Raw genomic sequence first — 144179 nt, forward strand, 5'->3', positions numbered from 1 at the left:
AGGCTGGTCACTGGGGCTTCACTGCTAAGAAGTTTTGATTTTACGCCTTCTTTGTTAATTTTTCAGCCATATGTAGACGACGCCAGCTTTATATGAAGTGCCACAAAGTTTGAGCCGTGCATGGTGGTTAGGGCGGTAGCAATTGTCAGTCATTATTGTGTGAATGCCTACAGTAACACGGAACACTAATGTCATATCTGAGAAACCTGTGGCCAGGGACTGACACTAATTTTAATACCAACCTGTCCCTTCGGACAAGTTAACATGAAATTTAGGTTGTCCGAATGGAAAATGTACTTGTCCGAAACTGACCAACAAAAAACTGTAATGTATATGCATTGCATTCTCATGAGTGTTTTTTTTATTAATAGTGTTACCCTGGTTTTCTTGTGATCTCCATGTGAAATCATTAATTAATAATAATGTATTGAATGGTTTCAAAACTCCTGTCACTCAGACAGCAATCTATGTATATACATTTTTACCTTAATGTTTGCAGGCAGAACACTTAGTTACAGACAGAAGTTGAGCCATATTTATGTACTTCCAGATCTGCAGCAAATTGCACAGTGAATTTTTCATTTTGGACATGTTTTTCGTAAAAATTATTCAATTTTAACTTCGGAAAAAGTGTTCTATATCTGTTTGTTCACTTCCAAGAATCACGCGACAATAGAGACATCTGATTGGCGTGATTAAAATACACCGTGAAGCTGATTGGTCGATATTAATGAACAATCTAAATTTAGATCAGGGAAAACCAGAAAAACGCCATATTGATTATCAGATTATTTCTATCGACGAGATGTACTTCAAAAACTTTAAGGACTCTTTTCACGTAGAATTTATTAAAATTTCACGGATACCCTTCATTTATTTTTGGTTGTCCCATCGGACAGGTAAACTACAGAACTTAGTTGTCCGACCACCGTTTTAAGTTGTCCCGGACAATCGGACAGCCGTTAGTGTCAGTCCCTGGTGGCTATCACTTCTAATACATCTTATAGATAAGATATAATATTACGAATTCGTACTTACAATTTACAACATAGAAGCCTGTCATTTTGTTCGTAAGCATCAACCAATCCATCAATCGTAAGTATGTTTCTTTATTATACAGATGATGAAATTGACCTCTTTAGCCGAATCTTACACCATGGTCAGTTATTGAATGAGTGAACAATTGAAATTCATAACGCCTTGATAACTATCATCCCTTTTCTTTTCAAATTAGGTATGAAACATCTTTGGGACAATGGGGGATAAATTGAAAATTTCAGGACTATTGCACACCTGGGGCCTTTGATGTGGGACAAAAGCTACCAAAATTGACCAATTTCCCAGGCTTCTTCTTTCCAACTGCACATGTGTAAAAAGAAAAACTTAATGGATAACGGTTTACAGTATAAAGACCTCTACAAAAAATGTAAATACATGATCCCAGGGTGGGGCCAAATTAGTATATAGTGTTTATGTGTAAAACACTTAAATGACACCTTCTACAGTGCTGTAGATTCTAAATTGAAACTGAATGAATATTTAGAAGGAACAGGTAGTCTTTTACCAAAATTGTAAATTTGATGATCCCAGGGGTACATGTTCTGGTATCAGGGTGGGACGAAAATGGTAAATTACATTGTATTAAATTTGTGAACTATAGAAATATTTAACTTCTTGATAACTGCTATCCAAATTCTTTTCAAATTTGGTATGAAGCATTTTTGGAATAAGGGGGACATCAATTGTAAATTTCAGGAATCCTGCACTCTCTTAGGCTTTAGATGTGGGCAACAATTGAACAATTTTTAAAAATCTTCTTTACACCTGCATATCGTTAAGAAAAAATGCTTAGTGATATAGAGACGGAAGACCCTTACCAAAATCGTAACTTCCAGGATCCACTGGGTAAAGGTTCTAACTCCATTGTGGGACCAAACATAGTATATAGTGTGTATGTGCAAAACATAAATGATATATTATCTGCTTTAATGCTATTGATTGCCTATTGTTTAACGTCCCTCTCAAGAATATTCACTCATATGGCGACATTACTGTTATTGATACTAAATTGAAACTAAAATTGATATTTAAAAGAAGTGGGTAGTCCTTTACCAAAATTGTAAAGTTACGATCCTAGTGGATAAATGGTTGGTTTCGCGGTGAAGCCAAAATTATTATAGTGATTATTGTCTTAATCATTTGAAGGACTTTTTAAAAGTTTACTGGTACAGTATCAAAATTAAATGTATGTTGAGGAAAAGCCGAAAAGAATGTACAGAATATGTACAATGCCAGAGTTTTGACTTTAAGATGGGTCCAAATTAATGATATTGTTTAATGTTAATATATCTATACAGCATATGCACTTTTGAGAGCATTGCCGTTTTAAGAACACATCTTGCTTTATAATGTAGCTGAATATCATAATTTAGCTGAGATATTTTCAGAACAGGAAATTGGGACTAGTGATACTTTTAACTAGTACTCAGGTGACCGATAAGTCCCGTAGGCCTATTGCATAGTTCATGATACATTGGAACTAGTTCAAATGTTGAATTTCATTAATTTTGTTAATCCAATCAGAACCCCGATTCTGATAAAAGTTTAAACTAATTTACTCGCAATTATTGTATGAAAATTTTATATTTTCGCCAATATTTAAAATTTTAATTTCCAACCCCCACTTATTTTAGATGCATTTTATAGTTTAAGACAATACCTTAAAAATTAAATGAAATTTTAGAAACTGACATCACTACTATTATATCCTTTTAAATTCTCAAGTTTGATATGAATTGTTGCGTATATAAAGTGCAAATAGACCATGCTTTACTTCCATTACTATATAATATCAAACTTTTTTATCTGTAGTGTTAGAAGGCATTATTATGTATTTATTTTATGTGTTGCTTATGTTGTGTGATCTGTGTTGCTTATGTTGTGTTTAATTGAATGAATCTTGAGACAGTTTTAAGTGTAGAAATGTGATGTTTAGCGCACTGTAGCTCAACAAGCAGCTTTTCTTTTTCATTTCCTAATACTCCTTCCCTGTAGAAATCAAACATACCCTTCCCCAAAAATTGACATTAATCCAAATATCAGGTGCTAACCTCTTTAAAAGACGCAATTGCCAAAGTCTTCATTTTAACTCTGGGAATTTTAGCAGACATTACGTTAGTGTGCATATCCTAGTGAGTGAGTCCTCCATTATATCTGTTTCTAGGGAAGGAGGCGTAGGCTCATACAGTGAACTTGTTCTTTTCCTGTTTAGAACATCGCACGACCAACTTGAATACATATCATTCGTTTGTACTGTAACAGGAAAGGAAAAAAATGCAGCGGACCAGACAAGGATTCGAACTCCTAACTGAGCTACCTGACCACTGGCGATCAAACCTGTTTGACCGCCATATACAGTGAAAGAAGGTTGCCTTTTTAATTTTCACAACATAACACAAAAGTCAACATTCACTAGGAATTTACAACAGCTATCAATTTAACACATCTCAGTTAATTCTTTATGTATTGACAAAGTTTACAAGTTTCACTGTAACAACTGATGTATCTCAATAGATATCACTGTAACAACTGATGTATCTCAATAGATATCACTGTAACAACTGATGTATCTCAATAGATATCCCTGTAACAACTGATGTATCTCAATGGATATCACTGTAACAACTGATGTATCTCAATAGATATCACTGTAACAACTGATGTATCTCAATAGATATCATTGTAACAACTGATGTATCTCAATAGATATCACTGTAACAACTGATGTATCTCAATAGATATCACTGTAACAACTGATGTATCTCAATATATATCACTGTAACAACTGATGTATCTCAATAGATATCACTGTAACAACTGATGTATCTCAATAGATATCACTGTAACAACTGATGTATCTCAATATATATCACTGTAACAACTGATGTATCTCAATAGATATCACTGTAACAACTGATGTATCTCAATAGATATCACTGTAACAACTGATGTATCTCAATAGATATCCGTATTTATCACTTACAGGATAACGGTGTAAATACAACCAATTCCAGTCACAGGTTATCATTTATCATATGTCCAATTTGTTCGGCATCGAGGAACACAAAACTCTGGGATTCCCGCCATATCCTGTACTCTTCGTAACAATATTTTAAGTCTTCACGATAAATACATATGTGTTTTGATTGAAGGAAACAGCCATTATGCTGGCTCAGGTAGTGTTTCATAAAAAATAAAACGACGATCAAAACCCACATATAAACTATAGAAGATTGTTTGCTCGAGACGTTCATATATTCATTTCGCACACAAACCGTCGCTGATTTGAACATTCAGTGGCATTCCAGTTGCCCTCCTTAGTAAATTCAACACATGTTTTCCCGGTATGGTTGTTATGTTGAATGCTGCGCCAAGGATAGTGGTTTAAAATGTTTCCGCTTTTGCTCCAGACAATTTTATTTTCCTCCATATCACGATGCACACCAATCCATAGCGCAGGACCCGAAAAACTACCTAGAATTATAACGCACCATGATAAACACCTATCCATATCAAACAACCCTACCCTTCCGTTTGATTACCTGCATAGGACCCTATTTCTCATGCAATATCATTTCAGATAATATTCTATTACATATAAAATTTAGAAATTCATTTAAAATTAAGGATTAATTAATGAACTCCCTCATGTATAGCTCTTATCCTAAGCAAATTTGACCCCACTTTTTGCGCTGTTATTCCCTAAAATATCTCTTACAAGTTTATTGTTATTTCAGATTTCGGTTGAACATCACTGAAGAGACATTATTTTTCGAACTGCACATCTGGTGCATCAAAATTGGTACCGTAAATAGCATTCGGCGATTAGCAGTGTTCGCATGAAACTATTACATGATTAAACTGTGAAGAAACGAAGGGACAAAAAACGCACATGAAACACTGTTTTGTAAATCTGCATACTTTAAGTACATGCATCTAAACCTGACATGTGACCCTTTTTAAAAAAATAATAATAACATCATTTGTTATCCTATCCTGCTCATAACCCCACTTCAAACACTGAATTACCATATTCAGCCTTGACACAAATATGCAATTTATGTTTGTATATCAAGATCAATCAAGATCAGTTTATTTCCCTACAAAATATTTTGCATGCAAATCATAACAATATTTCATGTGATTATCATGCTTGTTACAATATGTACTCTTCTTCTTCTCATGCGAAACATTCGCGCATGAGACTCATTTAGAATCATGTGAGGTACTTTTCCCTGTGTGCAATTATGAAATAACATAACTCTCACCAGCAACTTTCAAGTCGTCTAGAGACATCGGATAGAAGACCGTGGGACATTAGTTAGCAAGATTGGAAATATACAGCGTTCGTGACTATCATCTGTTACAGTCAAAACATTTGACGTCACAAATGAAAAGGGTAAGTACGATTTGAAGTAAATCGCGGACGATCGTGAAAACATATGATTGAAATGGTAGTTTTTGAAGTCAATTTCAATCCAATTTGCAATACGCGATTTCTGAGACATAAGCTTTTCTGTGATGGATATACATATAACATTCTGTTAAACGCTTTTGTGGGTACAGGGTGTATATACACATACAGGTACAAATAGACTAGTTGTGTAGGTGACAGTAAATGTTATGAAAGCGTGTATTTGGCTGAATTTAGCCGGTGATATATATTAAACTGACCATGAAAGGTGAATATAACGAACAGTGATCACTCTCATAACTCCTATAAGCAATACAAAATAAATAGTTGGGCAAGCACGGCCCCCTGGACACACCAGAAGTGGGGTCAGGTGCCTAGGAGGAGTAAACATCCCCTGTCAATCCGTCACACCAGCCATGAGCCCTTATCTTGATCAAGTAAACGGAGTTATCCGTAGTCGAAATCAGTGTGCCAAAAATAATGTCTGCCTTAGGCCAATGAATTAAATATGTATCTCGATCAAGTGAACGGAGTTATCTGTAGTCAAAATCAGTGTGCCAAGAATTAATGTTTACTTTAGGCCAATGAATTAAATATGTAATTACCATTCAACACGATTGATATTTTAAGAAAGATATTTAGAGTTTTCTTTGAGCTAGTTTATTCACAAATACTCAGAAACTTGCTAAATTTGAGTTTCTTTTCAGTTTGAGTGTATGCATATAATCATCCTTCTGGTGGGTGAGAAAGTTTCCCAGTTTACTTTCGGAAGGTCGGTGGTCTCTTCCCAGGTAAAATCAATCAATCTTTTTTTAAGCTTTAGGCCCAAAACAGAGTTAACCCGTGTGATTCGTGTATCATGCTTCAGGGTCTCCATGACGTCACAATAACTTAATCATAAGCATGTAATTAATTCTTAGTATTAATCTGTTAAAAAGGCCTTATGTTCGTTGAAGTTTGAGACATATGACATGGGAGTGGGGAGGGCTCAAGTGTACTCTATGAATACTGCAAGTAATAATAAGTAAGCGAAACAATCAAAATATATTGCTTGTTATCTAACACCGATATCAGTATTTGATAGTTTTAAAATATTGCGTACTTCATGGACAAAGGAATTTGCATGGTAATGTTGAATTCCACTGTGCAATTTGAATGTCGTCAGGAACCATGCCTCACTATGGGTGTGGAAGGGGACATTGCAATGTCATAACATGTACAAGTAAATGGATGCAAACTATCTTACTGAATGTTTCCTTGATCCAAGAGTTTTCTTCAGGAAAGTTAATTTCTAGCAAGTATGCACCATCCCCCTCACATTTCTTCTGAAACAGACAAATTACAAGATTAATATAAGTTGTTGTTGCATAGGTAATTATGAATATATTAAACGTAGTTGATTCTAGTTTCAATTTTGAAATGGGAAAAAATTCTGAGCATTCTAATTGGAATTATCTACCAAGGATTGAATGGATATTGTAAATATATTGAAAGGTAAAAATAAAGAACAGTGATCAATCTCATAAACAAAATAGAGAGTTGGGCAAACACGGACCACTGGACACAACAAATGTGGGATAAATCAAACATTCGAAACAAATCGATAAATAGGTTACAAATTTTGCATGTTTGTATTTGTTGTATTACCTGCTATTAATTCAAAGCATTGTTATACATTCTATGCCTTCAGAGATAATTATAGTGGATAAATTCCTCATAGGTTAAATTATAGTTTGTAATATTTATTTTGTTAAAATATTTACATCACTAGGACAAAGTATCAGAAATATCGTGTAAAGGTGAAGATAACGAACATTCGTCAAAGTCATAAATCTTATAAAGAATACAAAACTAAGAGAATTTCAAACATGGACCCCTCGATATACGAGAGGTGGGATCAGGTGCCTAAGAGGAATAAGCATTCCTTGTCGACCGGTTACACCCACCGTGAGCCCTACATCATACTGAATTTGATTACGGATTATTCCATTTACCTGATCAGGGTATAAGGCTCATGTGTAAAATACAAAATTGAGAGTAAGGTAAACAAAGATCTCCAACTTGAAGCCCTGACCAATATTCTTTCAGACCGTATCCATGTACTTTTATGAGTCGTATCCTTGTCAGGGAGTCATTATTCAATCATTTGAATCTGTTTGACACAGGGAAGAAAAGCGGATAATAGTATATGTACAGATGAGATAATACGCCCACATATTTTGACGAGTGTATGAAATATTTAGGGGACACAAGTTGTAAACGAGTGTACGCCATGATATACTAATATTACTTTAGCATCAGACCAAGTACATTCGTCTGTATGGAGCTTGATATGGAATCCCTCCACCCTTACATTCTGTAAATAAGAGCATAGTTATAGCATAATGAATTATGAAGAAAAAGTAGTAATTGGAGAATGACTAGTCACAGAAACCTGGTGGTTAATGACTGTGATTTGACTACTGAACACAATTGAACTTCGTATTTAGTGCTCGCGACTTTCATATGTTACGCAGAATAGCCATTATACCTAATTCAAAGCCTCATATCTGTCTCAACCAAGATTAAACAGGCAAATATATAGTGAAAGGTGAAGATAACGAATATAGATCAATCTCATGACTCCTAGAAGCAATACAAAATAGATAGTTGGGCAAACACTGACCCATGTATACATCAGAGGGGGGGGGGGGGTCAGGTGCCGGGGAAGCGTAAGCATTCCCTGTCACACCTGCCGTGAGCCCTATTACTTGATCAGCTAAACGGAGTTATCCGTAGTTAATATCAGTGTATCAAGAACGGCCTAACAATCGGTATGAAACACATCAGGCAACATTTGACCCAATGATAGGTTGTATTGGGGAGGTAAATGGTTATATCGGCCGAAATGCTGACTTTAAATGAGACTGTTGAACCTTCTGCACCTTCACAATGTTTTTCAGTAACCTGCCTCAATTTAAAAGCTGACCATTCGCAGGAAAGATCTTGCGTATCAAATCAGTTTAAAGAAATAAACACCATATGCAGGTGATAATGGAATATTGCTTATACATAAATATGGGAAGTCGATAATGGAGAAGCACAAACCTTCCCATTTGTCATAAAGTTGAGTGTCAGACTGAGATACCGTGGCAGGTAAAGTAAAATAATTAGCCATAAACTCTCATAAATTGTGCTTTCATACCCATTATATTCATTACATGTGTTCTCGTGATTTGTCTCTTGGCACACTGATTCACACTGCGAATTACTCTGTTTTCCTGATCAAGATATAGGGCTTACGGCGAGTGTGACCATTTAACAGGGGGTGTTTACTTCTCCTAGGCATCTGATCCCAACTCTCTATTTTGTATTCCTAATAGGAGTTATTAGTTTGATCGCTGTTTGTTATCTTCACCTTTATCTAAAAAACTCACTTAGAAGGTTTTTAATAAATTCTGCCTCGTAAGGGTACTATTTAATACTATTTGAATACTAAGTATTTAAACAGATAAGTAAAAAGGAGCACATTCCATGCCCATAGGGATTCTAGAATACTATTTGAAGACCTGATTACCAAGACGATGAGAAACTCCAGTATCTTTTCAATATCAGTTTCGCAGTACTTCTGTATAGAACCAGAGTGGTGTTCAACAAAGTAATATTTGAATTAATGATAACGAGAAAAGAACATTTCTTTCTTCCATTTTTGTTGAACAAGCAACTGTCTATGATGTTAAAAAGTCTAGTATTTAATTTATCGTGAATAATGGTGGGAAATGCAAAAAGTCATTCGGTTTGATCCTGTTGATTTGAAAAAAAAAAGTCGACTAAAAGTTTCATATTTGATTTACTTTGCATCTCGATTTCTATTTCACAGTACGTAATACAGTATAACGTTTTTTTCCCCGCAGGGTTAGATAGCTTTTCACCAAAATTGTACTCGCGAAATATGCACCAAATTGCGACTTTAGAGATAACTCGTCCCTGTGTGCCAAAATTTATTCCGCTAAAATTATTAGCATACCTTTGAGTCGGCAAATCGCCAAATTTTAGACCCATGGAAAAAACCGCTACACGGTAGTTTTGTGAATAACAAACGTAGGGGATTGGTATGACATTTGCTGAATCCAGTAAAGTACGAGGAGTTTAGAAATTAGGTACAGTTAGTTATATTAATTCATCCCAATAACTGGACTATCAAATGAGTGAAAGTGAAGCATGATTTCAAAGAATTTCATCTTTTGAAAGGGAAGTTGCAATATAAGTACCATTACGAAATGTGGAAAGTTCGTTTTATGAGTAATGAATCGCAGTGACTGTTTTAACAACGTTGATATGCTGTGAAGAAATAATAGTATGTCTCTGGAGATCGAGATAATACTGGTATACATAACTGAATCACATACCTTCACACGTGTTTCCTTTATAACCCTTTGCACACAGACATGATAACGTTGTTGAATTCAATGTACACTCTTTGCCATGATGACTGTGATAAGAGGAGTAGAGATCGGAAACTTCAAGAAAAGAAATAAATCACTATTTATCAATGAAATGATATACCTTGAGTAAAATGAGCTGTATTTGTGTGTCTTATTCCTTTATTTTCGATTCTTATGTTTTCATCGCATAATACTCCTTCTTTTGCAGGTTAAATCTGTCGTGTGTTCTATGTATTCATTGTATATGAATCGCTCTCCATTGAGAAATTTCTTCCATGTATATTTTTATTTGGGAAGTGTTCTATGAAGGGACATTTTACTTTGCACCAATTATGAGATTTTAAACTACATACATCAATGTTCAGAGTATTGTAGTTTCGAAAACGTGCCTGAGCATCGATTGAAACACCTCATATACTCTATTTTCCCATGAGGATCCGGCTTAGAATAGTACCCCTTGCTTGTCGTAAGAGGCAACTGGCGGTCCTTTGGATGATACCACAAAAACCGAGGTCACGTGTCACAGCAATTGGTACATTTGTACGATAAAGATCCCTCCCTGCTAAAAGGTCGTAAGCTTCGAGCATAGCTCTTGATTTTGCAGCCCTTCACCGGCAATGGTGACGTTTTCATACGAGTGATGAATTCACGAGAGGGATGTTAAGCAATATACAACAAATTAGCCATTGTATACACTATTTAGAGCAGCTTATAGTATGATAAGGATATGATAAGAAAACAATCGGTAATCAATTTCATAATTCCTATAACAAATACAAAATTAAAGGTTGGTAAACACGGACTCCTGGATATACCAGAGTTGCGATCATACACCTACGAGGAGTAAGCATCCCCTGTCGACCGGTTACTCCCAACGTGAACCTAATTCGTGTCAAACCTATTGACAGATAGTGTCTGGACAAATGAAAAGAGTCACCGGATAGCACACCGGTTTTCCATTGTTATCAAATCCTATTAAGCTATGTAATAAAGGTATTTATTTTTAAAAAAGATACCACATTTCATGTGATGCAATGAAGGCTCTTGTATAAAAAAGATACCACATTTCAAGTTCGTTTTCCACTGTCCGTTTGGTGCGCAAACAAACATCAGTGAACCAGACTGAGTACAATTTTGGTAACAGTCAAGTTTCATGAATCTGTGAATCCTAATTCCTTCCCATCTACCGACGCTGCTCAGATTCACTCCCCACTGGGATGGAATGCCGCAATCTGATGATAATGAAAATACGGTAACATTAGCGTGTTTTGAGTGGGTCTATTATTTGGTGGTTAACAATTGTATTTCGTTGTCTTTTAAACATATCACTCTAATTTGTTTGTTCTTGGATATTCAAGGGTTTAAATGCTCACGGTTAAAAAAAGCCATTTCTTATTAAAGCATGATGAAAGGAAAACATAATTCATTACCTGATAAAACACATTCAAAGTTGCCCATTGGTAAGGGTTTGCATTATTCATTGATGGAACAATTTGATACCAAACAAGAAGATACAATACCCTGTAATAGGAACGGAACAGATGTAAAAATTGAATAAACAACTTAACATGAAAATGTCGATTGAAGATGTTAAAAAATTAAGGTATATGTTAAAAAATTAAGGTATAGCTCTAGTAGGTTTCAAAGAGAATATTTTAAACAAATATCAATATTTGAAAATGATAAAACTTAATCCTCATACAACGCTAAAAAGTAGCGATCTATAACGCGCAGCTATGTTATGGGCTTCCAAAGTCAAATGCACAATAATCATGGGGTGAAAATGCACCTCAAATCCACATGTATAATTACACTTGTTACAGTTAAACACCGAAACGATACTACCCATGTGTTGAGTGTCACCGAGCTACCGTATATTCCCCTCATTGTAATTTCCCGTGGCGTCAGTTAAATATCACGTAACACTTTATTTTTGGAAAACAGCAAGACGCCCTACTTGTGAACAAAAGTTCAGGTTCATGCAGGTAACAAGCTGACTTTTTATTGATATACTCAGAAAAAATATCCTTAGCATGAAAAGTGTTTGGAGCAAATGCATACTCAAACTAGCCATGCTGTAATTTAACAACATACCAACACAGTCATCAGCGAATTACCGGGGTTGTCCACATTCTTATATATATATATATATATATATATATATATATATATATATATATATATATATATCATACCGTTAACATACAAGATAGAAATTGCTCCCCGCACTTTTCAAACGCATAAATATATCTAGATTATATAGTAGAAAATTTCATAATCTTTTTAATAGCAGATGTACGTGAACTTTGCCGCTGTTTCTGTAGTATGAGATTATTTATGTACACGAGGGAATTTTTAAACGCGTCAGTCATTCAGATTAAGGGCGATTTCAAGGTCACAATATAATATGGATATCTCCTTAGTGCATACTATATATTAAAAATGGAGTATGATTTGATATCATAATGGAATAATTTTTTTTAATTTTTTTTTTTTTTTACAGTTGACATTGATTTTATTAAGTAAGTACATGTACTAGTTTTGGGGTAAAATATCCGAAGATATCCCCTAAGTATTCCTCACCTAGGGTGCCAGGGGCCCCTTGGATTAGAAAGGCATTTAGTTCATATAATTCATATACATACAATTTCAGAAATAAAAAGATAATAATAATAAAATTGTACAATATTATATTATACATGTAGTCAGGGGTCACATAATTCAGAGTCCAAGTTTGTGCCTCGACCTGTTTATCTTGAAGGACTGTTCCCTTCAAGTATATCAACTTATTATAATGCATACAGGTAAAATATATATATATATATATACATTATATCTTTTCAGCAATAGTCTTTAGTATTTTATAAAAATAATTTGCTTTGATTTTTTCACATGCATAGAATTCATAAAATAACTGTTTCTTAATATACACCATGAGACCATGAACATTTTCTTCACAATTATCAAATCTACATTTCATTTTAAATTTATGTATTTTCATAGCAATAAAAGATATCACATTGTTGTAGCTGTTTGTTGTGTTGTTTTCTTGTAGATAAAAACCTAGAACAATTAATTTCCATGTAATCTTGAAATTGAAATATTTTCCAACAGTGTTCCAAATCAATTGTACATTTTTGCACTCAAAGAGTAAGTGCTTTGAATTTTCTATAACATTACATAATTGGCAAAAACTAGATTGTTCCTTCTGCCATTTGCTCAGTGAAAAATTACAGTGTGTCAAGTTATGTAATAATTTGTAATTGAATTCTGCTACTGATTTGTTTAAGATCTTTCTTACTCTAGATATATAAATTGAATTTCTAAATTCCTTAAAACTACAGTTTAATTATCTAGACCATTTGTTTTCATATATTGGCAAAACAAATTTCATGGATATAATTATATTATAAATTACTTGACTATTTAATTCCTTGATTAATACAGTTGTGTTATTTCTTAAATGTACTTTTACGACATCCTTGATGTTAATATATATGGATTTTTGGCAAGCAAATTGTGTTTCAATTTTTCTGAAAATTATTTTCAGAATTGTGTATTCACATAGCCAGTTGGCTTTCACTTTTAAGATATGACTGAAATGTTCTAGTTCTTTAAATTTTCCGTTTTCATCAAAAAGGTCCTTTACATGTAATATTTTACTTTGAATCCAATTTTTGAAACATAGTGTGTCATTTTTGTACGTAAAGAGTGTATTTAATTGGTTGAGACAAAATTTCATCGGTCGAAGTAAGTGTGATATTCTGTAAAGCTTTGCATTTATTAAAATAGCTGATCACTTCGCAATAAAATGTAGGAATATTTGTCAACAGTGTCTTAATTTCTTGTTTATTCTTTGTGCTTAGACTTAGGATATAACTTGGGTTAATGTTATATTTTCTTAGGAAAGAATAAAACAAGTCGTTTTGTGATGCATTTGAATTAAATAGACGTTTGATCCACATGACTTTTAAGGCTTGAAATTTGCTTTCGATATCTACTACTCCTATCCCCCCATCTTCTATTTGTCCAATAAGGGTTTTTCTTTTTATTCTTTCTCTTTTATTCCAAAAAAAATTGAAGATAGCTTTGTTAATTTGTTTTATAGTATTTTCATTTGGATCTTCAAGAATACTTGCACTGTATAATAGTTTAGACAGTGCTAATGTATTTATTACTGTGCATTTTCCAAAAAGAGTTAGTTTTCTAGATTTCCATGTATTTAGTGTCTTGGTGAGTTTTTCAATCTTTTCATCTCAGTTAAGTTTATAACATTTAGCAGGATCGTGTCCTAAATATATCCCTAAACACTTTACTTCTTTATTGGTCATTTCAATATTTTCTAAATATTGATATCGATGTTTTAATGGTCCAAGTAAAATTCCAATAGTTTTTTCAATATTTAGTTTCATACCAGACTTAGTGCAGAAAGCACTTATTAACTCTATACACTTTTTTAAAGACTCTGAACCAGCTACAGGTAACGTTGCGTCATCCGCGTGTTGCAAGATTTTTATTTCATTTTCCATGTGGTTTTTTTTAAATCCTTTTATATCATCACGAGATTTTATTTTTAAAGATAGAATTTCAACAACAAATAGGAATAGAAGAGCTGATATTGGACACCCCTGTCGAATTCCTCTTTGCATCTCACAGGATTCCGAAATCCAACCATTATTTTTTATTCGAAATAAAGGATTCTTATATAAAAGTTTTATCCATTTGATAAATTCATTTCCAAAGTTAAACTTTTTTAGTACGTCAAATATGAAATTCCATTCTACTGAATCGAAAGCTTTTTGAAAATCTAAGAATATCAGTATTCCTTCTTGATTATTGGCTTCACAATACTCAAAAATGTCTAAGATTGTTCTAGCGTTTGTTCCGATATATCTCCCCTTTATATAAGCGGTTTGATCGTGACTGATTAAGTTACTTAATAAGTTTTGTAATCTGTATTAGTCAAGCTAATTGGTCGGTAATTTTTTATATTTGACCTTTTTATGTATAAGCGATAGAATGGACATTCTTTGAGTAAAAGACATCATGCCCGTCTCATGGGCCATTTTTAATGCATTATAGAAATAAAAGCTTGATATCGTTCCAGAAAATCTTATAAAAATCCACGGGAATACCGTCGGATCCTGATGATTTATTGTTTTTCATTATTTTAACAGCTTCCGAGCATTCCTTTAAAGACGGGAATGAGTCGCACATTTTTTTCTCGTCTTCGCTTAAAAGCGGGGTCTTAATTTCGTTTAGAAATTGTTTGTTTTCATTGGATTCCGTGTTGTTACTTTCATATAGATTTTTGTAAAAGTGTGTAATGTTTTTCAATATATCGTCATTGTTTGTGTAAGTTTTATCATTTTGTTGTAGACAATTGATCGCGTTTGAAATTTGATGATTTTTTTCTAGTCTGAGAAAATATGCTGTATTTTTCCCCCCTGATTCTAACCATTTCGCTTTTGATCGAATGAATGCTCCTTTTGTTATTTCTTCATAATAATTTTCTATTTCAAAGTATAGTTTTCTTTTTCTGTTCATATCAATGAGACACGAGTCCATATTTTCTATTTCTTCTAGTTCCTGTTCTAGTTTGTGTATTTTATTACGTCGTGAATTGCTATTGTGCTTTGCGAAGGATATAGAATAATTTTTTATCAATATTTTAATTTTTTCCCATTTCATTTGATCATTACGAATAGCATTTAAATCATTTTGACTACTAGCGAGTAAATCTTTAAATCCTTTAATATAATCTGTGTTCAGTAACAGGGATGTGTTTAACTTCCAGTAACCTGGACCTCGAGAGTTAATATTCAGTGAGAAGTCAAAACGTATTGCTAAATGATCAGTTGACCTATTACCATTTGAATTCGGCACCTTTCTTAAGAAGATTTGTTGGGTTTCCAGATTAAAATTTTTTGAAATAAATATATAGTCTATCCTGCTTTTAGCATTACCATTCCCGTCGCACCACGTATATCCATTTTTTCCATTATTTTGTTCTTTCCATAGATCTTTAAGATCTATCTCTTTTAAAATATCAATTAAAAACTTTGAACTTTTATCTTTAAATTTTTTGCCTCTATTTTGTCTGTCGTCTGAAGAAAGACCACAGTTAAAATATCCCACTAAAATGATATTGTCCCTATCAAGAGTATTTTTGATAATCCAGGTTTTAAGTCTTTTATAGAAGTCTGTTCGAGCATTTTCATTGTTTGGGGCATATACATTTACCAGACAGTAAGTATTATCATTATGTTTTATGTTTGTAAGAATTTTTCTGCCGTCAATTGATCTATGTACATTAATGATTTTACAATCAAAGGTTTTCTTAATCAAAATTGACACGCCCCTACTATGAGCTGCATCTGAAAAACAATGCAAGGATTTGCCTTGCCATCTTGAATCAAATGTGAAGACATTTTGTTCACAATAATGGGTTTCTTGCAAGAAAACAATATCAATATTATTTTCTCTTACCCAGTTATAAATTTTGACCCTTTTATCATAATTATTAAGGCCCCTCACATTGAGGGATATACATTTTATAGAATCAACATTCATAGGAAGTGATGCTTATGAATATTAAGCGTTATTTTTGTAAATGAAAAGTCATATAGAAGGGTAATCAAAACTGCTGTTCTCATTTGGAGTTTGATTGAGTGCGCTTGTTCGAAGCCGCTTTGTTGGAGCCTGTTTTCCCAGTTTTCCGGTTTTTTTGGTGTGTGAAGCGATCCGTTGTAGGATTGATCCCATAATATTTTGTCCTGGCCACTCGCTTGGACTAGTATGTTCGGTTTGCACTTTGTCAAGCCCTGTGCCCCAAAAATTGTCATAAGTTGTTTCGGCAAAAATCGAGTTTTTTGGAGCGTTGTCAAGCGCCTTTCCAAAATGTTCAACTTGGGCAGCTTTTTTGTATAGGATTTCTTCCATGGCTTGTTCTCTGGTTTTTAACCAACTATCAGATGGTACTACTTTGTTACCAATGAATTTGGCATCTCGTGCGGTGGGCGCTTCCCTGATTTTTTCTGCGGCAACAATGTCACCCGAGCGTAGGGCTTTAACACACTGGAATGCGTGCTCGGATGATTTGAAATTTTCATTAAAGACATTTATTTCGCATGGATAGAATGGAATAATTGATGTATTATATATATATAGATATTCATTTGACAAGATACATTTTCACGTATACAGCTTATCATTTGATGACAGTAGTAAATAACTACAAAATATTATGACATTGTCCCCGCGATACAACATGTACGTTGTGACGCACTTTTTCATTGTGACGTCATCTGGTGCGAAGTGCACATACATTTATAAGAGCACAGTGATTGTTTTCGGATATCCTTAATTGACCTGCGCGGTACAGATTTCCATGAATTGGTCATTACCTGCTATTTACTATTTCAAAGCAGCACAGTGAATATCTAGTGGATTATTATGTGTCTGCGTTTTTTTTTTATCGACGATACATATGTAACTGTGAACATGTAATGAACACAATGTTGAGGAAAACGGGTCTTGATTACGCTATTTTTTTTTTATTTAATGGCTCATTAAATCACCTGTTACGAAGTATGATTTCAACATCGAAAACGTTATACAAGCTCTCATTTATTTTACATACATTTTTTGTGACCAATCCCGGAATGATAAAAAGGTACTATATTCTGTTTGCAAATAGGGTACTCTTGAGTCAAAATTTTATGTGATTGGGTGCATAATATGAATATCTTAGAAAAATACCTAAACGACTTAGATAAACATTCTAATTCTTTAAATAAAAAAAGGTATTTATGAAAATTGAAAACGTTATTTTCTAATATTTTTTTAATCTAATGATAAAACATGTCAGTTAGAGAAAATTAATATCAGAGAGGTATACCTTAAAACAAAATTGAAATAAAATGGTCAAGGTTAAGAAATATTACGATTTTTGAAGTTTACATCAAGCCCGATCGGAATTGTAAAAAAAAAGTAGTCATAGAAAACATTATAATTAGAAAACCACATTCCATTGATGTAAAATGGTTTGAAATTAAACATCTTTATAAAGGAAACTAATTTCCTGATATTTGACAGCGCAACGCGTGTTATTTCCCCATGTCGTCCTCAATTCATTGGGTTGTGATAAGGAATATTTCACGATTTATGATTGTAATTAAGTACCAGTTAAGAAATTGTTGCATCTACTGACAGATGAAATGATTGTGCAATGATTTTAGTCATTGCTCCTACTGTGTTTATATACTCTTTGTGTGAGTTTTCGCAGTCCTCGACATCTATAGAGCAATGTAAGATGTGGTTAGCTATTCCTATTATTTGTATCAATATTTACGACGAATGAAAACAATAAACATGCCCGAAATTACATGTGCAACCAAAGCATGTAATCATTAAAAATTTCATATTGCGGACAAAAATGTGCATATCATATGTCAATGAACGGAATATGTTAATCACATCAAATCCGTATTTTCAATGTAATCTTTCTGTTAAAATTTGTTCACTCGTGTGTGATACAATGTTTTGTAAATAAATTTTTGTACAAATAACTTCCTGAATGTAATGTACACAAAAATCGTTATGAAGTGCGCAGAGAGAGAGAGAGAGAGAGAGAGAGAGAGAGAGGATGTCCCCTTTTCCGACAACGTACTTTTTCTGTTATCATTACATTTCAAAGTTGGTTATTTTTACGAGCTTAGTTTGATATAGAGATTGATCATTTTCAAATAGTAGAATTGGATTATATTCAAAATGAAAAGTTTCAGGAACCGGGGGATCAACCTCTTGTCCCCATTCCCTCCACAATTTAGGATTAAGACCTTTGGGTTTTGTTAGATTTGATTGTCAAGAATTTCCAGAAAATTGTGGGGTCAACTTTTCCGGCTGCCCTATATTATCACATGCTTTCCCCATGCGTCTATTTCCAGACGTCTGTTAATTTGTTTTAGATATTACTCCTGGATTTTTGGTATTGATTGTATTGTATCTTGGACATAATTAAACATCAAATACGAATAACCTCCCTTTCCCTTCAATTTGAAGAAATATACATTCTAAAATGGTGTTCTTCATAAAAACAAAGAAACTAAACAATGGTATTATTTGAGATGTAAAACTTATGACCCCTGGGTCGAGGCCTCTGCTGGTGGACTATTAGTCCCCGAGGGTCTCTACAGCCCAGTAGCTAAGTACTTCGTTACTAGCTTGAAAATACGGATGTATATTTAATTGCTGTCATAAAATTTAGGAATTCATTTCAAAATTAAGGATTATCTCCCTCATGCATAGCTCTTATCCTTGGACGAATTTGGCTCCACTTGTTTGGCACGCTGTTTTTGGCTATATTTAGATATAAAACTTCATAGTTATTTCGGATTTCAAACATTTGGGTTGAGCATCACTGAAGAGACATTATTTGTCGAAATGCGCATCTGGTGCATCAAAATTGGTACCGTATAAGTTTTACTTTACGTCATTGAGATGACGGAACAATCAATGTACCTGGAATTCATTAATATATATAATTTCCTGGATAATTCTAACAGACACGTAAGTGTTGTCTATTACCCGTGTTTCTGATTGGTGGAAAAAAGACCAATGCTTATTTGGTGTAGTTTTATCATTTATTCATTATTAATGGAATCCCGACCAAAACAGGGGAGTTGCAACAGTGAATTTACCGACATGGGATAATATGAAGGTTATTCTATAGATACCTTTAACTTCACATTTTGTCATTTAGTCTCACACCATTGATTTTTAACAACGCTAGAGCCAATATTTTGTAAACATTTTGATCATCAACCTGCTTGCAACTTTTAATGTATTTCATAGAGTCCGAGTCCACACTTGCACCAGATTCCTCAGGGTCACGAATTTTACACTTTAGGTGGAAGGCTTCCTGATTGATATGTTGAAAGCAAGCGTGAACGCCTCGATGGGGTGAAGAAAATCACACATGCAATCTGAAGAGCAAATTAGGACAGTATCATATTGTGAAATCTAAAAAATTCTAAAGAACTTTTAGTAACCTTGAAATTGCAAAATTTTTATGACATTTTAACATCAAAACGTTAGTATTTTCAACACTTAACAAGACCATTCCTCATGATAAATTAGAAACTAGACTTTTTGACATTATAGATAGTTGCTTCTGTAGCAAAAATATAAATATTCATATCTAGTGATCAGTCATCCAAAAATCACTTTGTTAAACACCACTTTGATTCCATGCACAAGTACTTTGAAGTTGAAATAAAAATATGCTGGAGTTCCTCAATGGCAATATCTTTGTGATCTTTGATGATCAGGTTTTCCAAGAATCTGTTGAAATTCCCATGGGCACGAACTGTGCTCCTTTGTTAGCTGACTTGTTTTTGATTCATACAATGCAGGATTTATTAAAAATGTATACATGAGAAGAAAGAAATATAATACTGTGGCCTTCAAATCGACATTTAGATATATCGACGACGTTTTATCTATTAACAATAATAACTATCATTCATATGTCGATTCCATATCTTCTTGTGAACTCGAAATAAACGAAACCACAAAGTTGTCCACTTCTGCTTCACACTTAGATATCTTATTGAAAGTAACTATTACCGGCAATCTAACAACTCAACTTTATGACAAATGAGATGATTTCAGCTTCTCCATCGTCAACTTCCCATATATATGCAAGGTGAAGATAACGAACAGTGATCAATCTCATAACTCCTACAAGCAATACAAAATAGATATTTGGGCAAACACGGACCCCTGGACACACCAGAGGTGGGATCAGGTGCCTAGGAGGAGTAAGCATCCCCTGTTGACCGGTCACACCCGCCGTGAGCCCCATATCCTGATCAGGTAAACGGAGTTATCAGGTAAATTTATGCAGCAATATTCTATTATTACATACATATGATGTTTATATATCTCAACTGATTCGATACGCAAGAGCTTCTTCTGTGTATGGTTAATTTTTAAATCGAAGTAAGGTACTGAAAAAGTTGATGATGCAAGGGTTTCAATAGTGTAATCTAAAGTCAGCATTTCGCAAATTATGTGATTGTTATAATGATCTAGTTTGCCAATACAACCTATCATTGGATCAAATGCTGCCTGACGTGTTTCATACCGATTGTTAGACCTTTTCTTGGCACACTGATCTTGACTATGGATAACTCCGTTTACCTGATCAACACGGAGGGTGTGGCCTGTGGAGAGATGATGCTTACTCCTCCTAGGTATATAGCCACCTCTGGTATGTCCAGGGGTCCGTGTTTGCCCAACTCTCTATTGTGTATTGCTTATAGGAGTTATGAGATTGATCACTGTTTGTTATTATCACCTTTCATTGTACATAACCCCAACCTTGGACACAGTTATTAAATATAACATCTTCTAGATGTAAATATGTGTAAATGCACCTTGACTGCATTTTAAACACATCTTCCTTTTTATATTGATAACGATACGATACATTAATATCTGTTTAAAAATGTAGAAATGTTCCAGCTGATCAAGAAAGTTCAATGTCAAGTATAGAGGTATTTATTTTTATAGACATAAGTAAATGTTTTCTTTCACAATAAGTCAAGGGGCATGAATGGGTTCATTTTTGTGTGTGTGCTAGGCCTAATCTAAAACTATAGTAATGGGGCACCATATTGTGTTTGATTGCTAAACTAACACTATAGTAATGAACGCCATGTGGTGTGTGCTAAACTAACACCATAGCAATGGACGTCATGTTGTGTGTGTTAAACTAACACTATAGTAATGGACGTCATACTGTGTGTGTTAAACTAACACTATAGTAATGAACGTCATGTTGTGTGTGTGTGCTAAACTAACACTATAGCAATGAACGTCATGTTGTGTGTGTGTGCTAAACTAACACTATAGTAATGGACGTCATGTTGTGTGTGTGTGCTAAATTAACACTATAGTAATGGACGTTATGTTGTGTGTGCTAAACTAACACCATAGTAATGGACGCCATACTATGTGTGCTGAACTAACACTATAGTAATGGACGTTATGTTGTGTGTGCTAAACTAACACTATAGTAATGAACGTCATGTTGTGTGTGTGCTAAACTAACGATATAGTAATGAACGCCATGTTGTGTGTGATTGCTAAACTAACACCACAGTAATGGACGCCATGTTCTGTGTGTGCTAAACTAACACTATAGTAATGGACGTCATACTGTGTGTGCTAAACTAACACTATAGTAATGGACGTTATGTTGTGTGTGTTAAACTAACACTATAGTAATGAACGTCATGTTGTGTGTGTGCTAAACTAAATATAGTAATGGACGCCATGTTGTGTGTGATTGCTAAACTAACACCACAGTAATGGACGCCATGTTCTGTGTGTGCTAAACTAACGCTATAGTAATGGACGCCATTTTTTGCATCAGTGGATATACCAGAAAATTCAACTGGAAATTAGACGTAAGCGATTGTTATATCCAGATACTGAAAAGACAGGTTTTTATGTTCTGTTGCAAAATCTAATCTCCTCAATTAGATACATATACGCCACTTTATGATTTGTATCAATACATGACGTCAAAGTAAAAACCATACCGTTACGTCTGGCCTCGGCTATGATCGATAATAATCAACATGGAGCTGTGCTTTAGGTAGGGGTAATATAACGCGTAGTCTTATTCCGGTATTGTGTAGAGTACACGAGCAGTATAAACTCTTTATCCCCGTTAACGTAAAACCTTACAAGTGGTTAACGAGACTGCATACTTCACTCATTACCATGAATAGCTACACACGTGATTCATAAGTAACTTAAATACATCGAATTCCAAGTGTCACTTAGATCAATGATTAGCAACACAAGTGATTCATAAGTAACTTAGAACAATGAATAGCTACTACATTTTGACAACCACACTCTTCAACCAAGATCAATGTTCAACAATGCCGGACCACACGACACTGCCATCGCCTGCTAAATGTCCAGATTTGAACCATATTGACCACAATGTGAGACATCACTGGCTGCAGAGGTCGTCAAAGTAAAATGTTATTTCAAACATTAGATGAATTGACACAGGTACTGTACCACGAGTGACAAACTTTACCACAACACCAAATTCAACCTCATGCAATTCAACGTTTTATGAGAGACTTAAGAAGACGCCAAGAGTCCGACATTCGTTGAACAAAATGTAAACTAAATTACGGAAATCCATTTTAATTTGAAATTTACTGCATGTTAACCTTATCTAACTTTATTTTATTCATGATAGGGACATAAAGTTTAGTTATGTACTAAAAATAATGACAATGAATGTAATTACTTTTGGATTTTTACGTTTGAAGAGAGCAAGTGCTACTATTAAACATAAAGTCAAACATCAAAACTGTTATTCATGTTTTCTGAAATTAACGATCATACTTTGGCTAGGAGCAAAATACGCTAGTGTTGCGATTATTCTATGTGTATATTTACAAGTGTATATATTCTAAGATAAATGTATGTTGAACGACAAAATTCCATTTTTTCCCCTTTCTACTCATTAGTATTTCTTGATAGTATATTTCCCAACATATTGTTTAGATAAAAAAAATTTTTTTTATGATAATCCAAATAATTCTTACAAATAACATCAGTTACTAAGACCCTCGAAAGTTGTGTTTCTAAACCTTCTGTTCAGATACCACTCAACTGGTAACTGATCTTTAGCAACTTTATCAAATCAAGAACTATATGCAAATTGTATTGTAAACTATTTTATTTACTACTCTGTTGACATGATGAATATATAGGGCTCATGGAGGGTGTAACCGGTCGACAGGGGATCTTTTAATCATCTTAGGCAACTGACCCCCCTCTGGTATATCCAAGGTTCGGTGCATGATCAAACTTTAATTTTGTAATCCTTATAGGGGTCACGAGATTCATGATAGATTGAGGTCATATTCAAAAGACCCATGGTGGTCGAGTGTTTGGCGAAAGTGTAATAACTTCCTTTGTTTACGTCTTAGGTTTGACGCAGTCATGTTTCAGTAACAAAGCAAACGCTCTACCACTGAGCTACCGCGAGCGGTTAATCAATGCATGCTATATTGTTAGTGTTTATAGGGACCCTAGTAACGGTGTCAATTGAAATCAAACGTCAATTCAGGCATCCATTCACGTAAAACAAAATATCGGCGTTTTAATAGAAAATGAAAATTCTTTAGAAATAATAGTTATTTGTTCGATATTGATTTTAATTTTCAGAACACCCGGAAATGGAAGTGGAATTGGGTTTCAGGATGTATGGAAAAGTGCATAATTATTTGATACGAAAAGTGACACCATTGAAATCAAACCGTCTTATATGCGACCCCCTCCACAAGGATCTGTTATTCATACAGAGAACAGCAAGCTATGTTCATTACAAATTAATGTGCATCATATTTCTCGCAGAGAATATTTTTCTGTCTGCATATTGTATTACACATCTAAAAGCTACAGATAATGGTATTTTTTTCAGGATACCATGGGTAGATTTTCGAAAAACCAACCGTGAAAAAATAATAAAGTAGTAATTTGAACAAACTGTAATCTGCACTACCAGGGGGTATTGATACATTTATACGAGTAACTAAGGATTGTGGTTATTAAATTGTTTTTACAATATATCACAATGTAAAACGTTGATCCTCTATTGTGGTCCCACCCAGTCCGTGATTCCTCAAACTTGAATATACACTCTCAGAAAGGTGTCGTGTAAATGTAAACTTTTCTGAAGCAGTGGTTCTGAGATTTTAAATGATCCCACCATAGTTTCCCATTAAAAAAAAACATTTCTCCTTTGGAGAACGCATGATCCTTCATGTGAACAAACAAATCCTCTTTAGTCAAGAAAATTGTTGCCATGTTTCAATGAAAGTGACCAAAATGTTTACTAATTCTTAATCATTTACTTTCTCCATAACTACAAAAAAGAGAAAATATCGAGTCAACTTGATAATCTGACAACTCGATAGAATGATATACACGATAATAAATCGTTTATATAAATGTATAATCAATAACTCATTATTTAAATGCCCCAGTCTGCGAATACATAATTGCAGCCACTTTAAAAAAAATTTGGTCCTATCACATTGTCATACACCAAACCCGGAAGAAAATACAAAACATGCATAAAACAATCGATATAGAAATGTTGCTTATTTTTCATTCTTAATTACTGGTGATAGTTTTTCTACATGGGAGTGAGAGTTTACTACTGTATGGTCAAAAGCATACATAATGTGGAATAAATTATAATGCCACAAATAACACGTGACCGCGGTATGTATAGATAAAGATATCTACCATAAACCTGTAAAGGTGTTTATAAGACGTTTCTGTAGCGCTCATAGGGAAAGTCAATATATGCGATATATCTATCGTAATCTGTGGAGGCATTTATAAGGGTGACTTCGGTTCGTACATGATCGCAAGTTTCTAAGGTAAATATTCTAATGTTCGTCCTCACTCCCATGTAGAAAAACCCACCCAATCACATGAATATTTAGAAAACTGTCAAATGTCCGGCATCATTACTAGACCGACATATTGCTTTAACACTCGTAAAAGTGAGCTGGGTAGAGTTCAAATACCACATCATGTTATATAAGAGTTCAAATTCGAGTATGAAACGATCGATGTATCTGCAGTACACAAATGGGAATTCACTATATATTGATCACGTGTTCATAATCTTCACATTTTCATGATTTGTGAATCCGTTTAAAGATGTGACTACAGTATATGTATCTTTATCATATTTGACACTTACTTTTACTCATACCGTCAGTCTATGTTTAATGCCTAGGGAAGTAGCAGTGAAGGTCATATTCAAAAGACATGTGACTTTTAAATGCTGTGAATTTGACACCCCCCCCCCCCCAAAAACAAACAAACTACCTTTGTTTACCTCGTAGGTTTAACATGGCCATGGTTTCTTCTCAACAAGAGCACTGCCATAATAACTAATATAAGTATGCAAGAACCCCCATGTAGTGCAAATGAAAATTTCTTTAAATTGTGTTCCCCGGGGTAGTATGAAGCCACAGCAGTGAATCAAAGTTTACACTGGATATTATAGGGGGAAATTCTAAAAACAGGGCTATGATTATTCAAATTGGTATGCGATTATCCCCACACATGGTAATTGCTAGAACGTGTCACTAAGTGAAATTAAAGAGCATTGTATGATACGTATACGGACAGACGCGGACATTTATATACATTTTACATGGGATTTCCATTTACGATTGGATTTGATTTAAGCTCGAATTTAACCATTCAAGTAGTGAAGGCAGCAACAGGTGGCATGTGTTGTGTAACAAGTTGCATCAATACATCTAGTTTTATATAGATATTCTTTACTTCGATATGGGTTGATATACATTAAAAATAATCTATGAGAAAGCGCTTAGTCATATATTAGTTTAGTATTGAACGTTTGATTTAGTAGATGTTGATACGTGGGGATCCGGGTTAGAATTGGTCCTCAGTACCCCTTGCTTGCCGTACGAGGTCACTAAATGGGGTGACCTTTTGGATGAGATCGCAAACACTTAGACTTTGTGTCATAGCAGGTACGGTACGATAAAGATCCCTCCCTGGTCAAAGGCCGTAATCGCCGAGCATAGGACTAAATTTTGCAGCTCTTCACCGGCAATGGTGACGTCTCCATAGGAGTGAAATATTCTCAAGCGGGACGTTAAACAACATACATCCAACCAATACAATCATACTTTGACGTTAAGCAATATAGATACAGAACCTATCAAATGATTAAAGTACTCGAAAAAGAATTGAACTGAGACTGAACTCTTCTGACATAATGAATATATTTCATCATTCATAGCATCTCGTCCTGCAGATCAGAGGTAAGTGAGAGAACGTACTTGTTTTATACAGTATAACACTACTCTACAACGTGTAACTGGCGGATACGGGTGTATATGGAGACTGTGTATGCACTATATAGAAATGTTTATTGATACTTGATTATGAGGCACATGTCGTCAAGAACGGATCAACTCTGCTTTCTGTATACTCAGTACACAATACTCACCATACACTTAGCTTCTAGACATTAGATAACTAATCTTATTTGATCAAACATTTTATCTATTTTTTTTTTATTGTGTGCTCTTCAGACTAGAACACGAATTATTTTACTATACAGAACATGAATAACACTCGTAAACGTAATGCAGACGTTCTCTTAAATAGGCATTATTGCAAAAACCTATCTTTAAGGATGGAATATATGGATCTAGCTGGTTAGTCAGAGGAGGGAAATAAAGGTCAGGACATGTTTTATTATCATAGTGTCACATGATTGCACATATTGTACTATGTTTTATTGTATGTGTATTAGGGAGATTATCGAAACTAAGACGTACTGAATTTTCATATTCAGCGTTTATACACCATTTACTTAATTATAATATTTAGAAATGCGAAAATTAATGAGATTTTCAAGAGAGTATGTAATTGAAATCGTTCAAGGAACCCTTAATGCATCCAATATATTATCGAGATTTACAGAATGTTGACCACTTGTTGTACATGTATAACTAGAAATCGCGGAACATTTATTAATGTTTTGTGTCTTTACTACTACAGCATATATTGATCAGTGTTTTCCCATCGATTTTATATGTCCCTTTAAACTGGAAATAAAAGATGCATATTATGGTAAACCAATAATTCACTTTATGACATACGGCATTACTTTAACTTATCCAACATCAACTTCCCATATATATGTAGTAGTATTCCATTATCAACTACATATTTTGTTCAATTTTCCCAATTGATTTCTTAAGGGAACCCATGCTCTGTGCATGGTTAATTTCTAGATAGAGGCAACCTACTGATAAATAATTCAAAGTTATCAGGTTTTCAGCATCTCTTGTTAATCTTCAGTACAATGGATATCTTGTGACCGTTATAATGTTAATGTTTCCAAAAAACAACATGTCGTTATGTCAAATATTGTTTAATGTGTTTTCATAATAGTTTGATACCAGCTGATATCGATGATTCCGTTTATTTGATCAAAGCAAAGGGATCAAAGCGAGTGTGACCAGTTTATAGGGAATGTTTATTTCTTTTAGCCACCGGACTCTGGTGTTTTTCACGAGTCAATTTCTTGCCATATTCTCAATTTTCTACTTATTAATGTATTAATGAAATTTATATTTGCATTCTCTATTGAAATTGATCAATGATCACTATTTCATTTTTTTCATGGATCACTATTCGTTATCCTCGCCTTTTCATTAATCGCCAATCGTGACAATAACCTATGTAATATGTGTTACCGGATTTTGCAGAATATCAACGATCTCAATCCAGTAGATTTCAGATGTGTAGAGTAGGAATGTAACGAATAATGTAGTGAATAGTAAAAAGAAGAATTTTATCTATTCTTGTGAATGAATAGAATGCAGTGTATGGATGTTTAGATTGTGTAGACCTTTAGTTGATCTACATCTGTCCGTCATCCCTGTGTATGAAGTATATTACTTCAATCAAAATTTGTGTTATTCGATATTGAATTGTAGGTCCTGGTGTACTTTATTCCAGTAAGACATGAAAGAGTGGCGAGATGGAATTCGCGTCATTGATCGGTCAAAGGGACTCACGCATTGAAATTACGATAGTATTCTAATGGACAATCTGCGATGACGTATTGTATCATGTATCATATGTTCTTTCACAGGACTTGTTATATTGGTCACTGTTTTTTATCTTCACTTTTTATGCAAATATATAGAGTTAAATAATTGCATTCACTCATACTTATGTACTTTCTGTTGTTAGTTTCCAGTTAGGACATTATGATACACAAAAATCTAATTATAGAAATTCTAGCACTTCTAAAAAAAACTTATTTACAAAGAATGTTCCTAGGAAACATTTATTTTTGTATTATTCACAAAGCTTTATTACAATGAAATCTTTCAAAAATAAATCTTTTCAATGTGGTGCATTTCATGTATTTGTGACCGTTATGCATGGGTGTTTAATGAAATAATAAATGAATAAATAAACACAGACACAGAAAAACCTGCTTCGTTGATGCGGGAAAAGGGTTTATTTTTGAAAATGTCATATTTTCGTGATAATTTCTATTTGATCAAGCAACAACTGATTGGTCATTAATACAAGGAATGCGCCAATGAAAATAATCTTAGAGTTTAGTCATTGTTTTCCCATTGAAGTTTCAATAAAGGTTTGTGAATAACACAAAAATAAAGGTGGTTTTATAGGAAAGTTGTGATAAATATGGGGATTTAGCAATATTAAAACATTTACAAATAGTGTTGTTAAATTCTATAACTTATTTCTTGGTATCCTATATCCCTAGGTATCACTGATTTCGATATTGCCTAACTGTTGTGCAGCTGGATGCAGGTTGATACACTAATTGCTTCACTTTGAGTAAAAGCAGGCTATTTTCTTATATCCCCTTAAGATGATGAAGGGTTCATGGAGGGTGTGGCTGATCAACAAGGTATGCTTTCATCTCTTAGGCACCTGATCCTCTCTGGTGTGCCCAGGGGTCCTGGTTTGCCATGCACTGAATTTTGTATTCGTCATGGGATTTATTATCGGATGGTCTCCCCTTTTTCACTTTCTATGATATATCATTTAGGTCCATGTCTTTAGTTCTTCCGCAACTTTTACCCAAATAAGGTAAAGACGTGCTGACCGAAAACGGCAAGGTCAAACGTGTGTGACTGATAGATCCAGGTTACTTATTAAAATAATATGCTGGGGAGCACTCTGCGTTACAAACATATCCCACTGAGAGATGGATCTGTGTGAGAACTGGCACTGCTCACATAATGAATTATATAAACATATATGATGTTCTGTTGGAGAAGTTTGCTTGATTAAGAGGATTATCAGCAAGTTACGCCTTTCCTTGTCATGCAACGTACATCATTAGGGAATGCTGTTATGCTTCTAGATATGAATTAAGTTAGATGAAATGTTTTTCATGAAATGTTTAGATAATGAACAAATATCAATCTCATAATTCCTCTAGGGAATACAAAATAAAGAGTTGGGCAAACACGGTCCCCTGGCCACACCAGAGAGGTGGGATCAGGTGTCTAGGAGGAGTAAACATCCCCTGTCGACCGGTAACACCTAGGTACATAATCCTACTTCTGGTATGTCCAGGGGACCATGTATGTCCAACTTTTGGCTTTGTATTCCTGATAGGGATTGTGAACTTGATAAATGTTCCTTATCTTGACCTTTCATAGCAAACACTGGTGCTGTTCTGTTCTATTGAGATCAGGTGTCTAGGAGGAGTAACATCCCCTGTCGACCGGTAACACCTAGGTACATTATCCTACTTCTGGTGTGTCGAGGGGTCCGTGTTTGCGCAACTGTCTATTTTGTATTGCTTGTAGGAGTTATGAAATTGATCGCTGTTCGTTATCTTCACCTTTCATTGTGAAATGGAAAACGATATTCTGAGAATCTTAAAAAAACAATTCTAATCCACCTCCCTTAAAATTCATTTTGACCGAGATCAAATACATACCGCATGTCAATCAAATACGAGTCAATAACCCAGGCTCTGACTGACAGATATTGCCAAGTGGGTATCCGAAATCGAAATATGTTCATAGCAATTACTTACACACTTAAAAACCCCTTTCATTTACCAAAAATATAATTTCAGAGCATTTTGTAAAATTATGAGTGAATAATTACCTGAACTAAGTATTCGAATATTAGAAATAGATAAGTTACAGCCACATTGTATGCCGAAGAAAATGTCATTAAGAATCATGGTACAACTGCCGGAAGAGAAATTAGCGGCAATTCAAGCTTTATTTACTATAATTTTTGGGATTAGAATCCAGACAAAGAAGAATAACTTGCAAAGAACAAAAGTCTTTGTGGTCTGATCAACCAAAAAACGTCATACCAGAAGAAAATATTTGGACAATGCGTTTCCATCAAGAAGTCTGGATTGACAAACGATTCCTTAAGAGAAAATCCAGAGTTATACAAATGGATATAAGACAAAAATCGATTTGTATGGCAGACCCAAAAGCGAGAAATAATACCTGTGTAATTCGTCTAGTCAGGGAATGGTTGCCAAATTCCGAAGGACTGCCTTACATGGGACATATGTGGCAGTGATTGTTTATAAACTGTGGATTAGCGTAAAGAAAGTGTAGTATTATAGATTGTTAGAAAAAGAAACAAAAAGGAAACAAGGTTCTACAGCGGGGAGGTATCCACATGGCTAGAACTGGAAACACGGTCTTATTGAGTGAATATTTTCATGTAAACTTATTTAAGTAAAAAAATTATTTTTCACTCAATATTTCAAAATATGTAATATTTTAGGTGAAATTTATCATTTAATGATAAAGTTATTCTTATTCCTCAACCATGGATAGGTAAATTTCTAATACGTTATATTTCCCGTGTATCTTTGTGTATAGCAATTAACACCTAGGTAGGCCCTGGTTACTCCAGGTAATTAACATCTGTTTGGATTAAGCTCCGCCTACTTGTTCAGTAACCGTACGATCATGAAGGGGGTCTTTAATTTGAATTTTCTATTATGAATTGGGAATAAACATTCATTTTCACAAGTATTTGAATGTATATTGTAAAAATATTCAATGTAAAACTTATACGGTACCAATTTTGATGCACCAGATGCGCATTTCGACAAATAATGTCTCTTCACTGATGCTCAACCCAAATGTTTGAAATCCGAAATAACTATGAAGTTTTAGAGCTAAATATAGCCAAAAACAGCGTGCCAAAAAGTGGAGCCAAATTCGTCCAAGGATAAGAGCTATGCATGAGGGAGATAATCCTTAATTTTGAAATGAATTTCTAAATTTTGTAACAGCAATTAGATATACATCCGTATTTTCAAGCTAGTAACGAAGTACTTAGCTACTGGGCTGTAGAACCAATTAAATATGTTTCATTCCCTAATATCATTTAAAACTATTGTTAAATGTACCTATGCGTTCAGATATAATTATATTGGATAAATTTGTCATCGACTAGATGAAAGTATGGAAATTTTATTTAGTCAAAATATCTACAATATAAAGGTAAATCATCAACAATATTATAAACAGTACCGAAAGCACAAAATACAATACTTAACAAATAAATGTGTCTTATATAATCGAAGGTTTTATTGACATCCAAAATATCGTAAACACAGAATGAAGCTACACCATTCATTAGCTGAAACGTTACTGACTATCTAATAAAAGGTGACTGACTAGTTAATAAAAGGTGACTGGATAGTTAATTAAAGGTGACTGTATAGTTAATGAAAGGTGACTGGATAGTTAATCAAAAGTGAGTAAATAGATAATAAAAGGTGATTGGAGAGTTAATAAAAGGTTATTGAATGACACATGAGCATTCTATTATTCAGTCACCTTTTCAGACCTTTCAGTCGACTGAATGGAGCATTTTCATCCACTGAAGGTTGCGGTGAGATGTTTTGTGTGCTGGTATTTACATTTGGAGATAAAAATGTTCAAACAAATTCCAACTTGAAAAGTACTTTTGGTCTTGGGTCTGTATACCTCTTTTCAAATTGGAATATGTTTTTATCTCGTGATTGTATGAGATTTGATTAAATACAAAAAAAAAAAACAAAAAAAAAAAACGAAAAGAATACCGTGTTTTGCTCACATGATCAAACGACGATGATCCGTCATTGAAGCAAGTTCAAGTTACAAACATATGTACCTATTTAAGACTCGACACCAAAAGTACCTACAACTTGTGTTGTACCTTTAAAGCGTAAATTTGTGCTAAAACTATAGTAGATGACAAATACACAAAATGACTCATGTACAATGTATAACCCTGTACTCAGTTTCGATTTTGTGGAATCATTGAATTTCGTGGAATCTCAATTTCGTGGATTTCGTGGGTTCCCCTCTTCCACGAATTTCAAACCAGAATGACATACACAATCTGTATATTTCAATGTTAAAAAACTATACCCACGAAATGACATCCAACGACAGAATAACATTTCATGAATTAGAATGATTCCACAACACATCCCCAAGATGCCATGCTACGTCATCAATGTGTTTTATATAATGCATAACACGTTTCATGAAGTATGATGGTGGAAAGCGTGACAGTTCCTGCCCGTATGTATTTAAATAATGAAAATTCCTTAATTGATACGTATGTCAAAGTGGAATATTTGAATTAAAAAAAATGTAGATCAATATTTTACATTTCAACGAAGCAAACGATGATGACGTTGGTTATACTTCCAATGTTGAGTGATGCAGATATTCTAATTGTGTTGCTGATTAATCTATTAATTTACTGAAGTATAACCACTAAAAATTGAACTCATCATTTCTGTTACTGAAATACCTGGACAGGTTTTCAGTTAGCAGTTAACTTTAGTTTATAGCGTAATTGAAAGTGGGTTCCTTTATCAAGCGTTCTGAACCATGTTCGAATCCACGAAAGAGAAAATCATTTTTTCTAAAAAGTCATTATATTTGAAGTTTGAAGAAAATGAATACGTAATATTACAATAATAGAGAAAATGTACAGTAACTAGCCAAAAGTGAGTCATCATATTACTTTCTTCCCATATGTTTCATTGATTTTTTTTTACATAAAAATTTATCGCGAAGCTAATATTGTCCAAATTTGTATAATCTTATCACTTAGTAAGCAAATCGTTGAAATTTTATTTTCCTTTAATGCAAAGCAAATTGTGATACCTTGATAATTGAAAATCGTTTATGGAGTCATAAAGGCAAATTTTTGAACATCAAAATAATATAATTTCTTGACAAATTTAAAATCTACATTCAACTTGTGATTTCACCACAACAACTACATATGAAAAAGTGAAGATAACAAACCGTGAACAATCTCATAACTCCAATAAACAATACAAAATAAAGAGGCTGTGCAAACACGGACTGTTGGATACAGAAGAGTTGGAATCGGGTGCCTAGGAGGAGTAAGCATCCCCTGTTGACCGGTCACACCCGCCGTGAGCCCCATATCTTGATCAGGAAAACGGAGTTATCCGTAGTCAAATAACTATTTTGTACTAACTGTATTTAATAATTGTATCCTCAATGGAATTTACCCATATTAAACAGCCTGGTGGGGATCCACGATGAGTAGCATAATTAGGGTTTTCTACGCATTCAAAATGTATTCATAACCTGTTTCAAGATTTCGTGCCATGATTTTTTGAAGTCAAGACCTTAATAGTAGTGTTGTGTGTCCAGGGGTCCGTGTTTTGCCCAACTATCTATTTTGTATTGCTTGTAGGAGTTATGAGATTGATCACTGTTCGTTATCTTCTCCTTGCATTAGCGAGAATATTATTTTGGGTATGCTAGAAATCATATCCATACGTTTTCTTGATGTTATTTCTGAATGGGATGTTTGATTTTGAATAACAGAAAATGCTGTTCATGCCTAATTGAAATATATTTAAAATGACGTGATATATTTCTGGATGTGTCGCTTTGTGAACAAAGCCCGCTAGTTCAAGTGTTAGAAATGGCGCATAGCAGAGAGAGAGAGAGAGAGAGAGAGAGAGAGAGAGAGAGAGAGAGAGAGAGAGAGAGAGAGAGAGAGAGGAGATAGAGAGAGAGAGAGAGAGAGAGGGGATTCCATTAATGATGTATTGTACCGGGGCCACGCCTGCAATTATTCATGTTTTGTGAGAGTGTTTATAGTCAAGGTGACATGTAGCGGAAAAGGTGGAGATACCGTGTTCAGGGAGCATGACATCCTGTCCTTGACTACTACTTTTCTTCGATAATTATATATACAATGATATGGTTACCCCACCATGAAGCTTGGATTTGGAGTGCACCAAATGATTTCGTAAAAGTGAAACTCTTGTTTGAGATGTGAAACAAGTACTAATCAATGATTGGTGGTAATCAAGGAAACATGTCATACTTTATGAACACGGTGTTTCCACTAAGTTAGTTAACGGTGAAGATAAGAAATACACACATTAGTAAATATTTTAGTGGTCTTGACAAGCAACAGAAAAAAGGAAATCAGATAATTATGTTAATCGACCGATATAAATCCGTCTTTGAATTTCATTTGGGATTTTTATTCCCCCTCTCTCTCTCCTTCGTTTACCTGAACAATATATAAGGGTATCGTGTAAGAAACAAAATCGAGAGCAAGACAAATATGGTCTCCGGAAACACGTGGAATCATTTGCCCCAGAGAAGTAAACATCCTCTGACCAACGGTCACACCCGCTTGAGCCCTATATCTTGATAAGACACACCAAATAGTACAAAATCAGTGTGTCATCATTAAATCATTTACATCTGATTATAGAGAATATGTACAGAGCTTTTTGCCTCTCCATCCCCCATTCCGGAGGTCAGTCATCAATTTGAAACTCTTGCCGAAATCCTTTAAGATTATCATATATATACTTCTATGAAACATAACATTATCAAATTTAGTCTGTTCGGTTATAAAGGAGAAGCGCAGACGATATTATCTACACAGGATGGGTAAATCTGAAGGAGTATTCTTTATTTGATCGTGTCCCCCTTATCTTCATTTCGCTATTTCATCTGTGCTCGAGTATGCCTTTGGGGGGTGTTGACCACCCGTACATCCATTCTGTAAATAAAAATATAGGTATAGTATGTATCTGCTAGTACAAGACATTATGAATAGATAGTATTATTTAGAGAATGTCTGGTTACCGAAACCTAATGGTTAGAGCGTTAGGTATATTAAAACAAGTACGCTAATGAGATTTGACTTCTGCAGTAGATAAACACAGTTGACCTTGGTGATCTGTCTCATACGAATTATGAAAGGTTAAGATAACGAACAGTGATCAATCTCATAACTCCTATAAGCAACACAAAGTAGATCGTTGGGCAAACACGGACCCCTGGACACTCCAGAGGTGGGATCAGGTACCTAAGAGGAGTAAGCATCCTCTGTCGACCGGTCACATCCGCTGCGAGCCCTACATCCCGATCCGGCAAACTGAGTCATCCGCAGTCAAAATCAGTGCGCCAAGAACGGCCTAATAATCGGTATCATTGAGCCAAATGCTGTCTAACATGTTTCATACAAATTGTTAAGTCGTTCTTGGCACACTGATTTCACTACGGATTACTCCGGTTACATGATCACTACATAGGACTCACGACGGGTGTGACCAGACGACAGGGGATGCTTACTCCTCCTAGACACCTGATCCCACCTCTGGTGTGTCCAGGGGTCCGTGTTTATCTAACTCTCTGTTTTGTATTGCTTTATTGCAGACTGTTGGAAAACATGATCACTGAAGACTACCAAGATATTGTTAATGAGGAACTTCAGTATATTTTTGATTTCAACTCCAGAGTATTTGTGCGTGAAATCAGAGTGGTGTTTAACAAAGTAATTTTTGGATGACTGATCACTAGATATGAATATTTCCCTTTCCCATATCTATTGAAGAAGCAACTGTTTTCGATGTCAGTATTTGATTTATCGTGAGGAATGATCATGTGAAGTGTTGAGAAGTCATACGTTATAATGCAAATATTATTTACTGTTGAAGTGATCCTTTATACTGATGGTATTATTTAACACATTCTATATTTTAAGGACACGTGCAACGTGATCCCATCATTGGTTTGTTAAGGGAACCGTGTTTACCTAACTCTCTATTTTATATGACTTACGGGAGTAATGAGATTTATCAATGTTCGTTATATCACCTTTCATTTTAAAAATTAAAATAACAGAGATCTACAAATGTGAATATATATGGAAATTTGTTATTATACATGTTTTCTATGACTTATGGATTAATTTTCCTAACACTGTATTAGGGGAAATAAACATGAATCTAACGGTTCAATAATTTTGGATGTTATACATAAAGGGTATTCAATGCTTTATCGTTGAATGTGATTTTTTTTTTCACCATTAAGACTGGATTTTGCTTTTTTATTTTCACAAGTTCGAAGACTCCAGAATGAGGTTTAAATACAAATATGATATTGCAAATGTGAGGATATGCATAAAGTAAAAGTATTTACATAATTTAATGATTTTATTCATCTTAAGTGTATATTATTGAAATTGATTTGTTGAGAAAATGAATAAACATCATTTTACAATATATTATTAAAATCAGGGGTGAAACAGACGTGAAAACGCTAAAAATTGTCAACCGATTCTTGAAAAAAGTTAAACCGACTTATGAGTGGGTCAATGGCAAATCCCTCCAAAATAGCCTACACAATATAAAACGGATTTATAGGCAAACCGACATATAGGTGAGTATATACGGTATATGAAACCAAGTTTTCCTTGTACCCCTGCTGAAGAAGAAGAAAAAATACAAAAACAGTTGAGTATATCTAACCGGCTTTGTGAAATTTTTATAGATTAGTACGCGCAGAGATTTCTCTATATTTATTTTTGATTTCAAAACTGAATAAATGTACTGAACTAGTTTAATAAGGAGTGCAATATTCTTATACTCTTGATGCAGAAAGAAATTATTCTTTTGTTCGTCAATTATTTTTGGATAATGAATAGACTAGGACATAATTTTATCATATATATACTTGTTTTGGTCTTATCATCATCAAAGTTCCATTGGATTTCGTGCAGATAGTTTGGGACGGACTCCGACAGATATGAAATTGCATGGATTTTCTGTTCAAGCCAGAGGGTTTACAATCCCAGTACCACCATCCTCCACCATTTTCTGACGCACAGCTTTTACCGTGGTTGATATCATTGTCTTGATCGTATGTAGAGAATAGCATACCAGTATTGTTTACCAGACGATTTCCTACAACAAATTATTACACATTTAATAACTACAATAAACATGAAAAACAAGAGGCCCATGGACAACATCACTCACCTGAGTCACCTTGACCCATATCTGACGACTTTCCATATATATTTGGATGTAAAACCTTACTCCCTATTATGGCCCCAACTACCCCTGGATACCACGATTTTTGCAAACTTGAATCTACACTACGTCAGAAAGCTTTCATGTAAATGTGAACTTCTTTGGCCCAATGGTTCTTGAGAAGAAGTTTTTTAAAAAAGATTTCCCCTACATTTGTATGTAAAACGTTGACCCCCCCCCACTTGTGGCCCCATCCTACCTCCCGGGGACCATGATTTGAACAAACTTGAATCTGCACTATGTCAGAAAGTTTTCTTCTAAATATCAACTTTTCTGACTCAGTGGTTATTGAAAAGAAGATTTTAACTATATATTTGTATGTGGAACTTTGATTTCCTTTGTGGCCCCATCCTACCCCCGGGCCATAATTTGAACAAACTTGAATCTGCACTATGTCAGAAAATTTCATGTAAAAATCAGATTTTTTGGCTCAGTGGGTTTTGAGAAGAAGACTTTTAAAGATTTTTCCTATATATTTGTATGTAAAACTTTGATCCCCTACTGTGGCCCCATCCAACCCCGGGACCCATGATTTGGAAAAACTTGAATCTGCATTATGTCAGGAAGCTGTCATGTAAATCTTAGGTTTTCTGGCTTAGTGGTTCTTGAGAAGAAGATTTTTAAAGTTTTTCCCTATGTATTTGTATGTAAAATTTAATCCCCCCTTGTGGCCCCATCCTACCCGCGGGGGCCATGATTTGAACAAATTAGAATCTGCACTATGTCAGAAAGTTTTCTTGTAAATATCAGCTTTTCGGGCTCAGCGGTTCTTGAGAAGAAGATTTTAAAAGATTTTTTCTATATATTTTTATGTAAAACTTTGATCCGCTATTGTGGCCCCATCCTACCGCCGGAGGCAATGATTTGAACAAACTTGAATCTGCATTATGTCAGGAAACTTTCATGTAAATCTCAGCTTTTCTGGCTCAGCGGTTCTTGAGGAGAAGATTTTTAAAGTTTTCCCCATTATATTTGTATGTAAAACTTTAATCCCCCCCCCTTGTGGCCCCATCCTACCCCCGGGGGCCATGATTTGAACAAACTAGAATCTGCACTATGTCAGAAAGTTTTCATGTAAAAATCCGCTTTTCTGGCTCAGTGGTTCTTGAGAAGATTATTCCTATATATTTGTATGTAAAACTTTGATCCCCTATTGTGGCCCCATCCTACCCCCGGAGGCCATGATTTGAAGAAACTTGAATCTGCATTGTGTCAGAAAGTTTTCATATAAAACAGCTTTTCTGTCTCAGTGCTTCTTGAGAAGAAGATTTTTCCTATATATTTGTATGTCAAACTTTGATCCCCTATTGTGGCCCCATCTAACTCCTGGGGCCCATGATTTGAAGAAACTTGAATCTGTATTATGTCAGGAAGCTTTCATGTAAATCTCAACTTTTCTGGCTCAGTGGTTTTTCAGAAGAAGATTTTTAAATTTTTAAAAAAGGTAAAAACTGTTAAATTGACGCAATTCTTTAAGAATCTTCTCTTCTCCTAGGCATATAACAGACTAATTGAGTATACAGTTGTCACAATTTAAAGTCCAAACTGCTTTTTGTTCATTCATAAACAAATCTGTATTGAGGCAAACAGATAAATTTTATCCAAAACTTTCACCAATGCGTTTAAATCAGGTTTGAAATTGCCGACTAAGCAAGGACTAGTTTTAAATTCTGGTATTCGAACTGGTTTGCGGTGTTAGCTTTGGACAGTTTGGGCGTAGCAGGCACGAGTAACGGACGTCACGTAGCTTCAAGTTCTTAACATTGTTAGATATTCAGTTTGTTATATTGCTTCAAGAAGGTTCCACTTGAGCACTTCTGAGGTAAGCTTATCTACTTCATTATAGATATTAATTTCATTTCAGTTTATTTATAAAACTTCCAAATTTCTTCAATTGCAATTCATTGTTGACTTTGTTGTGTAAAGTTGGTTCAGGTTTGCATACTGTTAATTGTGCAAGTACTGTGTATAGCTTTTAAGTATATAGTATGTGAAATACTCTCATGAGTACTAAAGTAAAGTGACGAGTATTAGTAACAATTTGAAAAAACATTGTCAATTATCATACACCAGTATGTATATTGTGTAGTAAGTAAAGTACATGCACAAGTATATGTATATACTGAGTATTGATTAATAACATATGAAGTAATTAGTAGAGTAAAAGTACATATATGAGTATATACAGTGTATCATGGTTGTAGTACAAAAATGTACAGTGTAGTAGTGATGTGTACATATGCGCAATAGGTTGAGGTACATGTACAATGTAAGATAACAATATTTATATTTGAAAATATGCAACGTGATTTTATAGATCCCTTAAATTAGTTACAAAAGAAATCAAGAATTAGGCAGTAGAGTGGGAGCCTGTGGAAACGGATTAGTATTCCAAACAGAGCCACCATTCCAATTGGACCCAACATGTAAGCTATTGAAACAACCGCACTGCCATTAACGTGACAATCACAAGACTGAGTTTTTAATTATATTTCATTTATTTTTATAAAAATTAGAAACAAATTGATGTACAAATAATAAATATGTAAAGTGTACCATTATCTGTTAAATTTCCGTGACAATCATAATCAAAAAAGGTATATTAGGCCCCTGTGAAAATATGATGAGCCAGAAATCATTTGCCAAATTGTAAATTTCATGACCCCAGGACAGAAGTTCCTTTGTTAGGGCGTGGCCATTATTGTATTTTAGTGAAAATACATTATTTCTTCGAAAATCTTCTCTACTCTAAGGCAAATAACATACAAACTGGGCATATAATTATGATGGGCAACAAAGCATCTACCAAAATTGTAAATTTCATGATCTCTGGGGTAGGGGCTGTAGTAATGCCTGGTTGTAGGGGAGTTGATGCTTGTATAGTTGAAATACCTTTAGTATTTACTAATTCAAGAATTTTCTTTATTCTGAAGAAATTTAAACACATATCTTTGAAAATATGATATTCAGTTCTTTTGATGTTATATTAAATCTTTGAAACGTAGATAAATAAAAAGAAGAGGTGCTCCAGATGCGGTCTACCCGAATAATACTTTTGGAAAATACTTTGCTAGAGGGAGAGAGGGGGAGGTCTGAAATTCCAGATATTTAAATCTGTCAAAATATATTGATACATTGAACACTGAATGCTTTTATAAAGCGGTTATACTACAGTTTACCATATATTTCACTTGTAAAGATTTTAGAGGATTAAGCAAACAATAGCCTTTCAGACAAATCCATGTTTAGGCTCAGATGACCGTCAAAACGTGTTGGCCTCTTGTTATTTAGAATACCGATACAATGAAAACTGCAGAATATCGTTGAATATAAAGATTCATTCTGATACATTGTTGATGGTACAGGGGTTTCAATAGTCTCGATTGAAGTCAGCATTTCGCAAATTCTGTGGTCGTTATAACGATCTAGTTCGTCAATACAACCTCGCATTGGGTCAAATGCTGCCTGACGTATTTCATACCGATTGCCACACTGATTTTGACTGCGGATAACTCCGTTTACCTGATCGGGATATAGGGCTCACGGCGGGTGTGACCGGTCAACCGGGGATGTTTACTCCTCCTAGGCACCTGATCCCACCTCTGGTGTGTCCAGGGGTCCGTGTTTGCCCAACTATATATTTTGTATTGCTTATAGGAGTTATGAGATTGATCACTGTTCGTTATCTTCACCTTGCATTGTATGTGGGCCTACTCTTTCTTTCCAAATAATTAATTGAAGTTTTTATGAATTAATTGTTTAGGTCACCCATGTAGTCGCATGTGACCTATTGCAATTGTTTGTCATCGGTCGGCGTCCGTCGTCACAACCATTCCAATTACGTTAAATTTTCCTATGTAGTATCATTGGAACAAGGGGACATAAATTGTAAATTTCAGGACTCCTGCATCCCTTGGACCTGAGGGGCGGGATAAAAACTGCCAAAAAGTGACAATTTTTCAGAAATCTTCTTCTTTACAACCGCAAATGTGTAAGAAAGAATTGTTTAATTGTGATGCAGGGTAGGACGGCCTGTATGAAAATTGTAAATTCCATGATCCCCAGGTTCAAACTACAGGAAGGAACCAAACTTGGTACATACAGTGTGTATCTTCAAAGCATTCAGATAATGCATTTCAATGCTATTGATGCATGTACTAAATTAAAACTAAATCGATATTTAGAAGGAGTGAATAGTCCTTTATCAAAATTGTAAATTTCATGATCCTAGGGATTAAGGGTATGGTTCCAGGGTTGAACCAAATTTAGTATAGCGATTATATACTAACGGAAAAAAGAAACTATGCATTATAAAAAAAAAATAGCATAATTTTTCTATATTTATTGTTCATGTTATAAAATGTAAACAATCGATAAAGGTGATATTTTCTAACAATATCGGACAGTACCCAATTCAGATGCACGGACTTTTTCATGGTTAGTAAATACATGTTGTTTATTGGAGTGTTCATACGCACGCATTTTATTTGCCAATACTGTTTACTGTAAGAAGTGTAAAAGGTTTCTTTGGACACTATTCGTTAAGGAAAGCACTTTAGTTTTGACAAAATGTACCCTTCTGTCATGCCACGACTCGGCGAAAACCAACGTAGTCGTGCTGTTTGGATGCTTCAAGCTGAATTGGCACAAAATATCGTAGCAAGACACGTTGGAGTTCATCGGAACACCATCCAGTCATTATGAAGACGTTTCCAACAATCTGGTAACACTCGGGATCGAACACGTTCTGGGTGTCCTCGTGTGACGTCACGTCGACAGGACAACCACATTTGAATTTTTTTTCCAAACAGCAGGTTTGACTGCTCGTAGAATTCCTGGACTTCAACCAATCAGTCCAATAAATGTGCGTATACGTCTGCGCGAGTTCAACATCAGACCGAGACGTCCCGCAGTGCGCCCAATACTGCTTTAACGTCATCGTATCGCTAAACTAGCGTTGTGCAGACGACATATGTGGTTCGGAATATAGGACTGTGCCAATATTATGTTCACTGATGAATCCAGATTTCATTTGGATAGCAGTGACGGCCGTTGTAGAGTGTATCGTCGCGTTGGGGAGCGGTTCCAAGACGCGTGTGTTGTGCAACGTCGACAATTCGGTGGCGGTAGCGTTATGGTGTGGGGTGGAATAACAGCACATGGAAGGACCCCTCTACAAATTGTCAATGGAAATTTCACCTGCGTACACTATCGAGACGAAATTATTCAGCGCCATGTGATACCCTTCATACAGAGACAGCAAAATCACATCATTCTGCAGCACGACAACACAAGGCCATATATTGCACTTGTAGTCAGGGACTTTTTTGCTCAACAGAATGTCGATTTCTTGCCTTGGCCAGCTGTTTCCTCCAATTTATCGCCGATCGAGCACGTCTGTGATGAAATGGAACGACGTTTACCAAATCAGTCACTGATATTGGCTGGTTTAGACTAGGCTTTAACCAACGTCTGGAACAACACCCCTCAAACATTTCTGAACACTTAAGTGGCATCAATGATGCGCCGTTGTCAAACATGCGTGAAAGCATATGGTGGTCAAACGCGTTATTAACTTTGTTAATTCAGTTCGAATACCTGTGTATTTTGAGTGTGCTGAAATTGACGTCATTCGACGTTAACATTAATGGATTATGAAATGTTGTAATGAGTACATTTGTCAATAGTATTACAAAAATAGAATTTGTTCACTGTTATTTTTTTTATTATTGTTTAATATAGTAGATAATGCACAGTTTCTTTTTTCCGCTAGTATGATTTCTTTATCATTTGAAATACTTGAAATTTGCTGATATGGTACAAAAACTCAATGCATGTTTGGGAAAATCAGAAAAGGATGTTCCAAACATGCGAATATCACAACCCCAGGGTATTGACTCTTGGATGGGTCCAAAGTAGTCATATTGTTTTAATGTTAAATACATTATATCAAGTAAAGCCTTCCATTACTATAGGCACTTGCAAGAGCATTTAAAAGAAAAATGAAAGGTGACGATACCGAACAGTGATCGATCTCATAACTCCTATAAGCAATACAAATAGATAGTTGGGCAAACATGGACCCCTGTACACACCAGGGGTGGGATCATGTACCTTGGAGGAGTAAGCATGCCCTGTTGACCTTCTAGATGTACTTTTGATGAACATAGTATTCAAAGCAGGAATTGTTTTCGAGATTCCATTGACCGTGGGTCTAGTGATACTTATAACTAATGCTCGAGTGACCGATACGGCCTTTGGGCTTCTTATTTTTTTTTTTTACGATTTTACAGGGCATTTCTCATTCACTGTGGAGTAATTTAAATTCTCCGGGCTCTATGTTAATGGATGGTGGAGATTTTACAGTTCATTTAGATGTAATTTCGTGGATATGTTCTTTAAATTGAAACATGACATAGATATTTATATTTTGTTGTAGCTTACGTTTCGTATGATAGGGGCATTGTGGGCATGTTATATACAATCAATACTTCCATGAAAATAGTATGTATATTATGTACCAGGACAGATTTAATGGATAATCTATATTCCAATATCAGATTTGCATCAACATGCTTAGTGGTAGCATTAAAGTGGTTCGCACCTGACATTTGGAGTAGTGTCAATTTTTTTGGGAAGTGTATTTTTGATTTCTACGTTGAATGATAATTAGAAACTGAAAAAAAAAATCTGATGTTGCAATGCTTGTTATTGAGCTGAAGTGTTCTAAGCATGACATTTTCGCACTTTATAAATTTATTCAATTACACTTGATTTGTCTGTTGGTGTCAACACAATATAAGCAGTAGAAATCAATCATTACATAAAATAGATACATAATCATGTCTTCTAACAATACAGGTTAAAGGTTTAATACAAGTAATAGAAATAAATAATGACCTTTTTGCACTTGACATGCGAAAACAATTCATGCTATCAAATTTGAGGGTTTAAAATGATATATTATGAGTAATGTCAATTTCTAAAAGTTCACATAATTTTCCAGGTCTTGTCTGAAAATTGAAAATGGAACTTAAACAGTGGGGGCTGGAGACCAAGGTCTTAAATTATTTGCAAAAATATTGAATTTTATACAAAATTTCGAGTAAATTGAATTGAAATGTTTTAAGAGGTCAGTGTTGTATTTCGAAAAAAAAAATCAACCAAATTTATAAATTACAACACTTGATCTAGTTCCAAGTCTCAACTACTTATATCATAAATTATAAAACTGAAATGCACGTATAAAAGTATCAAAATACAAGATATATTAGATGTTCCAGAAACTGTAATGCCACAGAGATCAAGAAATTTTTGATTAATCAATCTTTCTGTCACAAAATACAGTCCCTGCAATACCCTTTCAAAATTTGAATTGACACTTGTTTTTTCAACTGGATAGGGTTCAGTAATAGATGTGTAATATGTTTGCACCAATGGGATCAGTATTGAACCAGTAAATACTTAGTTGTAGTATCCTGCGCAGTTGTGCTCAAAAGCTTAGGAGCTAACTTCCCTAACGTGGCATTCGCTGTCATTTTGTCATGAAAAATTGAATTCAATGAAATAATGATAGTAACGATTACTTCAAACACTCTTTGACCTTAAAACAGGCACATTTGGTCAATACACAATTATTGTCTTGCAACACAATAATTCTTTCTTAAGTAAAACTTATACGGCACCAATTTTGATGGACCAGATGCGCATTTCGACAAATGATATCTCTTCAGTGATGTTCAAGCCAATATTTCGGAAATTATATTTCTTTACACTAACAATGGTCATCGAACGTATCTTTATTAGGTCTCTCTTGTTTTTGTATAAGATAAATGTTTTTTTAATCATTGATATATTTTCATACATCATTGAGATATTTTGAGAAAAACGTTTCACACCAAAGACTTGATCGATTTTGTCAATGAGAAACTCCAACAGCTTTATATTGCATTCAAAGTATTTGTACGTAAAAATAGATTGGTGTTAAAGACAATAATAATTTCGATGACTGATCACAAGATATACATGCTGTGAAATAATATGTTTATACCGTATGTGCATCACTTTTATTCTATATGTATTCTGTTTACATGTGTCATGAATCAAGATAGTATGGTTTAAAAATACATACTAGCTGTTCCTGTATATCCCGACACAGTAATTTTGTATTTACTGGTTTCATCTCCGATGTGAAATATGGAATACAAGACATGCACGTTACTGTCATTACGTTTCGAAATATCCACCCGAAATTCATGATTACTTGTGTTCGTCAGAATGTGGATTACATCATTTCCTGTGTAATGAACATTAAAAGTAAAATTAAAATATGATAACAAGAAACACATTACTAGTAATGAGTAAATAGTACATTATAGTACTTCCGTTAACACTGAAACATCTCTGAGAAAACGTTGATTAAAAGGGGAAATTGATAACTGAGATTCAATTATAAGATTGATCATTATTCAAAATCTTCAATCCCGTGGGGATCCGGATTAGAATAGGTACTCAGTACCCCTTACTTGTCGTAAGAGGCGAATATATGGGGTAATAATAATAATAATAATAATAATAATGTCCTTTATTTAAACAGGATAGTACAATTAGTTTAAAACTAGTTTACATTGTGGTCCTGAAAACATATATACAGACAGCAGTATTATACAGATACAATATGAAATAGTATATGAAGGTATGTTGTATACATACATGTATGCTATTTACATATTTAAAACTGAAAATAAAACAAAATAAATAAATAAACAAATAAAAATCAAACTGAAAATAATCAAAAACAAATCTACAGTCCACTCCACTTATATTGAAGTCGGTTATATTGAACTATCTGTTATATTGAAGTTAAAATAAATCCCTCAGTAGCAATATTTGTGTAGTTCAGCATTGATTATATTGAACTTTGGATATAATGAACAATTCAGGCCGGTCACTTGAATTTTATTATATCCGGAGTAGACTGTATATGGTTTTAATTTCCCGAATGAAAAAAAAAAATCTAAGATAAGCGAATTTAAAATTTTTCAATGTTGAGTAATATTTAAAAAATTCTGGCATATTATTCCATAACTGCGAACCGTAAATTGTAAAAGATCTTCTAAAATATTGTGTCTTTACTCTCTGGATATTTAATGAATTACTTTGACTTGATATGGTAGTCCATAATCTAGGTGGTCCATCGGATGAAAGGTCCCATGTCTTAGCAGGTGTGCCACGCTAAAAAACCCGTCCTGCTCAATGGCCATAAGCGCAGAGCATAGACCCACATTTTGCAGCCTTTCACCGACAATAGTGACGTTACAAGATGAGTGAAAGATTCTTGAGAGGGACGTTAAACAGTAAATAATCAATCGTAATATTTACCCTTCTCTTTAATGGAAAAACTAATATTGATGACAATGTTGATGATAAATGTTTCTAGTGTTTTATCCCCCTCTCTTAAATCACAACCCCTATCTATTGATTATACTACATTGCATTTTATGTCTTCATTTGAAAGTGTTCTACACAAAAGGGTGTAACAAAGAAAATTGCGTACAGACCTGCCGACTGAAAGGGAATTTCGACACATGGACAGTTTCTCCGTCGTGAACTGTCCATATCTATATCGTGAAAAGGTGAAGATCACAAATTAATATTGATCAATCTCATAACTATCATAAGGATTACAAAGGGAAACAATGGGCAAACACGGACCCCTGGAGATACCGGAATGGGGTCAGGTGTCTATGAGAAGTGAGTATCCCCTGTCGACCGGTCACATCCGCCGTGAACCCTATAATTTGATCCAGTAAACGGAGAAATTCGTAGTTAAAATCAGTGTACCAAAATGGCCTACTAGTCGATATGAATGTTTTCAACGGCGGGTGTGACCGGTTAAAGGGGATACCTACTCCTAGAGAAATATGCCCGGCTGTGATAAACCCAGAGGTCCGAGTTTGACCAACTCTCTATTTTGTTATTCCTTATAGGAGTTGATCACTGTTCGTTATCTTCACCTTTCATTCAATGATTATGAAGGTATAAAAGAAGTGGAAACTTGGGGTGATTTACCGGAATCCTTTCAATGCAACATTCTCTTACTTTATAAGCATAATGTTTGAATGTCTAGCACATATTTGTACATGTCATGTTATTTAGTACTGCATTATCAAGTTGACATGACCGAAATAGCATGTTTAATAATGAGCTACAGTTTGGCAGTTACTCCCCTTACACCGAAAGCTGGGAAGTGCGTATTAATTAACGCATTCCTAAGATTCACATAAAATAGCACTGATTATAGAGATGTTTACGATTTCAAGCTCTTTATCATTCTAGTGTACCTACCAATCCAGTAGTCATTGGGTGGTTCTCCAAATCCATTTTTGTAACTATTCCAAGTTTGATTAAATTCCGTAGAACCATTCTGTCTCATTTGGATGGCCTGTATAAAACATTGACGATAAAATAAATTTCGTTGGAGTTAATTCAAGAAACATTAAATCAATATAGCGTATGTTTCTTCTTAAAGACCCAATTTTAACTTAACACCCCCAAATAGTAAGCCACCTGTCATTCAAACATGTAACAATATATATCTCAAGTGGAGTGAAATCTGCAGATAATGTGGTCTGGAGGTATCCCAGAGAGGTGTTTGATAGCAATAACAGGCAATCAGAACAGGCATTCTTTAGATCTTAAGGAAATCCAGTATACCAGAGTTTTGATAACATTGACCTGTCCACAACTGCTATTTTCTCGTAATTGATTTTTAACAATGAAATTTTAATATACTTGTAGTCTTTTCGCCGCGGTGGCCGAGAGGTTAGTGTGTTCGCCCCGCATGCGGGAGGCCGGGGTTCGAATCCCGACCGCGACAAACCTAAGTCGATAAAAACAGGTAGTGACAGTTCCATCGCTAAACGCTCGGCATCAGGTGTGAATGTCACGGGTCCTCGGAGATGACCTTAAAAACGGATGACAAGTGTCACAGTAGGTGTGACACGCTAAAGAACCCTCACTGTTCAATGGCCGTAAGCGCCGAGCATAGGCCTAAATTTGAAGCCCTTCACCGGTCTTGGTGACGTCTCCATATGGGTGAAAAATTATCGACCGAGACGTTAAGCAAGATACAATCAATTAGTCAATCCTCGATATACATGTATTATAAATTCCACAATCAGATATCAAACAATACTTTGCACATTAATTTCCAAAACTTGTAACTTACTGAAATAATTGATATTATCAATTTATGATAGCTCTATATTTATAAAAGAAATTATTCATTCAGCCAATGAATGAGAGAGAGAGAGAGAGAGAGAGAGAGAGAGAGAGAGAGAGAGAGAGAGAGAGAGAGAGCGGGTGGTGGGTGTAGACTGTGTGTCAGCTCCCGTTATCTAGAGATACAACCATTATACAAACACTATCACCACAAAAACTTTACAGACCTTCCTGAGACATGTCTTGTATATATCAAACGTTTACATAACACCCTAATATTTGGCCAGGTAAATTCCAGGTAAATAAAAATGATCATAGATGAGCTCCACCCACATCCAGTTTTCCGTGAAGAAACCGTACGGTATTAATTTTGGGTCTTTAAGCGGTTCAAATAGAGCATAATGTGTTATTTCATTAGAAATTCGAAATATCAACTGACGGACTTTAAAAGTGCAATGCTTAGTTTTGTTATATAAAAAAAGATTAATATATTTATTTGATAATGTCCAACATTATACATGCATATCGGTCTGATGTTTAAAATCCCCTTCCTATATCACTCGTGTGTATCGTGTGTTACTCGTTTGGACGAGTAACATTACTCGAAATTTTCCCGACGCTATTAAAACCAAGTAAATGAAAATGTAAAACCTAGTTTTTTCATCGTGAAATTACGCTGTTATCGATGATAAATGAATGTGCAACTGAACATGAGGTCCATAGGCATTATCGCTCACCTGAGTTATAAGTATCACTAGTCCCGAGGCCTATGATATGTAGAAAAATATCGTGTTTTGAATACTGTAAATGGTAAAATGATAGCGGTGGTTTTAATTTCGCTATGTTCGCGGTCGAGGATTTTCCCGCAAAATTAAAACTGCAATCATTTTGCAAGTATGACACAATCCATTTTGAACAGTTATAAAATTTGAATTCTGCGAAAATAAAACCACCGCAATTTGACCAATATGAAAATCGCGAACTTTTAGCACCGCGAAATTAAAACCGCTTACAGTATTATATTCAACAAAAGTACATGTATCATTTTTAAGATCACGTCTTCCTTTTAAATGCCCTTGAGATTTCCTATAGTGATGAAAGGTTTTGCATGATATAATATCTGGATATGACTAATTTGGACCTATCCTAGAGATAACATTCTGGGGTTTGGAAATCCAGAAGTTCGTGATCTTCTTTTCTGCTTTTCCTAAATTTTGTATTTAGTTTTTATACCATATCAGCAAACGTCAAGAAAGATTTCAAATGATAAAGAAAATATATTCCTAATTTGCTTTTTGTTTAACCCTGGAATCAAATCAAACTATTACCCCTTGGGGTCATAACATTTACAATTTTGGTAATGTACTCTATTTAGTTTCAATTTAGTATCAATACTATTAAAAGGTATTTTTTAAATGTTTCACACATAAACACTGTATATACGAAGTTTGGCACTTCCCTCGAGTAAAAGCCTCTACCCTGGAGATCATGAAATTTACATTTTGTCTTCCTGATCTGCACCACTGTGCATTAGTTTTCCTTTAACAATTGTTAACACGACGCACGACGACGGAAGACAACCAACTGCAATTGGTCACCTGAGTTTACTAAAAATAAAAAAAATAAAAAAGTAAACCATGCCAAGGTTAAGCAATTGTTTGAGAAATCAAGCACCCAGTATGGTGCAATACGGAATGTAGCTAAACGTCTTAACGTCGATTCTTTCACGAAAAGACAATATACACAATAACATGTCTTGCGGAATAGATTTAGGGCTGTCGAGAATGCACGCAAACAATGGCGTGTTTGAACAAAAAAGTAGCGTGATGGTTATGGACGCGATTAACACAAATTTCCAGTCGGTCATTTTACTCGAAATCTTAATTCCTCAGTGGGAAATAAACTGCGTTCTTCATCCTGCGTTGGTACCATTGAAACAACAGACAATGCAACATATTAGATGTTCAGCATGACAATGGGCGCGTACACACTGTGGGACTGATATGACAAATATAACAATGTGCTTGATTGACCCACTATGTCGCAGGACCTTAATCCAATTGAACATGCTTGGGGAGAGCAGGTAGCCGTGTGCACAGTAGCCAACCTCATGATACTAAAGAATTGGGAATGGCTTTGTTGGAAGAGTGGGAGAATATTAATCAAACAACCATTCAAGCCATTTGTCAGGCAATGGAACGCCCCATGTGCACCATCATAAACTATGTAGCGAAATGAATTAAAATGCTTAGTCACCCCTACCACCTTTGGTCTCAGGGAATACAAATTACGTTTTGATGTTACACGGGGGGGGGGGGGGTGTTCTAGTTGATTCAGCATTTAGCAAATTCTATAGTCGTTCTAACACTCTAATTCTCCAATACAATCTGTAATTAGTCCAAATGTTGCCTGACGTGTTTCATACCAATTTCCATGCCGTTCTTGGCACACTGATTCTAACTACAGATTGCTCCGTTTACCTGATCAAGATATCGGACTCACAGCGGATGTGATAGGTCAACATGGAATGATTATCTATCTTAGGTACCTCACCCTACCTATAGTATACCCAGAACAATGAAATTAATGATTGTTCATTATCTTTACCTTTTTATGTTATCAGAATAGCATTTGACTAATACTCTTCATGACTTCATTAACTTTGAACAGCTTCCTAATTGCTATTCATAAAATTATCAATAGATTTTCATAGCGCGGAATTCAAAGAAGAATTTGTTCAAAATCCATATGTGTCACTGCGTTTTCCAATTTCAATATATTTCCAGAAAGGATCTTAAAATATGTTCCACAAAACTAAAAGATTATGAATTATCAAAAACAATATTACCCAATGTACATAGTTAATTTCTCCGAATTATAAATTTAGCTAACCATAAAAAGTAACAGTTTTACTTATCAATAATGTGTTATGCCTCTTTTTCGGATTAACAACGGAAAATTATAAATTCATATGCACAATATTTATGATGATCGAGTGAAGATAATGAACAGTGATCAATCTCATAAGTTCTATAAAGAATATAAAATTACAGGCATGGCAAAAAGGGACCCCTGGACATAACACGGAGGTGAGATGTGGTATGTAGCAGGAATAGGTATATCCTGTAGAGCGGTCGTACAAAATAAAATATGTCATAGAAATAAAATACTGAATGTTATTGTAAAAGCAGTGGCTAGTGATGCAAGGTGAAGATAACGAACAGTGATAAATCTCATAATTCCTACAAGCAATACAAAATAGATAGTTGGGCAAACACGGACCCCTGGACACACCAGAGGTGGGATCAGGTGCCTAGGAGGAGTAAGCATCCCCTGTTGACCGGTCACACCCGCCGTGAGCCCCATATCCTGATCAGGTAAACGGAGTTATCCGCAGTCAAAATCAGTGTGCCAAGAACGGCTTAACAATCGGTATGAAACACGTCAGACAGCATTTGACCCAATGCGAGGTTGTATTGACGAACTAGATCGTTATAACGACCATAGAATTTGCGAAATGCTGACTTCAATCGAGACTGTTGAAATCCCTGTACCATCAACTTGTTTGTCAGTAGCTTACCTCGATTTAAAAACTGACTATACCCAGAACAAGCTCTTGCATATCGAATCAGTTGAGATATATAAACACCATATGCAGGTGATAATGGAATATTGCTACATAAATGTGGGAAGTTGACGATGGAGAAGCTGAAATCATCCCGTTTGTCATACAGTTGAGTTGTTAGTTTGCCGTTAATGTCTACTTTCAATAAAATATCTAAGTATGAAGCAGAAGTGGACGACTCTGTGGTGTCCTTTATTTCCAGCTTACAGGGATATATCAAATCGACATATGAATGAAAGCTATCATTGTTAATAGACAAAACGTCATCGATATATCTAAAAGTCGAATTGAAGGTCACAGCGAGAGATTTTTTCTTCTCACGTAGAAGTTTTTGAATAAATTCTACTTCATATGAATATAAAAACAGGTCAGCTAACAAAGGAGCACAATTCGTGCCCATGGGAATTCCAACAGACTGTTGGAAGACCTGATCACCAAAGACCTGATATATTAAATGAAATTTTTAAACCTGAGAACATTATATAAACTCACCGTCCACCCTCCACTGTCAGTTGTCATGTCGCAGTACACCTTCCTTTTGTGTCCACCTACACTTATCTGATATATCCCATCTTGTCCTTTCAAGCTTGCGTTACTTTGTAATATCTCCATGCAACTTTTCACTGGAAGATTGTTATAATAATTAATTATGTTTCCTCTGCATATTTTATGAAAATATTGGTTTTCTGCTATTTTGTGCAGAGTATGCAAGTTCTTAATGGTCATAAGAGAGGAGGCATATGTACAATATTATATAATACGAATTACTTTTCTACGATACACATGGTGTTAATATTTGAGAAAATATATTGTTATTGTTGTTACTAGGGTTTTCTATCCGACTGGTTTTATTCCATTTCTTACCAAGATATCTTATCTTTAGTGAAATATATTTCCACCGATTTATTGTTTCTTTCCCTTTTTTTTTTTTTTTTTTTTTTTTACATCTTTGTAGAGCATTTCTCATCATATACTCCACCGATTTGATGAGATTTTCAGTATAATGTGTGTTAATTTGAATTCAATGCAGTTTACTTCAATTCCTTAAACTTCCCTTTGGTCAGTTACCACCCTTTAAACAGAGTTTGGAGGACTCCCTTAGACGGAAATAGATGTACCTAGAACGTTGACATTATCAGAGATGAAAGAAGAGAGAATGGTGTACGTTTTCAAATTCTCAGAAAGTGCCAAACATGGATCCTTGCTAAGGTAGGAATCTCTCAATAGCCTATTTCATAAGAAAGGGAGGCTAGAACACTAATTGCTTTGTATTCTCATCCATCCCGCATTTGAATTAGACCTTTAAAATGAATGAGTAGAATCAAAAATTTGAAAATAAATGATCTATGACAATCCTACTTGACGTAAACACACTTGTCTTACCGTTACGGGATCAAAGGGTCATTTCTGAAACTCGACTTACTTCCTTACCTGAGAAATTAAACAAATCCTAAAAATATATTGAACAAAAACACCCAGATATATGTGTTAAACTGAGTTATGATGGAAATCAATTTATGTATATGATCAATTTTGAAATATAGGAGTTTCAATAAGCTCAACAGAACGAAACCGTGCCATTCAATAGACTGAAATTTGGTATTAAGGTCCGTCACCATTCTGCCACCTTTCATCCTGTGCTCGTCGAAAGTCAGTACTTCGTATACTCTATGGTCGTTATAATGACTCTACCTCAAAATATATGTGTTGGAATATTTCAGGTAGTATGACTGGGGTGTAAAGTGTTTTAAATTCAGAATTGTCACAATGTAAAACTTATACGGTACCAATTTTGATGCACCAGATGCGCATTTCGACAAATAATGTCTCTTCAGTGATGCTCAACCGAAATGTTTGAAATCCGAAATAACTATGAAGTTTTAGAGCTAAATATAGCCAAAAACAGCGTGCCAAAAAAGTAGAGCCAAATTTGTCAAGATGTTGTTTTGTAAGATCTCTGCAAATAGTTGGTTGGCTGTTGGTTTGTTTCACCCCCCTTCGAAAAATGTTCACTCAAATTGAGACGTCACACGTTGCAGGTGAAGTACCACAAATTTTGACCTATGATTAGTGTACAGGACAGAAGCAGTAAGGGTTACGTAGCATGTAAACGCCTAACCAACACGAGACCTCAGTTTTAATGTCATATCCGAAAGACCCATGCTTCTCACTTTCTAAATGCCGAGAGTTTTGCAAAAGAGCAACCACTACCTAAGTTTACATCTTAGGTTTGACGCGGTCATGGCACGAGCAGGACTCGAACTCACGACCGAACGATTACCAAGCGAACGCTCTACCACTACGTAGCACACAGAACTAAAACACATACCGTCACACCTGTATCCGACAAAGCCATCCGTACACTGACATATGAATGTTGTTGGATGGGATGTACATTTTCTGCCATTTTGACATGGAGAAGAGGCACAGTAATCGGTGTCTGTAAAATGGGGAAAAAAATAAATTGACAATCGTAATTCAAACTACATACATTTGAAATAAAAAAAACCCCAATTTAGCAGTATTTCTTCTTCTATGTTCATTTCTGTTTTACGTTTCGCAACTACAGACCCTGAAGCGTGCTACTACACTTCCAAAGTGTTTTGTTTCGTTCCGTGCAAACCGTTCAACGTCCCGGTCAGACCGTGCAGTGTTCCGTGCAAAACGTTCAGGGTTTCGTGCAGAGCGTTCAGCGTTCCGTGAAAATCATGTCGTGCAAGAATCGTTCCGTGCATGATCAAGCCTCACCCATACAAATGTGCAGATCGTTCAAACTCCGCCCTTAGAAACGTACATACCGTGGAAGTCATTTCGGCATGGGATGCAGGGCAGGTAAACATTGTTGGGAATATGGACAATTTTTTTTTCAAAATGTCTCTAAGACAGGCTTTCAACAGTAAAAAGTTGCAAAAAATCCAAAGAAAAGTTTATTATAAAACCACCAGGCAGAGAAAAATCCGATACCATTTTATCACCCTTGATAGTTTCTAGAAAGTACAGAGACATGTATACGGTGCTTTTTTTGTGCATATGAATAATTTATTTGTCTTGTTATACTTGTATGATCAAGTTTCTCTTTTTAAATAAAAATATTTTCATCACACTTGTTTATCGTAACTATCTGCACAATGCGAAGACCGACCTGTGAATACCTTGTATTCTCTACGCAGATTCCAAGCAGCTTCTTTTTACCACAATATATGCTAACTAATCCGGGTATTTGAAATTAACATTCGTACAGAAGGTGTGAAAATCGGTGGGGGCAATTGAAATATGACAACAGAGGTGTATATACTTGTATAGTTTGTCTCTGAAAAATGAATGCCGTTTTCTATAGGTTTAAGAATGAGGCAAATGCAACAATCTGATTAAAATTGTATGTTAGATCCGCTCTCATATCTGTTGATCATTACTGTAGTTAGTCATTATTTGTTTTATCTATTCATTTATATGATTTATTTCTCAATCTATCTCAATCATATTTTGATTGTTTCTTTTTCTGTTGTATTTTCCCTTCCTATATAAGGCTGGCTAATACCATAGATGCACCCCCTCACCTGAAAACATGTTCCAGTTTTACCTGTCGAAAAGTTATTTTTAATCATCTTATCTGTTGTCATACACGTATTTAAGAATGTATAAGTTTAATCAACATCTGTCTTTAAGAAGAGGCCTGGAATATGCAAATTACACACGTGTTTTAACGGCACTCAGACTGAATATACAAAAATAGAGAAACAGACGCGACTTTTTCAATGAATATGATAGAGCAATGAACACATAAAGTTGAATAATTAAAATTCCATGACGATATAATTTATGCATCTTTTTTCCATTATTTCCGAACTTAAAAAATATTTATTTCCTTTTATTCCAAAATGTTCATGAGTCATTAAACTACTCCTTGTTTAAACTAACCGCAGGGTGAAACAAATAGTGCCGAAAAAATTAAAGCGTGCAGGTCATGCCTATCCTTCAAAACCCTATACCCGCCCAAAAATGTTGACGAAAGTTTTTTGAAATAATTTTATCTGTTTTCATATACGTACACATGTATATAAAATGTATAGGACGTTGGGAAGAGGTCTCGAATATATAAATTGCACATATATTTTAACGACACTCAGAATGAATGTACAAAAATAACGAAACAGACGTGGCCATTTCCTATTAAGTTCCAATGAATTCGATGGAGCAAATAATGAATAAAACTTGATTAAAGGTCATATGAAACGATATCCTGAAGATATTGAGTTATGTATGGAAATTCATTAATCAAGGTTTATTAAACAATAATTAAGTTTTTTTTTTAATTCAATGCAGTATAACGTCATAACAGTTGATCAAATGTACTCGATCACTAAAATGATTTTTGATGATCGCGGCTGATCTCCCTTGCTGATGACGTCAAAAAGTCCCACTATAAAGAAGTAGGTTTTTGAAAAAAAAAAATGCCACAGTGTGCTACATTTGATTGTAGTACATGTGTAAGGTCGTAGAAGAGGGTGCATATATACCTCTTCCCAAGGGATACCATATTTAGAAGAAAACAATATGGGTATACACAATTTCCGACGCGATGGATTTGTTGCCATGAACACTGCACTTCAGTACATCCGTCGGTAGCCAAACAATGTGAACACAAATATATCAATTTCAAATGATTGGCTGTGACAATCATTTTTTATTTTCCAAAGACTGAGACAAATCAAAATATAAATTAAAAGTCAACTGTTTAGTTAAAGCGAAGACACTGGAAGTATGTCTTACTAAAGTTCCCTCCCTGCTCAATGGCCATAAGCGCCGAACATAGGCCTAAATTTTGCAGCCCTTCACCGCCAGCGGTGACGTCTCCATATTCTCGAGAGAGACGTAAAACAATATTCAATCAATCTTAAAAAAGGGAAATGGGATTGCTATTACAGATTTTAGACTATTTTTATTACGATGATTCATAAATGAAATATACACAACTTCATACGACTCCTAATCCTTAAAAAAAAAGATAGTTAAACTTCAGTATCTGATGGCATGGGATCTTGAAATCCACAGGAATCTGCATGATGTATGCATAATACTACCCCCCTTCCATTCTGATTATTATTATTATTATTATTTGCGGCGATAATTTCTCCAAAATACGTGGATTCCCTGTCTAACCCATCCCAATTTTGATTGGTGTATCATCGTTTGACTTTCCAACTTTTTGTAAGATTTATATTAGAGATTGGCCTTCTACCGGTTTTATTGTTACCGGTAGAAGGCCAAAAAAGTGTGAAAGGATTACATAAATCGAAATTTGCATGGGATAGACAAGGAATCCATACATTTTGGAGGAGAAATTATCCCCGAAAAAAAGTCAGAAAAGGAGGGTGTAGTAGTGACCATACTTCAGGTGCCTGTGCAGTGTTGATTTCTTCAATATCATCGTCTGTGCAAGAACGTTATTCGTTTGCCGTGCATCACTCCTCACTGGGTTAAACTGATATGGTTGAGCAACAAAATCGGGTAGTTCGTCAGAAAACAGAAATTAGTCTATATCGATTAAATGCAGTGATATATTTCGTTGAACAAAACGGTAGGCCTACACTATTTTCATTGCGTTGTGTACATCGATGGGTCGCTGTGACGTCACAAACACACATAATCAAGAACGATAAACGGGTAACAAATTCTTTCTTTTTTTTATTCTTCTAAACAATCTGTATATATCATAATATATGTTCAATATATGCATACCAAGGATAATGTAGGAATACAGACAATTTTTTGAGGGGAGAGAGAGAGAGAGAGAGAGAGAGAGAGAGAGAGAGAGAGAGAGAGAGAGTTAAGGAAAGATCAGGTTCCATCTGTTTCACTGGGTATCACATTTTTCGCTATCACTATTTTTGTAAAATAGGAATTTTTGTGTTTCATAAAAGAGTTTTAAGTAGGATATTGCAAAACGAATGTTCAATGATTTCTCAGTACATCTTGCTGTATGCAAGGTGAAGATAATGAACAGTGATCAATCTCATAACTCCTACAAGCAATACAAAATAGATAGTTGGGCAAACACGGACCCCTGGACACACCAGAGTTGGGATCAGGTGCCTAGGAAGAGTAAGCATCCCTTGTCGACCGGTCACACCCACCGTAAGCCCTATGTCTTGAACAAATAAGAATTCCAAATTGCTTGAGGTATGAAAATAAAATGGTTCATTCTTGTAAAATGAATGCGAATATGGCAATAATGATGAAAGAACACATTATTTAATATTTAGTGAACTTTCAAGTTAACACAAACAGACTTTTATGATTTTAGCTGATAGCGGTAAACTTACCCATTTTATCCATTTTGAAATTCTTAAGAGTAATTGCTGAATGCTACTTTACGATTTTTTTAAGGATCAAAGGTGTGTCTCGTGGGATCAGGTGCCTAGGGGGAATATTCATCCCCTGTTGACCAGTCACACCAGCCGTGAGCCCCATATCCTGATCAGGTAAACGGAGTTATCCGCAGTCAAAATCAGTGTGCCAAGAACGGCTTAACAATCGGTATGAAACACGTCAGACAGCATTTGACCCAATGCGAGGTCGTATTGACGAACTAGATCGTTATAACGACCATAGAATTTGCGAAATGCTGACTTCAATCGAGACTGTTGAAATCCCTGTACCATCAACTTGTTTGTCAGTAGCTTACCTCGATTTAAAAACTGACTATACCCAGAACAAGCTCTTGCATATCGAATTAGTTGAGATATATAAACACCATATGCAGGTGATAATGGAATATTGCTACATAAATGTGGGAAGTTGACGATGGAGAAGCTGAAATCATCCCGTTTGTCATACAGTTGAGTTGTCAGTTTGCCGTTAATGTCTACTTTCAATAAAATGTCTAAGTATGAAGGAAAAGTGGACGACTCTGTGGTGTCATTTATTTCCAGCTCACAGGGATATATCAAATCGACATATGAATGAAAGCTATCATTGTTAATAGACAAAACGTCATCGATATATCTTAAAGTCGAATTGAAGGTCACAGCGAGATATTTGTTCTTCTCACGTAGAAGTTTTTAAATAAATTCTGCTTCATATGAATATAAAAACAGGTCAGCTAACAAAGGAGCACAATTCGTGCCCATGGGAATTCCAACAGACTGTTGGAAGACCTGATCACCAACGACCACGATGATATTGTCAATGAGGACCTCTAGCATATTTTTTTTATTTCAACTTCAGAGTACGTGTGCGTGGAATCAGAGTAGTGTTTAAGAAAGTAAGTTTTTGAATGACTGATCACTAGATATGAGTATTTCGTTTTCCGTTTTTGTTGAAGAAGCAACTGTCTATGATGTCAAAACGTCTAGTCTTTAATTTATCGTGAGGAATGGTCGTGTATAGTGTTGAAAAGTCATAGGTTTTAATGCTATTGATTTGGGGGAAAGTCTGTGATTTCAAGTTTACTAAAAGTTCTTTAGAATTTTTTAGAATCCACATTTGATTAACACCACTTCTGGTATATGTAGTTGCACAGTAAGTTTGAAGTTTCTCCTTCACAGCTGGTAACATTTTCGTGAGGAGCAAAGATAGGGGCTTGGTAGAGCACTTACTGGATCCAGCAATGTATCTTTGTTTGTAAGGGTTTTTATGTAGTTTAGGAATCCAGTTTAGGTACGGTAACTCATATTCATTCGACCCATTGACTGGAATATTAAATGTGTCTAAAACTGAAGCATGGTTTTGAAGAATTTCGTCTTTTGAAAGGGCAGTTGGAGTATAAGTATGATTACCAAAAGTGGAATTAATGCCAAGTTCATTTAAAATACAGTTGTAATAATGAGCCTTACAAACAAAGACAATATTGTTACTAGCTTTGTCAGCTGGAACCATATAAATAGAGTATTTCAACCAAAGGATAAGCGTATTTTGCATACAAAACGTTTTACCAGGAGTACCTAAAATAAAATATTTTTGGTAACAACTATATCAAAGTTTGTTGAAACTCATCTAGAAATGCTTGAACACAATCACATTCCCACAGTATATATTCTATTGTTTCTTCCTCTCTGTGACAAAACGTACAGATTTTACAATTTACTTTTTTAATTTTAAATAGAAACGAATTTTTTGCTAAAATTCTGTTATTTATTCTGTATTGAAGCCATTGGAATTGGCAGTTTTTAGTTATTTTAAAAGGTAATATATTGACAATTTTCCATTATCTGTTATTGATATCCAAAAGCTGACTCCATCTTATTGTACCTGCAGTCACTGAAGGGATTTTGTTTAAAAATTCATAAATAAAAATTTGACTTTTTACACTTCAGTACATTGTAATTGTTTTTTTTTTCTAATAAAAGGATTTGGTAATCTTTTAAAGTTAGTGTCTGTACCTGACTGCTTAATCCAAGTTTTTATAGCATGAATAATACTTGCATATTCCATTAAGTTAATTTTTACATTTGGATAAGTAGCTATAAAAGTTTCATAGCTAAAAATGTTGAAATCCCTGTACCATCAACTTGTTTGTCAGTAGCTTACCTCAATTCAAAAACTGATAATACCCAGATCGTTCACAGAGCGTGCAAGCCAAGCCTACAAAGTGGCGAGCATTTCGTGGAAGCGTTTCGTGCAAACCGTTCACCGTTCCGTGCAAACCGTTCACCGTTCCGTGCATATCGTTCAGCGTTTCATTTAAAGCGTTCACCGTTCCGTGCAAGAATCGTTTCGTACCGTTTCGTGTACGTACTAAATACCGAAACAATACTACTGATAAGTTAACTGTGACTGAGCTATCGTAAATTCCTCTCATAGCAATTTCCCATGACGTCAGTTGAATATCACGTAGCACTTCATTTTTGGAAAAGAACAAGATGACCTACTGCTTAACAAACGTTCGGGGCATAAATCTTTACATGAGAAATACTGGAAGCAAATGCATAATCAAACTAAACATGCTATAATCCAACAACATATCAAAAGTCATCAGCGAATTACCGAGGTTGTCCACATTCCAATATATACCATACCGTTAATATATAAGACATAACTTTTCAAAAACAAGAGAAAAACATTATTTTGCTGGCTATCGCACATGCACCTGAAATTTAGCACTGTTTATGTACAATAAGATTATTTATGCATATTAGTGTATTTCGGAACGCATCAGTCATTCAGATAAGGGACGATTTCAAAGTCACAATGTAATATGAATATCGCCATCGTGCATACTATGTATAAAAAATGGAGAGTGGTTCGATAGAATGAAGGGATGATATATAAATATTTGTCAAGCATTTGACAAGAAAATATGTTCACGTATACAGCTTATAACATGATAACGTTAGTGAATAACGACAGAATATTATAACACTTTCCCCGAGGTACAACTATAAGGACCTGCACGTTGTGACACACTTTTTCATTGCGACGTAATACGGTTTGAAGTTCACAGAGGTTTACTGATTTTTTCTCGGATAGCCTTAATTGAGCTGCGTTTAACTTCTACAAATAGAGTTTTGCATGAAAGGTGAAGATAATGAACAGTCAATTTCATACGATGAAGATGTAGAGTACATGGAGGATGTTACCGGTCAACAAGGGGTGGGTACTCAACCCCACCCCCACCCCCTGGGTAACAGATCATATCGTTGCTGTTTGCATGAGTTGGTCTCTGTTATGTTTTAAATTAAATTTCTCTTTCGGAGTGAAGAAATTGATAGTTGCTTCTCTTCACTTCATGTAAAGGATATTTTTGTTAGAATAATCTTTGATAAAAGTCAAATTTCGCTTTCACCCCCAAAAGTATTTTCTGCCGTGTAGCGGTAGACTGGTGATTTGTCTGAATTGAACTATGGATAATCCAGCATTGTGCAGTTTTAAAATTTTGTGCCGAATCAAAAGAAACCATTATAGTCTTCTATCACATCGACCACGCACCGGGATGACTGACCAAGTTCCAAATGACCATGCGTGAACGAACGGTTTGAGGGAACATTACCTTTGAGAAAATGAACGGTTTTAGATGAGAATAGATACGCTTTCGTTTGGAAACAGAACGGTTTGGTTTAGGACAGGTTTGATACTGTTCGTTTTCTTTACCTTTCATATGGGAACGAAACGTTTCTAACTTCCAATTCTTCTTTAACTGTCTGTGATGTCAAAAATTTAGTCGTTAATTTATCGTGAGGAATGGTCGTTGAAAGTGTTGAAAAGTCATATGATTTCATACTGTGGATTTATGAAAAGGTTTGTGAATTCATAGCTACTAAAGGTTCCATATATGATATACTCCACTTTTGGCAAATGTCGTGGTGCAAGACGTATGCAGATTCTCCTCCACAGCACCAAATATTTTCGTAAGAAGGAAGGATAGGGGCTTGGTTGAACATTTACTGGATTCAGCAATGTATGTTTGAATGGATTTTTGTGAAGTGTTGGAATCCAGTGTAGATCCTGTAACTCCGCATTCGCGCCATTGTCTGGACTATCGAATGTGTAACACGGAAGCATGCTTTAAAAGAATTTCATTTTTAGAAAGAAAAGTTGCAGTAGAAGTTCGTTTAATGGGTATAAAATTGCAGTTAATGTGTTAAAAATGTTGACATGCTGTTAAGAAATGGTAGCATGTCTTTTGATATGGCAATCATACTAGCACACATAATTAAAATACACACCTTCACACGTTTTGCCTGTGTAACCATCTGTACACTGACATGAGAACGTTGTTGAACCGGATGTGCAATTTCCGTCATGTTTACAGGGAGAAGTGGCGCAGTGATCAGTCTCTGTGAAATAACAAATAAATCAGTAGTGACGATTCCAATTTTATACCTTGAGTAAAACAAGCTTCATTTTTGTCTTGCTTTTTCAACAAAGTAAATTATGTATAACTGATCACTAGAAACGAACTTGTTCTTCTCCTAGTCGTTAACTCATGGTGAGGAAGGGTCGTGAACAATTTTGAAAGTTTATAAGATTTGATTTTATGGATTTGAGAAAAGTTTTGTGAGTGGATTTTTACTGTACGTTCTACAGTTTCCAAGCTCTGTTGATGAGTACAGAATTGCATTAACCTATTTTTAAGAATTGGATGAACACGTTGTATCAATTTGACAGGGAGAAGAGGCGCAGTGATCGGTAACTGTAACAAATAAATCGACCAGTACAATACACCTTCAGTAAAACAAGCTGCACTTTCATACCTTCTTCCTTTATTTCCCTCTCGTAACCCCCCTCTATGAACGGGTACATCTACGCTATGTTCTGTGTCTTCATTGTGTATCATTCCATTAACGTCAAATGACTTAGGTATAGAATCAGAGTGGTGTGCAAAAAATATAATTTTTGAATGACTGATCACTATCGATGAATATTCCCTTCTTTACATTTTTATTTCAAGGAAGTGATTATAATGATGTAGAAAATGAGCTTAATATAACAGTTAGTAAACCAGCAATGTATCCAAGTTTGTAAAAGTTTTAGGGAGTTTAGGAATCCATTATAGGTACAGTGACTGATATGCATTCATCGCATTCATTCATTGAAATTATCAAATGGGTAAAACGGAAGCATGATTTTGAAGAATTGTGGTTTTTTGAGCCAAGTTCGTTTAATGAGTATAGAATTGCAGGAAGTGTCTTATAAATGTTGACATACTGTTAAGAAATAGTAGCATGCATTTTGATATTGGAATCATACTAGCACACATAATTAAAATACACACCTTCACACGTTTTGCCTGTGTAACCATCTGTACACTGACATGAGAACGTTGTTGAACCGGATGTGCAATTTCCGTCATGTTTACAGGGAGAAGTGGCGCAGTGATCAGTCTCTGTGAAATAACAAATAAATCAGTAGTGACGATTCCAATTTTATACCTTGAGTAAAACAAGCTTCATTTTTGTCTTGCTTTTTTAACAAAGTACATTTTGTATAACTGATCACTAGAAACGAACTTGTTCTTCTCCTAGTCGTTAACTCATGGTGAGGAAGTGTCGTGAAAAATTTTGAAAGGTTATAAGATTTGATTTTATGGATTTGAGAAAAGTTTTGTGAGTGGATTTTTACTGTACGTTCTACAATTTCCAACTCTTGTTGATGAGTACAGAATTGCATTAACCTATGTTTAAGAATTGGATGAACACGTTGTATCAATTTGACAGGGAGAAGAGGCACAGTGATCGGTAACTGCAACAAAGAAATCAATAAGTACAATACACCTTCAGTAAAACAAGCTGCACTTTTATGCCTTCTTCCTTTATTTCCCTCTCGTAATCTCCCTCTATTAACGGGAACATCTACGCTATGTTCTGTGTCTTCATTTTGTATACCTCCATTGACGTCAAATGACTTAGGTATTGAATCAGAGTGGTGTGTAGAAATATAATTTTTGAATGACTTATCACTATCGATGAATATTCCCTTCTTTACATTTTTTTTTTAAGGAAGTGTTTATAATGATGTACAAAAGGAGCTTAGTATAACAGTTAGTAAACCAGCAATGTATCCATGTTTGTAAAAGTTTTGGGGAGTTTAAGAATCCGTTATAGGTACAGTGACTGATATGCATTCATCGCATTCATTCATTAAAATTATCAAATGGGTAAAACGGAAGCATGATTTTGAAGAATTGTGGTTTTTTGAGCCAAGTTCGTTTAATGAGTATAGAATTGCAGGACGTGTCTTATAAATGTTGACATGCTGTTAAGAAATAGTAGCATGCATTTTAATATTGGAATCATACTAGCACACATAATTAAAATACACACCTTCACACGTTTTGCCTGTGTAACCATCTGTACACTGACATGAGAACGTTGTTGAACCGGATGTGCAATTTCCGTCATGTTTACAGGGAGAAGTGGCGCAGTGATCAGTCTCTGTGAAATAACAAATAAATCAGTAGTGACGATTCCAATTTTATACCTTGAGTAAACCAAGCTTCATTTTTGTCTTGCTTTTTCAACAAAGTACATTCTGTATAACCGATCACTTGAAACGAGCTTGTTCTTCTTCCAGTCGTTAATTCATGGTGAGGAATGGTCGTGAAAAATTTTGAAAGTTTATAAGATTTGATTTTGTGGATTTGAGAAAAGTTTTGTGAGTGGATTTTTACTGTACGTTCTACAATTTCCAACTCTTGTTGATGAGTACAGAATTGCATTAACCTATGTTTAAGAATTGGATGAACACGTTGTATCAATTTGACAGGGAGAAGAGGCACAGTGATCGGTAACTGCAACAAAGAAATCAATAAGTACAATACACCTTCAGTAAAACAAGCTGCACTTTTATGCCTTCTTCCTTTATTTCCCTCTCGTAATCTCTCTCTATTAACGGGAACATCTACGCTATGTTCTGTGTCTTCATTTTGTATACCTCCATTGACGTCAAATGACTTAGGTATTGAATCAGAGTGGTGTGTAGAAATATAATTTTTGAATGACTTATCACTATCGATGAATATTCCCTTCTTTACATTTTTTTTTGAAGGAAGTGTTTATAATGATGTACAAAAGGAGCTTAGTATAACAGTTAGTAAACCAGCAATGTATCCATGTTTGTAAAAGTTTTAGGGAGTTTAAGAATCCGTTATAGGTACAATGACTGATATGCATTCATCGCATTCATTCATTAAAATTATCAAATGGGTAAAACGGAAGCATGATTTTGAAGAATTGTGGTTTTTTGAGCCAAGTTCGTTTAATGAGTATAGAATTGCAGGACGTGTCTTATAAATGTTGACATGCTGTTAAGAAATAGTAGCATGCATTTTAATATTGGAATCATACTAGCACACATAATTAAAATACACACCTTCACACGTTTTGCCTGTGTAACCATCTGTACACTGACATGAGAACGTTGTTGAACCGGATGTGCAATTTCCGTCATGTTTACAGGGAGAAGTGGCGCAGTGATCAGTCTCTGTGAAATAACAAATAAATCAGTAGTGACGATTCCAATCTTATACCTTGAGTAAAACAAGCTTCATTTTTGTCTTGCTTTTTCAACAAAGTACATTTTGTATAACTGATCACTAGAAACGAACTTGTTCTTCTCCTAGTCGTTAACTCATGGTGAGGAAGTGTCGTGAAAAATTTTGAAAGGTTATAAGATTTGATTTTATGGATTTGAGAAAAGTTTTGTGAGTGGATTTTTACTGTACGTTCTACAATTTCCAACTCTTGTTGATGAGTACAGAATTGCATTAACCTATGTTTAAGAATTGGATGAACACGTTGTATCAATTTGACAGGGAGAAGAGGCACAGTGATCGGTAACTGCAACAAAGAAATCAATAAGTACAATACACCTTCAGTAAAACAAGCTGCACTTTTATGCCTTCTTCCTTTATTTCCCTCTCGTAATCTCCCTCTATTAACGGGAACATCTACGCTATGTTCTGTGTCTTCATTTTGTATACCTCCATTGACGTCAAATGACTTAGGTATTGAATCAGAGTGGTGTGTAGAAATATAATTTTTGAATGACTTATCACTATCGATGAATATTCCCTTCTTTACATTTTTTTTTGAAGGAAGTGTTTATAATGATGTACAAAAGGAGCTTAGTATAACAGTTAGTAAACCAGCAATGTATCCATGTTTGTAAAAGTTTTAGGGAGTTTAAGAATCCGTTATAGGTACAGTGACTGATATGCATTCATCGCATTCATTCATTAAAATTATCAAATGGGTAAAACGGAAGCATGATTTTGAAGAATTGTGGTTTTTTGAGCCAAGTTCGTTTAATGAGTATAGAATTGCAGGACGTGTCTTATAAATGTTGACATGCTGTTAAGAAATAGTAGCATGCATTTTAATATTGGAATCATACTAGCACACATAATTAAAATACACACCTTCACACGTTTTGCCTGTGTAACCATCTGTACACTGACATGAGAACGTTGTTGAACCGGATGTGCAATTTCCGTCATGTTTACAGGGAGAAGTGGCGCAGTGATCAGTCTCTGTGAAATAACAAATAAATCAGTAGTGACGATTCCAATTTTATACCTTGAGTAAAACAAGCTTCATTTTTGTCTTGCTTTTTCAACAAAGTACATTCTGTATAACTGATCACTTGAAACGAGCTTGTTCTTCTTCCAGTCGTTAATTCATGGTGAGGAATGGTCGTGAAAAATTTTGAAAGGTTATAAGATTTGATTTTGTGGATTTGAGAAAAGTTTTGTGAGTGGATTTTTACTGTACGTTCTACAATTTCCAACTCTTGTTGATGAGTACAGAATTGCATTAACCTATGTTTAAGAATTGGATGAACACGTTGTATCAATTTGACAGGGAGAAGAGGCACAGTGATCGGTAACTGCAACAAAGAAATCAATAAGTACAATACACCTTCAGTAAAACAAGCTGCACTTTTATGCCTTCTTCCTTTATTTCCCTCTCGTAATCTCTCTCTATTAACGGGAACATCTACGCTATGTTCTGTGTCTTCATTTTGTATACCTCCATTGACGTCAAATGACTTAGGTATTGAATCAGAGTGGTATGTAGAAATATAATTTTTGAATGACTTATCACTATCGATGAATATTCCTTTCTTTACATTTTTTTCAAGGAAGTGTTTATAATGATGTAGAAAGGGAGCTTAGTATAACAGTTAGTAAACCAGCAATGTATCCAAGTTTGTAAAAGTTTTAGGGAGTTTAGGAATCCATTATGGGTACAGTGACTGATATGCATTCATCGCATTCATTCATTGAAATTATCAAATGGGTAAAACGGAAGCATGATTTTGAAGAATTGTGTTTTTTGAGCCAAGTTCGTTTAATGAGTATAGAATTGCAGGAAGTGTCTTATAAATATTGACATGCTGTTCAGAAATAGTAGCATGCATTTTGATATTGGAATCATACTAGCACACATAATTAAAATACACACCTTCACACGTTTTGCCTGTGTAACCATCTGTACACTGACATGAGAACGTTGTTGAACCGGATGTGCAATTTCCGTCATGTTTACAGGGAGAAGTGGCGCAGTGATCAGTCTCTGTGAAATAACAAATAAATCAGTAGTGACGATTCCAATTTTATACCTTGAGTAAAACAAGCTTCATTTTTGTCTTGCTTTTTCAACAAAGTACATTCTGTATAACTGATCAATAGAAACGAGCTTGTTCTTCTTCCAGTCGTTAATTCATGGTGAAGAATGGTCGTGAAATATTTTGAAAGTTTATAAGATTTGATTTTGTGGATTTGAGAAAAGTTTTGTGAGTGGATTTTTACTGTACGTTCTACAATTTCCAACTCTTGTTGATGAGTACAGAATTGCATTAACCTATGTTTAAGAATTGGATGAACACGTTGTATCAATTTGACAGGGAGAAGAGGCACAGTGATCGGTAACTGCAACAAAGAAATCAATAAGTACAATACACCTTCAGTAAAACAAGATGCACTTTTATGCCTTCTTCCTTTATTTCCCTCTCGTAATCTATCTCTATTAACAGGAACATCTACGCTATGTTCTGTGTCTTCATTTTGTATACCTCCATTGACGTCAAATGACTTAGGTATTGAATCAGAGTGGTGTGTAGAAATATAATTTTTGAATGACTTATCACTATCGATGAATATTCCCTTCTTTACATTTTTTTCAAGGAAGTGTTTATAATGATGTAGAAAGGGAGCTTAGTATAACAGTTAGTAAACCAGCAATGTATCCATGTTTGTAAAAGTTTTAAGGAGTTTATGAATCCATTATGGGTATAGTGACTGATATGCATTCATCGCATTCATTCATTGAAATTATCAAATGGGTAAAACGGAACCATGATTTTGAAGAATAGTAGCATGCATTTTGATATTGGAATCATACTAGCACACATAATTAAAATACACACCTTCACACGTTTTGCCTGTGTAACCATCTGTACACTGACATGAGAACGTTGTTGAACCGGATGTGCAATTTCCGTCATGTTCACAAGGAGAAGTGGCGCAGTGATCAGTCTCTGTGAAATAACAAATAAATCAGTAGTGACGATTCCAATTTTATACCTTGAGTAAACCAAGCTTCATTTTTGTCTTGCTGTTTGAACAAAGTGAATTTTGTATGACTGATCACTAGAAACGAACTTGTTCTTCTTCTAGTCATTAATTTAGGGTGAGGAAGAGTCATGAAAAGTGTTGAAAGTTTATAAGATTTGATTTTGTGGATTTGAGAAAAGTTTTGTGAGTGGATTTTTACTGTACGTTCTACAATTTCCAACTCTTGTTGATGAGTACAGAATTGCATTAACCTATGTTTAAGAATTGGATGAACACGTTGTATCAATTTGACAGGGAGAAGACGCACAGTGATCGGTAACTGCAACAAAGAAATCAATAAGTACAATACACCTTCAGTAAAACAAGCTGCACTTTTATGCCTTCTTCCTTTATTTCCCTCTCGTAATCTCTCTCTATTAACGGGAACATCTACGCTATGTTCTGTGTCTTCATTTTGTATACCTCCATTGACGTCAAATGACTTAGGTATTGAATCAGAGTGGTGTGTAGAAATATAATTTTTGAATGACTTATCACTATCGATGAATATTCCTTTCTTTACATTTTTTTCAAGGAAGTGTTTATAATGATGTAGAAAGGGAGCTTAGTATAACAGTTAGTAAACCAGCAATGTATCCAAGTTTGTAAAAGTTTTAGGGAGTTTAGGAATCCATTATGGGTACAGTGACTGATATGCATTCATCGCATTCATTCATTGAAATTTTCAAATGGGTAAAACGGAAGCATGATTTTGAAGAATTGTGTTTTTTGAGCCAAGTTCGTTTAATGAGTATAGAATTGCAGGAAGTGTCTTATAAATATTGACATGCTGTTCAGAAATAGTAGCATGCATTTTGATATTGGAATCATACTAGCACACATAATTAAAATACACACCTTCACACGTTTTGCCTGTGTAACCATCTGTACACTGACATGAGAACGTTGTTGAACCGGATGTGCAATTTCCGTCATGTTTACAGGGAGAAGTGGCGCAGTGATCAGTCTCTGTGAAATAACAAATAAATCAGTAGTGACGATTCCAATTTTATACCTTGAGTAAAACAAGCTTCATTTTTGTCTTGCTTTTTCAACAAAGTACATTCTGTATAACTGATCACTAGAAACGAGCTTGTTCTTCTTCCAGTCGTTAATTCATGGTGAAGAATGGTCGTGAACAATTTTGAAAGTTTATAAGATTTGATTTTGTGGATTTGAGAAAAGTTTTGTGAGTGGATTTTTACTGTACGTTCTACAATTTCCAACTCTTGTTGATGAGTACAGAATTGCATTAACCTATGTTTAAGAATTGGATGAACACGTTGTATCAATTTGACAGGGAGAAGAGGCACAGTGATCGGTAACTGCAACAAAGAAATCAATAAGTACAATACAACTTCAGTAAAACAAGCTGCACTTTTATGCCTTCTTCCTTTATTTCCCTCTCGTAATCTATCTCTATTAACGGGAACATCTACGCTATGTTCTGTGTCTTCATTTTGTATACCTCCATTGACGTCAAATGACTTAGGTATTGAATCAGAGTGGTGTGTAGAAATATAATTTTTGAATGACTTATCACTATCGATGAATATTCCCTTCTTTACATTTTTTTCAAGGAAGTGTTTATAATGATGTAGAAAGGGAGCTTAGTATAACAGTTAGTAAACCAGCAATGTATCCATGTTTGTAAAAGTTTTAGGGAGTTTAGGAATCCATTATGGGTATAGTGACTGATATGCATTCATCGCATTCATTCATTGAAATTATCAAATGGGTAAAACGGAACCATGATTTTGAAGAATAGTAGCATGCATTTTGATATTGGAATCATACTAGCACACATAATTAAAATACACACCTTCACACGTTTTGCCTGTGTAACCATCTGTACACTGACATGAGAACGTTGTTGAACCGGATGTGCAATTTCCGTCATGTTCACAAGGAGAAGTGGCGCAGTGATCAGTCTCTGTGAAATAACAAATAAATCAGTAGTGACGATTCCAATTTTATACCTTGAGTAAACCAAGCTTCATTTTTGTCTTGCTGTTTGAACAAAGTGAATTTTGTATGACTGATCACTAGAAACGAACTTGTTCTTCTTCTAGTCATTAATTTAGGGTGAGGAAGGGTCATGAAAAGTGTTGAAAGGTCATAAGATTTGAGTTTATGGATTTGAGAAAAGTTTTGTGACTGAATTTTTTTCTGTAAGTTCTACAATTTCCAAGTTCTGTTGATGAGTACAGAATTGCATTAACTCATTTTTAAGAATTGGATGTACGCATTGCATCAATTTGACAGGGAGAAGAGGCACAGTGATCGGTAACTGCAACAAAGAAATCAATCAGTACAATACACCTTCAGTAAAACAAGCTGCACTTTTATGACTTCTTCCTTTATTTCCCTCTCCTAGCGCCCCTCTATCAACGGGTACATCTACGCTATGTTCTGTGTCTTCATTGTGTATCCCTCCATTAACGTCAAATGACTTAGGTATAGAATCAGAGTGGTGTGTAAAAAATAAAAATTTTGAATGACTGATCACTATCGATGAATATTCCCTTCTTTACATTTTTTTTTCAAGGAAGTGTTTATAATGATGTACAAAAGGAGCTTAGTATTGTCTGTTTTGTAAGGGGGTTGGAATATATTCCACCTCTGGTGTTCAGGGTCCGTGTTTGCCCAACTATTTATTTTGTATTTCTTATAGGAGTTATGGGTTCGATCACTGTTCGTTATCTTCACCTTTGATATTGGATTACCAAACATGGAATTTCTGCCAAAATCATTTTATGAGTACTGAATCACAGTAACTGACTGTTAACAATGTTGATATGCTGTTAAGACATAGTGGTAGGCTTCTGAAGATCACAATAATGCTAGCACACATTGATGAAACACATACCATTACACGTGTTTCCGATAAAGCCCTCTGCACACTGACATGAGAACGTTGTTTCATTGGATGTACAATATCCGCCATGTTGACAAGGAAAAGTGGCACAGTGATCACCAACTGCAAGAAAGAACCTGAATCAGTGCTTATAGGTGCATTTCTGTGTCTTGTTCCTTTATTCTCATTTCTTGTTTTCACCTTATAAATATCCCTCTATTGCCGGTTAAATCTGTTGTGTGCTCTAGATTTTTCATTGCGTATGAATCACTCTCCATGAAGAAGAAAAATTGAATTTCTACATCTATGATTTTTGTTTTTTGGGATTTGTCCTATTCCATGTAAGGACAATTGTACTTTTGTACATGAAATATAAATATAACGAACAGTGATCAATATCATAACTCCTATAAGCAATGTAAAATGGAGAGTTGGGCAACCGCGAACCCCCTGGATATATCAGAGGTGGGATCAGGTGCCTAGGAGGATAATGCATCCCCTTCATCAATTATGAAGCGTCGAACTATATACATCAATGTAAGCTCCAGAGTAATGTAGTTTCGTTCCTGAGCATTGATTGAAATACTTTATATACACTATTCTTCACGTGGGGATTCAGGTTAGAATCGTTCCCTAGTAACCCTTGCTTGTGGTAATAGGCGACGGAATTGGGTGGTTTTTCAAATGAGACCACAAAAAACGAGATCCCATGCCAAAACAGGTGCGATACTGTAAATATCCCCCTCTTTAAAGGTTGTAAGCACCGACCATAGCCCTAAATTCACCCCTTCACCGTCACTGGTGAGATATCCATAGGGATGAAAAATTCTCGAAAGGGACGTTAAAGAATATACAATCAACCAATCGTTGTATACACTATTTAGATTTCATTACGAAAAAGTGAATATAACAAACATTAATCAATCCCATAAAATGTTCCTATCATGAATACAAAATGAATAATTGGGCAAACAAGGGCCCCTTGGTATATTAGAGGTTGGATCAGGTGCGTGAGATGAGTAAGAATCCCGTATGAACCTTGGTCGTGTTAAACCTAAAACGTATTGATAGGAAGTGTCTAGTCTTTTGTCAAAGATTATCAAAGAAGAAATGAAAAAGAATTACCGGTTATCATATTGGTTGTTCATTATTATATAATCATATTAAGCGTTGCAATAAAGGCTTTTATATATATATATATATATAAAAAAGATACCACATTTCATATTCGTTTTCCACTGCCCGTTTGGTGCACAAACAAACATCCGTGAACCAGACTGAGTACAATTTTGGTAACAGTCAAGTTTCATGAATCTTTGAATCCCAATTCCTTCCCATCTACCGACGCTGCTCAAATTCACTCCCCACTGGGATGGAATGCCGCAATCTGATGACAATGAAAATACGGTAAAATTAGCGTGTTTTGAGTGGGTCTATATTTGGTGGTTAACAATTTTATTCCTTTGTCGTCGTTTAAATACTTCACTCTAATTTGTATGATCTTGGTGATTGGCATTCAGGGGCACACGTGCTTATATTGAAAAGTAACGAGAAAAGGAACACTACTTCGTAAAGTATGATGAAAAGGTAAACATAGTTCATTACCTGATAAAACGCATTCAAACTTGCCCATTGGTAAGGGTTTGCATTTTTCATTGATGGAACAATTTGATGCCGAACAAGAAGATATAATATCCTGCAATAGGAATGAAACAGATGTAAACAACTTTCACTTCAAAAACATCAATTCAAGATTGAGATACTTTCTAGTAGGTTTCATTGAACAGATTTCCAACAAATACAGTTAAACTTGTCTTAGCGGCCACTTGAAATCAGCGGCCACACCCGGACAACGGTCACTCCCGAACAACAGCCACTCTCAATTCCTTCCGATGATTTTTCCTTTGTACTTATACTGGAATAAACGGCCACGTGTTTAGCGTGGCCAATGGCCACTCAAATCCCCACCCAAGACGCTAATTGCACTGTAATAGGTGACCAACGACGCGGTTTTATCACGTGACATTTTACATGAATTAATCAACTTTGACGATAGCTGACTGTTTTGAAAACACAAATTCGCTTGGGTAATTAAATAATGATCAGTTTACCTGAAGCTATTATTCAAATTTGTGTTCAAATTAAATATTTCGTACTCTGTTATCGTTGTTTGTCATTTTTAACACATTGTTGAAATTGCTTCGCCGAATGTAAAACCGAAAGTTTTACCTTTCTTAAAAAATCAAAGTGATTGATCTGGATAAAAAAGTATATTTTCTCGCAAGATTACACTAGAATTAAGTGTTTACAAGGCTCAGATAAACAACGTTTTGAAAAGAAAAGCTGAATATCTTTTGAAAATATTGTGGATACAGAAAGAAAACGGCTACGACACATTACGGGAAATGGATGTACATATGTATGATCAACATTTTTATGAAATTCACCTTAATTTACTCTGTGAAGTGTAATGAAGTTTATAACTTGTTCATATATTGATTGACTGTCATAAGTGGCCACTTTTGAAACTTCCCTAAGGTGGGCTTTTAAAACAATCTTGACTGTATTGATATGTGAAAGGTAAAACACGTACTCTTGATTGAATGTTCAAAACTAACAACCAATAGCGGTACATATTTCCATGAACTGCCTAATGACCTTTACTTACTATTCCTAAGAATCACAGTGAAGATTTAGTGGATTATTACGCGTCTGCCCTTCTTTATTGTAGGTAGCTGTGAACATGTAATGGACAAACGACTGAGGAAACCGTGGATTTGACCTATTTCAATGTTTAAAATGAAGTGTGTACATATGATACCAAAGTTAGGATGATTATACATTACTGCTGTTAATGGTAAAAGCGAGGAGAATCTGTCGTGTTATCTATTTATTGTTTTCTATCTATAACAATAGTGTGGATATCTATCTATAACTGTAGCGTGGATATCTGTCTATAACTGTAGTGTGGATATCTGTCTATAACTGTAGCGTGGATATCTATCTATAACTGTAGCGTTGATATTTGTCTATAACTGTAGTGTGGATATCTCTCTATAACTGTAGCATGGCTATCTGTCTATAATTGCAGTGTGGATATATGTCTAAAACTGTAGTGTGGATATCCGTCTATATATGTAGTGTTGATATATGTCTATAACTGTAGCATGGCTATCTGTCTATAATTGTAGTGTGGATATATATCTATAACTGTAGTGTGGATATCCGTCTATATCTGTAGTGTGTATATCTACCTATAACTGTAGCATGGATATCTATCTATAACTGTAGCGTGGATATCTCTCTATAACTGTAGCATGGCTATATGTCTATAACTGTAGCGTGGATATCTATCTATAACTGTAGTGTGGATACCTATATACAACTGTAGTGTGGATATCTGTCTATAACTGTAGTGTGGATATCTGTCTATCACTGTAGTCTGGCTGTCTATTACTGTAGTGTGAATATCTGTTTACAACGATAGTGTGGATATCGGTCTATAAGTTTAGCGTGTATATCTGTCTATAAATGTAGTGTGGATATCTATCTACAACTGTAGTGTAGATATCTGTCTATAACTGTAGTGTGGATACATGTCTATAACTGTAATGTAGATATTTGTTTCCCTTTGTAGTGTGGATATCCATATATAACTGTAGTGTGGATATCTGTCTATAAATGTAGTGTTGATATCTGTCTATAACAGTAGTAAGGATATATGTCTATACCTGTATTGTGGATATTTGTCTATAGCTGTAGTGTGGATATATGTCTATATATGTAGTGTGGATATATGTCTGTAACTGTAGTGTTGATATCCATCTATAACTGTAGTGAATATATCTGTTTATAACTGTATCGTGGATATATGTTTATAACTCTAGAGTGGATATCTGTCTATAACTGTAGTGTGTCTGTCTATTACTGTTATGTGCATATCTGTCTATAACTGCATTGTATATATATATATATATATATATATATATATATATATATATATATATATATATATATATAACTGTAGTGTGGATATCTGTCTATAACTGTAGTGTAGTTATATATCTATAACTGTAGTATGGATATATGTCTATAATTGTTATGTGGAAAAATATCTATAACTGTGGTGGAGATATCTGTCTATAACTGTAGTATGGATATATGTCTCTGTCTGTAGTGTGGATATATGTATATAAATGTAATTTGGATATCTGTGTATAACTGTAGTGTGAATATCTATCTATAACTGTAATGGGGATATCTGTCTATAGCTGTAGTGTGGATATATATTTTTAAATGTAGTGTGGATATCTTTCCATAAATGTAGTGTGTATATCTGTCTATAACTCAAGTGTAGATTTTTTTTTCTATAACTGTATTGTGCATATCTGTCTATAACTGTAACGTGAATATTTGTCCATAACTGTAGTGTGAATATCTATCTATAACTGTAGTGTGGATATCTAACTATAACTGTAGCGTGGATATATCTCTATAACTGTAGCATGGATATCTGTCTATAACTATAGTGTGGATATCTGTCTATAACTGTAATGTAGATATCTCTTTCTCTCTGTATTGGGGAAATCTTTCTATAGCTGTGGTGTGGATATCTGTCTATAACTGTAGTGTAGAAATATATCTATAAATGTAGTGGATATATCTATTTATAGCTGTGGTGTTGCTATATGTCTATAACTGTAGTGTAGATATCTGTCTAAAACTGTAGTGTAAATATCTGTCTATAATTGTGGTGTGCATATCTGTCTATAACTGTAGTATGGATATCTGTCTATAACTGTAGTCTGGATATATATGTATAAGTGTAATGTGGATATATGTATACAACTGTAGTGAAGATATCTGTGTATAACTGTGGTACGGATATATGTCCAAACATGTAGTGCTGCTATCTATCTATAACTGTAGTGTGTATATCTGTCTAAAACTTAAGTGTGGACACCTGTCTATAGCTGTAGTTTTGAAATATATCTATAACTGTAGTGGATATATATATTTATAGCTGTAGTATGGATACCTGTTTATAGTTGTAGTTTTGAAATATATATGTAACTGTGGTGGAGATATCTGTCTATAACTGTAGTGTATATATCTGTCTCTGTCTGTAGTATGGATATCTTTCTATAACTGTATTGTTGATATCTGTCTATAACTGTAGTCTGGAAATTTATCTATAACTGTAGTGGTGATATATGTATATAAAGGTAGTGTGGATATCTATCTATAACTGCAATGTGGATATCTGTCTATAACTGTAGTGTGGATATCTGCCTATGAGTGTAGTGTGGATATCTGTCTATAACTGTAGTGTGGATATCTATCTATAACTGCAATGTGGATATCTGTCTATAACTGTAGTGTGGATATCTGTCTATAACTGTAGTGTTGATATCTGTCTATAACTGAAGTGTGGAGATCTGTATATAACTGTAGTGTGAATATCTGTCTATAACTGTAATGTGAATATCTATGTATAACTGTAGTGTGGATATCTGTGCATAACTGTAGTGTTGATATTTGTCTATAACTAGAATGTTGATATTTGTCTCTCTCTGTAGTGGGGACATATGTATATAACTGTAGTGTGGATATCTATTTAAAACTGTGACGGAGATATCTGTCTATAATTTTAGTGTGGATATCTGTCTCTATCTGTAGTGTTGATATATATCTATAATTGTAGTGTGGGTATCTGTCTATAACTGTTGTGTGTATATCTGTCTATAACTGTGGTGTGGTTATATGTCAATAATTGTAGTGTGGATATCTGTCTATAACTGTTGTGTGAATATTTGTCTTTATCTGTAGTGTTTATATCTATTATTGACTGTAGCGTGGATATTTATATATAACTGTAGTGTAGATATCTGTCTATAGATGTAGTGTAGATATATGTCTATAACTGTAGTGTGGATATCTGTCCAAAACTGTAGTGTTGATATCTATGTATAATTATAGTGTGGATATATATCAATAACTGTTGTGTGGATATATGTCTTTATCTGTAGAAGAAAGGCCGTTAGTCTCAAGGATTACAGATTTGTTGATATTTGATTCTCTCTGTAGTGTGGATATCTATCTATAACTGTATTGGGGAAATCTTTCTATAACTGTAGTGTGGATATATATATATATATATAACTGTAGTGTGGATATCTGTCTATAACGGTAGTGTTGATATTTATTTATAACTATAGCGTGGATATCTGTCTATAACTAGTGTGTCTGTCTATAACTGTAGTGTGGATATATGTCTATAACTGTAGCATGGATATCTATCTATAACTATAGTATGGATATCTATCTACAACTGTAGTGTGGATATATATCTTTAACTGTAGTGAGGATATATATCTATACCTGTAATGTGGATAGTTCACCACACCCTGAAATAGTGTCTCAAATCAGTACGAATTGATTTAATCGTAAAAAATATGCATATATAAGACATGTATATATCTCAATTAGGCAGAAAATATTCACATATGGATAAGAACATGATTTTCAAAATATTATTTCAACACATTAATAAAACACTCTGGTGGATTTGAACTAGAGATCTGCGGTTCACCAGCCTAATGCTTTATCCATTGAGCTACGATGATAGACAAACAAAGGGATCGATACAAATAATTCCACGAAACATTTAAATCGCTATCATCTGATATGGTGTCATACAGAGTATAACCTCTAGTGTAGTGAGCTACCTTAAACTATGATTTGGGAGTTCTAATCCGGAACGGCGACATTTCAGCAATGTATCGGTTTTGGGTCTAAGACATTTCCAGTTTTGATATATCATTTCAAACTCAATTATGATGCATAAACCTCACTTGATCTCATCAATGTTAGAGTTTGATTGATAATTTATGCATTACTGATAGAACAATTAAGATATTTCAGGCTGGTTTAGGAATCTTAATTAAACGATTAGATTACCCTGGTTTGCAATTCTTTACTTAAGCATTTTAACATTCGACGGTCCTAAATTAGAATATTTGAGCCCTGTTTAGAAACCAGCATATGCACTAAAACGTAGTTGTTGTCGAACATAATGGGTAATAAATTGCAATTGCTGTGCGTAGCAAATTAGTGTTTTTATTACTTTACATTAATTGAGTAACCATAAGATTAGATCCTCAGTACTTAGTAGACATCACAATTTCGACACGCTATGTTCCATGCTATTATAAAAAAAACCCTGAAAATAACGAACAATGATAAATCTCCTAAATAACATAAAGAATACAGAATTGAAAGAAAATTAAACTGCAAACCTCTAGCAACAACAAGTGGGGTCAGGTGCTTAGGAAAAGTAAGCAATTCCCACTGGTGGGATCAGGTGCTTAGGAAAAGTAAGCAATTCCCACTGGTGGGATCAGGTGCCTAGGAAAAGTAAGCCATCCCCACTGATGGGATCAGGTGTCTAGGAAAAGTAAGCAATATCCGCTTATGGGATCAGGTGCTTAGGAAAAGTAAGCAATTCCCACTGGTGGGATCAGGTGCCTAGGAAAAGTAAGTAATCCCCACTGGTGGGATCAGGTCCTTACGAAAAGTAAGCAATCCCCACTGGTGGGATCATGTCCCTAAGAAAAGTAAGCAATCCCCACTGGTGGGATCAGGTGCTTAGGAAAAGTAAACAATCCCCACTGGTGGGATCAGGTGCCTAGGAAAAGTAAGCCATCCCCACTGATGAGATCAGGTGTTTAGGAAAAGTAAGCCATCCCCGCTGTTGGGATCAGGTGCCTAGGACAAGTAAGCCATCCCCACTGGTGGGATCAGGTGCCTAGGAAAAGTAAGTCATCCCCACTGGTGGGATCAGGTGCCTAGGAAAAGTAAGCAATCCCCACTGATGGGATCAGGTGCCTACGAAAAGTAAGCGATCCCCGCTGATTGGATCAGGTGCCTAGGAAAAGTAAGCAATATCCACTGGTGTGATCAGGTGCTTAAGAAAAGTAAGCAATCCCCACTGGCGGGATCAGGTGCCTAGGAAAAGTAAGCAATCCCCAATGATCGGTCATGCCCGTCGTAAACCCTATATTTATACAATCCGGAAAACGATCCAAAACGTAAAGTATATATCAACGGGTTCCGCAAAATCGAACTCAGAATGTTCCCCTACGATGTGAATGATTGCTAGTTGAGCACTGCTATTTTAGAAATGAATTCATTTTTTTTTAAAGAAAATACATGAGGGTATATACTACAACGCTTCACGGCAGCGTACTTCGTATAATGGGGGAAACGTTGCTGTCCATACCCTCATGTACTTTCAAACATGAAATTTATTCTTAAACCCTATTATTTTATTTTCTGTATGAACATTATATGCCGTTAAAATAATCGTGCTTTATTTGTTATTCACATTCATGAGGAAATGGCTATCATTTCAATTAGTGAAAACATAGAAGATAAAATATAGGGAATATATATAAGAATATTGATATATATATATATATATATATATATATATATATATATATATATATATATATATATATATAAGACTATTGAAGACTATATAAAGGCTTTTAATGAATTTTTATCACTTGGATATTTTTTTTACCTTTACATGTCATTATAGTAAACAGTAGCAGATCAAATTCAAAGATTCCTCTAATATCTATCGGATGAAATCGAAATTTGAATGAACCATCGATATTTGAGAGAAATTTAAGCCTTGTTTACTAGTGAAAATCGCTTAGTGTTACTTAACAAAGTATCTCCATGGTGATTGAAACCGCGTTATATGTCCGGTATGCTTACATTAAATGAAGCAATATTAGATTGATTTCTGTCCCTTATCTTCATCAATACGATATTGACCACTGACCGTTATCTTCATCAATGAAAGGTGATGACAACGAACCATGATCAATCTCATAACTCATATAAGCTAATCAAAATAGAAAGCTGGACAAAGACGGAACCCTGGATACACCAGAGGTGGGATCAGGTGCCTAGGAGGAGTAAGCATCCCCTGTCGACCGGTCACACACACCGTGAAACCTATAACTTGGACAGGTAAACGGAGTTATCCGTAGTGAAAATCAGTGTTCCAAGAACGGCATAACAATCGATATGAGAGTGATCACTATTCTTTATTTTCATCATTTTCATGCGGTTGATTGCATCGAGGAAGTTTTAGTTGGGTTAATAGATAGGGACCATTAAGTTTCATTGCTCTGTTTCTGTATCCAAAATTTAACATGTTTCATCTGCAATTATTTCACACTGTGGACAAAATATGTACATCAGGTGTCAAAGAACGGAACATTTGATATAAATCGAATCCGTATTCTAATGTATTTTTTCTGTTGAAATATTTTCACGCATGTGTGATCTGATGTTTTGAAAAATAATTTTTGCGCAAACCAACTTACTCAATCAATTATACACAGAAATAATTGTGAAGCGCGTAGCAATATAGAGAGAAGATGGAGGGGGCTTGCCCCTTCTCACAACATCAAACTTTTTCTGGTATCATTACATCTAAAGTTTGTTATTTTTACAAGGAAAGCTTGATATATATAGGTGCCCCTTTCTAAATAGTGGTACTGGTTTATATTCGAATTGTAAAAATAATTCAGGAACAGATGGAGCAACCTCTTGCCCCTTCACAAACTAGGATTAAGAGCTTTGGGTTTTGTAATATTTGTTTGTCTTTGCTTGTCAAAAATTTTCAGACAATTATGGATCTAACTTTTCCGGTTGCTCTTTATCATCACATGATTGCAGTGTGCTTTTATTTCCAGTTGTATGTTTATCTATTTTGAAGAGTACTCCTGACATTTTTTGTATTAATTTTATGGTATCTGGGACATAATTAAACATCAAATACAGCTACTACCCTCTCCCTCGTCCCTTTCATTTGAAGAAATGCATATTCTAAGTGTACTCCTTGGAATCAAAGAAACTAAACACTGTTATTATTAGAGATATGATACAACCCCGATAGAACTCAGTCCATAAAAATAGTTTAGTATTGTAAACTTCACTTTACTATATTTCTTAATACTATATAATCTTATGCTTAGGAACGCATCAGTAAGCACATCCCAAACTTCCGGAGTACAGGTAGTAACTGTAAAAATATAACCCACTTTTCCCCAAAATATTTGTTTAATTCGGGTTCTACGAGGCAGGTGAACCTCCCCGGGGGGGGGGGGGGGGGGGGGCTCCCTGTACATGAATCATCGGACACATCTAAATTGAATAAATAATCATGCATCCATCACAAAATCGTATATGACCCATGAAATAATCGATATTTGCCGAACAGTATCACTTTTGGAAAGTATTGTGCGCATGCGTCGACTACGATCAAACATAGTCACCGTATTATTATTTTCTCATTGTGATATTTGATCTGAAAAAGGAAGCACAATTCAGATGATCACTGTTATGTGTTCCATGACTGTGCATACCATAACTGGATATGCCAGTTGAGAGGGGAAACGAATTACCATCGATCAAGACGAAGCTGAGATACAGTATAGTTACATATGTACATATACTCAAAGCTTTAAGCAATTGACGTATCATTCAAACGCTAAATGAGAAATTTGCAATTAAAAAAACCCGATTTAGACTTCCTCTGTTTCATTTATCAAAACCAGTTATTTCACGATTCTACCAAACTGCTATTTCGACAGTTACCATTCGTAGTAAAGCATATGCGGCACAAAATCTCTGCTGATAAAAATTACCTGAACAGTTTCCATGTTTGAGAACGTATGAAATACAGTCAGCGGTTGAATTCTGTCAAGTCAGAAGTTTTACCTGGTTTAAACCATCTCGCAGTAAAAAATATTAAAGTTCATCAAAGTGAACTGACAAATTTTGGCCAGCTAAGAAAACAAAATCTGCCCTTGAACCTGACTAACAATTATAACATCATACTCACAATATCCCAGTCCTCCCGTTCACTGTAGATCCACCCCGGACTTTCCAAAAGTCTGTCATTGGCCAAAGATTTGTTCTCATAGTTTATTTCACAGAAATTTACTCCTTTGTAATAATTCACGGATTTGCATCGTGTTGTTCTCAAACACTCCTCAGCACAGTCTAAAATACTGAAGTCAACAAAAGAAGTTATCACCTTTCTATCCAGTCTGTGTCCATATTGTAACTTTGAGTAGCTATCCTGTAAACGAGCGTCGCAGTAGACGATGATACTCATAACAAGTACCAGGGTCTGTTTCCTTGCCATTTAGAAGTTGTTGTGTGCTAGTTTGTACAATACATCAGAAAACAGTTTGGTTGTACAACACCTGGAGGAGTTTGGTTGTACAACACCTGGAGGAGTCTCGCTGTACAACACCTGGAGGAGTCTGGCTGTACAACACCTGGAGAAGTTTGAGTTAATGCTGTTACACTTTCTCGATGCAATATATGTATGTCCGTGGTATGATGGAACGATACATTAGCGTATCTGCAATGCATTGATACATATCATTACCTAGAAACACGATTGCGTAAGTGATTTTTATTACTTGCGTTTCCATGAAAAGAAAACAATGATTCTTCGGAGTAGTTTTTTTTATTGATGTATTATTAATTCAGTCACCACCGATCAGATGAATTTCTATCGTGAATTGACTGAAATGGGTTTATATCGATATGTATCAATAGATACCTTTAACTTCAAGTTCCGTCATTTCGTTACATATTGATTTTAACAACGTTAGAGCCAATATTATTTTTAAAGCCTTCGATTATCAACATATTTGCAACTTTTACTGGTTCACATAGTCCGGGTCCACAATTGCACGTTGACCTGACTTCAACCAATGTTTCAATACAGGGACGAATCAGTAAGGTGATAAAGGTCGCACGTTTAATTCAGATACGCAGCTGAGTTAAGGCTACCCGAGAAAAATCACAGTGCTATTATGAATGTACCTCAGTGCACTTCGCACCATATGACGTCACAATGAACAAGTACGTCACAGCGTACATGTTCTGATAGTTTTATCGCGGGGAAAGTGTCATGATATTGTGTCGTTATTCACTACTGTTATCAAGTGATAAGCAGTATACGTGAAAATATATCTTGTCATATTAATATATATATAATATATATATTATTCCTTTATAATATCAAATCATTCTCCGTTTTTAATGTATAGTATGCACAAAGGTGATATTCATATTATATTATGGCCTTGAAATCGCCCCTAATCTGAATGGCTGGTGCGTTTAAAAATTCCCTCATGTACAAAAATTATCTCATATTACAGAAACTGCGGCAAAGTTCATGTTCAATTGCTATAAAAAAACAGTATAAATTTTTCTGTCTTGTATATTAACGGTACGATATATATAAGAATGTGGACATTTCCGATAATTTGCTGATGACTGTTGATATATTGTTAAATCACAGCATGGTTAGTTTGAATATGCAATTGCTCCCAACACTTTTCATGTTAAGGATTTTCATTTTGTCTGAGTATATCAATAAAAATTCAGCTGGTTACCCGCATAAACTTGAACTTTTGTTTACAAGTAGGGCCTCTTGCTGTTTTCCAACAATAAAGTGTTACGTGATATTTAAGTGACGTCACGGGGAAATTACCATGAGGGGAATTTACGGTAGTTCAGTCACAGTCAACATATGGGTAGTATCTTTTCGGTGTTTGACCGTAACAAGTGTAATGATACCTGTGAATTTGAGGTGCAATTTCACCACATGATTATTGTACATTTCACTATGGAAGTCCTTAACCTAGTTGCGTAGTAAATAAGGATACTATCATAGTGTGCATATTCATAATCTTTAACATTGTTATCGAACATATCAACATAGTAGATTGTAAATAATATGTAGATTCAACTTTTCTACATTTTCAACATACATTCTTTCTTTCTTTATCCTTTTTCACATCGGTAACGACACACTGATATAAATTCCAACGTATTGTGCCAAGCTTATACTTATGCATTTCCATAGACATAGTCAAAAAGTGGATCATTATCATCAAACTATTTGTAGAAATGGCAGAAACTTATAAATGACATCAAAGATTGTGCAAAATCTAGAAAACTCAATGAATATGTTCGGCAGGACAATGCACTCAGAAGGACGGTCAGACTGAACGTTTTTAACATTAACTCGGTATAAAGAAAGGAATGATTGTCGTTTGATGTCAGCAAGAACAATGCGAACATAATTCGTCATTTGGTTATTGTGCAAGAGGACACAATACAGTACGTATGCAATGGTGTCAAACTAGCATCCGTTCGAATTTAACCTCTTGAGGGGGAAGTCAATTGGTGAGACAAAAGTCGCTTTGTGCTATATATAACATGTAGCGATTGTTTCATCCTAGAAATTGTTAAATTACCCATCCCCATAGCTCACTAGGACTAGGTCAGGATCTTTATATGGATATGTGTATTACTAACGGGTTTTATTTCCATATCTAACCTCAAGACCTCCGCGGTGGTCTAAAGGTTAGAGCGTTCGCCCTACATGCTGTAGACCGGGGTTCGAATCCCGGCCGCGACAGACCTAAGTCATTAAAACAGATAGTGACAGTTCCATCGCCAAACGCTCGACATCAGATGTGAATGTCATGGGTCATCGGAGATGATCGTGAAAACGGATGTCCCGTGTCACAGCAAGTGTGGAACGATAAAGTTCTGTCCTTGCTCAAGGGCCTTAAGCGCCAAGCAAAGGCGAATTTGAAGGCCTTCACCGGTCTTGGTGACGTCTCCTCGATAGAGACGTTAAACAGGGTACAATCTAATCTCATATCATGAAGATATCAAATTTTTACAGCATGGCATTTTCATCGATGTTTCCTTGCCAATGTCTTTTGACGGAAGTTTAAATTTTTAAAATTTGAAACTATTGTAATTTGTGAGGAATCAGTTGGTCGGATGGTGAGATAAGGAACATTTATCAATCTCAGAATTGCTGTAAGAAATACAAAATAGAGGTATAGACAAACACGGATCCCTGGCTCTGGGATCATGAAACTGTCTTAAACTTTAAGATTGTCTTACATGTAAATCAATAAAGTTGCACTTAAATCTTAAGACTGGTCTTAAAGTGGATAAAAAAATCACTTAGGCTTAAGATTGGTATTTTGTCTTAAATTTTAAGAATACCTTGGAGCTGTCTTAACTTTCTAAGACTATCGCTAAGTTCGTTCAAAATGGCCGCGCTGGTTGCATTTTTGAGGCGAGTAAGAGAAAATTAACGTGATGTCCGTCGTTGAAGATGTCTGTCCCTACCATGAATCGGACGAATCATTTATTTAAGAAACAATAGACTGTTGGTAGATCGAAAACAGGATCTTGACGTTGAAAATCATATAATGAAAAAAAAATGTTTTTCTTTAAGCAGAGTATTGACATAAAAAGTTTGTTTACAGGAAAAGAAGCCAAATCCATATAATCGAAAAGTAACATCGCTAGCCCAGAAAAATTGAGAGCGGGCGTTTTCAAATATATAGGCATAAATATGACTTCTTATGTGATCAAAATATCGCAGGATTGATCGCCCGATTGTCCATTTCACTGCCTGATCGTAGTTCGTAAAGTAGATGTAAATGTGAAAGTAGCACGTACACATACGACCGTTTCACTAAAAAGTTACGACTACAAATTTACATGTATTTACCTGACTGAGTTTGTTGATAATGTGGAAGAAGAAAACAATCATTACTTGCAGTCTGCATTTGCACTCGAATAATGTGCAGTCCGAGCCCGAATTTGAAATTAATTAGAGTTCTCCTTCTTTGCTACATGTACACACACAGTCGACAAAATAAATAAAGGCATTGAATTTAATAAAATTATCGCTTCAATCACTCTTACATTTCCACTTTCATTCATTACTACTTTTAGAAAGAGGGAGGCGACGGGGCCAATCCATCAAAATTTGTATGCACATGTATGTAATAACGAAAATAAGTTTCTTTTTCATAAAAGGAGTGTTGGGGATGTTGGTACATGTATGTGCCTGCATCAGCATTAGTGATCATAAACTAGACGTTTTAGACACTGAATATGTTGTTTAAGTAATGTATTTTTGTTATATCTTTTTGTTACCTCTACGCAAAAGAGTTCCTTGTTGATATAGAAATTTAAGATTCTAGACTTGGACTTAAGTTAAGACAATCTTAGTTAAGATTTGGTTAAGTTCGTTTTGTGATCCATTTAAGTCAGCAATCTTAGCTAAGTTCAAATCTTAATATAAAGTCAAAATTTTGACTTAACTTTAAGACAGTTTCATGATCCCGGAGCCTGGATTACAGAGTTGGAATCATACAGGGGATGCTTACTCCTTCTAGGCACCTGATCCCACCTCTGGTGTGTTTACTTAACTATCTATTTTGTATTACTTATAGGAGTTATTAGCTTGATCACTGTTAGTTATCTTCGCCTTTCACTTTGCTGGTGTTGAAATATTCTTTTCAGTGAAAACAAACTATATGGAAATTGTATTGTAAGATATGCTATTTCATAATGTAAAACTTATACGGTACCAATTTTGATGCACCAGATGCGTATTTCGACAAATAATGTTGCTGTTATAAAATTTAGAAATTCATTTCAAAATTAAGGATTATATCCCTCATGCATAGTTCTTATACTTGGACGAATTTGGCTCCACTTGTTTGGCACGCTGTTTTTGGCTATATTTAGATCCAAAACTTCATAGTTATTTCGGATTTCAAACATTTCGGTTGAGCATCACTGAAGAGACATTATTTGTCGAAATGCGCATCTGGTGCATCAAAATTGGTACCGTATAAGTTTTACATATACATGTTTATTCAAACTTAGAAGCCTTGCAGTGGTGACATTGTTTATTTCTAAAAGATCTGTATCGATCTATTTCTACAATACTGTATTTATAGTTCTAAAATACTGTAATAATACATTTATACAAGACTGTTATGATTTTTTTTCTATCAGACTGTAATATATTATTCTAGATGACTGTAATAATGAACACAATAGAAAATAGAGAATTAGGAAAACACAGACCTTGGATATACCAGAGGTGGGATCAGGTGCCTAGGAGAAGTAAGCATCCCCTGTCGACCAGTTATTAGTGGGCGAAGAACGCCTTAACAATCGGTATGAAACACATCAGACAGCATTTGACCCAATGACAGGTTCTATTGGCAAACTAGATCGTTATAACGACCATAAGATTTGCAAAATGCTGACTTTAAAGGAGACTGGTGATATATTTGATTATTCCTACAAGACTGTAACAACCAATTTCTATAAGACAGATGCTCTTTTTCTACAAGATTGTAATGACTCATTTCTACAAGACTAATGACTTATTTCTATAAGACTGTAATGACCTATTTCTACAATACTATACTGTTCTAGTAATGATCGCTTTGTCTAATGTAGGATCGTGCAATGTCTGTACAGGAGGCGTGCTCATTTTATAGCAAAAATACTGCATGGTTACCCATCTTCTCATTCTTAAGAATATATCTCATTGACTTTAAGAGTTCGCTACGAGAAGTACACACAGTTGTTATGCAGAATCATACGGCGCAACAAATCAAACGTCGAAATTAATAGCAAAGCTATTCACATGCTATTCACTCTTATTCTTGGACGAATTTGGCCCCAGTATTTGACACTCTAATTGTTCGTTTACCTCTTTCAATTTGATTGTTCTTTAGAATTTCCGAAATTTCGGCTTGAGCATCACTGAAAAGACATCATTTGTCGAAATGCACATCTGGTGCATCAAAATTGTTCCCGTATAAGTTTTACATGAATGATACAGATTAAAGTAGGGCAAATACGAACCTCTGCACTGACCAGAGGTTGAATCAGGTGCCTGGGGGGATAAGCATCCCCTGTTGTTCGGTACGTTTTTTGTAATAGGAATCTAGGAAGACAGTCCTTATCCTTCAAACTGTGGAAATTCGGAAAAAAATGTTTACTGCCAATTTCTCCGGCGCTTCAAATCAATGTTTTAAATATCCGACGACTCCCGCGACATGGGACATCGGCTGATAAGGTCATAATCCATAATCGAGAGACCCATGAATATTAAGTGTTTGACGAAGGAACAATCATTGCGGTCATGGTACTAGCTGAACTCACAATCCCTGGTTACGAATTTAACTCTCTATAATTGAGCTAGAGCGACCGGTAAATCAATAAATTGTAATGTAAGTTCTTATATGAGTTTTGATACCTGAATCAATTTAAATAAAATGCCAATTCAGGCATCCGTTCAGCTAAAATAAATCACCGACATTTAAGGTATTCATTGTATATTAATGATTGATTGATGTTTTCCGCCACACTCTACAATTTTCCAGTTATCTGGTGGCGCCCCTTTTTGTGGAATAGAGAACCCAGATACAATATAACTGGGAAGAGACCACCGATCTTCCGAAAGTAAACTGGGGTACTGTCTCACTTACCGGTGCGAGCAGGATTCGAACCGGCACCGACCAGAGTGAGAGGATCTAACCACTCGGCCATGGAGGCCCCATGTATTCAATATACAACGATCATATTTCATATATATAATAAATGGACTGTGGAAAATATGTAATCAATACATCATCTTGAAATAAATCCACCATAGGAATCAATGTAAAATTCTGTTTACTGCTTGATATTTTCAGCTAAAATTTCACATTGAAGTCTTAGGAAAGAGCATGCTTTATTAATTTATTTTTCAAAGAAATCATATTCCCATGCAAATACTTCGGTTTCTCTTTATGACAATATGGAATAAAATTAATAATTTACCACAAACATTTTTGGAAAATTAGATTTTTCTTATTTTTATTAAGGTCAATCAACTCTTCGAAAAAAAGTATCACGTGCAAAAAGATCTGCTTCTAATCATTGACTAGTCATGTGAATTGCATCTACTTCACTTTCACCATCATTTAACAATAAATATTTAAGTCCTACAAAATTGTTCATTATCCTTTCGTTATACATTGAACACTTAAAATTGAAAATGAAAACCCTTTAGAAAACAAATGTTTTTTATATTGTTTGTTTATTCAGACAAAAACGGAAATGTACATGTAAGTGGAATTGAGTGTCAGGATTTAGGAAAAATTGCATGTTTAATATGAAGAACTGACACTACTGAATTCTTTGATGCTTTGTATAGGAATCATTTGTGTAATTATTCACTATGAAGAGTAAAGTATGCAGACTCATCATCCACTTGTAAGGTTTTACGTGTACACAGATGAATATGCTGCTTATACTTGTCTATTTTTTCAGAATAAAAATTACGTTGCCATGACACGAACAAGGCTCGAACTAATGCCCCTCGGTTACCAAGCTAGATACCACTGAGCTATCACGATTAATAAATCAATACTGATCATTACATGTATGTGGGTGTTTATAGGAGCCTTCCTAATGGAGTCTATTAAATTTAAATGTCAATTCATGCATCAGAACAGGTAGCGCATATCACATTTCATTAGAGACCGAGAAGAGGTAATTAAAAATGAAAACAGCTATCCTTAGAAATATTTGTTATCATTAGTTTGCTATCTTTTTTCTAGATATTTGTTTGTTTTACTCAGAAAAATGCGGAGATGGATGTGGAATTCAATACCAGGATTTATGGAGAATTGCATATTAAATACGAAAATTGACACATCTAATATGCTTCACAAGGAACTGCGAATCATGAAGAGAACATTAAGCGTATGTTCAATACAAATGGACGTGTACTAAATTTCCCCGTAGGGAATGTTTTAAGTGCTATTCCACTTAAGAATCATGCAACAATGAGTTTCCGTGGCACATCCAATGTTACGAAAATGGGCCACCCATTTAGGAAAAAATCAGTTGGATGTATATTCTATGAAAACCTGCTTGATCTTGCGTTACTCTGCTTGATTCATAAGACAGAAAACAAACGGTTTTTATTGTGTACTAATTCATACAAACTGTAGGCAATACCAAATCAAATACCCCAAAACAGCAACACTGAAATTAAATACCATTTATGCATCTTTCAAAGTAAAGTCTTCAATTATCATTATCAATATTTAAAAGTGTGAAAAAAATGTTATTCCGATTATATAAATGGTATGACAATCGTTTTAATATAGAGATGTTATCTATCGTTCATGGAATTTTTCCAACTTCCGCTAGATAGAACGCCGTAAATAGGGACACTGGAATGACGTGAAATGGCGACAATCCGATTGTTCTTTCACCAGAACGATGAACAAATGTACTGTTGGGCAATATATTGGCAGTTTTTGTGCGCCATGTTGTGGATATCAGAGAAAAATGGGTTGGCTTTACCTGGATAGTAAACCAGATATTAAACACCATATGAAGTCGCTGAAATTAAGCACCGGGCAGCAGACAACACAGAGGGACATAACATTGCAAACCGGAATGGGTTATTTCCGTACATTTATCACAAATCACTTAAGAATGAGAGTTGAATTTTAGTGAAAGATACAGTATGAATTAAAACAGTAACCCTGATACCTACATTTATTTACATATTTTGTACAAATATGTAAATATTTACATATTTGCCAATACGATATATCATTGAGTCAAATGCTGTCTTACGTGTTTCATACCGATTGTTTGGCCGTTCTTGGCATACTGATTTTGACTACAGATAACTCCGTTTACCTGATTGAGATATAGGGCTCACGGCGGATGTGAAAGGTCGACAGGGGATGCTTACTTCTCCTTGGCACCTGATCCCGCCTCTGAAGTGTTCAGGGATCCGCGTTTGCCAAACTCTCTATCTTGTATTACTTATAGGAGTTATGAGATTGGTCACTGTTCGTTATTTTCACCTTTCACATATCAGAATTTCTATAAGTAGATTATGTATATAGGTATGAAAAATTCTTTATATATCAATAAACTGTTCATACAATCGATAATGATCGTTAATGTTTATATCGGATTAGCCGCAATAATATAGCCCTTTCCGATGTTTTTTTTTTCTTTTTTTTTGAGAGAGGGTTACAATTTCTTAGAATCTCCGTAATGCTGCAAATGCGGGAGTGATTCACTCCCGCAACATTTTCGATCAGTCTTAGCATTTGCTGGCTTTCATTAAGTAAATAAAATGATATGTTTCTTAGTCAAAATATAAATTTACAACCTGCAACTTCCAATTTGTGAGGCTCTATTCTAATATTTTTAACAATTTCGATACATTCCAATTTCTAAAATTCATATTTCAGCGCCATGTATGATGTACTGAAGTTTCAACTTCCGATTGTCAAGTTATTTGCATTTGCCATATAAGGTGGTATTTACAGCAATGGACGGGTACAGAGGTGAAAGCTGGTTCGTCGGTATTGAAAAGGTTAAAAACTTAATACATTGTACCAAGTTAAACAAGAACAGCAAAGTGTAAACTCTTTCTGCCACCAAATGGATGTCCTTTCTTTCTCGGAATGGCTCGAGTAACTACATTTTCGAGCTGATTGTCAATGTTTATATCTTTCAGTAGATCCAATTGCGAGATCTCCCTATGATAAACATGGCGGAGCAGACGAATAATTTTGCATGCTGTACATGATGTTTAATGGACAACACAAAGCTGGTACTCCTCTTCCTGTAAACGACTAACAAACGAAACTTATTATCAGTAATTCATAAACAAAATATTTTGCACCATTGTGGAGATTTTATGGAATTGTAGCCCTATCCCGAAAACGTCAGAATAAAAAAGCACACCATAGGATAGGGCTACACTATTGCAGCTAATATGCGACCAAATGGGCGGTCCATAGGATGAAACCACATAACTCGAGGCCCACTGTCACAGCAAGTGTGATACAATAAAGACCCCTGTCTGCTCAAAGGCCGTAAGCGCCGAGCATAGACCTGAATGTGCAGTCCTTCACTGGTAATGGTGACGTCTCGATATGAGTTGTACAATATACAACCAAGCAACCCAGATTATGTTAATCCATCTGTATATGCCTTGAAACATGATACAGCAGGGTTTGAAATTAACTTATTGAAGCACTAGTCCGTCCAGTATATCATATAAAATTATCTCCATTTTATTCAATAGTATTTAATCAAACCAAACACATCACATTTACAAACAATGCAGTGTCTGACACCTAGATAAGAAAAAGACCAGCATACTTTATTTTGCATTCAAGATCTTCAGAAGCGTATATTAACTTCAGAGTTGATCAAGTAACCCCTTTTATAAACATCCATAAGTGCGTTTGAGATCGACGTTACCATTGTTCTCGTGCTCAGTTCTTAGAGTCACAGGAGTTTGTATCAATTATGTCAATAAAGTTCACTCGATTGACCAAATCTAAAATATGTGTTATATTTTATGAACTTCTGTGTTAGAATCAAGAATGACGAGAACATGTGCGCACGAACGTGTTCTTCAACCACACTACTTACAGAGGTGGTGTGTGTTCTTGCACCTCGCACCTGTTCTCGCGACGCGTACTCGATATTCGGAATCGGCAGGAATGTGTACTCGTATGAAGAATGGCGGTATTGAACGCACTTCGTGTGTTTGGAAGATCAGCATGTCATTGTTACATAAACATCAAACCATGTACATGTAGTTAATCGACCATATCTTCAAAACATCTAAGTAACTGGGACAAAATTATTAAAATCTTAACCAATTTAAAATTGATTTCCAGATTTTCATTAGTCCATACGGACGAATGCTATATTGAGTTTACTATTCCGAATTTTTTTTTATTAGTCTCGGACTTACAGACACGAGGTAATTTCGAACTCTGAATACATATAACACAAAATAGCGTTCAGACACGCATAAACAAACACACATATACAAACACACATATACTGTCAATACACGTTAATTGCAAATCACAAACATTGGTGTAATTACCACAACTTTAATTAACACAGGGCTGGAATCAACATGGTGTTAATTAAAATAATGTACACAGGACAATGTAAAAATGTTTAGATATGTAATTAACACTGTGTCGAGATCTGTAATGAACAGTGTTTAGGTGTGTGATTAACACTGTTTATAGATATTGGATTTTCTTCACTTTGGCGGTGTCCCACTCAGCCACAAGAAGGTTATCTCTGATGTCCACACATAAACCCCACGGACGGCGTAAATTACAGTTCTGAATATATCGAAGGAACTGTCCGTCTTGATCTAAGATGTGGATACGGTGACTGTAACAGTCTGCTGTCAATATATGGCTCTGGCTGTCTGTAGTGATGCCGTATGGATGAAATGATTTCTTGGTATAAGAGGGGTGACCAGTGTATCGAAATCTGAGATTTCCTGACCGATTGACCACCACTACTGCTTCAGCTTCATAGTCAGCAACACAAATATCCAGGTTTCTGTTCTCACTGATGTATTTAGGTAAAAAACCAGACGAATAGAGAAGACGTCCCTGATCATCAAACTGAATGGTTTGTGTCTCTGTGAAGTCAGAGTAACGCACAACTTTGGATTGTTTTCTACTATCACTGAACATGGTAAGCAGGAGATCATCATCAGAGGTACTGCAGACATAGCGAGGTTTCCATCCATGTAGTGTGATAACGTTCTGTATCTTTTTATTCTTTACTAGATTTACAGTTCTTTTATCAGGGTCAGTATAAACAAGATATCCGTCTCGCGTCACTGTTATGCCCCATGGTATGTCCCCTGACCTGGTTTTTATTGACGTCAATAGTTTACCCCCGAGGTTGAAGAGTTTCATGATTTTGTCACGTCCACACGTCCAGATTTGTTCACCGAGACAACAAACACTGTACAGTTCTGTGTAGTCAGTGTCTATGGTAGCGTCGAGTCGCGGTTCATCAAGCAGTGGTCTGATTTTCGTAATGGATAATGATGATAAAGACCCAAACATTTCAGTAAGTTTTTCTGTATTGATTGTTGGAGTAGATAAGCTTGGTAATGTTACTTTTATTTTAGGCGACAGTTGATTAAATTCATTATTTCTAGATTTGTAAGTTGATGTTAAGGAAATATCATTGGTGTCCAGTATGTTTTTAATTTCAAGAATGACCTGTTTGATTTCAACAATTCTGTGCATGATTTCACTTATATGTTTCTCCAAAACAGCCATATCTTTAATTTTTGTCTCTGCAATGTCTGATTTCAGTTGGTTGACAATAGCGGTGATCTGACGGTGCCAGACCTCTCCTTGTTGCTCTGCAGCTATGGCGAGTTTCCCGTAATTCTTTTCTAACTCGGCTTTCTCACTTCGGACATCGGACGCAGTTTCTTCGTATCGGGGATAAATTTTGGTCTCTAGTTCTTCCAAATCGTCTCGTAGACATCGGTTTTTAGAGTCGAGTTTTTTCATAACATCAAATAGCGTGTGGCCGTCATGTTTCCCAGAGGAAAGACAGGTGGGACATACCGGAATTTCACATTTCTCGCAGTAAAGTTTGCAATCCTTTTCGGCGTGATTCGAACATTTTGAGTGAGTTTGAGTAAACTTACTGTGTAAATGATACGGTACGATATTGTGCTTTTTAGAGGGACCTGATACATGTTTACTAACACAGTTAGTACACATATTTATATGACAATGTTCACAATAGCTCTGTAGGGGGTTGGTGTTACAGAGGTCACACAGTAGGACGTCCTGGGCACGCGGATCCATCTCTGGAATCAGAGGTCACAGCAATAGTTTGCTGTCAATGAAACAAATAACATTTAATAGATAATATCAATTCAAACTGGTTAAAACAATACAATTACACATACTGATGTTTTGTAAGTACTAAATGAATATCATCTCAATGTAGTACATTTCTGGATGAGAGTATGTATCTTTCAATTTGACTTAAAAAACTTCATATATGGATAACGCAATACAAGAACTAAATGTCTAACTTTCCCGTTTATTTTTCTTAATTTTGGATTCTTTATAGGAGTTGTGAGACTGATCGCTGTTCGTTATCTTCACCTGTTTATTTCTCTTATTGCATAACCAGTGGTCATGGTGCCGACATCAGCTGACACAGAATATGACAACAACCAACTTTGCTCCAATAATGCTTAGCAAAATTTCTTTTAGTTTTTAAATTATTTAATAATGATTTGACCTCTTCAGGTGCTTTATTTAAGGGTCTCAACCCCAAGACTTGATATCGTCGAATGCGTTTTGTAATTATCTACATCTTTGTCCACAACGTTTAACAAATATCTAAAGGTTGAAGATAATTTCAACGATCAACTCTGTAGTCCCTTATGGTGGGTTGTAGGAACATACATAAAAACAACACGCTGTTTAAAATGACATTCTGAGGAATTTATGTTGTATAATGTGCTTTCCAAAATATATTTTGTTTAAGATACATAAAAACAACTTTCGTAAATCATTTTCCAATAAATCCCTTTGGAGAACACGGCATTCTCGGACCTTATTCCATACTAAATTCATTAATACGTAATAAATTATCATTTTGCTGATGTCAGCCGTTACAGAATGTCGCAATACACAACTTTGCTTCAGAAATGTAAATTCCTTTTTAGTTTTGGGGATATTTAGAAAATAATTTCGATCCCTTTCGTAAAATGAATGAAGGAGCTATACCCTTCAGTTTGATATTGTCAAATAGATATTGCCATCGTCTTCAACCTTTGTTATATATGCAAGGTGAAGATAGCGAACAGTGATCAATCTCATAACTCCTACAAGCAATACAAAATAGATAGTTAGGCAAAGACGGACCCCTGGACACACCAGAGGTGGGACCAGGTGCCTAGGAGGAGTAAGCATCCCCTATTGACCGGTCACACCGGTATATATATATCTAAACACATTATGTTCCTATAAAAAGATGTTAGCGAAAATGTATAAAAAATTGCATGTCAAATTTGTGGGGCATGTTAGAGCCCTAGGGAACTTCAGCGCTTTTTGAATTGAAGAAATTTGAAAATTTGAACGTAAATCCTCTTTTGCTGAAAATGTGAATTTTTATATTTTTGATAGTTTCCGACAACACTCATGGACAACTGAACCTTTAAATTTCAGAGAAACATCAATATGCAAGGTGAAGATAACGAACAAGGATCAATCTCATAACTCCTACAAGCAATACAAAATAGATAGTTGGGCAAACACGGATCCCTGGACACACCAGAGGTGGGATCAGGTGCCTAGGAGGAGTAAGCATCCCCTGTTGACCCGTAACACCCACCGTGAGCCCCATATCCTGATCAGGTCAACGGAGTTATCCGCAGTCAAAATCAGTGTGCCAAGAACGGCTTAACGATCGGTATGAAACACGTCAGACAGCATTTGACCCAATGCGAGATTGTATTGACGAACTAGATCGTTATAACGACCATAGAATTTGCGAAATGCTGACTTCAATCGAGACTGTTGAAATCCCTGTGCCATCAACTTGTTTGTCAGTAGCTTACCTCGATTTAAAAACTGACTATACCCAGAACAAGCTTTTGGATATCGAATCAATTGAGATATATAAACACCATATGCAGGTGATAATGGACTATTGCTACATAAAAAGATGACGATGGAGAAGCTGAAATCATCCCGTTTGTCATACAGTTGAGTTGTTAGTTTGTCGTTAATGTCCACTTTCAATAAATATCTTACGTAATGATCGACATAATCAAAATTGCAAATACACATATAAAGTTTAAATGAATATCTATTATACCTGAAAATTCCACGATCCTTTGTTCATGTATAGCTGAGAAATCGTGCGAACAAATGTGAGAAAAAATAATAGACAAAAAAACTTAACTTTCGTTGGAAACGGAACATCTAAATAATAAGAAACAAAGTAAAAACAAGATATTCCCAAACTTTGTTTTGGGGAACATAACACCATGATATACTGAATAGCTTGTTTATTCAACATATACAGGGGAAATGTATAATATAGATATTGGAAGAGGGCCCGAATTACATGAAATGAAGACAACCTCTCAAAACATATTGATCTCAGTTGTAATAAGTTGATGCTTTCAAACAATTATCTACTACATCTTTAACTATTTAGAGACTGTAAAATGTGTATAGTAATATGATGTTATCTAACCTGTCAATGTCCGACATGGCTTCTAAACAGCCGCCTCTTCCCGGTATAACACCCTGATGATTACGATGAAGTAAGTTAATGTTTAGGCCCAACTAGACTACACCGTCTTCTCCCGTGATTTAAACGGGGGTTGCAATGGTTTACCCAAAATGAACTCAATTCAATTATATTCTTCATTTTTATTGGCACTAAAACTGATCAGAGGTGGGGGGGAAGCATAACGAGGAGTGTGACCCAAGTTTGTACCGCCTCCATTACTGTTGAGATGTCGCTGTTGTTTCCCCGGTTTTCCCATAATTAGAGCTCCACAATGCAAGCTTGTGTTGTGACTTGAAATTATAGGGCTTTTTTTGCATACAACAAGAAAGAAATCTTTTGTTTAGCTTAATAGGAAACTTTGTTGTGTGAAATCGACCCTGTTTATTTTATATTTTCCATAGCTTTAGTGTAAACATGAGTAATATCCAAAGGGAGTGGGTAAACCTTACATAAACAAATAAGTGATATGAACCTGTATGACACCCTGTGCTATGACCCAGGGTAGGGTATCATGAGATATTTACATTCTGTCAGCTGTTAAAATTACAAAGGTCTGCCGTAATTCTTTAATTTCATAATTCTAAAATACGCAACAAGCCTCACCGGTACACATGCAATCCAGAAAGAAAAAAATCAATAAAAGGTGATAAAAGAAAAAGGAAGGAAGAAATTTTAACCAAATTACAGCCTCAAATAATTTAAAAGTACTGAAAGAAAGAGAGGAGCTAGGCTGCTTCGGAATAATATTATCCATGTGAGAATAGCGTGCAGTGTTTTCTTTCGGACTTTTTCTTCTGTAGCTTTCTAATAAAGCACACTCACTCATTCCTGTGAAATTTGAAACATCTAGGAAGTGACGAAAATGCAGACAAAACTGCATAAAGACGATCACATACGAAGAAGATATGATGACTTGATTAATTTGCAAAACTTTATATAATTACCATGTATTAACTCTAATATAGGAAATATTTCAAAAGTCATAACCTTATCAAACCTAAGCAAGATTATTAATTGAGAACGCGAAGCTTATCGCACTCAGTAGGCAGAAAGTAAGTTAAGGAACGTGATCGTGTCAAGAATAGCTTGTAATATTTATACTACAATATAATATGAATTAATTGATTATTGCTTTCCTCAGTGCTCCATGGAATTTTAATACTACAAGATGCAAGGGACATTTCCTTTTCTAAATCGATGATAATTCTTTTACACGCCTCTAACAATTAAGAGATACGAATTTAGATTTCTTCTTGTGTCTGTATTATTAACCACGATAGGGAACAGCATCTGGAACATTCTTGATCATTTACCGACAACCGCTTGTAACTTAAAACTTTTAAAAGAATGGAGGTTTCGGCATGATAATAAATACCATCCATTGTCATGGTTTACAGAACGTTACTTTAAATAGGGGTCATGTTAAATGTGACAGGTTTAATCATAACCTTACCATATATTCTATTACAACATTAATTATGGACATGTGCTAGCGTGTATTTAGTGTGTGGACCTGTAGAATTTTACAAATTAGCCATACATATTTCTTTCAATAACAAATGATTAATTTGTGGGTTAATACTAAGCTATTGTGGTTGATGGTACATGATTCAACCCGCTGTTTTAAATATGAAAACTTGATTTTCTTACAACTTGACAAAGACATTTTGTTCTAACAAGTCTAACGTGCATAGCAGAATAATATCCTCAGTGTATTCGAATTCTGTCTCCGTTATCTGTTATTCGTAGTCCTGTACACACTTCCTACAATGTAAACAAACATGGGATGAAATAATGAATATACATGGGCGAAACAACTGCTTCTTTAAGGAGATATTTGGTGCAAGTAGAAAAAAAATATCAAGATAACAAAAACCCATAACGTTCGTTCTTACATTTCTAAATGATTGTCAAACATCAGACGTAAATAAGAAAATCTAGCATTTATGTATGTGACATTACTACTTAAGTAGTAATAGCCTACTTCCGGTGGAGTGGAGTGATATGGCCAACTAATGTTTGTCCATTACAGAGGGGCGGTGAAACGTTACAGATAATCAAGTTCCTGTCGTTATAGTGAACAGTGGAATGATATACACAATTACATTTCTACACTAAACCTAGATCATCATACACCAGAGCATTTCATATTGTCATATTGTTGAATGGTTTACGTTGATTTTCATGGACATTGTCGATAGAATGATTAGAATGTCAAACTCACTCAAGGTTATAAAATATTTGTTTGGTTTTTATCAGCAGTATTTTTCTTCCGTCATTTAACAACTTGTGAATGAATTACTAGACAATAATTTTGCTAGATTCCAACAGATGATATTCAGATGTTTCTTAACCAAGTGTTCATTAAATCCATTTAAAAACTATTAAAAGAAAACATCTCAAATCAACAACATCAAAAACGTGTGACTTCAACACTTTACACGATCATTTCTTACGATAAATTAAAGACTAGAGTTTTTGACATCACAGACAGGTGCTTCTTCAACAAACATGTAAAAAGAAAATATCCATATCTAATGATTAGCCATTCATATAACATCATTCAACAGATTACTTTATCAAAACCACTCCGATTCTACACACAATACTCTGAAGTTGATATCAAAAGAAGCTGGAGTTACTCATTTACAATATCTACGTAGTCTTTGGTGATCATGTCACTGACCAAGCGTTGAATCCATACCTATACATTTATTTGTATAATTGTTTAATTAATACCCGGAAACTGATAGCAAGTTGATTTCATATCTTACACAATGTCCTTCCGGGAAATACTTCTTGTAAAACTTCTTTATGAGCCATATACATGTATTAATATTTTATTAATAATGAACAAAATAAAGCGTATATATCGATAACAGTAATTAAGACATTTATTTCAATAAATTTCTAAAACATTTCATTGGGAACTTTTATACACGTTATTAGCAAGGAATAATTCTACCAAAAACAATGAAAAAAATATTGTCCCCATACACTCTATCTAACACAATCAGAAATAGATCGACCGCTGTTATACAGACAGATTGGGACGTTAATAAATTGCTCTATTGAAGTTACACATTAAATGTAGGTAATAAAGTTTCATGCATTGTTGGTAGTGAATAAAGTCATCACTCTGTGCTGTAAATAATCCTAACGTCTTGTTGTTTATATAACAGATGCATCACACATGTTACTTTTACTACACATTTAGTGCATCTACAAAATCCCATCTTACACGGAAATGATAATAGTGTTATCCCTGTTTCATTAGTCATGCTAATTCAAAATTCACTGCATATCCTTGAATGCAGAGATGCATGTGACATGTTGTGGTATGAAAATATGGCTTCATGTTAATTTCACAAATTGACCACTTGCATTCATTTATAAAAGAATTTCAATGTATAAAACCCATTTCTCTTCAGTTTTGCTTAAAGATTTACGTCCCATTTAAGAATATGCCACAAGCTATACTCCTATGTAAAGCAAGACACATTATGTGTATCTATGTCGCGTAAGTTCGACGTATCGAAGTTTTGAATTGTTCAAACGGTAATACAACAGACGACCAAGGTATAAATTCAAAGGTATAGATTATTTGTCCAAACCGTAGTGCAGTTAGCGACAGTATATGAACGTGTAGGCCAACTCAGATGTCCTCTTAAGGTATATGTAATGTTTATATCTATAATAGAAAATGGGATATAACTCTTCTTGCAGGGTACCCAATTTGGGTAATTGAAAAATAATCAATTAACTACATTTCATACTGGATTACATAGATTTCGATTTGCATATAATTTATATAGATTTCGTGAAAAACCCAGTTTTTCGCCCACACACTTTCTGAGATATTAAAAACAATATTTGAAACATCTGTATAAAGAAGACATTACTTTTGCGTACGCTGAGCATATCCTTTTTCATGTGTATACACACGGTATTTGCAGTGCAACGGGGAAATAGATCTTGTAACATTCATATCTTATTAACTTACGCCAATTCAGAAATAAATAAATCAAATACATCGCCGTCTGTACTTTGCAAACGGTGGTCATTCAGATACCTGCGTGATCTAATCACATCGTTCGTTTGTATGTTTAAAACTTGCCACAAGTTATTAAGGACACCTAAGGAAAGGGATACAGTTTTCTGTTTGAAATAAATATTAAACGTATAACTTTTTTCAGTCATTTCTTAGTAGGTGTACCATACTATAGCAAATTGTTCCATTCCATATCGTGACAAGTTGTCAATGTCATATAAAAATGTTCCAAATCATATCATACCAAATTCTCACATGCTTACCAAAATGCCCTTTACCATATCATACCATTTTGTATTGTAGAAGTTTTGGGATTGATCACTGTTCTTTATGTTTACCTTTTCATCATGCAACATTGTCATTTTTCATAATTCCGTGGGGATTCGGGTTAAAATAGGTCCTCAGTATCCCTTACTTTTCGTAAGAGGCGATTAAATGGGGCGGTCCTTCGGATGAGATCGCAAAAACCGAGGTCTCTTGTCACAGTAGGTGTGGCACGATGAAGATCCCTCCCTGCTCAATGGCCATAAACGCCGAGCATAGGTCTAAATTTTGCAGGCCTTCACCGGCAGTGGTGACGTCTCCATATGAGTGAAATATTCTTGAGAGGGACGTTGAACAATATTCAATCAATCAATCATTTTTCATATCACAATTCTCCAAATCATATCATACCAAATTGTCAATGACATACCAAACTTCAGATCACATCATACCAACATGAAAACGTGAAAATAACGAGCACTTATTATTCTCATAAATCCTATCAACAATACAAAGTTAAGAATAGGGCGAACACAGATCCCTGGGCATACTAGAGGTTGACTTAGGTGCCTAGAAGTGGTAACTAACACATCATTCCAAAGCCTTCAACTAAACTGTTCCACATCATATCATATCAAATTGTTGCATTCTATACCAAATTATTCAAAACCATACCAAATAAATGTCATATGACATAACAAACTGCCCTACACATAGTACGTATACGAAATTTTTACACACCATATCGCACCTAGATATCCCCCTTTCAGTTACGTAATATAGATGGTGTTTCACCTAAATCTTTTTCCTTCACATGTCACACAAAGTAAAAGGAGACCTTCGTTTTACCAATCAAAATTCATTTTTAGTCTGAATAGTTTTCCTGATGATTCTGTGCTCTTCCTTATAGAAGGTGTTAGTACTTTCGTTCGATAATTCTATAATAAAACAGAAAATAAAGAACAGTGATCAATGTAACAAATCCCATAAAGAATATGAAAGAATCAGTATGTGAATGAGGAGGCAACGTTAAAGAAAATGTAGTTTTGGTTAATAAATGTAAATTGTGTGAAATTTATCACGGTTTTGGTCACCAATCGCATAATCCCTATCAAGAATGCAAAACTTGACAGCAATGAAACAATGCATCCCTGGACATATAGGATCAAGTGCCTAGGATGAGTAAGCACCCCCGTTAACCCATCACTACTGCCGTGAGTCTTTCGTCTTCATCAGGTAAACGGAGTAATCGGTAGTTAAATCAGTGTGCAGATGACGACCTAAGAATCGATATGAAATACGTCATACAAATATCATAAAATAAAAGGTAAGTTGGAGGAGGTAATGGAGAATGGGAGGAGTTAATGTAAACGAGGGAGGAGTCAAAATATAGATTTATTTGACCGATCTGTGTCACTCAACATACGTGGCCGTTATAACCATCACAAGTGGAAAGAATAACAATTGTGTTAACCAATCACTGCTCTTACATGTAAACAAATAAATAAGAGAGGGGCTTCAATGCTGGCACAACAGGATCACCATGCGCTGTTCAGAGGTAAATCAATTTTTCTGCAATTTTTTAAATAAGTTGGCTTTGGTTTCATTCTTACGCGTAGGGGTTGCTTATAGGAGTTATGCGATTGATCACTGTTCGCTATCTTCACCTTTCTTCCTACCTACATGTCTTCACTTATCAAGGATAACTTGCTACAAACAGAAAATATGATGAATAGGTATATGCCTATATTTCGGCTTATCCTGTTTGCAATTAGCACTAAGGTTGAATTCTTAATTTGTTTTAGAACTTGTAAATTTTCTATAATGTCCAAAAATCATGATATATTGCTCCTCCCTATACACCCCTAAACATTGTAGTAAAAAATCAAAATTCACGCAATGAAATATATTCATTTTTCTTAGATAAACATATATGTAGTATCCATTTTCACCCTTTCTGAAATTTTGCCCGGACTGTGATATTATCTATAGTAGGTGAATGCGTGTGCATGTTATAATATTTTTTTAAGTTCTGAAAATATTACACAAGTGCTTTATTTGAACCAGTGTATGTGTAGCTCAAAGCGAAATCGCAAACGAAATTACTTTATCATTTTTTTCCTACAAATTAGATCTTTTTTGCTGTCGTTGTACTCATTGCAATCATTAATGGAGTGGATACAAGATCAGGATTAATTCGTCTTATCAAAGGTAACAGTATTTACTTAGAGAGAAAACATTTATTTGAGAAAAGACCAATAAAATCAACAAGAAAAATAATTTTCAAGATACTTAGGTTACATCGTATTATTTGCAGGTACATACTAACGTGATTTTAGCACCGCGTTTCTGGTTCATGTGAACTGGATTAAAATATGAGATAAATTGAGAAGAATGTGGGGAAGCATGAAAACACTGACCTAGATTTGTAAATTATGTCTCATCGGTTCATCAGATTATGCATTGTATGCATGTTTATTTGAGACAACCACGTGTTCAACACGGGCATCAAAACAGAGCAGCAGTTTAAACAATTAGACAGTGTGAAATTTGGTCGATTTTCCTCTATTTTGAACAATTTCAATTTGAATCTTTGGGAAACAAAAAACAAAAACAAAAACAAAAAAACAAAAAAAAAACCCAGCTCATATTTTTAAAAAAAAATCCAATTGACATTTTTAAAAACTACAATTGGTAAAAGCGAAATTTACTGGATGACCCCAGTTATTTTTTATGATAGTAGCAAATGAGAAGAATGCTAACTCCATGTATTGAAGGAATAACGCTTCCCCGGCCGATGTTTAAACGCGTAATTTGAAAAGGAATGCAATACTTGGACCATAGGCCTTTGTTTCCAACAAAACCTTAATACATGTGCGGTAGCTCAGTGGTAGAGCGTTCGCTTCGTAACCAGGGGTCGTGAGTTCTCTGCCCCGCTCGCATCATGACCGAGTCAAATCTAAGACATAAACATGGGTAGCGATTGCTCCTTCGTCCTGTAGAAGTGAAAATCACTGGTCGTTCGGATATGACTATGTAAAAGAAAGGCCCTGTGTCAGGGTAAGCGCTAATTTGGGGGTTTTTGCCTACAACTGGTGCGTCTCAATATGAGTAAAAAATATGGTTTTTTATCATGTCAACGCCTGCCGCGACACGGTAACTGCGATTTTAAGGTTATATCCGGAAACCCGCGAATCTCTCTTCTAAGTGCCGAACGTTTGGCGAAGGAGATATTACTACCTATGTTAACGTCTTACGGTTGATACAGCCATATCACAACAAAAAATCTTGCCCACAATATAGAATAACGTGAGTTGTATTCTTGTTTATAAAGACCTTTATACAATTTCACGTTTCTGACCCCCCCCCCCCCAGAAAAAAACATGCTAAGTGCCTGATTTGATTACTTTCTTTTTAATGGTCATGTTACATGTAACAGCAGGACAGGATAACTGAGAATTGGGTGCTACTAAAAAACTTTAAGCACCCTGATATATAATTAAAACGACATTCAAAGGTTGAATACTGTTTTCTTCTTTCATACAGCGAGGAATTTCTACCGGAAAACAAATGTTTGCCAGAACGGCGGAACTTTTCTTAAATTTGGAAAATCGTGGGAACATTGGAAATGCAAGTGCCCGGACGGATTTTCTGGAAAACGCTGTGAGGGTAAGTTGTTTTTAGATTTCATTTCTATTTATTTTCTTATTTCGTTGTGAAGATAACATATACCTTAATACGATCTCGTTGTGATGAACGTACAGGCTTTCCGTCTGATACTATGATGATAGGTGCAATATAGATAACAATTCTGACCCTGCATTAACTGATTTTGACTGCGGATAACTCCGTTTACCTGATCAGGATATAGGGCTCACGGCGGGTGTAACCGGTCGACAGGGGATGATTACTCATCATGGGCACCTGATCCTACCCCAGGTGTATCCAGTGGTCCGTGTTTATCCAACTATCTATTTTGCATTGCTTATAGGAGTTATGAGATTGACCACAGTTCGTTATCTTCACCTTTCATCCAGCATCAAATTAATACGAACAGCATTAAATGATAGTGCGTATTGTACAAAATTGCAAGGTTATCGGATATGTATTGAATTGTTCACAAACTATTTTACACCCTCCAGCATTCTTAGATACGCTATTACTTTAAGGGAAACAGCCCCCCCCCCCCCGTCCGAACTAAATGGATATCTACAAATAAGAATGAATCAGTGTACAAAGTGTCAAGACTATTCAATAAGCCGTATACGGGACGTGTTCACAAGCTATTTTACAATCTATACTACCCTTAGGTCCTTTATATATATAAATGGATAACAATTGCATTCTTTTGTCCCAACAATATGCACACCTGAAAATGGCAATAAAGCATTGTAAATCGGGCACATCCACCGTGAACCCTGTATATTGATCAGGTAAAGGGAGTTATTCGTAGTCAAAATCAGTGTACCAAGAACGGACTAACAATCGGTATGAAACACGTCAGACAGTATCTAATTTATGCTTTATAATGCTTCACTTTTTTTTAAAAGATAGAACATCAAAGTTCATTGCGGTAAAATTCTTTTTATCAATGTTCTAATGTCAGGCACTTGATCACTAATTACGTAGTGAGTAAAATATATGGTAATACTATAAGAAAATGTTTAGAATTACAACAACACTATACCATTTTCCAAATATTGTTTAATTGTGTTTTTACTGCTCAAACTACATTGATGATTAATAATTATAATTCAGAGATAAGGGTTTATGTCCTACCATGTCTAAAACTGTTACTGTTTTGGGTTATCAAAAAAAAAAAAAAAAACTACAAAAACTTTTAGCTATCGATCTTTGAAATAATTTTCTTTGTTTTGAGAATTTTACAGATAAAAGATTTTATGTTATTCTGGTCATTTAATTTCATTTAATCATTTATTCTTGCATTCATCTTCCTACCCTTGCCAAGCGCCTCAGTGTAATTATTTTGTATAAGGCGATAAAAAGATATTATCATTATTATTACCATTATAATTATTATGACCCTTCATTACAGAAAGAACACCAGAAGCAGAACAGTGCGGTAAGCGATGTTATTGGACTCCAATCTTGGCAGTCTGTTTTTCTTTTTAGTTCTTACAAGTTTGTTGTTATTTTGGATTTCCAACGTTTCGGTTAGAGCATCAATTATTTGAAACCTTTAATCAAAATTAGAAATACAAAAGGTAACACGATTCACCGTCCACCGGAAGTTGTCCTTTTATGGATTTATCGTATGATGATTCACCACCTTTGTTCCCAACGTTAGGAATATCAATTCAAAACAACGACAGATAATGTGATAATCCATTCATCTAGACTCTGTCTCTAAAACTGCTTAAGTGTGTGACGTACAGCTTTCGAACGTTGAAAAGGTGTTTCAGTTGGGAAATGATAGATTCTATGCGTAAAGGGAATTATTCTAATCGAGAATGAAGCGCTTGAAGATGGAGAACAAACTGTTTTGGTCTTCTTTTCTCAAAGGGAATTACATCCAAGCAGAACTATTTTTACAACATTTAATTAGACTCTCAGGTGGCATAATAATATTGTTAAATCATAATGTAAGGTGTTCTTAGTAATGTACATGCATATAAGGTGTTTCAAGGTGTTCCAAGGAATGCTCAGCAACATTTTTGAAACTATTGAGCTTGCATTGATGTGTGTAATTTAAAGTTTCATACTTGCTACGTGAAAGTACAATGTGCCTTAAGAGAACACTTTCAAAATTACAACAAATGACGTAATTTCATCTTGAACACCTTCTGTAGGTAGAGTGATTCGCATACAATGAGGATATATAGTACATGACAGCCGTAACTGGCAATGGAGGGGAGATAAAAATAAAGTAACAAGACACAAACACGTACCTTATTTTACTCGAGGTATGCCATTAGATTTCTGATTTAATAATTTCTTGTAGTTGCCGATTACTGTACCTCTTCTCCCTGTCAAAATGGCGGAAAGTGTACTTCCAGTGCAACAACGTTCTCATGTCAGTGTGCGCATGGGTATAAAGGAAAAACGTGCGGAGGTATGTGTTTTAGTTATGCGTGCAAGCAGGATTCCGATCTCCAATTATTTCGTCCTCGATTCCCTCAAGGTTTAATATTAAGTATGTCAAATGGGATATCGTTTTGTACATTAACTTGTTCTTTACACACACTGATTTTGACTACGGATTACTCCGTTTATCTAATCAAGATATACAACACACGGTGAATGTAACTGATCGATAAGAGGTGCTTACTCCTCTTAGGCACCCGATCCCTTAAGTGGTATATCGAGGTAGATTTGTCCTACTCTATTTTGTATTCCACATGAAAGGTGAATATAACGAACAGGAGTTATAAAGTTGATCATTATTCGTTATATTCACTTATAGAGACTTAATGAATATGAATTATTTTGAGGTTTGACCTCTTACCTCAGAAATATTTTTGTGTCTCAGTGCAGCATGAAGAATGATGTCAATTTAAGATATAAACAACAATATAGTCATTTCTTTATTGAACGTTGCTGCCATGATGTAATAATGTATATATTTGACTACATGACACGAATCGTTTCATTAAGAATACCGAAAAAAAAACGTTTTTCATAAACCATACAGAATATTTCTTTTTGATTCTCTTGACAATTGTTTATGAAACATTGCTGTCTCCGATAAAATAGCTCTTGTACATGGGCAAGCTGACCCCCTCCTCTATAAACATGTGTAAAGTCACACAAAGTCGCCTCATCAAGGTCCGGTGCGATTTGAAAGGTGAAGATAATGACCAGTGATCAATTTCATGAAAGGTGAAGATAACTCCTATAAGCAATACAAAGTATATAAACATGGACCCCTGGACACACCAGAGGTGGTATCAGATGTCTAGGAGTAAGCATCCCCTGTCGACTGGTCACACCCACCGTGAGCCATATATCCTGACCAGGTAAACGGAGAAATTTGCAGTCAAAATCAGTGTGCCAAGAACGACCTAACAGTGAGTATGAAACACGTCAGACAGCATTTGACCCAATGAGATAGGTTGTGTTGACGAACTACATCGTTATAACGACCATATAATTTGAAAAATGCTGAGTTCAATGGAGACTGTTGAAATCTCTGTACCATCAACTTGTTTGTCACAAATCTCATAAGTTGTGACCGGTCGATAGGGGATGCTTACACCTCTGGTGTGCCCAGGGGTCCGTGTTTGCCCAACTATCTAATTTGTATTGCTTATAGGAGTTATGAGATTTCTCACTGTTCGTTATCTTCACCTTTCATAAGTAACATAAAATGTTCATTTGTAGTAGTTATTCATTCAAAATTCCTTTGTTAAAGACAACTCTGGTGCTATGCAAACTGTGAAGTTGATAATGAAAGCATTAATATACAATATACAGAACAAAGGCCGATGTAACTGATAACGGGGGGGGGGGGGGGGGTTACCACCTTATTTTACTCTAAGTATATAATTTGAATCAGTACTGATTTATTACTTTTCTTGAAGTTACCGATCACTGTGCTTCTTCGCCCTGTAAACATGGCGGGATTTGTACATCCTGTTCAACAACGTTTTCATGTCAGTGTGTAGATGGTTATGAAGGAAACACGTGTGAGGGTAGGTGTTTTAGTTATGTGTGCTAGGATTATTGTGATCTCCAGAGACGTACTACTTTGTCTTTACCTCATCTCAACATTGTTAAAACAGTTACAGCAATTATGTACGTCTAAAACGAAATTGTCAGCAATTTTGCATTGGGTAGTTTTACTTAGTTTGCTAGTGCATTTCTTTTCTACTTAAATATTAAAGACTGTGGGGGATATACTCTACACGCAATATGTAACAGGTGCCAGAAGTGGAGAATATCAAATGTGGAACTTTTAGTACATTTGAACTCACAAAATATTCCTCAAGAAGTGAAAACTTTACATGACCACTCCTCAAGATGAAGTCAATACCAGACTTCTTGACATCACAGACCATTGTTTCTTTAACAAACAAAAAATGGACGAAGGAAATGTTCATTTCTAGTTATTCTAGAATCACTTTCTTAACCAATACTCTGATTCTATACACAATAACTTTGAAATTAAACAGCACAAAGTAAATGTAACAAGGTTATAATACTCAATATGTTTTTTTTAATCATAAGTACAGATTTGTTTGTTTCTTTCAGTTACCGACCATTGTGTCTCTTCTCCCTGCCAACATGGCGGAAATTGTACATCCGGTTCAACAACTTACTCATGTCAGTGCGCAGATGGTTATAAAGGAAACAAGTGTGAAGGTATGTGTTTTAGTTATGTGTGCTAGCATTATTGTGATCTCCAGAAAGTACTACTATGTCTTAACAGCATATCAACACTGCTAAACAGTTACTACAATTCCTTACTCATCAAACGAGCTTGACAGCAATTCCAAATTGTGTAATCCTACTTCTAGTGGAACTTCCCCTACTAAATATGGAATTCTTCAGTTTTAATCTCATTTGGTAGTCTAGTCAATATAACGAATGAATATGATCTACTCAAGTGATACTGGATCATTCAACTTCACAAAACCCCACATAAACATAAATATATTATTGGATCGCGGAATTGTTCTACCAAACGCCTATCATTGCTCCTCAATACAATATTAACAGCTGTGAAACTCAAACCTTTAGCCACATGTGCCAGATGTAGAGTAAATCAAATGTGGAACCTTCAGTGAATTTGTACACATAAAAATCTCAAACCCACAATTTTCATACCTACTATTTTTCAAAATTTGACACGACCATTCCCCCCTCGAAAAAAAATAAATACTAGACATCTTGACATATACGATTAATTCTTCAACGAAATGGAAGAAAGAAATGTACATTTCTTGTAAACGGTCGATGAAAAATTACTTTCTTAAACATTATTCATATTATATACACAACCACTCTGAATTGATATTAAAATGATTTGTATACAATGAAGATACACAACCCAAAGCAGATGTGATCAGGCTATTTTACGGTATATTATGTGAATTATAAGTAATTATTTATTTTGCTTCTTGCAGTTATCGATCACTGTGCCTCGTCCCCTTGTAACCATGGAGGAAATTGTACATCTGGGGAAACAACTTTTTCATGTCAGTGCGCAGATGGTTATAAAGGGAGCAAGTGTGAAGGTATGTGTTTTATTTATATGCATTATTTGTCAAAATGCGCATCTGGTGCATCAAAATTGGTACCGTATAAGTTTTATATTTTGACCCCTGGGGCGAGGCCTCTGCTGGTGGACTGTTAGTCCCTGAGGGTCTCTACAGCCCAATAGCTAAGTACTTCGTTACTAGCTTGAAAATACGGATGTATATTTAATTGCTGTTATAAAATTTAGAAATTCATTTCAAAATTAAGGATTATCTCCCTCATGCATAGCTCTTATCCTTGGACGAATTTGGCTCCACCTTTTTTGGCACGCTGTTTTTGGCTATATTTAGCTCTAAAGCTTCATAGTTATTTCGGATTTCAAACATTTCGGTTGAGCATCACTGAAGATACATTATTTGTCGAAATGCGCATCTGGTGCATCAAAATTGGTGCCGTATAAGTTGTGTATTATGCAGTTGTGTTAAGTAGGGCCATATAAATATGTCAGAGGAAAGCGCATTAATAAACAGATCAATTTTTGAGAAATGTTGTACTCACCGCCCTTTTATACCAAAAAAAATGTGTATATGATTAAGTGCATATTGACCTCCTATACATTTTTCACCAGACCGACAGTCTCTAAATCAGGTGTATATCACGTGATCAAATATCAAGATAAAATCGTACCGCGAACGTATAAATCGTTCCATTGGCACGATATCCAGATATCAATGCAAGTTGAAGTTAATATAACTTCAAAACATATTAATTTCTTAATTTGAAAAGTGATGAGAACAAATTTGTCGCGACTTGTAACATGTCTAATTTTTGCATTGAATATGCAAGGTGCGGCGATTTTTGCTTATACGAAGTTGAATCTAGCCTGAAAAATATGTTTTCTGTTGAAGCCACAACTTGCTCCCCTAACTTTCCTTTTACACTGAAGTTTACATGTCACATAAATCAAACATCTTTCACTCAAAAACCTCGGGGTGTCGTGCCAATGATGAAGTTTGTATGTACGGAAACTCTGTTTATGCAAATGAGTCCATTGTGAAAGTCACTATACGTGCAGATTAGGGGCGATATCAAGATCACAATATAATATGGTTATTACTTTAGCATATATGTTATATAAAGGATGAATTCAAACTATCGCAATATCAAAGAGAATTAGTATAACCCATTTGACAGAAACTTCTACACGATTGCTGTTTATTGTTGACAGCGGTGGTAAATAGCGAAACATATTTTGACATTTCCAACCGCAAAAGGAATGTAGATATTTACGTCATGACCTTCATAATGGCGTATTTTTCATTGAGACGTCATATAATGTGCCTTAACTCGGCCGCATATGTTTCAATAGTAAGGTGAAGATAACGAACAGTGATCAATCTCATAACTCCTATAAGCAATACAAAATAGACAGTTGGGCAAACACGGACCCCTGGACACACCAGAGGTGGGATCAGGTGCCTAGTAGGAGTAAGCATCCCCTGTCGACCGGTCACACTCGCCGTGAGCTCCATGTCCTGATCAGGTCAACGGAGTTACCCGCAGTCAAAATCAAGATGTCAGGAACGGCTTAACAATCGGTATGAAACACGTCAGATAGTATTTGACCCGATGTGAGGTTGTATTGACGAACTAGATCGTTATAACGACCATAGAATTTGCGAAATGCTGACTTCAATCGAGACTGTTGAAATCCCTGTACCATCAACTTGTTTGTCAGTAGCTTACCTCGATTTGAAAACTGACTATACCCAGAACAAGCTCTTGCATATCGAATCAGCTGAGATATATAAACACCATATGCAGGTGATAATGGAATATTGCTACATAAATATGGGAAGTTGACGATGGAGAAGCTGAAATCATCCCCTTTGTTGGAATTCATATGGGCACGAATTGTACTCCTTTTTAGCTGATCTGTCTTAATATTCTTACAATGCTGAATTTATTCAAAAGTTTCTACATGAGTTGAAAAAATATCTTGTTGTGGCCTCCCATACGTTTCTTAGATTTGAATCGTTTAATCTATTCAAAATGACCATTTTCATCCTTATCTCGATTCGATATGCCCCAATGAACTCGAAATGAAAGACGTCACATAGTCTTCCATATCTGCGTCAAAACTAGTTATTCTATTGAACATAGATGTTAACGGCAAACTAACAACCCGACATTATGACAAAAGGGATGAAAGCAGCTTCTCCATCTTCAAATTCTGATAATTATGTAACAATATTCCACTATCATAATTATAAATATGGTGTTTGTCTCTCAATTGATTAAATATGCATATCCTTGGTCTGCATATGATCATTTTGTAAATAGAGGCATATTACTGACAAAGACGTTGATATTACATGAGTTTCAACAGGTTCGTTGAAAGTTAGCATTTTGAAAGTTTTAAGGTCGTTACAATACAACATTTCCTTGGGTAAAATTATGTCTGAGATGTTTCATACATACACCGATTGAGCCGCTGATTGTACACCGAGGTTTACTAAAGATGACTCTCGTTATCTGATCAAGATATAGAGATCATGGCGGTTGTGACCTGGGATGCTTATTCTTAAGAGACATATGATATCACTTTTGGTATAGTTGAGGGTATGGTAAAGACCTACCCATGTAAACACCAGCGATATATATTGCCTATGGGGAAGTAATCACCTTCTGTTGACTAGTAACACCCTTCGTTTGCTCTACATCTTAATCGTATATGGATTATTTGCTGTGGCCTTCAACTCGACGTTAAGATGTATCGGCTTTTTTTTTTTATCTATTCACAATAATCATTTTCATTCATATGTTGATATGATATATCCCTGGGAACTGGAATAAAAGACGTCACGGAGTCATCCACATCTGCTTCGTACTTAGATATTGTATTGAAAATGAATATTGACGGAAAAGTAATAACTTGAATTTAGCTTCTCCATAGTCACCTTCCCATATTTATGTAGCATGTTTATGGTGTTTATATCTCTAAACTGATTCGATATGCAAAAGCGTGTTCTGTGTATGATCGGTTTTTAAATCGAGGCAGGCAAACAGATTCATGTTGTAAACGTTTGAATGGCCTCGTTTAAAGTCCGTATTTTGCCAATTTTAAACCTGTCATTGGCTCAAATGTTGTCTGATGCGTCTCATACCGATTGTTAGGTCATTCTTGGAACATTAATTTTGACTAAGAAATACTCCGTTTACTTGATGAAAACATATGGATCAAGAAGGTGAGGGTGACCGGTTGAGAGGAGATTCTTAGTCCTCCTAGACACCTAGCCACCTCTGGTATGCCCAGGGATCCGTGTCTGCCGAACTGTTTGATTTGTATTGTTTTAGAAGATATGAGATTAATTCATGTTCTTTATATTCACTTTTCATTGAACATCTCTTGATAAAAGATACAAACGTGCAAAAACAAATGAACAAAAAAAAAAAAAAAAAAAAAAAAAGAATAAAATAACGTTGATTTTTTTTCAGACGCATGAAATTTGAAGTACGAATGTTTATTCTTTTTTTATTTTGTAGACACCGATTACTGTGCTTCTTCTCCATGTCAAAATGGCGGAAACTGTACATCTGGTCAAACAACGTTCGTATGCAAGTGTAAGGATGGCTTTGTCGGATATACGTGTGACGGTATGTATTTTAATTATGTGTGTTATCAAACGGTAGGGTATGTCATTGATAGCTCTCGCTTCGTGACCTGGAAGTCGTAAGTTCGAGCACCGATCATGTCAAGGACGCATAAGACCTAAGATGTAAATATAGGCAGTGATTGCTCCTTCGCGAAAGGCCCGACATTTTGAAGTGAGAATCACGAGTGTTTCGAATATGACCTGATTGACACATTCAAGAACCCTCACTCTACAGAAGATAAAACTATGCCATTCAGTAAAGTGAACGGAGATTGAATTGTAGAGTTCTTCCAGACCTGTCAGTGTACTTTGTGTTGACTGAATGCCTCAGTTTTATCCTGTGGTAAGTGCTAAGCATAGATATGAATTGTTGGTAGTTCATCTAAAATTGATGTTGTCTCAATATGAGCGAAAAAAAATTCGACATGACATAAAACAAACAACCAACCAACTATTTGCATAAATTGTCCACTGTACCTTAGCAGCACTGTGACATTGTAACAAACGAATGGACTACAATTCTGAATTTATAAAACTTTACACCCATGTCATACCCGCAAATCACGAATCTGAAAGATTACAACACTGGTATGTAAGACATACATATAGTCATTAAAACAACCACAGAGTATGTGAAATACTGACTCATGTATGTAAAATTTATCATAGGCAGAAGATGCACTCACATAACACACAATATAAATCATGAAAGGTGAAGATAACGAACAATGATCAATATCATAACTCCTACAAGCAATACAAAATAGATAGTTGGGCAAACACGGACCTCTGGACACACCAGAGGTGGGATCAGGTGCCTAGGAGGAGTGAGCATCCCCTGTCGACCGATATATGGAAACATTTTTGTTTTATACAATTTTAGGAATTGTTTTTAGTTTCTATTGTAAAGGAAAGATTTCGATCTCAGATGTGATCCGTTCATCCCCTAACGATGGGACAAGTGTATTTACTGTGAATGTTTGTAATTTTTATAGATCACAACGTTTTTAACAATTTTGTTTTTAATTATTTATTTAAAAGCTACTTTCAATGCAGCACATATCAGAACGGAAAGAAACCTGTGTTCATACCCAACGAAATCCTAAATTTCTTTTGAAATATGTTATTGATTAATTTCAAACGTAACTACTTTCCATGTTTGGTACATTCGGATAATTAGAAAACACACAACATTATCTCTTCTACGTCATCCATTCTCAGAGCTAGAAGGACGTCTTCAAAATTTCGTTTAAAGGACAATAACTGTTTTTAAATCGAATCAAGCTACTGACAAATTCATGGTACATGGGGTTTCAACAGTCTCGATTAAAGTCAGTATTTCGCAAATTCTATGATCGTTATAACGATCTAGTTTGTCAATACAACCTATCATTGCGTCAAATGCTGCCTGACGTGTTTCATACCGATTATTAGGACGTTCTTGGCACACTGGTTTTGACTACGGATAACACCGTTTACCTGATCAGGATATAGGGCTCATGGTGGATATGTCCTGTCGACATATGATGCTTACTCCTCCTAGGAACCTGATCGCACCTCTGGTTTGTCATGAGGCCGTGTTTGCCTAACCATTTATTTTGTATTGCTTATAGGAGTTATGAGATTGATCACTATTCGGTATTTTCACCTTTCATTATTGCACATTATCCTGAAAAATTCGAGAAATTGTTGTAATATTCAAATCCACTGTGAGAAATGTAAACAAGAAAGTGAAAAACAAAAAACAGATGAATAGAAATTACTTTCACTAACGGTAAAATATCCTTATAAGAAATTGGGTAAACTTAGTAGGATAGAAGACTATTGTACGAAATAAACGTAAACCCAATATTATCACACAGTGTGCATAGGAGATATAATTAATTATTATAACAATTTTCCAGTGAAAAGTTGCATGGAGATATTACAAAGTAACATAAGCTTGGTAGGACAAGATGGGATATATCAGATAAGCGTAGGTGGACATGAAAGGAAGGTGTACTGTGACATGACAACTGACGGAGGAGGGTGGACGGTGAGTTTATATAATATTCTCAGAATTCACTAAAACTGCACTATCCGTTCCTGTTACGTTAACATTTAGTATGTAATTTATATTACATATTTTACACTATGCGAGCAGTCAACAGGAAATAGATAATGTTCCTTATTTCCAGATCCTACCTCTGGTATATCCGGGGGTCCGTGTTTGACATGCCCTTAACTTTGTATTTTTTATAGAATTTTTGAGATTTATCACTTTTTGTTATATTCACTCGATCATTATTAAGATTGTAGATATGAAATTACAATTTTGCTTCGTTGATAATCGGAAAATGGACATGCCAAATTATTTTTGAAAGTGCTAGCTTTCATGGATAGCTTAATTTATATTGCGATTCTCTTCGGCAGAAATCAAATACTATGGAATAATTTTGATTCGTGGAGCCCAATGTTCGTGGGGAAGCAAAAGTGTCCTTGTTAGTGGGGACGTAATTTCGTGGGTTAGCGATAGGAAGTCAATATGGAAAATAACGCTACCGGTACTTGGTTTTAAAAAAATGTTCGAAGACACATAAATTCATGGGTATGAGTGACCCACGAAATCCACGGAAATAAATCCCCCACGATCAATGATGATTCCACAGTATGAATTGATAAAACGTTTGATAACCTAGAATCTTTTAGTTTTAAGGAACAAATTTTCAGAGCCTTTATAAAAATGGATTGAGATCGGAAAACAAAATTGTATCAAACCTAGTGGCACATATGGGGGAAAATATATTGCGTTTAATGAAACGTGCAATTTCATGAATAGAAATTAGGAAGCTGGCCAAAGTGAATAAAAGCCTGGAGAATACTTGTCTAAAGCTGTCGTGAGCCCAATATCGTGATCAGGTAAATGAAACAATATGTAGTCAATATCAGTGTACAAAGAAAGATTATTGGTATGAATTATTTCATGCAGCGTTTTAGCCAAGTTAGGCTGTTGGGCTATCAATACGAAACACTGGACAATTGTTTGTCTTATTCTCTATGTTCATGACTTGAAACATATATCTCTAATCCATAAAGTCTTACATCCATCAATATGAAACGTAATTGCAATTCCCCGAGAGGCCATAGATGAGGTCAGATGCGGTAGGGGTAATCAAACATTCTGACTTACTTCACGTCCACCGTTCTAGTTTATGACGGTGCGTAGACGTTGCGTAGACGTCTTTCCATTCAATGAGAAATGGTTCTCTTGGGAATATTATCTCATTCTTCTTAAGATAACCTTTCCAGTCTCGCAGTGAGTGTGCTTTGTCATGAAAAGCATATCTGATGTCCGTATTGTTGCACAATGGTACCAGAATAGGCTACATAACTGATTCTATATATATCGCTAAGCAATTATTTTTCATGAAAAAATTACCAATTGGAGTGACAATTTCTGTTAATCACACCGAAAACCATTTCACTACCTTCGCTAAATTCTCCTTCTTCAAGCACGCAATTATTGGTTGACTCGTACGTCGGTCAATCCGCAATTGCCCGTCAGAACCACTTGCGTTGAGTCCCGATTAGTCAGAATGTAAGATCCGTGTTCCCTTTGGTGTTAATTTAGCCAATTTAGGGTCTATTACACTCTATATCGTCCTTATTGGGTTTCAGATGTAAATATTTGAAAGATCTTCTGCAGAGAATCCCCTGACATTTCAATATTCAAGAAAATGCTCCATGATAATCGCCCCACAATCGTCGCAAAAGCGGTAGATCCATTTTCCGATTGACATTACCGTATGAACGCCTGTTGACGTTGTATTTTCACATATTGTTAACTAGATATTGGGCGAGCATTAATGGACCCCGTTTGGCCATGAAATTGTACCAATTGCCTTAACATGCAAGACTGAACCTTAAACTTGTTGCTACTTTTCACTTTACAGCATACTGTGTGCTTGTTGTCGCAAATCTTTGCTAGAACAAGACTTTGTTTAACTCCCTGAGTTATTTCAGTTGCAATTGTATATGTCATTGACAAACTCGTTCTTTCACGATGAAACAAACTGGTTTTACTTTTTCATTTTGAATAATGTCTGGAATATTTCGTGCAATGCTACTCACACCGTGTAAACAAATCAAAAGGGTAACACAGACAGACAGTGTATTTTATACAGATCCATGCATGGTGTTGGGAATTTTACAATAAGGAAAAATATTCATCCATTTTCATTTGAAAGAAAATTGGTGTTGCCTTTTTAAAGTCCGTCAGTTTGAATGAAATAATATATAATATAATATTTCACTATTTGAAGCGCTTAAGCAGACTTATACTACTATGTATTTAATGTCTAGAATTAACATAATCCAAACTGACTTTTCATATAGGCCATACAAAGAAGACAAGATGGTTCTACGGATTTTAATCAAACTTGGGATAATTACAAAAATGGATTTGGAGAACCACCCAAAGATTACTGGATTGGTAGGTATATCATGGATCTTGTTTTCATAATAAATACCGGCGTTAAAGATACAGCATTCTGACATTCAGCATGATAAAGAGTATGACACTGCAAGCTTTCTCTATACTCAGTATGTTACTGGTATTGTATGCAAAACTTATTATCGCACCGATAAACACCTCGACTTCCAATGTAAGGGGAGTAACTGCGAAACTGTAGCCCATTATTAAACGTGTAATGTTCGGTCTTGTGAACCAAACTAATGTAAAATGATAGGAACTATATAGGGAATGTGATTGTTTATAACTAGGTCTGGTAGAATTCAAACACTGTTTAGAAGATAAGACTGAGCGACAGATTACAATTACAGAGAAATCCTTTATTTAGCTTGTATTGAAAATAATAGTGATTACAAAACACTATCATTTATTTCTGAAGTATTATGTCTACACTGCAAGATGAAATAAGAAATCTTTAAACTTGCCCGCTGCAATATCACAAATGAGATTATTTTATGAAACACACAAATTGATAGCATGTAAGTATTGTGAAAAAAAAAGATACTCGATGGAACAGATGGAACTTAATATTTACTTAAAACATCTCGCTCTCTCTCTCTCTCTCTCTCTCTCTCTCTCTCTCTCTTTCACTATCTCTCTCCACACACATACTGATAATTATATATGAATTTCTATATACATATACTTTAATATACTTTATTATGTGTACAAAAGCCAATAAAAAGTACGCTATAACATGACATGTACAAATATGTGATAGTAATTCAAATGTTATGATCCTAAATTAAGAAGATGGTGCATTGAAAGAGATTGGCAAACCATCCCATGTTTCCATTTCCTTTATGCCTCTAAAATACGAACACCTGAGACCTGTTTTCATTGAATATAGCCTTAAGATTGAAATATAACACGCCACACGAGGGAAACTAATTTATACAAACTTTCCTAAGCGAGTTCCTTTACCGTTTATAACTCTATTGAAATTACTACAAAAATAAGCATTGCTTTGTGACTAAAATTTTCAAATTAAGTATGTCAAGAACAGTCTTACAATTGTTATGAAACACCCCAAATAGCATTCGGCCAAGTGATAGATCGTATTTGCAAATATGGACCCAGTTGCATGAAGGTTAGATAACTTTAACTGACAGTTAACTTCAAGTTAACACTATATGATTGTTTAAGTTAATGGCAAGTTAACAGTCAGTTAAAGTTAATTAACCTACGTGCAACCTGATCATTAAAACGAAATAGACTTTGGAAAATGTTTCTTTTAAAGGGACATGAACATCGTGAGCTGAGAATTTTTTAATTTCATTTTTTCATATATGTTTTGAATGCTAACTAAGGCATTTCTAATGGTTGTGAGTGTCAATCGTCAAGGTACGTGGGAGTTAGGTAAATAAGGATCGTGCCATCTCATTTTGTTTTAAACATGCTATTTTATATTAAGCAATCTATATGTAAACACAAACATGACCCGTGCCTTGTTTACATTACAAAGAATTGTGGGTGCTGTATCTCACTTGTAACTCAACAACTAATATTGAAAGTTTGGTTGACCATACTTTAGTTAAGCTCTGTTACCAGTAAAAATGATAGCATGAAATTAAAAAAAAAATCAGGTCAAATCGTGTTCATGCGCCTTTAAGAAGACTTTTGGAACTTCTGCACAATCATTTTATTTTTCATTAACCTGCCTCATTTTAACATTGATCATACGTAGATCATGATCTCGTATATCAAAAGCAGTTCAGACATTAAGGTAATATGCAGGTGATGATGGAATATCACTAGATACATATGGGGCATTCAAGAGTTAGAAGCTGCCCATGTTTTGAAATTCAATTCCGGTCGGCAGAACCGCACAAAATTATCTTTCTTTATACATCCTTTTGTATAAAACGCTTTTAGATAAAGGCATACCATTTCTGGGATTGGAGTGAAAAAAATAGAGGTTGTGATTTAGGGAAGGTCGTTAAAACACCCAAAATGTTGTTCATCTATACCACAAAATGTCATAAAGATTAGTTTTTCCATTCAAATGTCTGTTACCATTTCCAAATGTTTGTGTTCAAACACTTTCTCAGAGATGTACCGTAATGGATTACTTACTCATTGCTGGCAATGTGTTTCTTGTTATTATTGTTTTAATTGTACTGTTCATTAAACAGGAAATGATATTATCAACATTCTTACGAACACTGATAATTATGAACTTCGGGTGGACATTACGAGTTTTGTTGACAAAACAGCATATGCCTTGTATTCTACATTTCGGATCGGGAATGAAAGCAGCAAATACATAATAACTGTGTCCGGATATACAGGAACAGCGGGTATGTGTTATTTTTACACAATGTTATCTCAATTCATGACACTTATATTTAATTGCTGTTATAAAATTTAGAAATTCATTTCAAAATTAAGGATTATCTCCCTCATGCATAGCTCTTATCCTTGGACGAATTTGACTCCACTTTTTTGGCACGCTGTTTTTTTTTTTTGTTTTTCTGGTTTTTTTGTTTTTGTTTTTGGTTATATCTAGCTCTAAAACTTCATAGTTATTTCGGATTTCAAACATTTCGGTTGAGCATCACTGAGGAGACATTATTTGTCGAAATGCGCATCTGGTGCATCAAAATTGGTACCGTATAAGTTTTACATTAACATAATACAGATCCAATACATGCAGAAAATGATATATATTAGATATGCACCTTCACAACAAGTAGATATATATTAATCAAACATCCAAACTATCACTGTCTTTAACGAAAATCTATTTCTCTGTACAAGTACTTTGAAGATGATAAAAAGATGAGTGTCTGCATAGCATTTTGATTTAACGTACTGGATTCGCACCACTGCGACCCGAGTTCGATCCCCGTGATTGGCAGTGGCTGTATGTGAGAGGGTCTGGTGGTCGCCCACTCGGACACGTGAGTTTCTTTCGGGTAATCTGGTTTCCTTCCATAAAAGCCCCCCCCCCCCCCCCCTCCATGCAAACATCTCATGCAAACATTCGTGGAAATCGGTAGGAATCTAGTATATGGCCAATGCTCACTGTTGATTATCATTCAATATTCGATTCTAAAATTAAAGATTATTTATCATTTATATTGGAATACCTTATTGACAAAGTCTAAGTACATGTAGTACTTGGTGATTAAGACCACGTATGGGCATTTCGTTACAAATGACAATACTCAAATATAGAATATTTATTAAACTTGTCCTGACACACATTCTCTACATGTTTATGTAAGTAATGATTGTTTATAACATGCACTACGTAGGTTGCATTATGACGTCACATTCTGACGTTATATATTGCGTACTACGACAACACAAGAATATCGACAAAACGACATTGGTGCAAGGTCATACACTAGCTAAATTCAGATAATTAGAATGAGAATAAGCATAAATGATTCAATCGAATAAAACCATAACGAAATATACAATGTGTGTAACGTTTCAATGCATAGAAACCACACCCACGAAAATGCAACCAAATGAACTGTTACATCTCAACCATCAACGAAAATAGTTCCTACGTTTTTAATATTTTTACAATATATAAGAAATATCCTATAAAATCTTGGAAAAGTTAACTAAAGTAAGAAATTATCTACTTTTTTATTCCCTTTAGTACATTATTTTTCAGTTTTAATAGGTATATGCGCAGCCCAGTTAAGGCTTTCCAACAACAATCACAAAGCTGTACAGAAATGTTCCTCTTCGCACCACATGACATCACAATGAAAAAGTTCGTCACGACGTACGGGTTCTTATACTTGTATCGCGGGGAACGGTAATAATATTTCGTCGTTATATATTACTGTTATGTAGCGATAAGCTGTATACGTGACCTGTCTTCTCAAATGATTATTTATTATTTCTTTTTCATATCCAATAACTCTCTGGGACATCTTTTATACATATTATACGCAAAAGTGATGTCCTTATAATATTGCGACCTTGAAATCGAGTTATATCTTCTCTTGATTCGGAATCATCACTGTTTTAAGAAAATGTAATTCAGGTAATTATTGCGATCATCCAGGGTAAGTGTAAAAGTGCAACGATATACAGTGTATGGTTGTGTTTGGAGTTTTAACATTTCTATTTCTATTACATTGACATATCAGAAAAGTGTTGTGAGCAACTTCTGATACAAGAAAAACTCCTTGCATTTGCCAATTTCTTGAATATTCTCGAAATTAAAAAAAATATGCTGAATCACATCTACTTCAAACTTCCTTCTTATCTTTTCAGTTAATGTTAAGTAAGCTTTGTTTTCATTATAAAAAGGGTTGGCCTACATACATACGATGTTGTTGCACTTTTGCTATTATTACACACACTTTTGTTGATTCTATAATTTAAAATATAACGTGATAAGAAACATCTGTCTCGATAAAAACATGTGAAATTATGCTAGGTAACAGTATGTACGTCGACCCGTTCTCGGATATTTATACCTTCCATAAGTGAAGTTCTGGAACATTGGAATTACCATGTTTGTCTGTCCGTCTGTCCGTCTCTCTATAGATATGATTTTATCTGTGTATGTACCTAGAAACAAGTGCACCCCCTGAAAACTTCTACATTCATTGCTCACCATATGGAGATGTGCAGATGGTATGTTCATATTGATTGGTCATTTTTTCTTAAATTTACATGTTTTCTCCACGTATGGACATAAAATAGATGTATCAGCTTAGGAAGTGCTAAAGTGTTAATAATTGTGATGTTACCATTTAGTGTGAAAGCTCTTTTTGTCTATGTTCCTGTTAACTTCTTAGCAAAAGTAATTTTGAATGGATAACTACATGTGATCATATAATCAGGATTTTTGGTAAAATATAATCAAGAAAGTTTGAAACAGATTTTAACCACGGCACATTTAAAAAAAAAAATAAGGATAAAAAGCCTCTTTCTATCAATTTATTCTGCTTGTGATTTTGTACGATTAAATTTCAGGCCTGAACTGCAACAAAACTTGTGAATAACACCGATTGATTCTCTTAAAGAGTATCCACTTTCATTCAATAGTAAATTTATTTTCTTCCCCACCAACAATTATACCGTTGATATTTTCGTTGAGTGAAATTGCTCGTAATATTGTTGGAATTAAAAATGGAGCCAGAGAGTCCCCTGCTGTAATGCCTGTCCAGACTGAGCACGATCCGATAGATGTACGTTACTCATTACAAAGTTAATGCTAATTCAATTCGATGTAGCCATTTAATAAGTGGATCACCAAAATGCAATGGTTTACGAGCCTTGAGGATGAATTTTTTTTTATCAAAGTCTAGTAGAATGAATAATCCATTATTTTCTTTTTTAGATATTAATAAGGTCATATGGAAACTGAGTACTTTTACCACTGAATCATGCTTGTATAAATCCCTTCTGTGTATCACTTATATCATCTAGAATCTTTTTGATGTGGCTGAATATGGCTTCAAATCTACATTAAATAACGAGATAGGTCGCCAGTGTTTCATATATTTTGTTTGCAATACTGAAATGCAATTTATTGTGGGTTTTTTTTTTTTTTTTTTTTGGATTAAAACGGAGATATTTCTTCTGTGAGATAACCTTCGTTCAAATACAATATAATAAATAGTTAGAATTTATATAGCACCTTACCTAAAACAAATTACTCTAAGGCGCTTTACAAGGGCATAAACGAGGAATACAACAATGAAACAAAATTAAATGAAATTAAATGACAGTATAATATAAAATCTTTATCTGTAAGACGATCAAAATAAAACATTATTATTAAAGGGAAATTAACCAAAAACATTTTCACATAATAAATGATAGGATTGATTGTATGATAAAGATTTCTCATATTACTCTTTTGATATATGACCTAGATAAGCTTCAGTACTAATTTGAAAACGTTAAAAATTGTAGTTCCCGCCATCTACGAAGGCTGCCATGATGCGGAACTATTTTGTATTCAAGACCGCAAAATTCCATAATGTTGACGTCACACCGTCTGTTCCAGTTTTGATGAGATTCTAAGATCATCAAAGATGTGCGTGTGGTCGATTTTACGAATAAATAGGTTGATGCTTTTCCTGTCAAGCAGTTAATTACATTAATACAAATGGGAAATTGGAAAAAAGATTTCTTTTTTAAATTCCCGACCCAACCAAGTAATTTGAAAAAAAGAGTATGTAAACTGTAGATCCATCATTTGCGTAATGACAAGTTGAGGTTCAAGACATTTGTAAGAAGAAACGCTTACCGTCTGTCTGGTCTGCGACTCAAATGAACGACTAATTTTCTCAATATCGTCTTGCAAAGAACGGGCTGAAATCTATACGACTCAAAACTTCACTGTTCGTGACTTGTCATGTTTACAGTGCTTAGATCCTGATGAAATAAACCGGAACAGACAATATGATGTCATAAATTAAACATCAATGGCCACTCTCTTAGCAACGGATAATTTAAAATAAATGATATATTAATATTGATTTAATTGTTAAACAAAGATGTTTGTATTTAAAGACTGTCATTTACGATATTAGCAAGTGATACTGTATTCATAAAAGCAACAATGTGGTTAGGGTTGCCTTTCCCTTTAAGATCGATACCTAAAGTTTTTTTTAGCACCATCTAAAAATGCAAAGTGTTTTAGGACGGTACGCTAACATTTCAAAGGTTAAACTTTCCCAACAATAAACACACTTGAAATACCCTATTTCGAAAAAAAAGCGTGAAAAAAAGCTAAAGCAGTATTGGCATAAATGTTATAGGGAAAAATCATAAATGCACCCCCCCCCCCCCCAAGAGCATAACGAAATATGTGGATCGTGAAATTTCTTTTAGAACAGTCAAGTTTCTGTACATTTCTAAGTCCACATGACACATCGTTCCAATGTGTCGCTGCCGCCATGTTAAACTTCCACTCTCCATAAGTCTTCATCTTAGTACCTGTGATCAGACAGGCTGATTCATATCTTACCGATCTCGCCGGTATATATGGTGTTATCAGTTCTGACAAATATCCAAGAGGCAGGTTGTGAAAACACTTGTAAACTTACCACAGAATTTTGTATTGAATACGGTACTCGAATGGAAGCCAATGCAATTGCTTCAGAACATGCGTAATGTGTTCGTATTTTCCTGTTAGCATTACCACTCTATAGCAACAGTGTTCTGTACAGACTTAAGTTTGTTCGTGTACTGCTTGTTCACTCCATATAACAGGGCATTTCCATAATCTAATCTTGGTGTTAACAAATAGTTCATAAGTATCTTGCATGCGACCTCAGAGATGAATGCACAAATTCTACCTATCCGACAGATATGCATGTAGCATGATCTTGCAACGGGACTGCACTCATTGTCCATGGTAAGTGACTTGTCAAAAACTGTCCTAAGATTTTTCACATAGTCTGCCTCAGTTAAAATGTTTCCTCCGAACGAAATGTGGAAGTCAAGTTTTTCAGATATATTTCCTTTCGGAATGAACACTATCAATTCTATTTCATCCTGATTCAGCTTTATCCTGATTCAGCTTTAATAGGTTTGAACCCATCCAGATGCCAATAGCTGCTAGATATGCCACAAGTCGGTCTGAAATATCATCTCGGCTGCCACGTTGTTTAACCGTGATATAAATTTGACTGTCATCAGCGTAGCACTGGCAATCCATATTGTGAATATCACATATAAATTATACATGTATGACCGATAGATTTACTAAACAGACAATAAAGTCGAGGCACAGGAACAGGAACAGGAAAAAAAATTGCGGGACGCCAATCGGTATTTATTGGGATTCCGATAATTCAGAACCGATGGACACACGCTGACTTCTAACACTCAGATACGACCTGGTCCAAGATATAGCTGACCAAGTTATACCGTAAATAACGTAAATATAGCAAATTCGTTGAAAAAGAATATGATGGTCAATAACATCAAATGCGAATACGAGATCCAACGTCGCAAAAATACAACAATTATTATCCAAAGTTGTAACTATGTCGTGAAGCACTAAGAAATATCGATTGAGTGACACGGTCGTTACGTCGACTGCTTACTATCCATCGAGTTGTTTGCATTTAGGTTCTCATTATTTCTCGCCGAGACTACTTTTTCAACAATTTCGTACACAAGAGAGATTTGAAACCGGACGATGTTCCTTCAAAGTTTCCTTATCTAATCCAGGTTTCTTTAAGAAATTTTGGATAGTTGTTTATTTGAAGATGTTTGGAACATATGAATCAGTAAGGTGTTTGTTGACTAGAGATGTTACTATCGGAATGAAGCTTTCTATACATTGTTTTAATAGGTATGTTGGTATAGAGTCAATTTTGCAGCTCTTACAAGGCGAACTCATCAACAGCTGCATAATTTTATGAGAAAATATCGGAGAAAATTCGATGAACGGGTCACCAGTAAATTGTAGATCAGCTAATCAGTCATTAGCAAAATTTACACAAACAATGGACAGATATCCAATCATATGAAGCATGTACTTCATAGTTTCTATACGCCCGTCGAAGACGGAACCTATGGTGATAACAGAGTTATTTGAAGGTGAGAAGTGTAAAGGGCGCGTAGCAGGTGTAAGTGGGCAGTGGCGTAGCTTGGGGAAGATAAATATGAAAGCAGAAAGAGCAGGGGGGTGGGCAAAGCCCTGGTGTTGGCCAGGAGGCTGGTGAATTTTAGACAATTAAGAAAGGTATTTTCAGAGTCTCTTTTTCTTTAATTTTGAACACAGATATATGGGGTAAGGACACCGTAACTTCCTTCAATTAAAAAAAACAACGATTATCTATTACTTCTACTGCAATTATTTTTTAATTTTGAGACATTTTTATATTGTTTAAAATCCAATATCCATTTGAACTTGATTTTAAATTATTTCACTTTTAGCGCAACAATGCTTCCGTGCTTCATAGGAAACTACACCACCGCCGGTCGACAGAGGATACTTACTCCTCCTATGTAGGGACTTGATCCCATATCTGGTATATCCAGGAGTTCGTGTTTGCCCAACTTAATAATTTGTATTGTTTATAGGAGTAATGAGATTGATCACTGTTTGTTATCTTCACCTTTTACAGTTTTAGTCACATCTTTTCTATAGTGAAATGCGACATTTGTTCCTCACAGTGATCCTCCTGTTAGTGTTCACAATTAAAGAGTCCATTGTCCACACTTCGATTTTTTCTCAATATCGTCTAACATTTCTATCTTTGTGTTCTTACCCATTGTTATTTATTACAACGACGTGTCCGTGAGAGAACCACTGAATGTTTACCGTTTGTTCTTCCTCTTTAGACCCTACTTTTGCAATAGTTGTCGTTCGTAATAGTAATGCGATTCACCATGATGGAGTGCTCCATTTCCCCTACATGTGTGATGACCGTCCTTCCCACATTTGAATTTCTACCCTCTTGTTCAATATATTGGTTAGAGCGCATTTGAAAAGAAATGTTAACTCACATATATAATTGTGAACCATTTTAACCCCACTGCTTCAGTGATTAATCGTTCGTTATATTCGCCTTCCATTATCAAAAGTATTAAAGACTGATTGATTGCTTAATGTTTTCCGCCACACGCAACAATTTTTCAGTTATTTAGTGGCGCCCAGGTTTTATTGATGGAAGAGAGAACCCAGATACAATGTACCTGGGAAGTAAACTTCGGAAACTTTCTCACTTACCGGCGCGAGCGGTATTCTAACCCGCGCCGACAGAGGTGAGAGGCCGTGTGATTTTGAGCGTTATGCTCTAACCAATCGGCATTAAAGAAGAACTTCTCTAAATATACTACACATAAACACTACATGTCAAGTTTGACTCCTCCCTTGAGTCTGATACTCTATGCTGGGTCTATGAAATTTATGTTTTCGGTTAACAATGTCCTGTTGTATACGAATATGCATTTGGATGTACGTGCAGATTTGCAGTAGTACATATGTAGATAAGATTTTTTTTCTTCGAAATTGACATTTTTTCAGGATTCTATTATTCATTAAATGTGTAATACTCTGTTGTAGGAGACGGATTGAGAAACAAGAGTGGAAAGCTATTCTCTACATATGATCATGATAATGATCGGGACGACAATCGTAACTGCGGGGCAGAAAACTATGGAGGTTGGTGGTACAGCTATTGCATAACATCTAACTTGAACGGAAAATTCGCGAACCGTCTTCAATTTGGTTATCACTACGCGGTCTGGACGCCTTGGACCCAAAATGTAGCGATGCCTTATCGAGACGATGCGGCATTAAAGAAGACCATGATGATGATAAGGCCAAAGCTTAGAAAATGATATCACGTCTTAGATTGTCTATACATTATCCAGAAATAAATATTAGAAAAGAACTAGTTTTTTTCTGCATTAAGTGTATAAGGGTATTACCCTCCTGAAGAAATCAATTGACTTGGAATGCAACAAAAATTAATATACAGAAATATCAGTACTTCTTAATATCATAGAACCATCACGAAGCCGATTGAATATGCTAAAATAAATCAATTTTACTTTTAACACACAATTTAATCAGTTTATTTGGCTTGATCAAAGGTGAAGATTATCAACAGTCTTTAGATCGTATAATTAAAAAAAATACTGTTTAGTTCCGTTATGTGACGTCCTGGAAATGACGTCACAATACGGTTGCCTGTTCAGTTTCCATTTTGTTGCTACGGCAATATTGGTCTGCGTCATATAAATCGTATATGCGTTATAATAAAATGATAAAATTAGAATTTTATGTAGAATTATTCATACAATACTACCAAACCCAGTTTACTAAAATAATTTAAAATCATTTTTACTCATTCATCTTCATCAGGATTACTTCCCGTGGGGATCCGGTTTAGAATAAATCCCCAGTATCAATTGCTTATCTCATGAGTGACTAAATGGGGCAGTCCTTTGGATGAGACTGCAAAACCTGGAGCTTTGTGTCACAGCAGGTGTGGTACGATATAGATCCCTCCCTGCTCTAAGGTCATATAAACGGCGAGCATAGGCCTAAATTTTGCAGCCCTTCACCGGCATTGATGACGTCTCTATATGGTTGAAATATTCTCATGTTCATCAGAAAGTTGATAATATCATTTCCTGTTTAATGAACAGTAAAATTAAAACAATAATAACTAGAATCAATCAATCACTCATCACAGTTACAGGAAAGCTTGGTTACCCTAATTTATAGTGATTTAAATGTGATATCAACAAAATGCGTTCGTGAAACACAAATGCCCTCGATATTGGCCAATTCCAAAGATGGATAATATCACAATGACAAATACCTTGGTGACAGTAGAAAGATCTTGTCAAAAGAAATGCTCAGGTACAATATGAAATATCTAATATTTACCATTTAGAAGTTATGACCAATGTCAATTTTTAAAAAGTAAATCAAACTCCAAGGTCAAGGTCAAACATGTTGGCACCCAGGGAAAGGTCTTGTCACAAGGAAAACTCATGTGAAATATCAAAGCTCTAGCACATACCACACTGTTCAAAAGTTATTAGCAAGATTAAAGTTTTGATAAAGTACGTCAAACTCCAAAGTCAAAGTCACAGAGTAAAAAATGTTGGTACCCACGGAAAGGTCTTGTCACAAGGAATACTCATGTGAAATATCAAAGCTCTTGCACTTACCGTTCAAAATTTATTAGCAAAAATTAAAATTTCAGAGAGAATGACGGGATTACAGACAGGACAAAACAATACCCCCCCCCCCCCCCCCCCCGATCTCACTCATTGTAACATCGCGTTTTAACAGATGACGACATGCATTGCAATATATGACATCACTCATTGTAATATACCTTCACATTCTATACTAAACATACTTATTTCCATGACTATCTATTTACCAAGAGTTGTCGACTATCAATCCCGTGAGGATCCGGGTTAGAATAGATTTGCTTGTTTTACTGTTTCCCGCCACATTCAATAATAATTCAGTTATCTGTTGGCGTCCAGTTTTTATTGGTGGAAGACACAATCAAGATTCAATATACCTGGGAAGAGACCACTGACCTTCCGAAAGTAAACTGGGAAACTCTCACTTACCGGCGCGAGCGGGATTCGAGCCCGCGCCGACCAGAGGTGAGAAGCCGTGTGATTTTGAGCGCGATGCTCTAAGCACTCGGCGACGGAGCTAGAGTAGATCCTCAGTACCCTTTGCTTGTCGTAAGGGGCGACCAAATGAGGCGGTCCTTTGGATAAGCCCGTAAAACAGACTTCGTGCCACAGTAGGTATTGCATGATAAATATCCATCCCTGCTCTCGAGAGGCTGTAAGTGCCAAGCATAGGCCTAAGTTTTGGAGCCCTTCACTAGCAATTGTGACGTCTCCATGTGTATTCAAAATGCTCGAGAGGGACGTTAACAATATACATTCGATCAATACCAATTTCGATCATATAGACACTTCATTTGAGAATAAACATATCTGGGTTAGAGAATAGGTGAAAATCATGAACAAATACAGAGAGAAGTAAAGGATCTCTCCATATGAGTGAACTATTTAGAGCAGGACAGTAATCAATAGTCAATCAATCACAAGTAAAGGTCAAGTAACTTCAATAATCAATATATTATACGTACCTGTAATTACGCTAAACATATACAGAAACAAACCAAGTTAATGTATTTCCTTGGTTTGTTAAGCAGAAGGTACCAAACAAAAATCATTAATTTCATCATCTAAATACATCAAGAACCACCCATTCGAAATGATTATATTGTTTATTTAATTCCGATAGCAAATAGATGATGAGATTCGTTCCAATCAAAAAATCACTCATCTGAAAAGAAGATACCAATCACTTATTTGAAGAGATGAAAACCGTAGAGGTGAACTCATTAAATGTTATTTACCAAAACAGCGCGCCAAATAGCACCAATTGCATTTGAAAACCAAATATTAAAAGTACTATAAACATTGCATAACCTCTGTGGTAACAATTTATCAACAACGAGACTCATTTTAAAATAGCAAGAGGCCTGTGGGCCACATCACTCACCTGAGTCAACTTAGCCCATATTTTCCTATTTATTCGCATGTAAAACTGATCCCTATTGTGGCCCCAACCTACTCTAAGGGGCCATGATTTTTTTCAAAATTCAATCTGGACTATGTCAAAAAGCTTTCATGTGAATGTAAACTTTTCTGGCCGACTAGATTTTCATTATTAGATTTCCCCTATTTATTTGTATGCAAAACTTTGATCCCCTATTGTCGCCTCATTTTACCCCCGGGGGCATTATTTTAAGAAACTTAAATCTGCACTATGTCAGGAAGCTTTCTTATAAATATCAACTTTCCTAGCCTGGTAGTTTTTAAGAAGATTTTAAAAGATTATCCCTATATATTTGTATGTAACACTTTGATCCCTCCTTGTGGCCCCATCTTACCCCCATGGGCCATGATTTAAACAAACGTGGATCTCTATTATGTCAGGAAACTTTCATGTACATTTCAGCTTTTTTGGCCCAGTGGTTCTTAAGAAAAATTTTAAATGACCCCACCCTATTTTGTAATTATCTCCCCTTTGAAAGGGAAATGGCCCTTCAATTGTACAAGCTAAAAAGCCCGTCACCCAAGGAAGCTCTTTGCCAAGTTTGGTTGAAATTGGCCCAGTGGTTCTGGAGAAGAAGTCAAAAATGTAAAAAAAAAAAAAAAAAAAAAAAAGAAGTTTACCGACGGAAAGACAGACGACGGACATCAGTAAAACATGCTCTCGCATAGACAATCAACTAAATTACTCAGAACCAACATATTTATGCATGTTATAATGAAAGCTGTACATAGATATGTGAACTTGACGATGGAGAAGCTGAAGTTTATAATAAAGTTGCGTTTGTTTATTGTCATCAACAAAGTAGCATCCACAGTTTGTTCATAAACAACATTCCCCTTTTATATTTTCAACACAAAAACTGGTATTTGGCACTTTTTAACAAATTGCAATCATTGTATTGGTATGCAATATATAAACATGTTAACACAATATACAAGAACATTACATAAGACCTTTCTATTGACCATCTTGATTGATTGATGTTTTCCGCCACTCTTAACAATTTTTTAGTTATCTGGTGGCGCCCAGTTTTTATTGGTGGAAGAGAGAATCCAGTTCCAATGTACCTGGGAAGAAACCACCGACCTTCCGAAAGTAAACTGGGAAACTTTCTCACTTACCATCGCGAGCGGGATTCGAACCAGCACCGACAGAGGTAAGAGGCCGTGTGATTTATCAATTACTTAGTTTGTGTATCAGTCGAATTCGGGTTATCAAACAGCGTATGAGAAACTTACTGAGTACATTCACTTACGCTGTGATGAATATCTGTCCCACTCCCATGTGTAAACAAATTCTTTCGCTCCTTATTATGTACGAGAGTTTTCCAAAGGCAAATAACTCAGACGTATCTCGAAACTGGCGTACTAAAATGAACTTCGTCAATTGCAGTTATCTCTGATTTTATGCAATTTCTATAGTTTATAGAATTAATTAATCGTTTACATTTGATGTTAGAGAAGGCTACTTTGATGTTGGTAGAGAATGCTACTTCCTAAAATGCACTTGGGCTGTTTTCATGTTTGTGAAAAATACGTGAATTTGTAGTCTTGTTGTTTCCGGGCTAAAAGAGAGAAAATACCGTGTACGGTGTTGTTTTTTTTGTTTTTGTTTTTTACTTTCTGTTTTTTTTTTGTTTTTTTTTTTTTTTTGTTTTTTTTTTTGTATCGACAGAAAGGATGTCTTAGGGTGGATATGAATAAGAGTAATACTAGTAACCATAGTGTCAGTAAATTAATTGTACAATTTTACAATGCATCCCATAATGTATGTGATAAACATATGAAAATTTAGGGGGCCAGTATTAAATTTATAAATGTCACTGTGGGCGAGAAAATTCAGACTGACCAGCAAGTTTTAAGTGTTTTCGTGAAGACTGTGTCAAACAGTTTCAAACGTATTCTTATCATTGACTAAATATTTGAGACATGGTTAGACAGAAAATCATACATGTTAGTTTTGATGTATATAGCCCACATTCTAATTGATGTAGGTCTTCAATTACTTGAATAGGGGCCTCCGTGGCCGAGTGGTTAGAGCATCGCGCTCAAAATCACACGGCCTCTCACCTCTGCCGACGTGGGTTCGAATCCCGCTCGCTCTGGTAAGTGAGAAAATTTCCCAGTTTACTTTCGGAAGGCCGGTGGTCTCTTTCCAGGTATATTGTATCTGGGTTCTCTCTTCCACCAATAAAAAACTGGGCGCGCCACCAGATAACTGAAAAAAATTGTTGAGTGTGGCGGAAAACATAAATCAATCAATCAATCAATCAATCAATTACTTGAATTAGACTGTATGCCCCGAATTACTGACAGTTCGGGCCCACGACGTTTCGGGTCCGCGACTGTTCGACACTTGGTGTGACGTTTCGGGAGTTTGATAACGACGGTTCGGGACTTCGGTTACGACGGTTCGGGAGTTTGTTCACGACAGTTCGGGTGTTGATTAATGAAATTATTTTAAAAAGAGGTGCACGACGGTTTGGGAGTTTCCATATGTCGCTCACCTGAACTGTTGATAGGTGTAATTCACGTAAAGTAACAAAATGTATAAATATTTATTTTTTTGTGTTAAAATAAATCAGAGATATTTTCTTACTCAATGCATCAGAAGAAATTCGGGCTATGAAAATTGTCGACATAATGGGATTACCGTTACACAGAAACAATAGACAATTATTTCAATGTTGTTGTTTCAAATCATGTTCTTATGAGAATACCAGAAGGTTGATTAGGAAATAAGAATGAAAATAATGTTTATAGATATTTGTTTCAAATATAGGCCCTAGACGGCAACATGAGCATACCTTCAATTACCTGTAGTTGTTATTACTTTTAATTATGACCTCTTGTTGCCGAACATTCAAATTACAATTGATCCTATCTTTCATTTTTGCAATGAATACAGCATCTTAAATATTCAGGGTTGTTTTTTTTTTTGTTTTTTTGTTGATATTTTACTTCGAAAAAAGAAACATATTTATCGAATAATTATTAAAGCAATTTGGGCCCACAAAGGGGTATTAGGATTCACATTGACAAATGAAGTCCAAATTCCATCCAAAATAATATACATGTATGATGAAAATTACATTTTTTATAAAAAAAATTTTTTACATATGATGAAAATTACCTTGTTTTTTTTATGCCCCCGGGATCGAAGATTGGGGGCATATTGTTTTTGCCCTGTCTGTCATTCTGTAATCCTGTCATTCTGTCTGAAACTTTAACCTTGCCAATAACTTTTGAACATTTTAGACCCCGTGACCTTGACCTTGGAGTTTGACCTACTTTTTGAAAACTCTAACCTTGTTAATAACTTTTGAACAGTAAGTTATAGAGCTTTGCTATTTTACCTGAGTATTCCTTATTACAAGATCTTTCCGTTTGTACTGAACCTTTTGACCTTGACATTTGACCTACTTTTATTTTATTTTTTACATTGGTCATAACTTCTAAATGGTAAATATTAGAGCTTTCATATTGTACATGAGCATTTCTTTTGACAATATCTTTCTACTGCTACCAAGATATTTGTCATTGTGACCTTGGCCATCTTTGGAATTGACCATTATCGGAGGCTTTTGGGGCTATTTATTTTATAAACGAAGCAATATGCATAACTACTGTAGTTGTCGGTAGATTAGAGTGAGAAATGGGGGGCAAGCAGGGAGTCCTCGTTTGTTTCAGCAGAGGCTCAAAGTTTTTGTGAGTATCCACTACGGTTAATTGTCGATTTTACTGGAAATTCTCTACAACTTTTAACTCTATATTTGAAAGAAAAATGATTATTGTCTTCTTCTACTGAAAACGAAAATCGTGTTTCCATATGCAATGTCTACACGTTGTGCTTTAAATAACTTTCTTCGTTAAAATCTTCGAAATATAAGTTACCAAACATTCAATTTTAAAAAAGAAAAACCACCAAAATATTACTATCAACATTATAGTTTCTTAATACTGTCTGGAAACATTTCTTCAACCTGATTTTTATTTCTTTACAGTTGATTTATTGACGCTTATTTGTGTGTTATTGAAAGTTGGAAATATACGTTACTAAATCACATTTCACATTTTAAGTATAGTCTTTTGGGTTTGCGGTAGTTTTGAACACGTTTCCTTTCATTAAAATAGTATTTACAAATATATTGAAAAAAAAATTAATGATGCTTTGAGTTTTTCTTACAGACAATAATCATGAAGTGTACGTTACATTTATATCAGGTATTTAAATTGCCAAACTATATGTAAAATCTGTTGATGATTAGTGATTACAAAGGAAAAGCTAATTGTGTAGACGTTAAACACTCAACATTAAAAAAAAGACAGGTGTATTCCAAAGTGATCGGTACAAACACAATGAGAAGAACCGATAAAAGTATTATATCGAAAAAATATTTCTTTTTATCTGAACGATAATTCACCATTATTTCAAGAGGGGGAAAATACTTGAACGCTTACATTCAGAAAGATAATTTTGTTAATATAGGTTGTTGTATTCACTGGTGTTTAAACACAACCCCAAAAATATATTTTTTTCCAATAACACTCTTAATTATAGACCTATTTTGATGATACAGCGACGGTAACGTACATTTTTCGTGCATATTTGAAACGAAATTATCTTCTTTTTAACACTTTGTCATTATTTCATGTACATGTATTTAGATATGATAAAAAGAAAATTTTAGACAAAATCTACAGACATTTTATTTTTATTATGCATAATACTAATATTCATATCTTTAACTTTTATTTTTATGCCCCCCCCCCCCCCCTTTGAAAAAGAGGGGGCATATTGTTTTGCACCTGTCGGTCGGTCGGTCGGTCGGTCTGTAGACCATGTGTTGTCCGCTCAATATCTTGAGAACCATTCACTTGATGATAATGATATTTCATATGTGGGTTAGTTATGAGTAGAAGAGAATCCTGATTGTTTTTCAGGTCAAAAGGTCAAGGGTCAATCTACTCTGGACATAGGAATATAATGTCCGCTCAATATCTTGAGAACCCTTTGCTTGAAAGACATCAAACTTGGCACACTGGTACATCCTAAGGAGTAGATGACCCCTATTGATTTTGAGGTCATATGGTCAAAGGTCAAGGGTCAAACTGGGCATATGAATATACTGACCATTCAATGTCTAGAGAACCCTTTGCTTGACATACATCAAACTTGGTACGCCAGTACATCTTCAGAAGAAGATGACCCCCATTGATTTTGAGGTCACATGGTCAAAGGTCAAGGGTCAAACAACTGGACATAGGAATATACTGTCCGTTAAATATCTCGAGAACCCTTTGCTTGACAGACATCAAACTTGATACACTGGTACATTTTCAAGAGAAGATGACCCCTATTGATTTTGAGGTCACATGGTCAAAGGTCAAGGGTTAAACTGTACATAGGAATATACTGTCCGCTCAATATCTTGAGAACCCTTTGCTTGACAGACATCGAACTTGGTACACTGGTACATCTTCAGGAGTTGATGACCCCTATTGATTTTTAGGTCACATGGTCAATCCACTCTTGACATAGGAAGATATTGTCTGCTCAATATTTTGAATTGATGATACTACTCTCAATTAAATGGTGTGTGTGTGTGTGTATAACCCTTTTCAATTTTGCACCATGGGGGGCATATGTGTTTTACAAACATCTCTTGTTAACAAATCATTTTGGTGTTTGAGCTCTTACATTGAGAATGGGTGTGTGGTGCTCCTAATTATCGCCTTCTCTCGGTGGGGGTGGGGGGGTGAGAGGGAAGCCAATCTCGCTCGCGCTTTGGGTAATCATTGATGTTGTAAGAATTAAATTATGAGACGTAATGCAATTTAAAACATCAAAAATAAGTATCCATGTCATTTTTAAAACAGTGAAATGACACTGAATATAAAATTTATTTACCAACTTCCGTACTGTCGTTCCCGAAAGGTTGCGCACCCGAGCCGTCGTCATTGAACTCCCGAATCGTCGCCACCAAACTCCCGAACTGTCGTACATGCCAGGTCCCGAACCGTCGCGGACCCGAAACGTCTCGCACCCGTATGCCCCAGATTTATCAAAAAAAGAGTCGGCAGATTTATCAAGAAAGGTCTACGAAGTATACAACATAAGTTTCATCCATGTGTAAAATCCACAGTTGCGATTGGTTCGCTAAAAATGTGCAAGGGGGCGGGGGTGGGGGTGGGGGGTGGGAGGCAATTCCCACAGGAAAATTTCAGGATCCGCTCCTATACACATGGTTGTTGTTTACAATGTAGAATTTCAATATTAGTTGAGCTTATGTTTCAATATTTTCGATTGCTCCATGAGTAAAATCTCCGGATCGTCTCATATACCTTTAGATGCGTTCGGTAGCTCCATCAATATATTACACACAACTTGTCTTCAAAGAAAATTACCTTGTCGGAATTGCCAAAGGGCGCACTTGTTTCAGAAATCCGGGCGACGACCCTCTTCACTTTTATCACGTGACTTTTTGACCCGGTTTGTCTTGCGAAACAAGTGGGAAATCGGCCGAATATATATCAAAATGTAAAAACAGAAATTATGATTTTTTTCAAAGAACATCTGCGTAACAGATTTCATAAAATATAACCCATTTAAGTTTAAAAATCATAATTGATAATCAGTTTTGTCTTCAAACATTTTGTTCACAAACACTGCAGACTGGGCTGTAACTTCCACAGAGAAGCGGTGTTGATCGTATCATCCAGCATTCGGAAACAAAAATGTCAATAAACTTACCTCTTAACTCACTGCTTTATGCTAATTGAAATTTAAACTCTTTTAATGAATGAAAAATGGATAAATAACGAGCAAGAGAATGTTTATTTATTTTTTCCGCCATATTGTTTTCCATGTGCCCGCTCTAAATTTATCGGGCGATCCGGGCTACTTTTCAGTCGACCGGCGGCTTAAAAATACTTGAAACAAGTTACTTGCTTCCGGAAGTATCAACTGGCTTGACCCGGGCGATGAAACAAGTGCGCCCAATTTGGTTCTCTTGGCGTCTTCGCGTGACATGCATGGCTGGGCCTATTTACCCGGTCCTACTAAACAGAAAACCCTAGAGAGCATTAGAGAACCGTGAATTTGTTTTAATTATTACAAGCGTGTGAACTCTTTTATTACATGGATTATTGATAACAATGCATATTGAATTAAACTAACAAATTTCCATACATTTATAAACCGTTTTCCTCAATTTATTGAAGAATTGCAGATCGTTAATTTTTGTAATCTCGATCCCGATCTAATTAATCTACCCATTTAGATCCCAAATGAAGTCAAATAGACAATATGACATTTCATACTATATTTTTTCCTTTACTTATTAATAATCAAATCAAAGGCCCGTGTATCCAATAACATTTAGTGGTTGCTTGCTAAGTTTGTCCAATGTTCCTACATTATGCTCATCCATCTCAAATAAAGGAATTCGTGTCAACTCGCCCCCTGGAAAACTCGGCACTTTGTTAAATCGGCACTTCGTGAATTCGGCACTTGGTCAATTCGGCACTAAGACTTTGTGAATTCAACACTTCTTTTCTGAATATAAGAATAATGTGTATACTGGACAATATGTGGCAATGTTTCTAGATTTTTTCAACGTACTTGTAAGTGATCTGTCTTCAATATTTATTTAGTAATGGCTGTCATTTTTAATCTTTTCCAACGCTACGGAGGTTTTAATAACACCGACACTCGACTAAATATTGGCACTTTAAAGAAATAACATGTTGCCTATGATATTCAATCACACATTGACAATGTGTAACAAAAAAAAATTCTTTAGGGCATGTAAATAGTTATAATTTATGCAAATACAACAGAAGGTGGTATGCAAATTAGTCGGAGAAAGATCTTGTGTTTCCTTGGAGTTCTCCCATTCTCATGGAAACGTATTATTTATAAAGATATATTCCTGTGTTATTTGAATATGACAAATCTTGGGTAATTGTGACATTCGTTGTCATATTTGACATACATTTCTAAAAATTAATTTTATTTCAGGGGTTCTGTGGTATAATTTTAACAGGTGTGTAGCTACGTTTACGTCAAAACGCCCGGGCGTACACATAAAATAAACCTATTAAATGCTACAAACATAGGTGAAAAATAAGTGTCTGCAGTATCTGCGGTACATTAGTCTCCCCCGGACCCCTTACCAGGGCCCTGCCCTGGACCCACTGGGGGCCTTGAGCGGCCCCCAGACCCCTCGCCGTACAATAGGCGTACACATTAATTAACTCAGGCTACGCCACTGATTGTAATACAAGATATTTAACACTCAGTCTGACTGGTCTTTGTCATCTGGTTACGAGTTACAAATTGGATTTGGCTACATTTGATAACTTATATAATGCCATAAAAAATGTCATATTTTGAAATCATAAACAACAACTAGTGCATGCAATAATAATATTATCCTTGTATCTAATTATGACAATACAATATCTAACATTCTTAAGCTTACTCCTGTTATAATGACATTCATGTCATGATTAAGTATTTTATGATGCATTATGCCTATATAAATTGTATCTTATATATATTAACTTACATTTAATTTGTAAGCGGGAATTTAATTTCAGACATTCCTCAACTCTTATAAGTCGTAGGAGGAAAAATAATGCCTCATGATTATCCAACACAACTATTTTCATTAATTTAGATTGCATCAAAAAAGATTTTGGCCAATAAAATATGTACAATTAATAAAAGTTATTCATCAGAGAGTTCAACTTCTGGGCTATATTGCATGTGTGCACAACACTTGCATTCGTTTTTAGTATGTCTTAATCATATCTTCTCCATACATTGCATTTATCAATACAGGTTATTGATACATTTTCAGATTACAATGACATAAATCTTGAAGGATATAATTCATGAAATAAAACCATAACACCATAGTGATTTTCTGCTTAATTGTATGTGCATCCATCATGTATTCCACAATTGATAATAGATATATACACCATATACAGTCCATATAAATAATAGTTTAACTCAACATGTAATAAATAACACATTGATATAACATGCAACGTGTGTTTAACCTTATAGATACTGTATAACGGGTATATATATTTTCTGCGGATGTCCAATTTTTGTGAAAGAAAAATCGTCAAACTTTACAATCGCAAACTATTTACTTTTTCTAAAGATATAATGGAACCGCAGAAAATGGAAACTCAAAATATAATTTGATACCAATTACGGATCAAATGAAATCGCAAAAAATTCGATCCACTGAAAATATCCGTTTTACAGTGACACATACAATGCACTAGTATATACCCAACATGCATTCCATATAAATAATATATAAATGAAATAAACGGCACTTGTTTAAAAGTTCATATTTATCCATATATTTGGTCTTCCGGGTTAGTTCCCTTTTGGGCATCAGGCAATGGTCTTTCCGAGCAGTACATGCCTTCGAGAACACAATGAGTGCGTTCGATATCGCCGTTCTTCGTACGAGTACAAATATCCTGTCGATCCTGAACGCCGGGTGCACAACCCTAGAACAGGTTTGAGGTGCAAGAACTCACACCACCTCTGTACGTAGTGTGGTCCAGAGAACACGTTCGTGCGCACACATGTTCTCGTCTTTCGCACAGGCACCTGAAGCATGGATATTACTACCCCGCCTTTTTTTGATAATTTTTTTTGTGGCAATAATTTCTCTGAAATGTGTAACTTCCCTGTCTCTAAAGTTTACAAAAAGCGTGAAATGATTACATAAATCGAAAGAGGGATGAGATAGACAGGAAAATCGCACATTTCAGAGAATTTATTGCCACCAAAAAAAAAACAATACCAAAAAAAAAAGGGGGGGGGGTAGTAATATTCATACTTCAGGTGCATGTGGTCGTTCGCGACCCTAAGAACGGAACATAAGAACAACGGGAACGGCGACCTCGAATGCACTCTGTATTTCTAGAACACAGACATCTAGCTGCATGTAGAATGTGCCTTATATACACAAATTATTTGCACTTTTGAAGATCCTGTTGATGGTTCTGCCTGCTGCATACAAATTTTGTCAAGTCGGGGTCTACACCAGATGTAAAGTTATGTTGGGGGATATATAAGTCTTATGCAGTATATCAAACTAAATGGTAAATTTTAAGGTGAGCAACTTCCTTAAAAAACTTCTACAGTCAATTTATTTTTAGTATGTTAATTTAATTATAGATACCCCCCCCCCCTTATTTCAGTTATTTAACTCACTCGTTCATTAAAGGGCACAGCGCATGTTTCTTAACTTTTTTCATTTTTTTTCCCAGCAAAACTAACTCTTTTTATGCCTAAAACTACTTTAAATGTGTTTTAAATGAAATATTTTGCGTAGTTTTCGAGTTTGAAAGCGAGGAGATTGAAATCTTGCGATATGCATATTTTCTTTCGCTAGTTTACGCGCCATTATGTGTGACGTCATATGCGCCCTCTGGTTTGAAAACATCTATTAGCCATTTCATAAATAGATTAGATTTAATCAACAAAAAACCAATTATCACGATAACGGCTTGTAAATAATAATGCATTAAGATTGTTTGGTTGGACAATCGTGCATTCGCCATGCTAATGCGTAATGATTATGGATCGTTTTCACTGTAGTACAGGTGCAAGCTGTTGCAGGCATGTGTGTATAATGTTGAAAAATCACAAGCATGCTAAAA

General features: G+C 35.2%; 4 protein-coding genes and 1 long non-coding RNA gene across 5 annotated transcripts; 2 read left to right on the forward strand and 3 right to left on the reverse strand.

Annotated features, from left to right (window-relative positions):
- Nucleotides 1-16518: 16518 nt before the first annotated feature.
- On the reverse strand, nucleotides 16519-63519 carry LOC130049680 (angiopoietin-4-like). The gene is made up of 7 exons (XM_056147582.1): nucleotides 63443-63519; nucleotides 55108-55218; nucleotides 53271-53401; nucleotides 48278-48374; nucleotides 46062-46226; nucleotides 37572-37801; nucleotides 16519-16974 (listed from the first exon to the last, which is right to left on the reverse strand). Exons 3-7 carry the CDS (start codon nucleotides 53388-53390, stop codon nucleotides 16519-16521), a joined length of 1068 nt encoding a protein of 355 aa, XP_056003557.1. The 5' UTR covers nucleotides 53391-53401; nucleotides 55108-55218; nucleotides 63443-63519.
- On the reverse strand, nucleotides 61710-84022 carry LOC130049681 (delta and Notch-like epidermal growth factor-related receptor). Its single transcript, XM_056147583.1, has 13 exons — nucleotides 83616-84022; nucleotides 74294-74384; nucleotides 72701-72811; nucleotides 71654-71764; nucleotides 70690-70800; nucleotides 69645-69755; nucleotides 68681-68791; nucleotides 67636-67746; nucleotides 66588-66698; nucleotides 65540-65650; nucleotides 64492-64602; nucleotides 63443-63553; nucleotides 61710-61723 (listed from the first exon to the last, which is right to left on the reverse strand). The coding sequence occupies exons 1-13, from the start codon at nucleotides 83919-83921 to the stop codon at nucleotides 61710-61712; spliced, it is 1521 nt and encodes a 506-aa protein (XP_056003558.1). The 5' UTR covers nucleotides 83922-84022.
- Nucleotides 84023-93739: 9717 nt separating this feature from the next.
- On the reverse strand, nucleotides 93740-98894 carry LOC125662807 (uncharacterized). The gene is made up of 2 exons (XM_048895168.2): nucleotides 98741-98894; nucleotides 93740-98463 (listed from the first exon to the last, which is right to left on the reverse strand). Exon 2 carries the CDS (start codon nucleotides 96325-96327, stop codon nucleotides 94717-94719), a length of 1611 nt encoding a protein of 536 aa, XP_048751125.2. The 5' UTR covers nucleotides 96328-98463; nucleotides 98741-98894; the 3' UTR covers nucleotides 93740-94716.
- A 7750-nt stretch (nucleotides 98895-106644) lies between these two features.
- On the forward strand, nucleotides 106645-109142 carry LOC130049581 (uncharacterized). The gene is made up of 3 exons (XR_008798128.1): nucleotides 106645-106763; nucleotides 108151-108177; nucleotides 109057-109142. It is a non-coding gene; the product is annotated as an uncharacterized LOC130049581 (long non-coding RNA).
- A 705-nt stretch (nucleotides 109143-109847) lies between these two features.
- Nucleotides 109848-130749, forward strand: LOC130049682 (ficolin-3-like). Its single transcript, XM_056147584.1, has 9 exons — nucleotides 109848-109899; nucleotides 110636-110746; nucleotides 111306-111416; nucleotides 112181-112291; nucleotides 115800-115910; nucleotides 117814-117944; nucleotides 120284-120380; nucleotides 122555-122719; nucleotides 130429-130749. The coding sequence occupies exons 1-9, from the start codon at nucleotides 109848-109850 to the stop codon at nucleotides 130704-130706; spliced, it is 1167 nt and encodes a 388-aa protein (XP_056003559.1). The 3' UTR covers nucleotides 130707-130749.
- Nucleotides 130750-144179: the final 13430 nt, after the last annotated feature.

Source organism: Ostrea edulis, chromosome 8, assembly GCF_947568905.1.
Source record: "Ostrea edulis chromosome 8, xbOstEdul1.1, whole genome shotgun sequence".
Taxonomy (NCBI): domain Eukaryota; kingdom Metazoa; phylum Mollusca; class Bivalvia; order Ostreida; family Ostreidae; genus Ostrea; species Ostrea edulis.

Bases quoted from the DNA above. Each gene is read 5' to 3' on its own strand.
- LOC130049680 (XM_056147582.1), bottom strand. From the start codon at position 53,390: ATGGAGATATTACAAAGTAACGCAAGCTTGAAAGGACAAGATGGGATA. The intron at 46,227-48,277 runs GTAGGTACACTA...TTCATTACACAG, and splicing joins ACCCAATGACTACTGGATTG to GAAATGATGTAATCCACATT. The intron at 16,975-37,571 runs GTATATATATGA...CACGCATTCCAG, and splicing joins TGATGATAAGACCAAAACAA to TGTGTTAAAGCCCTACGCTC.
- LOC130049681 (XM_056147583.1), bottom strand. From the start codon at position 83,921: ATGGCAAGGAAACAGACCCTGGTACTTGTTATGAGTATCATCGTCTAC. The intron at 67,747-68,680 runs GTGTGTATTTTA...GTTATTTCACAG, and splicing joins CACAGGCAAAACGTGTGAAG to AGACTGATCACTGCGCCACT. The intron at 65,651-66,587 runs GTGTGTATTTTA...GTTATTTCACAG, and splicing joins CACAGGCAAAACGTGTGAAG to AGACTGATCACTGCGCCACT.
- LOC125662807 (XM_048895168.2), bottom strand. From the start codon at position 96,327: ATGGATCCGCGTGCCCAGGACGTCCTACTGTGTGACCTCTGTAACACC.
- LOC130049682 (XM_056147584.1), top strand. From the start codon at position 109,848: ATGTGTAAAGTCACACAAAGTCGCCTCATCAAGGTCCGGTGCGATTTG. The intron at 112,292-115,799 runs GTATGTGTTTTA...TTTATTTTGTAG, and splicing joins TAAAGGGAGCAAGTGTGAAG to ACACCGATTACTGTGCTTCT. The intron at 117,945-120,283 runs GTGAGTTTATAT...CTTTTCATATAG, and splicing joins CTGACGGAGGAGGGTGGACG to GCCATACAAAGAAGACAAGA.